Here is a 144,179-nt window from a genome sequence, read left to right on the forward strand (position 1 = left end):
GCTATAAATACAGTAAATGCATTAATTGATCCATACATAAGTAAAACCCCATTTATGTTGACTTGCGGGACAAAAAAACAACCACCGTCAGCTGCTCACTCAAGGGAAGATGGAGCCACCTGCTGGGCAAATTGTATTATCTGTATAACATACTTCATATATAAGTGCCTGGTTTTCTTTCAGATGTTTGTTCTCTTGTTGGTTAATTGTGGCGGTGGCAGCGGCCGGGGGGGGGGCGGGGGGGAGGAAAGCTGAACTAAACTAAAAACTAAACACCTGAATCTCCAGAGGCTGCATAATCTTCATTCAGAGATTTATAAATGAAGCTACATTATGGATACAAATGAGGTGGTGGTCGGAGGAGAGCTGAATCGAAAAGTTTACCAAAAAAATGTAGTGTGATAAAGCAGGACTGCCATGGATTTTGCAATTAAATTGAGCATGTCTCTCGAAACGTTGCAGACTTTGGCTCGGCAGAGGAACATTCACCCGGAATTGCCGAATTTTGCGCTAGGAGAATGGATGCTATGTTGAACGCTCTAGAACCTAAGATGCCTCCAACTTGCCCCTTGTTCAGATCACTTGCCTGCTCTCCAGGGCCTAAGTGTTGGACCTGTATATACTGACAGGCATCCTCTTTGACTCAGGGCCAGAAAAACAGTTGTTAGTGTGGGGGTCCACACCCTCCAGAAAGCCACCTGCAGCCTAGGCAACCCCCTTGACTCCACTGCCCATGAGCTAGGAGTGGGCTGACCTTTCTTGAAGACATGGGCTGAGTCTTACCTGAAATTTATGAGATGGCTGAGGGTTTGTTTGTTTTTGCTCTGCTTTTTAACATCTCTGGCACCCTCCCAGAAGTGATGTGATATCATATTGCATGATGCCGCTCTGAAGACCTTCTGAGGTGTGTGTCTCTGTGTGTACAGAATTTGCTTTCTGGCTTCTAACAGTGATATATCTACAGTTTCACTTACAAACTGCTTAGTGTGTGGTTTGAGTCAGCAGCATGGAAAACATTCTGTGTAAAAAACAAACCAGTGCGTTGTGGTGATCAGAGCGCTGTTCTAGGATGTGGGAAACCTGGGTTCAGATTTTCACTCAGCCGCGAAGCTCACCTTGGGACAGGCACTGCTTCTCAACCTAACCTAACCTAACAAAGGGGTGTTGTGAGGCTAATATGGAGAGGGGGGTGAATCCTTATCATGCCACCTTATCATAGAATTGTAGAGTTGGAGGAGATCCTAAGGGTCATCTAGCCCAACCCCGTGCAATGCAGGAATCTCAACCATCGCATGCATGACAGATGGCCATCCAACCTCTGCTCATTGGAGGAAAAGGTCAGATATAATCACAAAAATAAATAAAATAACATTGAGTCACTGGCATAGAGGGTGGGTTAGGCACTTTATTGTACGTCTCTCCTAAAGTAAAGGTAAAGGGACCCCTGACCATTAGGTCTAGTTGTGGACGACTCTGGGGTTGCGGCGCTCATCTCGCTTTATTGGCCGAGGGAGCTGGCGTACAGCTTCCGGGTCATGTGGCCAGCATGACTAAGCCGCTTCTGGTGAACCAGAGCAGTGCACAGAAACGCCGTTTACCTTCCCGCCAGAGTGGTACCTATTTATCTACTTGCACTTTGATGTGCTTTTGAACTGCTAGGTTGGCAGGAGCAGGGACTGAGCAACGGGAGATCACCCCATCACGGGGATTCGAACCGCCAACCTTCTGATCAGCAAGTCCTAGGCTCTGTGGTTTAACCCACAGTGCCACCCGTGTCTCTCTCCTAATGTACACATTTTAAATTTAGTATTTCTGCAAATGCCGCATGGGTTTTGATACACTTGGAGCAAAAATCTCAGTCTCACGAATTCGGAAGCAAGTAGCTCTGAATGCAAATGGGTCTTACTCCCAAGATGCAGGACTTCAGCCATGAAGAGAAGAAGCCACGTTGTGAGTGGTGTTTGATGGACCTGGAAGGGTTGGCAGGAGATCGCAATTCTGCACATTCTAGCACTTTTCATATTTTCATTTTTGTGTGTGCTGCTTTGGGTTCCATTTTGGGGAACCCTAAAATATAACAAACCATAATTCTCATGCAGCTTTTTTTCAATTAAAAAAAGAGGCAGACTTAGAGGTGTATATTTAATATAAGCCAGTTTATTGCACTCAGGAAGTAGGCATATACACAGAGTTGGAGAAGTTACGTTGTGAAATCACCATTAGTCTATCCAGAGCTGGACAAGGCTGCCCTCTTCCTTAAAAAACCAGGGCTTTCCACCAAAGTCCCACTGAATTCCTGCTTCTTCCATCTTGGGTTGGTGGAGGGACAGTAACACTGTACAGAAACAGGAAGTGTGCAACCTGGAACGCAGGGATGTTTGACTGCAGCTACACTCTGTTCCACTCAATTGAAGGTACAGGAGTCCATCCCTCTTTGAATCTGGTTACCCTAGAGGAGAGCAGCAGCGGCGAAACCCACTACCTTATATTGAACCAGACCCTTCATCCATCTAGCTCAGTATTGTCTTCTTGGACTGACAGTGGCTTTTCTGGGGTCTCTGGCAGGTGACACTCCCAACTCTACTTGGAGAGGCTGGGAACGAACCTAGAAACCTCTGCATGCCACACAGATGGTTTACCACTGAGCATCGCTCTTCCCTCAATCCAGCCCCATAGCTCCCTATTGTCTATGCATTTGTTTGGTCCATGAGTTTGGTCTGGTGCTCTGTTGTTTGCCTGAAATGTGTCCCTTTCTGCCCACTATGCCTGGCAGAGATCAAGCCCTGACCTACTTTTTGGGGTTTTGCCTAGGTGGTTAGCCACAGGGAGGTAAATGCCTAGCTGTTCCAAGGCTAGGTCAGGGCTAGATAACAGGACTTGGCAAACAAAACCATCTCAAAATGTGACATGCACGACCAGTTTTAAGGTGCCCTAAGTATTCTCGTGATCTTTTCGACAAAATGAAATCCTGTGATCACCAAAGAAGAAATGGTCAGAACTGGCCAGTGTTAGGCAAAATAAGCCACCATACGACACCCATCTCAGTTCAGCAGAGCGTCTAGCCTCTTGTAAGTCATTAACAAGAATGTGTGCAATTAATATTGTTACTAAGCTCAGCATATAAAATTATTTCCATACTTTCAAGGTAATATTTCAATGTCACCTGGGTAAAATATACAGAAGGGGGCAGCTATGTACATATCCAACAGAAATAAACAATGACGTAAATCACTTCTTAGGATAGATTATGTAAGGTTCCCATTAGTGAACACCAAAAGGTTTTAAGTTCATTAAAGCCACATAACCTGTACAAAATCCCTCGAGTTCAGGCAGTGAAAAACAACAACAACCCCAAACAAAGCAGGTTTTGAAATCCAGAGGTTTCTCATGGAAAGGTTTTGAGTGAAAAGCTTTTAGGGAGCTAAGGATGTTAATACTTTGGGCAAGTGTTTTTTCTGGCAAAGACACACAGAGTTGTGGGGCGCAGGGTTCGTGCGTTCCTGAGCTGAAGGCAGGAAAAAAGTTAGGACACCCTCCCAGTCAAGAGTGCAGCTGATTCAGGCTGGATCTACACTGACCTGTTTAATGTTATTAGAATGATATATCATTCTAAAACATCACAGGGCATTCTGGCAATTTAAAAGCATTTCCCCACCTTGTTTTCTCCATAAAAATGCTGTTTCCCTACTGCCAGTTCCTGGTTGCTCTGCAGCGCCCTCTTGTGCCACATTTTAATAATGAATGTTAAAAGTAGGATGCAATGTGTCCATCTGTGTTATGAAAACCCTTCCTTAACTTTATAAACCATGAGTTTAGATCCATCCTGTGTGAGGCAGAATCGACTATTACCACTTCAGGAAGCAGGAAGGGGGTGGTCGTAGCTTTTGAACGGACTTCAGTTTATAGCAGCTAGCTTATCTAGAGAAAAGGGCTTTAGCCGGGTCTGTTGTGTTAGCTTCCGACTTTCAGGGATTTCTCTCTTTTTTAAAAAAATAATAATCCAAGCCTGCATTCAAAACTGCCACTCCCCAGGGGGAAGGAGATTTAGCCCAGCCAGCTGTGCTAGTTTTCTACTGCCAGGGATTTTAAAAATAATATATATATATATAAGGCAGCATCCGAAAACATCACCTCGTTCTGACGTCATGCCAGCCCCATTTTATCTCTTTAGAACCTGACCACTTCATTCAGAGGCCTGCGTAGACTGGGCTTTTTGTCTGAAGTAATTGGAACATAGGAACCTAAGAAGATCCTTGCCTGATCAGACTAAGCCCAGGATCCTGTTCTCACAGCGGCCAACATGACGCTGATGGGAAACTTGCAAGCAGGACTTGAGAACAGCTCTCTCCCTGCTTGTGATTCCCAGCAACAGTGGAGGCAGAAGATAGCCATTGTGCCTAGTAGCCATTGATGGACTTATTGTCCATCGAGATGGAACACTATGTCGGGATTTGGTGGAGCTAGTATGTCTCTGTGCAGCTGTCGTGTTGGAAGCAGGCTATCAAAGCCACATATTCCTGGCAGTAAAGTATTCTTAAGACTCTGGACTGGTCCTGCCCATCCAGGCTGTGCACAGAAGGGCTATAAATGGTTTCCTGTTTGAGCTGATTGAACAACAAGGTCTTCCTGGCTCTAAAGTGTTTCTGTGCATTCTTGGGCTTCAACTCCCTGCTGACCTGTGGCAGCTGCCCATGGCTCATCGTTGACACAGCAGATTATGTGCTTGATGCATAAATGCTGGGAGTTTATGCAGAATAGGTCTGCATGGATAGTGTCATTCTAAAGTTTAGTCACTAGGTGGCACTAGATCTAGTTGTATCTGAGTGGAGTCAGGCACTTCCTTTTGCTGTTCTGTTCTTGCTTAAGCATCAATGAAGTTCTTGTTTAGCTTCCTGACTGTTGGGTTCTCATATATCAGTGCTATTACCTAAGATGGGAACTGTGTATTATTTGGTACGTTTACAAGTTTGAAAGAGTAAGCTTTGATAAAAAGATCTTGGGATTTCCTGTTCGCCTTCCTGCACAACTTGCTTGCTTGAGTCTGGTGAGGCCTTATAGCATTGCCAAATTTGTTATTTCAGTTGGAACAGGAGCGTGGGTCTTTGTAGGAACAGACACAGCAGAGCATTTGCATTTCATGTAACAAGAGTAACAAACAACAAACAACAACACAACCTTGGTCCCGCATATCTTTTCAATGGCCAGCGCCCATTTATACAGTCATTTAATGGAAGCACTTCCAATAGGAAGTTGACAGTGTTGGCTTAAATTATCCCTGCCATTGGGTTCTAGAGGCACCATTTAGGCCGCATCTTCGATCTGTGAGTTACCCAGAGTGGTTCATCCAGTGTGACACTGACCAGAGGCCTGTCGCAACAGCATGAAACTGGGAGGGAGTTTGTATAGAATTAGAACGTCGCATAAGGCACATATGTTTGGAAATCTCTTGCATCTGGGTGCTACCTATTACATACCCACCGTCACCCTAGGAGGAAAAAAAAAACCAACCCCACCTCTACCCCCGTTACCATGGCTACCTTCCATAGCATATGTTACTGAAGAATGTGCTTCTTTTTATTTTTTCTGTCTCGCGGCGCCACCTGTAAAGGAAAGGACACATCAATTTCCTTAGTGCCATTTTGAAGCAAAGGGGTTGCTTAATTTAGAGCATCATGTATGATCTCTGTCCGTGCTGCAAACTGTTTAGCTCTAACACTGCTGCATCTTCATGTGCCATATTTTTCCTGGGAGAGTTTTAGCAGTTTACAAACCTCCCAAGCTGAAAGGGATAATGAAATTTGAGAGTTCCACTTTGGTTCTATGGTGGGGGAGAGGGAGCAGTTTATAAATATTGCGGATAAATGATTTTTTGCCTTGACTTGTGTTTTCAAGTGAATGCATTACTGGGAGGGGTGGAATGAAAATGTCTACAACAGCCTCCAACAGAAACAGTTTGCATGTTCACCAAAGTCACTATGCGTATAAAGGCTATATTGACAGCATAGCTATTAAGATGAACATTTTATAACTTCTTTTAAAAACTGTACTTGAGCTTCTTGATTTTTGTTCATCTTCATGGACTGATTGGAAGATTTCCCTTTTTTGCAGGGTGTGTGATTGAGAATAGGGAACTCTGAATAGGATATCTACTGAACAAAGTGCTCTTATGGAAAAAGACTGGCCATTTGTGGACAATTATTGGGATCTCTTGGGAGAGATGTTCCATATCGTTTCCAGGACGGGTATTTACAGAGTTAGCTGGGTAAGGGTGTGGGAATGGAAGGCCTGGTAAAACAAACAGACTGGTCATGTAACAAGGCGTTTAGAGATCACATGTCATTGGTTCATTGGGTTATGTTATGGTGGCTTGCAATCAGAAGGCAAAGGAGGAGTAACTATGCAATTTCAGGATATTCTTCTTCTTGTTTCTTGACACTTTGTCCTCCCCAAACTTCTACCCTCCAGGCATGTTGGACTACAACATCCATTGTGCCTGACAACGGACCATGCTTGCTGGGAATGATGGGACTTGGAGTGCGGCAACATCTAAAAGGCCACAGATGGGGGGAATGCCTGCTTTATACCGCCGAAGGCAAAATCTGAGTGGAGTCTCAGTGAGCAATGGAAGAACTGAAGAGTCCTTTGGATATCCAACAACAGCGCAAACCCACCATCAGATTATCAGGACTTTGATCCAGATTTATGTCAGCTCCAGTGAACAGAGGAGTCTTGGGTGGTGGTGGGTTGGTGACTCACAGATACGCCCAGTGCTTTTTTTCTGGGGGTGACCCCTAAACATTTTGTGAATCTTTGTACTTTTGTCCATTTATCCTTGGTTTTCAAACGGCCTAGTTCTCAAACGTTTTGGCTCCCGAACGCCGCAAACCCGGAAGTGACTGTTCCGGTTTGCGAACTATTTTTGGAAGCCGAACGTCCGATGGGGCTTCCGATTGGCTACAAGAGCTTCCTGCAGCCAATCAGAAGCCACGCTTTATGTTCTGAACGTTTTGAAAATTGAATGGACTTCTGGAACGGATTCCGTTCAACTTCCAAGGTATGTCTGTACTGGATTTATTTTTCCTGATTTGAACTATAAAATGATGATTTTCTTGAGTCAAAAAGAGAGTATCACTAAACATTTTTTTTATTTTTTTTTAGAAAAAAAGCACTGGATACGCCTGTCTGTGCACTGTGACCCTGCTGTTTGGAATAGGGTGGCCATGTGTCCTATTTCACAGAGGACAGTCCTCTATTTTAAAGACCCGTTTAAATGCAACCCTAAGAAGGCAGAGCAGGTGGGCCATGAAGTTGCTCCTCAAAAACACCTTGTAAACCTGTGGGTAAGGACTGTCTTGTTTTGATTCAACCATACATCTAATACTATACTTAATGTATATATACTATTGTGTTTTATGTGTTCTGTTTTCTTCCTACCTTCTCTACTGGCTATTGACCAATGTGCATTTTGAATTAGGAATCTTTAGTTTGAGATAACCACATTGGTCCAAGTTAAGGGGTTGCAAACATGAGAAGTGGTTTCAACCTGCCAAAGCACTGTGTGAACAATAAGAGTTATATTACTAAAGGTGAAGGACCCCTGGATGGTTAAGTCCAGTCAAAAGTGACTATGAGGTTGTGGCGCTCATCTCGCTTTTAGGCTGAGGGAGCCGGCGTTTGTCCACAGACAGCTTTCCGGGTCATGTGGCCAGCATGGCTAAACCTCTTCTGGTGCAATGGAACACTGTGACGGAAACCAGAGCGCATGGAAACGCCGTTTACCTTCCCGCCACAGCGGTACCTATTTATCTACTTGCACTGGCGTGCTTTTGAATTGCTAGGTTGGCAGGAGCTGGGACGGAGTAATGGAAGCTCACTCCGTTGCAGGGATTTGAACCGCCAACCTTCGGATCGGCAAGTCCAAGAGGCTCAGTGGTTGAGACCACAGCGCCACCCGTGTCCCTAGAGTTATATTTCTATAGCGTTTCAGCAATGGAGTGGGCCCGGTGTGTAGAATGGTTTGGGCCGAAATCTTCACTCAAAGCTCTATTTTGCCATGAAAGAAGGAGAACATAACTGAAATTGCATTTTTACAGGATTTTAAGGTATGGAAAACAGAAATCAAGACGAAAAGGACACCCGTAATCCCCACACGCCTGACAACATTAAACGATTCAACAGGAGACGAAAATTTTCCTGTGAGGAAACGGTGATTGGCTTGACACAAAAAAAAGGTAAGACCTTGGACTCAATCCTGAGCAACTAGGAGTCTTGCTAGTGACTCCAGTAGCTACAGAGATTGGACCCGGATGGCAAAATTACACACACGAAAAGAATATAGCGCATATAATTAGCCATTACAGAGGCAGAAGCACAGCTTTACGTGACAATGATCATTAAGCATGGGAAGTCCCAAACGCGACGGTTAGTTCACATAGAGAAGCTGCCCCCGGTGGTTTACATACCTCACTGCAACTCACAACCTCTTTTTGCTTTATTATCTCCAGTATCAACCATCGCTTTTAAATCAGTGTCAACCACTGCTTTCAAATAAAAGAGAGACGCTGAATGTAGCCAGGTGATTAGCAATACCATAACTGTTAACAACAGGGCCATTCGGGCCGAAAGTCAGCGGGATGTCACAAAGAAGTGGCTCGATTAAAGACGTCTTAGCCGGTTAACCTCGGGAGCTTCAGTTGATCAGTCATAATTAATTAACTGATGACACTTGCATACAAGTTAAGCAAGAGCTCTGAAGCAGAAAGGCAGACGTCCATCTAATTTTTTTTTGTAGGATGGATGTGTGCATTTGCAAGGAATGAAAATGCAGAAGTCCAGCTGCAGGACATTGTAATTATTCTCTTGGAGGTTCAATAACTATTGTCAATGCCTACCAGCTGCAATAGTTATGATCTGCATCCATTGGCAGAAGCAGAATGACACTGAGTATGAGTTGCTGGGAATCACAACCGAGGAGAGTGCTGTTGCACTGTTTGTGGGCTTCCCATGGGCATCTAATCGGTAGATTAGATGGGGGGGGGGAGAAATAATCTAATTTAGATATACAGTGGTACCTTGGTACTCAAACGGCTTGGCTCTAGAACAAATCAGCTCCCAAACACCGCAAACCCGGAAGTGAGTGTTCCGGTTTGTGAACATTTTTCAGAAGGTGAATGTTTGACGCGGCTTCCGATTGAGTGCAGGAAGCTCCTGCAGCCAATCGGAAGCTGCGTCTTGGTTTTTGAACTGTTTCAGGAGTCAAATGGACTCCTAGAATAGATTAAGTTCGAGAACCAAGGCACCACTGTAAATAAGCTTCAGTTTCCTGTCTGTTATATAAAAGTATATCTCCAATAACACTTAGCCAACAATTCTCAGATACAGTGGTGCCTCGCAAGACGAAATTAATCCGTTCCGTGATTTTCTTCGTCTAGCAGTTTTTTCGTCTTGCGAAGCAAGCCCATTGACAGCTTAGCGGATTAGCGCTATTAGCGGTCTAGTGGCTTTTAGCGATCAGCTGATAAGCGGCTTATCAGCGGAACAGCTGATAAGCGGCTTAGCGCTTAGGGAAAGGGCGAAAAAAGCAGAAAAAAATGCGGGAACTCGCAAGATTTTTTCGTCTTGCGAAGCAACCCCATAGAGAAATTCGTTTAGCGAAGCGCCTCCAAAAACGGAAAACCCTTTCATCTAGCGGGTTTTTTGTCTTGCGAGGCGTTCGTCTCGTCTTGCGGGGCACCACTGTATTCTGTTTCGAAACGGGATTTGGTGGAGAGGGGAAGATGTTCTCCCAGCCACTCAGATTTCTCACCACTTATTTACTGGACCAGTGTGCACCTGTTGGTTTTTTTTCTTTTTTACCCTCAAGATGCCAGAGGGAGGGCAGACAGAACCCTCGGAGCTGGCTACAAACATTGCCAGGCGGTCCCATCTCATTGGCTGTGTCACAAAGTCAAATCAGAGTAAGGGAACGGAAGCGTCGCCCTCGGTCGGAGTTGACTTCGCAAGGACGTTACATAGCCAATCAGATTTGGCTATGCGATGGCAACATCTGAAGCTACCTCAGACTAATGCCAGTCCTTTCTGCCCATGGTTTTTTTGAAGTTGCGAACCGCCCTGAGATCTATGGATAACGGGCGGCACAAAAACGTAATAAATAAATAAATAAATAAATAAATAAATGTGCCAGGCAGAAGTTGGGAGTGTGGCTGCCATTCCCAAAGGGGATGAATGCTTTGCCCTTTTCCCCCATCCCTGAAAATCTCCAAAAGAGAGAGGGCAGGTCTGCCTGAATGAAGCCCGTGAGTGAGCGAGCTAAGTTCGGCTCAGTCTTGACCTCCAGCAATTACAATTCAAAAAGGGCTTACTTGAGTTGCTCTTGCTGTGCCTCTTCTTCTTCTTTCGCTTTGAGGAGCCCCTTTGGCTCTCCTTGTCGGCAAGGGCTTGCTCCGGGGGGACCGCCGCAGAGCACGAAGAACCCGTCACCGGCTCCTCCGAGAAGGACTTCTCCTGAGAGATGTCGACCAGAGAGTCTATAGAAGGTTCTTTGTTTTCCTTGATCGCTTCTTTCATCGCCTCTGGGGTTAGTAGCTCTGTGGTATTTCCAGGATCTTCCTCCTTTCTGCTGCCTTTCCTGACGGCGCCGCTCACCTGGTCATTTGGATTTAAGCCGTTCTGCGAACGAACCAGTTCTGTTCCGCCAGCTGGGTCTCCAGAGCTTAATGAAATAGTTTCGCTTCCAAGGCCCGAGGTGCTGCTCCCAAACTTGATGAAGGAGGTCGACTGGGACAACACCAAGTCATTGAAGTCCACGTTGTCCTGGGTGCTACAAGGGACGGCCCCGTCTTGCATGCTTGTGCCGTTTCCTGATTTTCCGCCTCCCTCCAGTGGAAACGAATTCAAGGAATTCGTCTCAGTACCAGGCCGGGTTGGAGAACATCTCCCACTCCCCACTCCGGAAACGGGCTTGTCAGAAGCCACGGGTTCAGCGACAGCCTCCTGCGTCTTAACTGGGGTTACGACATCTGAAGCTGTTTTTTCTACTTGATTCTGGAGCTTAGTTTGCGCAACCACATCCTTTCCCCCTTCCTCCTTCGCTGGGTCTTTGGCAGGCTGGACACTTTGGCCTGAAAAAAATTGACAAAATACACAAGGATCAGATCCATCTCTGAGGGTTTTTTGTGAATGAGAAAGAAACACGCTGTCGGGCAAACGTTCAGGCTGCTCCTGAGTTTCCCTAGCGCCAGCCCCCAACAAGACTTTCTGGTTTCTCCCCCTCTCTTTCTTAAAGGTAAAGGTAAAGGGACCCCTGACCATTAGGTCTAGTCGTGGACGACTCTGGGGTTGCGGCGCTCATCTCGCTTTATTGGCCGAGGGAGCTGGCGTACAGCTTCCGGGTCATGTGGCCAGCATGACTAAGCCACTTCTGGCGAACCAGAGCAGCACACGGAAATGCCGTTTACCTTCCCACCGTAGTGGTACCTATTTATCTACTTGCACTTTGACGTGCTTTCGAACTGCTAGGTTGGCAGGAGCAGGGACTGAGCAACGGGAGTTCACCCCATCGCGGGGATTCGAACCGCCAACCTTCTGATCGGCAAGTCCTAGGCTCTGTGGTTTAACCCTGACCTCTCTTTCTTAGTAATGCGAGTTTCCCTGCCCTTCCTTTATTCTACCACCTGCCATTGGGGGAGATGGGAAATGTGATGTGATGCCACATGCTGAGTAACTGTTGATGTGGCAGTGTTGTGCAGTGGCTAGAGCAGGCATAGGCAAACTCGGCCCTCCAGATGTTTTTGGACTACAATCCCCATAACCCCTGACTACTGGTCCTGTTAGCTAGGATGATGGGAGTTGTAGTCCCAAAACATCTGGAGGGCTGAGTTTGCCTATGCCTGAGCTAGAGCATCAGCCTTGGAACTGGGCAGGGGTGCCCGCCTGAATAAAATATTGGTTGGGGGTGCAGGTAAGCCCCATCCTATATAACTGATCACATGATGCGGTACGCACACACCATTTGAATGGCAAAGCCCATCAATTTTGGGGGGGCCCAGCCCCCTCAAATATTTTATTGACTCCTATGGACCTGGGAGAAGAGGGTTCAGAGCCCCACTCAGCCATGAAACTCACTGGGTGACCTTGGGCCTGTTATTGCCTTGCCGCCTATCCTACCTCACAAGGTTGTTGTCAGCGTTAAACGAGGAGGGAGAGAACAGCACACACCACCTTTAGCTCCCTGGAGAAGATGGTGGGATATAAACTGAATGTCATTGGGTTGCTGCTTTCTAGCTCAGCCTCCTATTTGCCCTGTCGTCTAGTCCCAGCCTCCAAAATGGTAAATTCCAGATTCCGCCACACGGGGGCTCAGTCAGATGAAATGCTACTCACACAAAGCAGCATTGTACAGATGCTGTGGGTATCAGTTGCTGGGACCTGTTGTGTTCAGGTCCTACTTACAGGCTTCCCATTGGAATCAGGTCCCGTAGGCCACTGTGAGAACAGAATGCCTGTCTAGGTGGACCTTTGCCACCTAAGCGAGCAGGAAATCTTATTTTCTTAAAACCCCCATCCCACCCCCAGCTGCCGCCAAAAAGAGCAATTGTTTATGGGACAAGGCTGCCCATAAAATTAAAAAACCCATTTTCATTGTATTGATGGGTGGATTTTTGCGATTGCAAGTTGTTTAAATCTGTTTTAATGTTGTATTTGATCTTGCTCTGGGATATCAGGGTAAAGGGTGGGGAGTAACATGTTAGTTATCACAACAGAAGCAGCAGCAGCAGAAACAGCAAAATTGCTACTACAGTCATACCTTGGAAATCGAACGGAATCCTTTCCAGAAGTCCATTCGACTTCCAAAATGTTCGCAAAATTGTGGCTTCCGATTGGCTGCAGGGAGCTCCTGCAGCCAATTGGAAGCCGTGGAAGCCCTGTTGGATGTTCGGCTTCCAAAAATAGTTCGCAAACCAGAACAGTCACTTCTGGGTTTGCAGCGTTCAGGAGCCAAAACGTCCGAGAACTAGGCTGTTCGAAAACCAAGATACGACTGTACTACTACGACTTTTAGATTTCCTCTTCTTACCATTTTCTTTCCCTTTCTGCGGTTGACTGGGTGATGTTTTCGTGGGCGTGTCTGTATCGGCTTTGTTCCTGGCTGTTTTCCGCAGCTGGAACCCCTTCCTGATGTCAGCCAGCAAAGCATCAATAACGCACACTTCATCTTGCTTCACAGCCCCTTTCTTAACTGTAGTTGGAAACAGAGGAGAGAGTTAGCCGGACAATCAGTGTGATGGGCTGCTGACATGCTGGGGCCTCTGAATTTCTAAAAGAAGGTACTTCTATTTAAGCTCCCACGAGATGTAGTGATGGCTGCCATCTTGGATGGTTTTAAGAAAGGATTAGACAAAATCGAAGAGGATAATGCTATTAATTGTTGTTGCCTAAAACATCTGGAGAGCAAGAAGAATACAGTGGCACCTCGGTTCTTGAACATAATCCGTTATGGAAGACCATTCAAGTTCCAAAGCATTCAAAAACCGAGGCGCAAAGGGCTGCCTGCAAATTCAGCTGAGAAAATTGAAAAACACGCAGTGGAAGCCGTTCAACTTCTGAGGCACGTTCGAAAACAGAAGCATTTACTTCTGGGTTTTCAGTGTTTGGGTTCCGAAATGTTCGTCAACGGAGACGTTTGAGAACCGAGGTACCACTGTAGTTTAATTGAAACTTTTTACTTAATTTCCTTCCATGCAGTGTGCTGTCCACTGGCAGCCTACACCAGTATTCTTTCAGTATGGCTACATGATCACAAAATCCATCACATTGGTATCCTGAGAAACAGAACGAGAAAAAACCATTAACATCTATTTCACTTGTACTCCAGGTCTCCTGTAAAAATACAATGTCATAATCTTGTATGAATTTAACAAAGGACAGGTCAGCTCCCTTTTTAGGCCAGCCTGCAATATTCCATGTTAGAAAGCTAAAGTTGGCTTTGGCTTTGCTGGAGTCTAATCTTTGTCAATTGTCTTCCGAAAAACTTTTGGAGTTTGCCATTTTTTGTGGCAACTGAATCCACCATAATGTGTTGCACTAGAAGCAGTGGTTCTCAAAGGGTGTGGTGGGAAGCTTCAAAGAAACATTTTAACATTTTAGTGTAGTACAGTATAGTACAGTATACAGTATAGATTACAGTATGTATGTACAGTACAGTATACATTTTTATTTTTTTTTGCAGAATATGGTTGGATATCTTTTCAAAGCAGAGACATCACCTTGCCAACAAAGGTCCATATAGTTAAAGCTATGGTTTTCCCAGTAGTGATGTATGGAAGTGAGAGCTGGACCATAAAGAAGGCTGCCCATAAAGAAGGCATAATTGATGCTTTTGAATTGTGGTGCTGGAAGAGACTCTTGAGAGTCCCATGGACTGCAAGAAGATCAAACCTATCCATTCTGAAGGAAATCAGCCCTGAGTGCTCATTGGAAGGACAGATCCTGAAGCTGAGACTCCAATACTTTGGCCACCTCATGAGAAGAGAAGACTCCCTGGAAAAGACCCTGATGTTGGGAAAGATGGAGGGCACAAGGAGAAGGGGACGACAGAGGACGAGATGGTTGGACAGTGTTCTCAAAGCTACCAGCATGAGTTTGACCAAACTGCGGGAGGCAGTGGAAGACAGGAGTGCCTGGCGTGCTCTGGTCCATGGGGTCACGAAGAATCAGACACGACTAAACGACTAACAACAACAATCTTTTCAAAACGAGAGCAAGAGCAACAAGTGATACTCTTTTAAACAAAGCACTGCTAGGAGTTGTTTCTCTTTGTTTTCCAATGCATTTGTTATCAATAATAAAAATAATGAGTGTGGCACAAGCAAATTTTAATTCTGAAAGTGTGGCCCAAAGAAAAAAAAAGTCTGAGAAACCACTGCACTAGTGAGTACTGGAACAGATTTTCCTGATCCATGTTTGTAAAAATCACCTGGGAAGACAGCAAGGCACTGAGCAGAACCTCCATGACCAAGAGCACTCTTGCTCAAATACCTACTGCATTACATTAACAAGCCCATTGAGATACTCACTGATCTTTCCATTTTCTCCTTTCTGCCTCTTCGACTCTTCTTCCTCCAGCTGCTTCTTCCGTTTCTCAGCTCTTGCCGCTTGCTCCTTTCGGTCCTTGTTCTCCTGTGGGTAGGAGACACTGGCATGTAAAGGGCATATCAAAGGTTTGCTTTAGTTTTATTTGCAAATTATTTTTATTGATTTTCCTTTAAAAAAACAAAAATAAATTGCCACCAAATTAATACAAATTTAATACAAACTTAAAAACTGACTTCCCACCCCCCTGATGTTCCTTCTTTTTCCATCCTTCCATTGCTGCTCCAAATACATTAGATTTCCCAATTTTCATTTCAATATTCAATTAAATTCAACGTAATTATGTTACAATACTTCATCTCCTCTCCCTGCACATTGGTTGTACAAGTACTAATTTCTGCTGAGACTTTTATATATTATTATAACATATCCACAAAATAATCAGGTAGAGTAAATCTCTTTTATCTCTCTATAATAATGATTACGGTAACTTTAAATCATTTTCCTCTGATACCACTTGGGTAGAGCTCTGCCTTAGAAAAACAAGCCCTACTTCTTTTTTCTAAAAAAACAAAAACACGAAAACAAAGGTTTGCTTTATTATCAGGCTGCCACAGCAGCTACTAACCACGAGGGCTAAATTCTATCTCCACTGCCAGAAGCATTATCTGATTTTTCCTGCGCTTCCTTTTCTGTACATATTGTAATCCTACATGCTAAATGATGATGCTGATGTTGCAGTTCACAAACAGATTCCCCACCTTATCTCCTATTCCTTACAGTATTTAGGATCCCACTATTTCATTCTCAAATTCAAACCTTTAACGCTTTGATGTAGAGATCCCGGAAAGTTTTCATGGTGTTAAACATATCTTCCAAAGACAACTTGTTTGGGTCCTCGCAGAGGTAGTTGGCAAGCTTTACTTTCTTCGTTTCAATGACTTCGAACTCGGCCTCCAACTTCTGGTTAGCGCTGATGCTCTCCTGAAAGACATTGGATTTAGGTCAGAATTAAAAAAAACAAACCAACAAACACAGCAGCAGACTGCCCTGGCAAAAGGCGGAGGCCTCTAAGCGCAGTGAGCCTGTTGCAGACCTACCTGGATGGCTTTTCCATACTGGGCTCTCACGTCTTCCGTTGATGACGACAATTTCTGTTCAAGAACCTGCAGCTTTTTCAGATTGGAACTGGATTCAGAACGTATCACATCAAGGTTGATCCTGAAAAGAAACAGGCCACAAGTTCTGGGGTCTGGATCTGCTAATCCTGGGAAGGAACTAGGAGTTATGTGGGATAAAATTCCCATTGGAAGTTTATTTATTGATAGGAGATATTTGCACCCCAAAATCCCAAGGCAAAATATAGTGTGTGTGTGTGTGTGTATGTGTCTATCTATATAACAGAAATATATCACAGCGGTTTACTATGCAAAAACATGAAACCGTACAGTAATTTTTTTAAAAAAATCAAAAGCAAAATAATTGAAAATAAAGAAACCCAGCACCAACAAGTTGTACATAAAGGCCCTTGCCAATTTTACATAAAAGCTCTTTCCAGAGATCAGGGTCAGGCAACTGTAGGGGCAGAGGATTAAAAACAATGAGGAAGTTCACTACAGTACATTTGGAAACAGGAACAGGGGACCTCTAGCCAAATTTTGGACTACAGTCTCCATCACCCTTGACAATTGGCAATGCTGTCTGGGGCTGACGTGACCTGGCAGTTCAACAACATCTGTAGGGGGTTGCAAGTTCCCCACTCCGGCTCTGAAGTATGACATTCAAAGACCAAAGCCCTGACAGTCTCATTTTTTCCTTGGCAACAACTTTACATTTTTTTAAACACACCCGCCCACATGCATGCATGCACACAATGCGTTCCTACCCTGCTGCCTTTGAAACATATTCAATGTCTTTGGGAAGCTGCAGCAAGTCTGTGTGATTTTTTTCTACTTCCTAAGGAAAAAAAAGAAAACATTTATCATCATCATCATCATTATTTAAATTTGTATATTGTCTTTTGTCTGCAGATCTCAGGGCGGTTCACACAGTATAAAATTACATTATATAAAACCCACGAAATATCAGGAAATACCTCCAAAATATGGTGGAGTAGCGTAATGCGAGTCTGGTTTGCTTTAGTTTCTGTTAGCTTGAGCAAAGTGCCAATTTTAAAGCCGTCGGCATCTCCCGTGTGACTTCCCTGCGGAAAAAAGAAAAACACACCAAAAGAGACCATAAGAAGAGCCTTGCTGATTCAAGCAAAAGGCCCATCTAGACAAGCATCCTTTTCCCACATTAAGCAGATTATGGGATGTCTGCAAGCAGGTTCTGAGTGCAATGGAACTCTTCCCACAAGGAATTGCTAGCAACTGGCATTTAGAGAAATGCTGTCTCCGACGGTCAATAGGGACAGGTGAATCTGCCCATTTCGGTTTCTGCCAGTTTTTCATTTTTCCAATCTTTACGTTCCATTCACCAAATTTCCACATCAGTTTGTGCGTTTCTTAAATAAAAAACTCATGAAAAATTTGCCTAAAATACCGTATTGGCCCGAATATAAGCCGCACCTGAATATAAGCTGCACCTTTAAAATTGGAGGGGGGGAAAGAAAAAAAAGAAGAAAAAATACCCAAATATAAGGTGCTCCATTCCTTGCTGCTCCTGACTGCATACTTGGGGGGGGGGGGCGTTTAGCTGTGCTGTGTTTTGGCAGCCTTTCCCCTTCCTCGCTCTCTCCCTTCCAGGCCTTGGGGGAGAGGACGGGGGACTAGGCGTAGGACGGACGGTGCTTTGCTGCACTCGTGGCGCTGTTTGCCCTGCACTCCTGGCTGCATACTGTAAGGTCATGAATATAATCCGCACCTTAACTTTTCATGGTCGGAATTTGGGGGAAAACTGAGGCTTATATTCAGGCCAATATGGTACATGTTTTTTGGGTTTTTTTGCAAACGATTTCCCCAGATAGAATGGTTTTTTTTTGTATGTTATCATTTTAAATATTATTAATAATGAATTTTTACACACACACTGCCCTAGGGTGTGCCTTTTCTGTGAACATTACCCAACTGAAGAACTGCATAGCAAAATTCAGAGGAGTGCGAATTTTGAGGGATAACTATGTTTTGGTTTGCAGAAGTACAAATCTCTGTAGGTTTGCCTTTAAAACTGAACTGAAACAAATTTCTTTCCCATCCCTAAACTGCAGGGAAAGGAAGGGAAAGACTAAGGCCACTTCTAAAGTGCATGTTTTAAACTATCACTTACGTAGTTCAAGAAGTTTCCAACTTTCAGGATCAACTGACAGAAAACAGGCAACCGTTGGCTGGTGAGGAGATCTGGGGGAGGAAAAAAATTAATTGGTACAAAGCCTGAAAACAAGACCTTAGGGCAACAGCCCTCTCCCCATCTGTGATTCCAAGCAACTGGTTTTTAAAGAAATGCTGCCTCTGAGAGTGGATAGCTCAGCTGGTTAGAGCATGGTGCTGATATTGCCAAAGTTGCAGGTTCGATCCCCGTATGAGACACCTGCATTGCAGAGGGGATGATCCTCAGGCAGGGTCCCTTCTAACGACCATTCTATGATTGTGGCTAGTAGCCATTGATCACCCTCTCCTTCATGAATTTGCCCAGTCCTCTTTTAAAGACATTCAAGTTGGTGTCAATCACTGCCTCCTGCAGCCGTGAATTCCGCAGTTTGTATCGTGTGGAAAAGTGCCATATTTTTCGCTCTATAGGACGCACACAACCATAGGACGAACCTTTTTTTAGAGGGGGAGAACAAGAAAAAAAATTCTCCCCCTCTCTGCTCAGCGCCCCTTCAGCGAAGCGGCAGGAGAAATGGAGCCCCTTCCATTTCTCCTCCCGCTTGGCTGAAGGGGCGCTGCACAGCTCTCCCTCTCTGCTGAAGCCAGGAGAGTCTTGCGGCTATCCCTGAAGCCTTTGGAGCACAGCGCGAGTTCCTGCTGCGTTCTGGAGGCTTCGGGTTCCTTTCGCTGAAGCCAGGAGAGTCTTGCGGCTATCCCTGAAGCCTTCGGAGCACAGTGCGAGTTCCCGCTGCGCTCTGGAGGCTTCGGGTTCCTTTTGCTGAAGCCGGGAGAGCAAGACTCTCCTGGCTTCAGTGAAAGGAACCTGAAGCCTCTGGAGTGCAGCAGGAACTCGTGCTGTGCTGCGAAGGCTTCAGGCGGCTATCCCTGAAGCCTGGAGAGTGAGAGGGGTCGGTATGCACCAACGCCTCTCGCTCTCCAGGCTTCAGCGAAAGCAACGCGAAGTCAAGGTGCGCGGAGGGAGCACTCCCTCTGCGCTTTGGAGGCTTCGCATTGCTATCGCTGAAGCCAAGGAGCCTGCATTCGCTCCATAGGACGCACACACATTTCCCCTTAATTTTTGGTGGGGGAAAAGTGCGTCCTATAGAGCGAAAAATACGGTACTTTCTTTTGTGCATAGCCATGGAAGATTCCTTATCAGATTTAGAACCAGGAGTCTAGGAAGCTGCCTTATGACAAGTAAATACCACTGGTCCATTTAGCTCAGTGCAGTTTACCCTGACTGGCAGCAGCTCCCCAGGGTTTCATTGAACCTGAGACCTTCTGCTTGCAAAGCACATGCTCTGCTACTGAGCTACAGCCCTTCCCAAATAAAGGTTAGGAAACATACAGAGAGGTGAGGCCTGCCATCGTGCCCCCAGTCCTCCCTTGCAGAGTTATCTTTGCGTGAGTAAGCAAAATGCCTTAATTTGGGGGGTATGGAGGAGAACAGATTTCTAACCCAGGAAGCTGGCTTTCAAGTGAAGGGCAGCAGCACCTACAGCTCATTTATGGGCTGAGGTTTCTTTGGAAACTGTTGCTATGCAGATGGGATTAGTACACTGCATGCCGAACGGATTGTGGCTCCATTCCATTCACCATCACTCGGCTGATCTGTGCTAGCCTAATCTGGAGGCACCGAGTACATAAGACAGCTAAAGTTTGCATTTCCTGCACAAACGCAGATCTGTGCATTGGGGCAGCGTATGACCTGGTTTCTCATTAAAAAAGCCAATTCTTGCATTTGACCAAGTCCTACCTATAACTGAACCCAAGTTAGTCATTAACTTCAGTGGGTCTACTCTATATAGGACTGCCGTAGAACACTGTAGAACACTACTCTATATAGGACTGCCGTATAGAACACTCTATATAGGACTGCCGTAGAACACTGATTTCTTTGAACATCTCCATCTGAGATGGGATGTCTAAACATTGGGGAGCACAAAAGATCTCTTCTTCTTTGGTGATCACTCGTAGCCGTCTTCCATAAACACGGTTTTAACAATGAGTTCATAAGTGACTGTGGAAGCCAATTCTGGATCCACACGTCCTTCCACAGTGGGGATATTGGTTCCCGGGCGGGAGTTGATCACGGTGTGGATTTGCCAAGCGTGCCTTCCTCTTAGCACTTTTCTCCCTTGTGTCCTGAGTTCGAGTGTCTTCAAAGCCCACAACACCTTTGGTAAAGGCTGTTCTCCAACTGGTGCGCTCATAGGCCAGTGTTTCCCAGTTGCCAGTGTTTATACTACATTTTTAAAGAACTGACACAAGATCTACCTAGGGGTTAAGCCCTTGTTTACCTTCACAGGCCCTCCTGATGGTTTCGGCTTTGGGCTGCAGCATCTCCAGCAGAACGGCCGTCTCTTCACACATGAGCATGCACTCGATCCGCAGCTGGTAGCTGAAACAGAAACAGTGACGCTGGCACAAAAACATCACACATACACTATGCTGAAAGGATGAAAGTGCACTGCCCCCTTCTCTCCCCTGCTCTCTCTTCTCCCCCAACTTTATACAGTGGTACCTCAGGTTAAGTACTTAATTCGTTCTGGAGGTCCGCTCTTAACCTGAAACTGTTCTTAACCTGAAGCACCACTTTAGCTAATGGGGCCTTCTCTTGCTGCTGCGCCACTGGAGCACAATTTCTGTTCTCATCCTGAAGCAAAGTTCTTAACCTGAGGTAATATTTATGGGTTAGCGGAGTCTGTAACCTGAAGCGTATGTAACCTGAAGCATATGTAACCTGAGGTACCACTGTACTGTAAACGGCATTAAAGTCTCACATCAACTAGAACTGATCTGTAAAAAGGACTTTATGATCTGAAAATAGAGAAAGATGTATCGTACTTTTCTGTGTATAACACGACCCCATGTATAAGACGACCCCTATTTTTGGGAGCCCTCAACAGTTGTTGAACTTCTTTGGTAAGTTCGCTGAGCTGTTGAGCAGCTTTTCGGCGATCCCCTGCTTTGGCTGGCAGAACTGGTGCTGTAATACACCACATACCGGCACTCACCAAATACTCTCCCTAAGCTGGGAAGAGCAGGTAAGCAGCCTCTCCAACATTTACCTGCTACCACTGGAACACCGGCCCTCGCTTACTTAGCATATTAATCCGTGTATAAGACAACCTTCAATATATCACATGGAATTATACATGGAAATTATACATGGAAAAATATGGTATGTACTTTTGTAACTCAAGTGGTGCCTCGCAAGATGAAAAGAATCCGTTCTGCGAGTCTCTTTGTCTTGCGGTTTTTTCGTCTTGCGAAGCAAGCCCATTAGCGGCTTAGCGGATTAGCGCTATTAGCGGCTTAGCGGATCAGCTGATAAGCGGCTTAGCGGATCAGCTGTTAAGCGGCTTAGCGGCTTAGCTGATAAGTGGCTTAGCGGCTTAGAAAAAGGGGGGGAGGAAAAAACCCTGCAGGAACTCGCAATACATTTTCGTCTTGCGAAGCAAGCCCATAGGAAATTCGTTTTGTGAAGCACCCCCAAAACGGAAAACCCTTTCGTCTAGCGGGTTTTCCGTCTTGCGAGGCATTCGTCTTGCGGGGCACCACTGTAGTTAATAAAAACAACAACAACAACTTATTATTTATACCCCAGCCATTCTGGGCGGCTTCCAACAAAGCAGTAAAAATACATTAAAACATCAGTCATTAAAAACGTCCCTAAACAGGGCTGCCTTCAAATGCCTTCTAAACATCAGATAGTTGTTTATTTCCTTGACATCTCTTGGGAGGGTGTTCCACAGGGCGGGCACCACTACCGAGAAGGCCCTCTGCCTGGTTCCCTGTAACTTCGCTTCTTGCAGTGAGGGAACCGGGTTGAATGACAGTGTCCGGGTTGAATGACAATAATAATAAATAGATAACCAGTGTTAAATGCTGTGCATTAATCAGAACTAAGAGTTGATATTATTTTAGGCTAGCTCTTGCTGAGGAGGAGCTTGGTCAAAGCTATGTTATGTTGATATAAGTGGCCCAGCTTCCCTGCAGGCACCTCTAGATAGCTGAATTCTCAGGCACATTAACAGAGACAGGTCTTTTCACGGCTACTAGCCACCAGAGGCAGGTGGAACCTCCAAATCTGAAAGCAGTATACCTGATGTAGGCTGAACATATGTCACTGTCTTATACTGAACCATGTGACTGGCCTATTTAGCTCAAGATCATTTTACTCTAGAGGGAGCCAATGTGGGGACCCCGGGGGCTCTGGAGTACAACTCTAATCAGTCTTACCCAGCATGGTCAATGGTAGGAGATGATGGGAGTTGTAGTCAAACAATATATGGAGTATACAACACTAGTGGAACAACAAATGGCACCGCTATCTGAGGCAGCCCTGTTTAGGGATGTTTTTAATGTTTGATGTTTTATCGCTTTTTGTTATTATTAATATTCTGTTAGGAGCCGCCCAGAGTGGCTGGGGAAACCTAGCCAGATAGGCGGGGTATAAATAATAATAAATTTGTTGTTGTTGTTGTTGTCGCCCAGAGTGGCTGGGGAAACCTAGCCAGATAGGCGGGGTATAAATAATAATAAATTTTTGTTGTTGTTGTTGTTGTTGTTGTTGTTGTTGTTGTTGTTGTTGTTGTTTTCAAATATCTCAAGGGCTGTTACATGGAAGATGGAGCAAGCTTGTTTTCTCCTGCTCTGGAGGGTAGGACTCAAACCAATGGCCTCAAGTTACAAGAGAAAAGATTCTGAATAAACATAAAATGCCTCCACTTCCCAAAAACTAATAAAACGCAGGCAGGACAAAAAACCCCCCAACCTTCCCTCAGAACAGACAACTCCTCACTAAGCAACAAAAGCCAAAAACTCTCAATTAAAACAAATAAATTGGGAGGTGAACCTTGATGCCCACAGATACAATGTTAGGGCCTCTGTTAATCTGTTAGAACATAGGATTAATTTCCTTAACAGCCCCTGTTAAAAGATGTGAGGCTTTCCATTACCTAGGAACCCCAAGGAGCAGAAGATAGAACTGGTCTGCATTTGCTAATTTGTCCTTTTCTTCTTTGAAGGATTTCAGGTTTTCTATCTGAGAAGAAAGCAGAAGGGTTAAGTTCCCAGAACATCACTGCATTTACATACTCACTGCAACACAGAGAAGAACTGAAATAAGACTTTGCTTATGTGTGTTTAGGGCACAGCTTACTTCATGCTTTTCAGGTAGGAGTTTCAGCAGCTGCTTGAGAACCTCCACGTCAAACTTCGTTCGGTCGCCCTTCTGGATCATGTCAACCACCTCCACATTTGGGCTATCGATCAAAGAGATTGTTGGTTAGATGCAACTACTGCCCTGCGGGGACAGGGGATTATGAACTGGGAGTGGAGGCAGGGAGATCTGGGCTGAATACTTCAGCTAAAAACTAGTCAAAATATGCCATTACTGTTATTTAAACGAATCAAGATGGCTGCTTGTGGGAATTATTTGCGTGCACGTATGAGGTTCTGGATTCAGGGCAAAATTTGCACAAATTTACAGGTTACAATCTTTTGGACAACCATACTTCCTTAAATCCTATTGAATTACATGAATAAAACCCCGCACAGGATTGCAGCATCTACTAGGATTGCTAAGGAGTGCTAATTTTTCATCAACATTTGACCTTAATGCTCTTTTTACAATCGTGAAACGAGATCTCACCACTTGAATTGCTTCAAAAAGATGTTCAAATTGAGACTCTTCTTGGACTCCAGAAACGTGATCTATTTCGGAAAAGGAAAACATTTTTGGTCATTCTTACAAAGAAGCGCACAAAGTTACTCGGCCACTTTTTCTTAATGGTTAGACCATTGGTCCGTTTGGCACAGTACTGCCTACACGAATTGGCAACAGCTCTCCAAGGTTACAGGGACGCGGGTGGCGCTGTGTTAAACCACAGAGCCTAGGACTTGCCAATCAGAAGGTCAGCGGTTCGAATCCCTGCAATGGGGTGAGCTCCCGTTGCTTGGTCCCTGCTCCTGCCACCCTAGCAGTTCGAAAGCACGTCAAAGTGCAAATAGATAAATAGGTACCGCTCCAGCGGGAAGGTAAATGGCGTTTCCGTGCGCTGCTCTGGTTTGCCAGAAGCGGCTTAGTCATGCTGGCCACATGACCCGGAAGCTGTACGCTGGCTCCCTCAGCCAATAAAGTGAGATGAGCGCCACAACCCCAGAGCTGATCATGACTGGACCTAATGGTCAGGGATCCTTTACCTTTTACCTCCAAGGTTAGAGTCAGGGGTCTCTTTTCCCAGCCCTACCTAGAGATGATGGGATTTGAATCTTGGACCTCCTGCATTCAAGACAGATGCTCTACCACTGAGCTATGGCCCTTCCGCAAGAAAAGAAGATGATTAGACAAATTTTAATGGACTCAAAAGAGGATCAAGCAATTTCATGGCTACTAGCCACGATGGCTCTGTCCTGCAGCGATAGCTGGAGGCAGCTAAGCTTCTGAACCCCAGTTGCTGGAAATCACAGGAGGGGAGAGTGTTCTTGTGCTAGGGTCCTGTTTGCAAGTTTCCTCTTGAAACATTCAGTTGCCCCTGTGAGAACAGGATGCTGGACTAGATGGGCTGTTGGCCCGGTTTCCTTACGGAAGAAAAGGCTGAAGGAGCTGGTTTGTTTAGTCTGAAAAAGAGGAGACTGAAAGGAGTTATGATAGCCATCTTCAAATATCTTAAGGGCTGTCACATGGAGGATGGAGCGAGCATGTTTTCTCCTGCTCTGGAGGGCAGGACTCGAACCAATGGCTTCAAGTTACAAGGAAGGAGATTCCGACTAAATACCAGGAAGAACTTTCTGAGGAGAAGAGCTGTTTGATAGTGGAACGGTCTCCCTCAGGAGGTGGTGGACTCTCCTTCCTTGGAGGTTTTGAAGCAGAGGTTAGATGGCCATCTGTCAGGGACGATTTAGTTGATATTCCTGCTTTGTAGGGGGTTGGGCTAGATGACCCTTGGGTCCCTTCCAACTCTATAATTCTATCATTCTATGATAGAACAGAAGCACCTTTCCTCCCCAACTTCAAGCTTCCTTGCCTGGTCTTCTAAAGGAGATTCTCCATCATCACAGGCGATTGGCTACCTGCAAGGCAGTCTTATTGGTATCATTGGGACAGACTGCCCAGTTATCCAGATGGATCATTGTCTTACCTCCTTCGGTTCCACCTTCACCGGGGCTGCCTGTTTCTCCTTGGGCTTCGTTTGTGGGAAGCAAAACAATTGCTCTATGCTCACGTAGTCCGGCTCAATGGTCTCCTCACTACTGCTTGTCACGGAAGCCCACATAGAGTGTCCCTCTACAAGACACAAGGCATTATGGCAGGTGGCACATAACAATTTCTCCTTGCATATATGGCCTTTAAATGATGCACTGCAGGAAAATTATTAGATATTGGATGCAAAAAAGAAAAAGGAAATAGTACAGTAGAAAATGAAAAAGTTGATGGCATTGAAGTCTTTAAGATGCCACAGGACTAGTGTAAAGTTGGACTGAATTACAGAGGCCCTCTCCAGGTGTCCTTTCTATCGTGCATCAATGATAAGCTGTACTCGTTATAGTCTTGGGTGGCAGTTATTTGCTGCCCCATTTTCAATACTGTTTGGGGGGAAACGTTCTCAGAAAGAATCTGCATGGCCGTGGCAGCAATCCATCAATTTGCATTAAAAAGAAATCTCAGCAGGAGAGCCAACGATACTAAAATCGATGACGAGATACGAAAAAGAGACAGCCAAATACTTTTTTTTTTTTTTTTTTTTTACAAACACGTCAAAATAGCAGCATTCTAGAGCATATAAATAAATATACCAAGTTCAAGCCAGGCATCATGGCAGCTCGAAAGCCTATCAGGACAAGGTGCCCACATGCAGCTGTTGAAATGACAGGGAGGAAAGTGAGGCATACACCTTTGGGGAGAGAGTTCCATAGCACTGGGGCTACCACTGAGAAGACCCTACTGGCTATGCTTCAGGAGGAGCTGGTGTGTGGAAAAGGACCTGCAAGGAGGACCTTAACATGCAGGTAGGCTTGCACGGGGAGAGAATTTGCGCTGGCGACAAAGCGAACGGGACGTGGCGTTGGCACAACTTACCTCTCACCACATTGGAGGGCAGCTTCTGCCAGTTCAGTTTCTTCATCCTTAGCGTCGGAGTCTTCACCCTCTTGTGGAAGGGCCTGTTGTACCCAAGCGGGACCTCGACACGGGCAACCACAATTTCATCCACGTTGCCTGCGAGGGGTGGAGGTGGTGGCACACCTCCCGTGCCAGGGAGCGGAGGAGGGGGCGGCACACCTCCCATGCCAGGGAGCGGGGGAGGGGGTGGCACACCTCCCATGGCTGGGAGCGGGGGCGGTGGAGGAATCCCAGTCATACCAGGCAGAGGGGGGGGAGGAGGTGGCATGCCTGGGAGTGGGGGCGGTGGCGGGATGGCTGCCATGCCAGGCAGAGGGGGAGGAGGGGGAGGAGGGGGAGGGACCCCCGCCATGCCAGGCAGAGGGGGAGCTGGAGGTGGTGCGTTTATCATGCCTGGGAGTGGGGGTGGTGGAGGAATCGCTGCCATGCCAGGCAGAGGGGGAGGAGGGGGAGGGACCCCCGCCATGCCAGGCAGAGGGGGAGCTGGAGGTGGCGGTGGAGGCGGTGGTGGCAGCTGTTGTGATGCCATGCTGGCTGTTCCAGGAAGCGGAGGGGGAGGTGGTGGCAGTAGAGGGGCACTCGACGGAGCGGAGTTTTGCCCGGGCAATGCCGAGCAGGTCAGTAACTGGGATGGTGTAACGCTCTCAAAAACATTTGGAGCCTCTGGGTTGGGTGGGCCACCGGAAGAGCAAGTCGTGGGAAGAGGGCATTTCTGGCAGGCGTTTGGAAGACCCTCAGAAGCTTCATTGGTCTGAGTGCTCTCATTCACTTTGTTGGCGCCTCGCCGGGAGTCTGGACTTCTTTTCTTTGGCCTCTTCTTGATGGACAGCAGCCTCTCCATGACTTCTTCCACGGTGTTGCCTTGTACTGCAACGAAGGGGAGAAGATCTGAGGCATCCTTAGAACCAGTTCAAAGCCTCTTTCTGCACAGACAGCAACTATTACTACTACGCCTGCTATTGCAGAACAAGGGATCCCCAGTCCAATGGCTGGTAGAGGGAACTTTTGGGGTGGCCGTAGAAAACCACTGTATCTCCTCAGCTGCACACCTCTATCAAAAATGATGGACAGGTCCCCTGGCTTTATTAGAGGTGCTTTGGGTTGGTGGTTTCCAAATGATGATGTTACCCTGCACCCTGCCGGAAGCTCTGCCATTCCTTCATGAGAATATATATATGTTCATTCCTACAAATATAAATGATGGGTATCACAGGGGTTTGTTAGATGCACTTTCTGTTCAGATGACAGCTAGACACAAGTTTCTTTGCTATGGAATGTAGGAAGGCAGACCAATAGATAGTCTGCCTCCTTGTTGCCCTTCTGCTGGCTTTGGGGAAGTGACTGCTTTCTAACAAAAGGGCTGATACCCTGTCATTCTTATTGTAATTATCTGCATGTGTCACATTTATAGAATTAAAACTATATATGAATATAATATATATATTAATTTTGTATTTATATACAGTTTTAATTCTATAATATTTTTTTTAAATGATTTCCCTACCACCACCATTTTTTAAAGCTGTTTCTGTTTTATCTGTAAGCTGTCTTTAGCCTCTGTTAGGGAAAAACACATTATAAATATAAATATGCAGGGAAATGTTGCCCCTGAAGAATGTTTCCCTTTGTAGAATATCCTTTTTAAAATAGAAATAGTCCTAAACCAGAAACAATATTCTCAACATTCCCAGTGTCGAAGCAGTGATTCTTCAACATCAACTTCGTTGGGCTGGTCATGTTGTTCGGATGCCTGATTATCGTCTTCCAAAGCAACTACTTATTCACAGCTCAAGAATGGAAAGCAAAATACCAGTGGACAACAAAAGAGGTTTAAAGATGCTCTCAAGGCAAATCTAAAAAAAGGTAGTACAGTGGTGCCCCGCAAGACGAATGCCTCGCAAGACGGAAAACCCACTAGACGAAAGGGTTTTCCGTTTTGGAGGTGCTTCGCAAAACGAATTTCCTATGGGCTTGCTTTGCAAGACGAAAATGTCTTGCGAGTTGCTGCGGGTTTTTTTCCCTTCCCCCCTTTTTCTAAGCCGCTTATCAGCTGATCCGCTAAGCTGCTAAGCCGCTTAACAGCTGATCTGCTAAGCCGCTAAGCCGCTTATCAGCTGATCCGCTAAGCCCCTAAGCCGCTAATAGCGCTAATCCGCTAATGGGCTTGCTTCGCAAGACGAAAAAACCGCAAGACGAAGAGACTCGCGGAATGGATTCTTTTCGTCTTGCGAGGCACCACTGTATAAACACCAAAAACTGGGAAACACTGGCCTGCGAGTGCTCCAATTGGAGAACAGCCTTTACCAAAGGTGTCATGGACTTTGAAGAAGCACAAACTCAGGGCAAAAGGGAGAAATGTGCCAAGAGAAAGGCATGTTTGGCAAACCCTCACCGTGACCAACTCCTGCCCAGAAACCATGTCCCCACCATGGAAGGATGTGTGGATCCAGAATTGGCCTCCACAGTCACTTACGGACTCAGTGTTAAAACTGTGTTCATGGAAGACAATCTTATTCAACTATGAGTGATCGCCAAAGAATAAGAAGAAGATGACGACGATGACAACAACAACAACACAAAGACAGTACTGAGGCTGCATCATAGGTTACAGTGAGCTTCCACTTACTGTCATTTGCAAGCAAGATGGCTCTGCTTACTAGGATTTCTAAGGATTCCCACAGCAACAGGCTGGAGCGATGGGAAGGTTCGAGATGCAAGAGGCTCTGGAGAATGGACAGCAGTTGGATGGAGGCTGGAAAACTGCTCACCTGAAACAAAAAGCAGCCACCACAAGTTAAGTTTTCCAGATCGTAAGTCATTGTTACATGGCAGGGGTGCCCATCCGGCCATTAAAACCTATGCTGTTGTAAGCCCAGGGTTGTCAAGTTATTCCTTGCTGGTGCTGGATATAAGGGCCGAGCCAAATTTCCCAGCTGTGGAAGCAGGTACAGGATACGTGTGGGCAAATTCTTGTGTGCATGTATGACAGAGGGCATCTCTGCACGAGGGATGTATAAACCTCAGGATAAATGGGCACCTTGCTCACAAACCTCCATGGTGCAGTGTGACTGTGAATGAAACCAAGGATCGCATTCTATATCACATCCAATATTCATGGAGGACAAGGCCAGATGGTTACCTGCCACCTTCAGGATCTGAAGCACCATGCATAATGGTGGCAGAAGACTCTCACACCTTGTTTGTAGGCTTCCCAAAGGCATCTGGCTGTCCACTGTGGCAAGGGGATGCTGGGCTCCACAGCCCCTAGGTTTGGCCCAGCATGTCTCGTTGCATCTTCTAACTTCTGTTGCAGCTGTTTCTGTTTTGACTAAGCTTTCCCTCTCCTGGCTCTTTCATTGCATATATTTAGGCATCAGGCGAAAACATTCCTCTTCTCCCAGTCCTTTGGCTAATTAAACAATCTATGGCCTTTTAAACAGTTTGTGTGGGGGGGTCATTTGTCTGTTATTATGGCGTGCATTTTTGCGTTTTTATATTGCAAACTGCCCCATGATCCTCGGATGAAGGGCAGTATAGATATTTAATAATAATAATAACAGTAATAATTGATATGGTTGTTTTTAATGGGTTTCATTTGTTTATTGCTTATTGCTTTATATCCGATATTTATTAGGTTTAATGGATACTTGTTATAGTGGTACCTCTAGATGCGAACGGGATCCGTTCCAGAGCCCCGTTCACATCTAGAAGCAAACGTAACCAGCGACGGCACGTCTGCGCATGCATGCGCCGCTTTTCGCCACTTCTGCGCATGCACATGACATCATTTTGAGCATCTGCACATGCGCAAGCAGCAAAACCCAGAAGTAACGCGCTCTGTTACTTACAGGTTGCCACGGAGAACAACTGGAACGCACTCATCCTGAAGCACATTCAACCCAAGGTATGACTGTATTAGCTATTTGGAAAAGGGGGGGGGGGACAGAACAGGAATGTTCTAAAAATGTTTAAAGCTGCATTTAAAAATAAGACCCCCACTCACTTTGTTAAACAGGGATGAGAAAACCTCTTGATGGTTGCTCATGTCAATCCCATCGCATATCCTCAGCAATTCCTCGTCGTCTTCGGACTTCGCCTCCTCAAACGTTTCACACTGGATAAGCAAGTCCTCATCCTCTATATCTCTGTAGAGACCCGCAACAGTAGATATTTGCAAAACCCTCCGTTAAAAAACTGAGCTCATTTTGAGTTACATACAGATATGAGAGGGTGTCCCCAAATCTCAACTACTTCCTGTTTTCCTTAATACAAGCATCTATATTGAGAAGGTGAAATACACATATTTAGGGAAACCTCTTTATATTTTAAGTCTCCAGAAACATTTTTGGAGGGCGGGTCAATTTGCAAATCAGAGAATCCTGTGGCTTTTCTTAGTAGCAGTGCCCTTGGTTGGGGCCATAGCTGTCAACTTTCAGATTTGAAAATAAGGGATCAGCAGCCTCACCTGTCCCGGGGACAGTCTATGGGATATCTAACAATCCAGGATAGCAGTGGGAAACGGCGCTGGAATAAGGGAATTTCCCACAAAAAAAGGGAAGGTTGACAGCTATGGTTGGGGCACAGCTACCCTCCAGACACCAGCATCACTGGTGTTTACCTGGATGCAGGTGGTGGTAAGGTTGGGGCCAATGGAGCTATGCTGGCAGGAGTGCCGCTGCCAATCCATCTCTCCACCCAGTGCAGCTGTATGACTCTGACCTCACCACTGCCCTGTTTCTACCCAGCCCTGTTAAGCCATTGCTACACCAGGGTCAGGAGGGCAAACCCATGGCTCTGCCTCGTTACAAGTGCTGCTAGTGTCCTTTTCCATTAAAATGCACCCATGGACCAAAAATAAATGAGAAGAAGGAATAAATGGAGGTTTCCTACTGGTGGGTGTAGCTAGAGACATTTATGGATCAAATCCTGGCTCAATAACCTTGGATACTGTCAACTACTGCTTCTCATTATGTATGAACTGGGAACTGCAGTTAATGGCTTCCAAACGAGCTAGAATTTGGAAGTAGTTTATTAAGCCAGTGCTTAATCATGAAAACTGGGCCACCCGCCTAGAGAAATTGTCTCAACCTAGGTCAGCTGGGACTGCTTAGCTGGATTGTGAAGAAATCCTAGGTGGTCACAGGAGAATCTGATGGGTTTGGAAAAAGCATGCTTCTAGACCTCATGGTAGCAAAAATCAAACTGAAAATGCATACCTATATTGTCATTATTTGCAAGAAAAAGATTGAGGGGTCTTAGAAAAATGATGGAGATGGTAAAAATCTCCAACATGCTCCAGTGTTATTAGTCATTTTGACTAGGGGGGAAATTCCTTCCGGGATCTAAATACGGCGATCCATCAGTCCCTAAATGTGAGCACAGCACAGCTGTTTCAAAGGAAATGTAATGGTGGTACAAGTCTATTTAAGCCCGAATCTCTTGATGCATAGGTCTGTCATGCAAAGTGGTTGGAGCTAGACAGAAATAACCGCAGGCATAATGGCTGGCCTGAAGATTTGTACCGACAAGGGAATGATCATCCTGAAATGATGTGCTGCTGCAAAATAAATCTCAATGGATATAGTCAGAAAGGTAATAAATGACTCACCTCAGCTTGGTTAAAATATCCAACAACTGAAGACCTGGAAGGAGCGAATTAAAAATGTGTTGAAGAGTGGTCAATGGACCCAAGATTTCACTGACATTAAAGAACACAATCACTAGCAAATAGGGCTGGGCGATATATCAATATATTGTGCAAATCCATTTTGAAGTCCATATTGTGATATTGGTTTCATAATATTTGACCTTGCAATATATTGCGAATCTTTTTTTTATTATCACCATTTCCAAAATCAAATTCAAATATACATTTCCACTATTAATATCTTTCTTTATAATAAAACATTCAATGATTTCCCTTCTTCCCCTTCCCTGGTTCCTTTGATTTTTCCCATTATTCCTGCATATTCTTATACAGTATATCCATTTAGTTTGATTTCTCCCCTTATTCTTCCTTTATTACATATTTTACTGTTGAATTTACCTTAATACTGCTAGCGTTTTCACATGTTTACAGTTATTTTCCAAATACGCCACAATTTCCCCCACTCTACTTTTATGCTTGATCTACTTGCTCCCTTATTTTACTTGTTAGGCCTGCAAACTTTGAATATTCTATCATTTTTTATCACCAATCCTCCTTATTAGGGACCTCACTCACAGACATGTGTCTGTGTGCTATGCATAAATAAAGATGAGGGACAAACCACAAAGCCAGCCAATGCCTTAACATAGCTATTTCCTTATTTCAGACATTGTGATAGACCAGTATATTGCGATGTTTAGATGGTGATATATCATGATGTTAAAAACCAGGTTGTGCCCAGCCCTACTAACAAACTTATTCTATTTATTTAAATCTCACCCTTCCTCACAAAGGAGCCCAGTGTAGCAAACAGCAAGAGTAAAAGGTAAAGGTAAAGGGACCCCTGACCATTAGGTCCAGTCGTGACCGACTCTGGGGTTGCGGCGCTCATCTCGCTTTATTGGCCGAGGGAGCCGGCGTACAGCTTCCGGGTCATGTGGCCAGCATGACTAAGCCACTTCTAGCGAACCAGGGCAGTGCACGGAAACGCCATTTACCTTCCCGCCGGAGCAGTACCTATTTATCTACTTGCACTTTGACGTGCTTTCGGACTGCTAGGTTGGCAGGAGCAGGGACAGAGCAATGGGAGCTCACCCTGCCGCAGGGGTTTGAACCGCCGACCTTCTGATTGGCAAGTCCTAGGCTCTGTGGTTTAACCCACAGCGCCACCCGTGTCCCTCTAAAACAGCAAGAGAGAACACAATAAAAACGAATTTTGAATGTCTTGAAAATAATTCCAAAGCTGATGCAAACTGGGAAAGATCTCATCCTAAGAGCCTTGTTGAAAGAGGAAGGCCTTTAGTAGGGATCGAAAAGACGATTGTCTAATATTTAACGGGGAGCAATTCTAAAAGGCAGGAGCCGGAACATTGAAGACCTGATTCCTAACACTGTGCGGAATGCGTCTCCTGGTCTCAACCTGTTTATGCGCCAAAACCAGAACCTTGAACATAGTCTGGTAGCTAATTACAGTCAAACCTCAGAACTCAAAAGGCTCTGGCGCTGAACATTTCAGTTCCCGAACACCAAAAACCCGGAAGTAAACATTCTGATTTCCGAATGTTCCTCGGAACTCAAACGTCTGAAGCGGCTTCCGCTTGAGTACAAGAAACTCTTGCAAGCAATCGGAAGCCGTGCCTTGGAACTCGAACATTTCAGAAGTTGAACGATCTTCCGGAACAGGTTACGTTCGAGTTCCGAGGTTTGATTGTATCAGATGATGGAAGAGGGTAAGGGGAGCCTTTTCTGAAACAGCCATGCCCTAGAAACTGCCATGCAACACACAGAAAGAAAATCAGAAACTAGAAGTTAAACAAGGGGGCGGGGGCTCAGTTCTCACTGAGAGCCAGGGTGGTTCAGTAGAGGAAAGGTGTATTAAGGCATGTGCCTCAACATTCAAATGCTCAAAAGGCAGGTGGCGACAGGGATGCACATGGAAGGCTCCACTCTAAATGTTAGAGTATTTTCCTTGCTCACAGTTACACATAGAATCAGCTATATGTCTTGGGTATATGACTAAAAAGGTAAAGGGACCCCTGACTGTTAGGTCCAGTCGTGGACGACTCTGGGGTTGCGGCGCTTATCTTGCTTTTACTGGTCGAGGGAGCTGGCGTACAGCTTCCGGGTCATGTGGCCAGCATGACTAAGCCGCTTCTGGCGAACCAGAGCAGTGCACGGAAACGCCGTTTACCTTCCTGCCGGAGTGGTATCTGTTTATCTACTTGCACTTTGTGCTTTCGAACTGCTAGGTTGGCAGGAGCTGGGACTGAGCAATGGGAGCTCATCCCGTCGCGGGGATTCGAACTGCTGACCTTCTGATTGGCAAGCCCTAGGCTCTGTGGTTTAACCCACAGCACTACCTGCGTCCTTTCTGTATATGACTAGTCTATATATACCTAGCCCACAGCATCCTATAACCCCAGTCATTGATGTTGCATCATGTTCTAGGTTTCTGGATTGCCATCCTTACCAATGAACTCATTGCGGAGCTGCATCCGAGCTCTCAGCTCTTCCGTCCCCAGGATGACCGCGTTGATGGCACTCAAGAGGGTTATCATGTAGGGCACATTGTCGGTGGTCGAGAGCTCATTCATGATGACGCTGAAGCGGTACTGTTGGTTCTTCACCGTCTGTGACACAGAAATCGCAGACGCGTCAAATCAAGCTTCAAAATCAAGAGCAACACGGGAAGCTGCTTGCCTTTGGACATCGAGCCCAGAACCGCCTACTTTTGACTGTCAAGGGCTCTCCAGGGTCACAGAAGGGTTTTCTTCCCCATCAACTGCCCTTCATGGAGATGCTGATGACCAACTGTGGGATTTCCCCCCTGCAGAGCAAGCGCTTTACAACTTAGCTATAGTCTCTTAATAAAACAGCTGAACACAGGAAGCTGCTTTAAACTGAGTCAGGCAATTGGTTCTTTCTAGCTCAATACTGTCAACTGTACACTGGCTGGCAGTGGCTCTCCAGAAGGCAGGAGATAAGTAACTATACAGCCTTTGGAAGACATCTGAAGGCAGCCCTGTATAGGGAACTTCTTAACATTTAATGCTTTACAGTGGAACCTCGGAAGCCAAACACCTGTATACTCAAAGGTTTTGGCTCCCGAATGATCAGAAACCGGAAGTGACTGTTCCAGTTTTTGAATTATTTCCGGAAGCCGAACATCTGGCGCAGCTTCTGATTGGCTGCAGGACATTCCTGCAGCCAATCGGAAGCCGCGCCTTGGAAGTCAAATGTTTTGGAAGTCGAATGGACTTCTCGAACGGATTCCGTTCAAATTCCAAGGTACATCTGTATTATGTTTTTGTACATGCTGCCTGGGGAAACCAAGTCGGCTGGGTTAATATTAACATTAATATCAACACTGATATTAATATTAATATTAATATTGAACCTCTGCATGCAAAGCAGATGCCCTACTAGATGAGCTACAGCTCTCCCCATATCGTTCTATATGAAGAGCCTACATATGTAGATACACAGGAAGTTGCCTTATACAGAGTCAGACCATTGGTCCATCTCATTGCTGCCTACACTGACAGGCACCAGCTCTCCAGGGTTTTGGGCAGGAGATATTCCAGGGTTTTGGGCAGGAGATATTCCCAGCCTTACCTGGTGGTGCTGGAGATTGAAGCTGGGACCTTATGCATGCAAAGGGTGCTACAGCCCTTCCCCTACTACTACTAGTACTACTACTACTACTACTTTCCCACTAATAAATCTCATTATTATTATTTATTTACATTTGCCAGGTAAGCCACTTTCAAAGCGGCCAATCCACCCATCCCTATGTGATGCTGTGGAATTCCTGGAGGCATCCAGTTAGTCGCTGTGGGAAACAAGACACTAGAGTAGATAACCTTTAATCTGATTCAGCAGAGCATTTTCATATGTGTGTGTACATTGTGTCCTTAACAATACATCTGACTTTCTGCTTGCCTTATAATGATCCAGGGCGTCCAACGCCAGAGCATGACCATCCACTGAGTAAATGCAGAGAGCGGCCAGGAGCTCAAACGCTTGTTTCTTGACCATGACATTCGAGGTGTCAAGTGCTGCAGAGACAGAGGGACCGAGGTCAGCAATGAGGGTACGTCTAACCTATGGTGACCAGATTTTTTTCAATGAATCCGGGGACACTTTTTTTTTTTAAGCTGAATAGCAACAGGGAGTCAGTAGTGGGGATGGTGAGGCAAAAGACCCTGGGCCCAAGCACACATGCATATTGTATAAAGGTGCAAAGCCCTTCTTTCGCACCCTGTAAAACATAAATGCACAGAGTTTTTTAAAAACTGGGCAATGGTGCGCCGCCCACCCACGACTCCCGAGCCTTCCCTGATCTCCTGCCCCCTTCCTCCTTTGTTTTGACTGATCGAGGGAGGCTCGCGAGTCACGGGCGGGTGGCTGTTGCCTGGTTTTCAAAAAAAAAAAAACTCTACACATTTACGTTTCACAGGCTGCAAAAGAAGGGCTTTGCACCTTGCCTGGCAGAGAAACCACGTGCCTTGTGCCCCTTCTGGGCAGCGCCTGCCCGCCCGTGACTCCCAAGCCTCCCCCGATCTGTCAAAACAAAGGGGGCAGGAGATCTGTACCACCGGACATCCCTGGTTCCCCTTTGGCAGTGGTGGCGGCAGCGAGCAGCTCCTGAAGCCAGCCAGAGCCAACTGCGCTACCAGGCTGGCTCCGGGCTGCTGAGGCTGCCGCTGCCACGTTTCCCGGGGACAGATTTGCAAATCTGGGGACATTCCGGGGACGGAGTTTGTCCGAGGACAGATGTGCAAATCCAGGGACTGTCCCCAGGAATCGGGGATGTCTGGTAACCCTAGTCTAACCTCGAGACAACCACTTAGGAAATGGCTTGGGTTCAGGAAGGCACAAATCCCACCTGCCTGGGGGAAAGTGTGCCCCTGCTCAGTTTGGTTGTGTACTTCCAGTGCTCCCCCCCCCTGGGGTTATGCAAGCCCCTAAACATTTTGTGAATCTAACGGGAAAAGAAACAAAAAAATTTAAAATTCTAAGTTTCTTCTCTAGCACGGTGAACCGTCAGTTCTGTTGCTACCCCCAATGGCGGCCTCATTTCCTCTCACAGTGTTTCCTGAGTCTCAGATGGAAGCGAGTGTTTAATGTGTGGAGCAGTGTAGAATGTGGATGCGTGGTGTTTTACTCATGAAAGTTTGGCCTCATTGAGGGGCAGTATTTCAATATGAGTAGGAAAATTACTATAATGGAGATTTTCTTGAGTAAAGAAAGTCCAGTAAACCTGAAGGAGCGTCTCCACCCCCATTGTTCTGCCCAGACACTGAGGTCCAGCTCCGAGGGCCTTCTGGTGGTTCCCTAACTGCGAGAAGTGAGGTTACCCTCCCATCAGGTGTTAAAGAAATAAACAACCATCTGACGTTTAGAAGACGTTTGAAGGCAGCCCTGTTTAGGGAAGTTTTTAATGACTTATGTTTTATTGTATTTTTATCTTTTGTTGGAAGCCACCCAGAGTGGTTGGGGAAACCCAGCCAGATAGGCGGGGTATAAATAAATAAATTATGATTATTAAAATGAGAATACACCTAAACATTTTTTTTAGAAAAAATCACTGCGTATTTCTAAATGTTTTATTTATTGTCTAGGTCAGGGGTCAGCAAACTTTTTCAGCAGGGGGCCGGTCAACAGTCCTTCAGACCTTGTGGGGGGCCGGACTATATTTTGAAGGAAAAAAAATTAACAAATTCCTATGCCCCACAAATAACCCAGAGATGCATTTTAAATAAAAGGACACATTCTACTCATGTAGATTCCCAGACCGTCCGTGGGGCGGATTTAGAATGTGATTGGGCCGGATCAGGCCCCCGGGCCTTAGTTTGTCCTACCCATGGTCTAGGTCTACTTTTGTTGCATTGCAACGACATGTTTTAGGTAAAGGGTAAAGGGACCCCTGACCATTAGGTCCAGTCATGACCGACTCAAGGGTTGCGGCGCTCATCTCGCTTTATTGGCCAAGGGAGCCGGCGTACAGCTTCTGGGTCATGTGGCCAGCATGACTAAGCCACTTCTGGCGAACCAGAGCAGCGCACGGAAACGCCGTTTACCTTCCCGCCAGCACGGTACCTATTTATCTACTTGCACTTTGACGTGCTTTTGAACTGCTAGGTTGGCAGGAGAAGGGACCGAGCAACGGGAACTCACCCCGTCGCGGGGATTTAAACCACCGACCTTCTGATCAGCAAGTCCTAGGCTCTGTGGTTTAACCCACAGCGCCACCCGCGTCCCACTACATGTTTTGTGTGGCTGCAAACACTGCGTGGAATGAACGAGGGAAACATTCTCTCACCTTGGGAGAGTTTCCTGACGTAGCCTTCATTGCTCACGATGTACTCGATGCCCTTCTGAGAGTTCATGACTGCTCGCACACAGTTGATGCAAGTCAGCTGCAACAGGGCATCCGAGATCCTGGAGACCCCCCTCCCCGAAAGCCTGTCAAGGGCCTCAAGCAGGAGATCCAGTCCGCAGAGCTCCAGGAACTGGACCATCCAGCCATCGTCGCTGCTCTCCAGCCGCTTCTTGAGCCCTGAGTAGTTCACCACGGATGGGATCTGCAGGAGGCGGATGCACAGCTCCGGCTCTGCGTTTTCCAGGTTGGCCTCCGTCTGATCGGAGTCCTGAGAACCCAGCTTCTCCTTCAAAGCAGCCCATTTCTTCTGCACACCTTCCTTCTTGAGAGACATGTTGGCCGGTGACTCCTAAAAGTGGGAGAAAGGGAGAAGCTCAGGCATTTACCATATTTATTGTTGGTTTATTTACCGTATTTTTCGTCCCATAGGACGCTCCGTCCCATAGGACGCACCTACTTTTTTTGGGGGGGGGGATAAAGGAATTTTTTTTCTTTATTTCCCCCCCAAAACCAGGTCGGGGAACAGTGGGATGGTGGTGCTGCGCCTCCCCGCTGTCCCCCGAGCTTGTGGGGCTGGCTGATGTCTGTCCGGCGCGCGGGGTGCTCTGCTTCAGGGCGCTATGCGCGCCGGGTGGCAGGCTGCTATCCGCAGCGTGGGGAGCCCTGCGGGGAACTCCTGCAGGGCTCCCCACGCTGCGGATGTCTGTCCGGCGCGCGGGGCGCTCTGCTTTAGGGCGCCCCGTCCGCCGGGCGGCAGGCTGCTATCCGCAGCGTGGGGAGCCCTGCGGGGAACTTGCGGACACCTGCGCGAAGCACGGGGCATCCTCCAAAGGGCGCCCCTTGCTCCGCGCTGCAGGCTGCCGCCCACAAGCCTTGCGTGCCCGGGGGGAGTTCCCCCGGGCACGCAAGGCTTGTGGATAGCTTCCTGGAGCCTGGAGAACGAGAGGTGTCGGTGTGCACCTATGCCTCTCGCTCTCCAGGCTTCAGCGAAAGCCTGCATTCGCCCCATAGGACGCACACACATTTCCCCTTCATTTTTGGAGGGGAAAAAGTGCGTTCTATAGGGCGAAAAATACGGTACTTAAATATCCATAAACTGCACTTCTATATAACTCATCTCAAGGCAGCACCACAGACTATAAAACACCGCATTACAATAAGGGATTGGATGGCCATCAGCCATGGAAGCTTTAGATTCCTGCATTGCAGAGGGGGTTGGACTAGATGACCCATGGGGTCCCCCTTCCAACTCTACAATTCTAAAAATGTCAGACACATCAGCAAGAGATGGTTGGCAAAGAATCTCAGGTGCAAAAAAGCCAGTCTGAATAATAACAGTTCTTGGAATACGAGCAGAGATGGCTGCTGCTGAACCTCTAGTGGCAAGGAGTTCCACAGGGCAAGTGCTGTCCCGCTGGAGATTCAGCCCCTGATGACATTCAGCCAAACCTCAGGGGCATGGGAGAACCGCAAAAAGTGCCTCAACTTTCAAAACGTTGACAGCTTTCAGATAAAACTCTGCGGCTGCTGCAAAAGCCTCTCCCCTACAACACAGATGTGTCACCACAAAGGAATGTGCTGGACTTCCAGTTTCTCTCTGCAGAGCCTTATCCATGTGATCAAGCTCCTGTACTGCAGCCAACACACTTTCCAAACAACTCAACAGAAGTCTTCAAAAAGTGCCTGGGGTGCGTGTGGAAGGGGGGGGGCAGAAACTCCCTATTTGTGCAGCAAGCACTACGTGGAATGCAGTGGTGCAATCCTCAGGCACACCTACTGGCTGCGATGTCAAATGAGCAACAAATGAGTCAAGGACAGGGGTCAGCAAACTTTTTCAGTAGGGGGCCGGTCCACTGTCCCTCAGACCTTGTGGGGGGCCGGACTATGTTTTGAAGGGGGGGAAAATGAACAAATTCCTATGCCCCACAAATAACCCAGAGACGCATTTTAAATAAAAGCACACATTCTACTCATGTAAAAAGACGCTGTCCGAGGGTCAGAATTAGAAGGTGATTGGGCTGGATCAGGCCCCTGGGCCTTAGTTTGCCTATCCATGGTCTAGGGTCTCGAACTCCCATTAGCTCCCAGCTAGCATCGTCAATTGGGAAATGAAGACTCACAGAACTGTAGAAGTGGAAGGGACTTCCAACCCCCAACCCCCTGCAACGCAGGAATCACAGCTACATACCGTATTTTTTGCCCCATAAGGCGCACCGGCCCATAGGACGCACCTAGTTTTTTTGGGGGAGAAATAAAGAAATTTTTTTATCCCCCCCCGGCGTGGGGCTGGGGTGGGAAGCTGTCCCCCGAGCTTGTGGGGCTGGCGGTGAGGAGAAGCAGGCTCCTCCCCGCCGCCAGCCTTCAAACCAGGTCAGGGGACAGCGGGAAAGGCACGCTGCGCCTCTCCCGCTGTCCCCCAAGCTTGTGGGGCTGGCAGTGGGGAGAAGCAGGCTCCTCCCCGCCGCCAGCCTTCAAACCAGGTCAGGGGACAGCGGGAAAGGCACGCTGCGCCTCTCCCATTGTCCCCCGAGCTTGCAGGGCTGGTGACGGGGAGGCGCAGGCTTCTCCCGCCGCCAGTCTTCTAACCAAGTCGGTGGATAGTGGGAAAGGCACGCTGTGCCTCTCCCGCTGTCCCCCGAGCTTGCGGGGCTGGCGACGGGGAGGAGCAAGCTTCTCCCTGCTGCCAGCCGCCAGCCTCCAAACCAGGTCAGGGGACAGCGGAATGGCGGCGTTCTGCCTCCCCGCTATCCCCCGAGCTTGTGGGGCTGGTGGTGGGGCTCTCCTGAAGCCTGGAGAGCGAGAGGGGTCAGTGCGCACCAACCCCTCTCGCTCTCCAGGCTTCAGCGAAAGCCTGCATTCGCCCCATAGGACGCACACACATTTCCCCTTCATTTTTGGAGGGGGAAAAGTGTGTCCTATAGGGCGAAAAATACGGTAATCGCTCATGGATGGCCATCCCATGAAGGAGAGTCCACCATGTTCCAAGGAAGGCTGTTTTATTGTTGAACAGCTCTTGGAGGCTGCAGTCGGAGGCCAATGAGATCGGAAGATCCTCCCCACTCCCATCCCCGAGGACTGGGAAGACTCAAGTCAAAAACCCCACCCAACCACTGGGTGAGCTTGGGCCTGTCAGTCTCTCTAATCTACCTCACAGGGTTGTTGTTAAGATAAAATGGGTTGGAGGGGGAGAGCCATACATGCAGGGAAGAGTGGACAACACTCAGCCAGATGGACAATTGGTCTGGCTTGGTCCAAGGCAGTTTCCTATGTTGCTGGCATCGAATTCCTTGCAGGAAAAGGGTGGGATGAGAATGTCCAATAAGTGAAAACAGGGGTTAAGCATCAGGCTCTTTGTTTTTGGCCTTCTCTGCCACTCTTGAATTCCAAATAGCTTGGACAACAGCCCAGCTGCTAAACCACTCTGGTGGCTAACAAAAAAGAAAAAGAAAAAGAAAAGAAAGCAGGGCAGCATTGCTGGAAAATGTGAAACAGTGAATAAGCTTTTTGTGCGCGTACCATGAAGCTTAGGAGGAGAAAATGCACATGGCAAATAAAATCACCAGGGAGCAAAGGATATGTTGAGGAGCAACTATTTCCAGCAGAAGAACTCCTTGGCTTCTTCCAAGGAGCTCTGGAAACAACCCCTTCTCCTGACCCCTTCTGAGCCAAGCCCTTCTGGCCTTGGCAGAGAAGAGGGATGAGGAATTTGTGGGGGCAGAGGAGATAAATCTGTCTTCTGCTTCCTCAAGCCTGAATGCTAAGCAGTGACTAAAAGGCTTCTTTAACATTTCCAAGCTGCCTCTTCTGACAAACCCTTTAGAGAGAAAATGCTGAGAGAAATAAAATCAAATGTCTTGTAATCTTCACTTTCCTGAGTGGCAGGATATTCTAGGGCAGCTTTGCAGGATGAATTTCTGGTCAACTAACAAATACTGTAGCTGTCATTTGATACTTAGAGCAAAGAATAATTTAATAAAATTAACCAAGAGCCTGAAACAATGAAATTAGCTGGCAGATGAAGTTGATGGACTATATGGAACTGGCGGAAATGGCTCGCAGAATCCGAGACCAGGGAGAAGAGTCGGTGGAAGTAGATTGGAAAAAATTTAAAGATTATTTACAGAAATATTGTAAAATTAATGAGTTTTAGAAAAATGGTGGAATGAAGTTATATGGCTTTAGCAGAAATGTTATAAGGAACTAGGTACAGATAGATTGTTAATGTATTAAAGGGGAAAAAACAAGGTTAGAATATGTTAAGATAAATTACAGGACAGAAAACAGAGGAAGATGGAAAGGAATTGCTGAAACAATTAATTGAAGTGGAATACAAAAAGGAAGACATGAGGAAGTCGAGGAAACAAGTGAATGAAAGATAAGATTGAAAATATTGGATGTGTTTTTAATTGTTCTTGTTTTGTTTTGTTAATTCAATGTTTTATGTAGTGTTTTTGTTTTTGTATTGTATTATATTGTTTTGTTTAATTCTTTTTCTTTCTTTTTGTAATCTTTAAACTCTTAATAAATATTTTTTTTTAAAAAAAAGAAACAATGAAATTAGCTTTATCCTTTTACACACACACACACACACACACACACGTTTCAAAAGTTTCTAGCTCCTCACAGGAGTTTTAAACAGAGCAGAGAAGTACATTCTAAGGCACAGTCTTGATCAGGACAGGCCCAAGCCATTTTGCTGCCTGAGGCGAAGGAAAAGATGGCTGCTTCCATGGGCAGAAGGCAGCTGGTCTGGCAGTCAAATTGTACTTCATATACAACATTTCTCCACCGCACCTGAAGCTAGCTTAGGGAGCAAACGGCAGGCTGCATGGTTACACACAGCTCCATACACACAGAATAATAACCTACCCCACAGCTCACCATCCCTTAACATTTGCCGCCTGAGGCAGCTACCTCCTATGCTAGGGCAGGCCCTGTTCTTCATTCACAGCAATGTGACCTAACATTATTGGAATAGTTCTTCACACAGCACAGAGTTAAACTACAGGAGGCCCTGGTGGCCACCAATATGGATAGCTCCAAAAGAGGGTTGGAGAAATCGATGGAGAAGAGGGAAATCAATGGCTATGAGCCTCCAGGGGAGAGTGCTCTTGGGATCGAGCCCTGCTTGTGGGTTTCCTCCATACATCTGGTTGGCCACGATGAGAACAAGATGATGGACTAAATGGGACAGTGGCTTGAACCAGCAGACTCTTCTTATGTTCTTAACATGCCTACATGAGCCAAACATGAACCAGTCACAACATGGTTCCTAATTCTCTGCCCAGTGTTCACCGTTTCCTCAACAGGTCAGTCAGGGGCTGCTTCCTGACAACCTGTTTAATGCACAAACTTTAGGTGGTTTTAAGATGAAACTGCCTCTTTATGGAGCGTTCAATCTGATGGCAGGGATGTTAGACAACATCGAGCAATTTGTTACCCCACACACTTTCTGGCGTGTTTTCCTGCCATTTTAGTGATCGCAAAAGGTATTGATTTTGAGAAGAAGTGAGCTTATTGTGGAAGAGCACCAAATTCACTTCAATTGCACAACCTGAATTTGCCAGTATGTATGTGATTGAATCCCACCAGAAAAAAATTCTACTGTCTGGAAGAATAATAGTGTGTCAAAAGAAAGAAAGAAAGAAAAAAGCATTCCCTGAAGGCCTAAAAGGTTTGAAAGCCTCTGCTTTAAAACCACAAATGACAGCAAGCTTATCTGTTCAATTGGCATTAACACACAGCTTTGAGGGGGGATTCTTCAGGAGAATAATAAAAACCGAGTCTCTTGAAGGCAAGGTTATCACAGCTGAAAGTAAACCAAACAATGAAACACAGTTATGTCTGCTATTTGAAATGCTCACCACTTAATACTCATCCAGGAATGGAGAAACCAAGCTATGAAACGAGGCATGCAGTGACACAGCCTTCTTGTTTTCACTTGGTTATAATGAAGACAGGCTTGTAAGACAATATAAGATTCCCCGTCACACAAAACTGAAAATAAATGATGCTGTCATTCTTGTTGATTTAACATGTCTATGCAGGGTTAGTACCAAAGTAAAGCAGGAAATCCTGGACTCGGTTTCCTGTTTGTCACTTTTCTTTAAGTAATAACATTGAGTTAAGCGTTTCCTCTCCACCTGTGTCTAAAAGACCTCAGTGTAGGCAGCTCTTTGGAATAAATCCAGGTGGACACGTGTGGAACTAAGAAAGCCTATGACTGTTGTTGTATCACAAAGTGGGGTAGGGTAGAGATCTAGGCTGAGCTTATTTCGTAATGAAAACAGCTATCACCATCACCACCATAACATTCATAGCACTTTTCCTAATGAGCAAAGATGTTCTTTTAATTGTGGTTTCTCTCAGCTTCTCATTTTTCCAAAATCCATTTTGCAAAAATCAGAGAAGTGTGAATTTTGAAGGATAACTGTGTTTCTGTTCCCCTACTGGCTCGAAAAGTGTGCCTTGGGTAGTTTCTTATTAAAATGCAAACAACAGTGAATTTCTCCATTGTTCCTACCCACTTCCCCTCTGTCCCACTGACAGTTTGCAGGAATGGGATGTACTATGAGGTGAGAGTTGAGGAAAAGGAGCTGTATCGGGAACTGCAGAAAAAAAAGGTAAAGGGTAAAGGGACCCATAACCATTAGGTCCAGTCGTGACCGACTCTGGGGTTGCGACGCTCATCTCGCTTTATTGGCCGAGGGAGCCGGTGTTTGTCCGCAGACAGCTTCTGGGTCATGTGGCCAGCATGACTAAGCCGCTTCTGGCGAACCAGAGCAGCGCATGGAAATGTCGCTTACCTTCCCGCTGGAGCGGTACCTATTTATCTACTTGCACTTTGACGAGCTTTCGAACTGCTAGGTTGGCAGGAGCAGGGACAGAGCAACGGGAGCTCACCCCGTCATAGGGATTCGAACTGCCGACCTTCTGATCAGCAAGTCCTAGGCTCTGTGGTTTAACCCACAGCGCCACCTGCGTCCCAACTGCAGAATAAATAGGTCCAAATTGAAATGTGAATCAAACCAAATCTCTCCCTAATCTCCACTGGCAGTTATGCCAGCAGAATCCCATCACTTACTCCTGCGGGAGTGAGTCATATATTTTATCTATGTGCAGTGTAGTTTCATCTGTCCCGAATCTTCCAACATTTGGCTTCAATGGATGTCCACAAGTTCTGGTGTTGTGAAAGAGGGAGCAAAAGGTTTCTCTTTATTTCCTCCAGCTACCATGGCCAGTTGCCAGAAAGGATGGAAGCTGCAGTTTCACAACATCTGGAGGGCCAAAATGTCCCCATTTCAGCATGAGAGTGAGAAGGTGTGATACTGCCACAATTTGGCCACAACCCCCCCCCCCAAACCACCAGCAGTTCTTGCAACCCATTTAACACCCGTCTCCTTTTAATCGCTTTTAAGCTGACCACAAGGAGAGTTTAACTGGTAAATGACTCAGTCAATGGGTTGGGAATAATGGGGCATTAGTAGGTAATGAGCACTTTGCAAACTATTGAAAGAATTAAAACTAGCAGTGGTATGTTTGCTAACTGTTCTTTTGCTTTTGTATGCAATAGAGAGTTTAATTCTGCCTTTGGAATGAGAACAGAGATCAGCTGTATCCATTTTCTCTCTCTCTCCTTCACACACAGCAGCTGGAATGAGGTAAGCATCAAATAAAGCCATCAAGGAGGATTAGATTTAAGAAATTAGCTGCATGGTTCCAAAGTTTCACAGAAACAGTGAGCATTACCTGTTTAATAGTTCAATAATATACAATATTTCTAGTTACAGACAGGTCTGCGGTAGTAAAAAAATAATAAAAATAAAAAATTCCTTCCAGTAGGACCTTAGAGACCAACTAAGTTTGTCATTGGTAAGAGCTTTCATGTGCATGCACACTTCTTCAGATACACAATATTTTGCATTTTAATTATGCTACTTTCAGCTTTTCCTGTCAGTTGATTTTTGCACTTTGCACTTACTCCCAGGATCTACCTTTTCAGTTAAAAACAAAGAAAAACAAGACATTTTCAGTGCAGATTAAGGGGTGTGTGCCTGTGTGTAGGTGTGTATTGTGGCTTTGCACACAGTGGAGAGGAAATATGTGAACAGATCTAGTTGACTTTCCCTTCCCCCTTGAAAATAGAGTTTTTAAATTGGAAAAGAAAAAGATCAACCTTTTGGATTGCCTCCCACTGGGATGGCTTTAAAAAAAGGAACAGGCAAAATTCATGGAGGGTACTGCTTCCAGTGGCCACTAGCCACAATGATAACATTTCCCCTCCATTGTTGGAAGCGGAACCGTCTCTGAATACCAGGGGTTGGGGACTGCAATTAGGGAGAACACTTTTGCACTCAGGTTCTGCTGGCAGACTTCCATTCACATCTGATCGGCCACTGTGAGAACAAAGGATGCTGGACTAAATGGACCTTTGGGCTCTTGCTATGTTTACTCTCGTTTTGGGACAGTGATGCATCGCCTCCTCACTCAAAATTACACATTGATGGTTTCCAAGGAAGGGGTGTGATTATGAGAGCAGCGAGTGGCTAGGAAGCCCAGCTAGGACAACGAAGTCTCTGGTTGAAATCTCCACCCGCAGTGGCACTGGAACCTGGTTCAAGGCAAACACGTTAGCCACTGGCAGTGCGGTCCTATGCACGTCGCCTCAAAAGGAAGCCTTCTTAAATTCAGTGGGGCTTGTTGTTGTTTAGTCACTTAGTCGTGTCTGACTCTTCGTGACCCCATGGACCAGAGCACACCAGGCACTCCTGTCTTCCACTGCCTCCCGCAGTTTGGTCAAACTCATGCTAGTAGCTTCAGGAACACTGTCCAGCCATCTCGTCGTCTGTCATCCCCTTCTCCTTGTGCCCTCCATCTTTCTCCACATCAGGGTCTTTTCCAGGGAGTCTTCTCTTCTCATGAGATGGCCAAAGTATTGGAGCCTCAGCTTCACAATCTGTCCTTCCAGTGAGCACTCAGGGCTGATTTCCTTCAGAATGGATAGGTTTGATCTTCTTGCAGTCCATGGGACTCTCAAGAGTCTCCTCCAGCACCATAATTCAAAAGCATCAATTCTTCGTCGATCAGCCTTCTTTATGGTCCAGCTCCCCAACAAAAGTCTACAGCGTTGCCACCTGAATGGGGCTGGATTTAGGTTTGATGAGGCCCTAAGCTACTGAAGGTAATGGGGCCCTTTATCCTCTGTCAACAACAAATTGTCACTTTTGTGTGTGTTGAATATATGCCATATGGTAATTTATGGACCCAAGAGGTATCTAAAGCCATTTGCCACTGTTGCTGTATGTAGGTTTTATTTTATTTGTTTTTTTATCTTATATTTTGGAAATGTACATCCAGTTTTTTCCCCTTTAATATTTTTGGGGGCCTCCAAGAGAGTGGGGCCCTAAGCTATAGCTTGTTTAGCTTATACGTAAATCCGGCACTGCACCTGAATCAGGCAGACTCATAATATGTGCAGTGGCACAGTTCTTTTCTGCTTTAATCGCATGTCCCCATCCAAAAGAGTGTTTTTATGGCTCTGCGGGACTCTTTCTGCTTCTGACATCCTGACATGCTCTCCTCAGTAATGAGCTGTGACTCAAAAGCAGCTTATTGATTCTTCATGGGAATTGGCAAGAGGACTGGATGCTGGGTGAATGCATTAATTCTCCCCAAATTAGGGGGGGAGGGGCGCCTTGCATTTCTGTTACTTCGTTCTGCATCTCAGGGCGAAAGTAGGTGTGACGTTAATTGCACAAGAACAATTAACATGCATGCTTTCTTGCTTCCCAAATAGCAGCTCAGGGGCAGGTCGAGCAAGTTTGATACCGATACTGCCATGTGTTGGGAAGGAAGAATTTAATTGTCTGTCTCTAAGCAATGAACTCTGACAAAAAAACAAAACACCCCTCTTCGGATTTGCTATTTGCATTTCAAGGAAAACCTCCATGGATGCCAACTGGAGGCTATCTCTTGAAATGTGATAAGCTGCTTTGGAGAGGGGATTTTAAGTATCATGGTAGGGAAGGAAAGACTTAAAGTCTACCCACAGCAGCTGATCCTTTGGTGGGGGGGAGGAGAATCCCCACTGAAGCTGCTGTTTACATTTCAAGGAAATGCAAAAAGCAGCTGTGGAGCGAGCTTTCATTTGGTCTGGTACCATGGCAGGGAAAGAAAGGGTTACATTCCACCTCCTCACCCTTTTCAGGAATCTGCTCAAGCTTCCTCAAGGCTGCTATATACATAACAAGAAATGGCACGTTAATTGCATCATTGCACCTGACATCACATTTAAGAATATTGGAGGAACACAGTAAGTTGCCTTATACTGAACCATTATTTTATCATTATTTATATAGTGCCATCAATTTTGCAGTATAAGGAATCCTTGCCCCATTAAAGATTCCCCCCCCCCAAAAGAAAGCATTGAAAAACAAACACCCCTTTTTATTAGACTAGAGAGAGCAACAATGGCAGGAAGTTATTTGTCACAGAATCAAAGAATTGTAGAGTTGGAAGGGACCCAGAGGATTATTTAATCCAACCCTCTGCAACGCAGGAATATGCAGCTGTCCCATACGGGGCTTGAACCTGCAACCTTGGTGTTATCAGCACCAACTGAGCTATCAATGCAGAGAAGATGTTGGGGCAGGGAAAGTTGAGCTGGATCAAAGTTAAGAGTTGCAGATTTAAGTTAGATAAAATTCTGCGGCAAAGGGATTCTGTCACCAGAAAAGCTGGATTCTTGAATTTGTCTAAATTAGTTATATTGGGAACCTTTGATGCTCCAGGTTGTGCTGAACTAGAGTTCTCACCTGCCCTAGCAAGCCTGGCCAATGGTCAGGGGTGATGGGAGTTATAGTTCAGCAACAACTGGTAGTGATGTATGGAAGTGAGAGCTGGACCATAAAGAAGGCTGATCACCGAAGAATTGATGCTTTTGAATTATGGTGCTCGAGGAGACTCTTGAGAGTCCCATGGACTGCAAGAAGATCAAACCTATCTGTTCTGAAGGAAATCAGCCCTGAGTGCTCACTGGAAGGACAGATTGTGAAGCTGAGGCTCCAATACTTTGGCCATCTCATGAGAAGAGAAGACTCCCTGGAAAAGACCCTGATGTTGGAAAAGATGGAGGGCACAAGGAGAAGGGGACGACATAGGAAGAGATGGTTGGATAGTGTTCTCGAAGCTACCAACATGAATTTGACCAAACTGCGGGAGGCAGTGGAAGACAGGAGTGCCTGGCGTGCTCTGGTCCATGGGGTCACGAAGAGTCGGACACGACTAAACGACTAACAACAACAACACCTGGAGGGAGAACGGTTCCCCACACCTGGTCTAAATTGAACATATTTGCTGACTGAACTTGCTTTGCACACAGTTCATCACACGGAGGGGGTCAAGGACTATGTAAGTTTGAAGCTCTTTCTCAAGTATTTTTCCACTTTCCAGCGTCAACATAAGCTCTGAAAAACCCTGAAGCGAAAGCTTGCATTCACTTTCCGGCTGAAATCAGTTCAATAATAGCTCTCACCATCCCTATTTTGTTTCCCTGCTAGGATATGTACAGTATGTACTCAGTACACTTCGTTTTTCTTTTCTTCTGGTCCTGTTTAATATCACTGTTCATCCGGATTCAGGAAACATTCCCAAGACCATCTGTTTTACAGCAAGGAGACCAGAAGGAGAGCCCTGCTGGAGCACACCAAAAAAATGTCCATCGAGTCCGGGATCCTGTCCCCGCACCATGGCCAACCAGATCCCTCTTGGAAGCCCATAAGGAGGTCATCAAGGCAACAGTACTAGGAGTTGGGAAACTATGGTCCTTCAGATGTTGTTGGGCCTGTAGCTCCTATCATCTCTGACCATGGGCCATGCTGGCTGGGGCTGATGGGATTTGGAGTTCAACAATACCTGGAGAGTCACAGCTTGTCTACCCTTGATATCTATGCCCGCTGTTGCTCCCCAGTATTTGGCACTACAGCCACATTCACACCGTAGATTTAAAGCACTATTCCACCACTTTCAACCACAGTCATGGTTCCCCCAAGGAATTCTGGGAACTATGATTTGTCACAGGTGCTGAGAGTTGTTAGGAGACCCCTACTGCTGGGATAGCTCAGCTGGTAGAACCAGAGACTCTTAATCTCAGGGTTTTGGGGTTCGAGCCCAACGTTGGGGCAGAAGAGTCCTGCATTGCAGGGGACTGGACTAGATGACCCTTGTGGTTCCTTCCAACTCTACAATGCTATGATTCCTCTCACAGAACTACCATTAAACCCAGAGTGGTTTAATAATTCTGCAGTTACAGAACGTTTGCTCACTGAACACAGGCACCAGCTGTCTCTACCCAGGTACGAGTGTTTGTGTGAAAAGGGAACCTAGGAAACTGCCTTACACCAATCAGAACATTGGTCCATCTAGCTCAGTATTGTCCACATTGACTTGTAGCATCCCCAAATGGTTCAGACAGGGATTTTTCCCAGGTCTACAGGGAGAAGAGGCCAGGGACTGAACCTGGGACCTTCTGAGTGCAAAGCAGATGTAAGCTATGGTCCCAAGATGTGTACATCTGTGTACAGCTCAGCTAATTGTGCACACAGCCTCCACTCCTTGAACACCAGAGTCAAATAACTGTATGAGTGTACTGCTCAACTATTTCCATGCACAGGATTGTACACTTGTTGAATGTAACATGTGTGAACACCCTTAGAGTACCTAGCGGTTGCTGCAGAATATACTTTTTAGCAGCTTCTCCTCTGGCTGACGGATGTGCCCAACTCAGTTCTTTGTGGGAGGCAGCAGGGAACAGTGGAGGCCAGAGTATGCTGCCCTTTGGCTCTGATGTACTAAAATGAGCATGTGAACAATTTTCGGTCCTGCCTCAGTTTTTTCAGATGTAATCAGGGTGCAAGAAATATATGTCTATTTGGTTGTCCTGCCTTAAGAATAGTAAGGAACATTTCTATCATCTATCTGTCTCTCAATGTTCAAGTAAAGCTTTAAATTTGTTTGAATACATTTAGACCAGTGTTTCCCAAACTTGTGTCTCCAGCTGTTTTGGGACTACAAGTCCCATCCTCCCTAGCTAGCAAGACCAGTGGGCAGGGATGATGGGAATTGTAGTCCCAAAACAGCTGGAGACACAAGTTTGGGAAACCCAGATTTGGACCATATTAAGTGGGTTCTATTTATTTATTTTCTTAATAAAATATATCAGTTCAACCACTATTTTTTTGGGGGGGGGGAGGGGAACTTTCAGTATATGTATACAGCTCATGGAGTTTTATGCAATACAGACCTCATGTTGCGTAACCTCCAGGTTGCAGAATCTTCGGGTTATGTCCGCGTCAAACCCGGAAGTGTATACTTCTGGGTTTCACCGCGCGTGCATGTGCAGAAGCGCTCAATTGCGCCGCGTGTGTGCGCAGAAGGGCACCTCCGGTTACGAAGTTTTCGGGATATGGCCGGGCTTCCAGAACAGATCCCGTTCGTAACTGGAGGTACCACTCTACTATTTCTACTCAAGAGTAGACTCATTGCAAGCAGTCTAATTTAGGACTATTGATTTTGATGGGTCTACTCATAGTAAGGCTAACATTGCTCAAAAGGCATGTTATTATTATGTAACGGAAGCCTGTGCTATAATTTTTTTTAGAAATACATTGCTTAACCCACTTTGAATCCATTAAACTGGACGCATTCAATGGGAAAAGGGGGGGATACAAAGGGAGTCAGCAAACCCCTCCAAGAAGCTGCATTAGTTTGCTGCAGCTTGAAAAGAACCCGGGGCGGCTTAAAGAGTAACAAATATGTTGTGAGTCATCGGCTTATTTCCTTAGAAATTCCATCAAACGTTCACCTAAACCATGAAAGCTTGCACAACAGTGAACTTGTTAGCTTTCAAGGAGCCATAGGACTTTCTGCTGTTTTTAAATGAATAATGAGAAGTCAGGAACAGCCCAGAGGACGGCTTGGCAACTGGGATATCAATGGTCACTTCAAGGAGGCAGCATAGCTCAATGGCAAATGCCCACAGAAAGTTCCAGATGCAATAGCTGATGTCTCCCCTTAAAGCAGCAGTGGGGAACTGGACTTGGAGGGAGCTACCCACCTGTCAATCACCCAATTGCCAGCACTTTTTGCCTGCAAAGCACTGATGATCCTAGAATCACGGACTTGTAGACTTGGAAGGGACCACGAAGCTCATCCAAGTCCGACCCCCTGCAATGCAGGAATCTTTTGCCCAGTGTGGGGCTCGAACCCACAGCCCTGAGATTAAGGGTCTCATTGTCTACCAACTGAGCTATCAGCTGACTGTCGGGTTGTGTGAAGGGAGGGGCACAGTGCTTCCCACAGGGTTTTGCAAGGTTTTGCTCGCAAGCCTTCTTCTGGCCCAGCTACGGCTCTGCCTGCTTGGCTGGATGGACGGCCCTGGCAGACCTAATGGGGACCACGGACAGCAGGTTTCCCAACGGCTGCCTTAGTATTAGGTGTAGGGAACCTCTGGCCCTTCAGATGTCGCTGAACTACAACTCCCATCATCCCTGGCCATTGGCCATACTTGCTGGGGCTGATGGGTGTTGTGGTTCAGCATAATAATAATAATAATAATAATAATAATAATAATAATAATAATTTATTTATTTATACCCCGCCCATCTAGCTGGATTTCCCCAGCCAATCAGGGCGGCTTCCAACCGAATATTAAAAACAACACAGCACCTCCTGGAAGGCTACAGGTTTGCCTTAAATGACCAGGTAGCAAGTGATGGGAACATCGTATGCCTGAGAGTCTAGATTTAAAGGTTAAGGTAAAGGACCACTGGCAGTTAAGTCCAGTCACAGACGACTCTGGGGTTGCGGCACTCATCTCGCTTTACAGGCCGAAGGAGCTGGCGTTTGTCTGCAGACAGTTTTTCTGGGTCATGTGGCCAGCATGACTAAGCCGCTTCTGGCACAACAGAATGCCGAAACCAGAGCAGCGCATGGAAACGCCGTTCACCTTCCCACCAGAGTGGTACCTATTTATCTACTTGCATTGGTGTGCTTTCAAACTGCTAGGTTGGCAGGAGCTGGGATCGAGCAACAGGAGCTCACCCCGTCGCAGGGATTCAAACCACCAACCTTCTGATCGGCAAGCCCAAGAGGCTCAGTGGTTTAGACCACAGCGCTAGAAAGCCACTGCCAATCAGAATACACAGCATTGGCCTTGGCTGGGACTGACGGGAGATGTAGCCGAAAACAAATGGAAAGAATCACATTGGGGAAGACTGGGCTAGAGAGACCAACCGTCAGTCTTAAGAAAAGACGGCTTCATATGCTCATTGCCCAATAACAGGGCGGGCACAGCACTTGATGAGCTGGTTAAAGGGGTGTGGCAGCTCCAAACTTTACTCCATCTCAGGCAATGAGGCTAACAGTGCAATCCTGTACTATCTTCTCAGAAGTAAGCTCCATTGAATTGAATGGGGATTACTCCCAGATAAGCAAAAATACAGGACTGAGGTGTTAATTTATTGGACTGTTCACAGTAGATTCTCTCTCCCCCCCCCCCCCCGTTGAGGAAAACCACGAGACTAAAATAGCAGTGTAATGTTGCACTTCCATCATTTTTATTGCTCTGCAATGAGGGACTGCTTGCTAAAAAAAATGAGGATGGAGGAAGGAAAGAAGGCTTTTAAATCCATTATCCTGTCAACGAATTGTGCTGTATCCGAAAGCTCAACAGGATGTCAGTGCGAACATTATATAAACATCAGTCTTAAAAAGTCTCTGGAGAGAGAAAACGGGTGCTTGTCATGCAGAGTGGGCTCTTCCTCTCACTCCTGTCTCCTATGCCCCCTCAAAGCTGCTCCTGAGGGTAGAAGGAGCCCCTGGACTGGGGTGGTGTGCTGCACAGATGGCTGCAGTGGGGCAGGGGAATGGGGAAAATTCAGCTAGGCTGCCTTCAGCAACTGATTGTGAGGATTCAATAGATTCGATAAGGCTATCCATAGCATAGGCATGAGGGGGTGGCGTGCTCAGGCACTCCCTAATGCTTTAAAAAATAATAACAGGAACAATGGAAAGCAGACAGACAGAGATGCGGGCAGAATAAAAAGGCTGAAATGGATCTGGAATGGACCTGCAGCTTCTGTCTGCATATCTCTCTGTCTGGGAGTGGCAGTGGGGTGACTGGCTCCAGCAATGGCAGTAAGGGAGAAGTGACCCCTCCATCACAGACAGAAGTTGCAGATCCATTCCAACCTTTTTCTTCTGCCTTATGGCACCATCTCTGTCTGAGCTCCACTTACCACCTTCGTGGACAGATCTGTGGGATTGGGGGGCCTTCTCGGTAGTGGTCCCCCCCCCCCCCGTGGAACGCCCACTAATCAGATGTCAAGGAAATTAAACAAATATCAGACTTTAAGAAGTCATCTGAAGGCTACTCCTGAAAGTGATTCAGAAGCAACAATTAATCCAGAATGTGGTAGCAAGACTGGTGATTAGGAGTGGCTGCCAGGACCATATAACACTGGTCCTAAAAGACCTATATTGGCTCCCAGTATGTTTCCGAGCACAATTCAAAGTGTTGGTACTGACCTTTAAAGTCCTATACCTGAAGGAGCTTCTACACTTCCATCATTCAGCCCAGACACTGAAGTCTTCCTCCAAGGGTCTTCTGCTGGTTCTCTCACTGCGAGAAGCGAAGTTACAAGGAACCAGGCACCCTCCCTGTGGAACGCCCTCCCGTCAGATGCCAATGAGAGAAATAATTATACAACCTTCAATAGAGATCTGAAGGCAACCCTGTATCAGGAAGCGTTTAAGGTGTGATGTTCTGTTGTGTTTTTGTATATTCTGTTGGAAGCTGCCCAGAGTGGCTGGGGAAACCCAGTCAGATGGGTGGGGGTGCAGAAACATATTATTAAACGTAGTTCTGAGTAGAAAAGAGTTTGCCTGGGTCAAATCCACGTCATACATTGAAAGCACATGGTTTACCTCAAAGAATCCTGGGATCTGTAGTTTTGCAGGGGGTTGGACAAGATGAACCTATGGAATCCCTTCCAACTCTACAATTCTATCAATGTTTTGGGGAAAGTTGTGCGCTTTTCAAATACAGTGGTACCTTGGGTTATGTACTTAATTTGTTCCAGAGGTCCGTACTTAACCTGAAACTGTTCTTAACCTGAAGCATCACTTTAGCTAATGGGGCCTCCTGCTGCTGCCACGCCGCCGGAGCACGATTTCTGTTCTCATCCTGAAGCAAAGTTCTTAACCTGAAGCACTATTTCTGGGTTAGGGGAGTCTGTAACCTGAAGCGTATGTAACCTGAAGCATATGTAACCTGAGGTACCACTGTATACGGTATGATTGTAATGTCTATGCATGGAATAATGCTGGTTTACATCAGCAAAGAATGAGGGCCAGTGGACTTCTATCATTGCCTTGCTCTCCCCAGGGCTGAATGCCCTCCACCTGGCCTTTCCATATAGACACAGAGCTTCATCCTGACGGACGGCTGTGTTCACTGTTCTGGGAAATGAGACACCCTCCCCAAAAAACGTTATCTCCCAATCCACTTTCTCCAACGAAGGAAGGAGACTGAAGTGCTCTTTCTGTAATACAGGAGACATCATAATTTGTTATGGATTTCACATTTCTAACAGCGTTTTCTGTTAGGCTTATTTTCGGAGGCGCAATCCATAAATCCTCATAATAGTTTGTTGCTGGGCTTCGCTCTTAGAACAAATAATCATTCACTTCACAGGACACCGTCAATGGACAACAGCAAAGGATGCACAAGACAGAACGTCGATATTGCAGACTTCATTATAGGAAGAAACTCAGAGAGGTCACGGAAAACCTGCAAATTATCCTTTTATTGCCGGAGTGGCAGGAACATATGTAGCATATTACTTATACCAAAAGAGATTAGCCAGTCTAATCCAATGAAATTAGCCTGTCTTTTTCACTGATATTAATAATTGTCAGTAATAATAATTTTTCATTGTAATTATCAAGAACATAGGAAGCTGCCTTATATTGATTTAGACTACTGGTCCATCAAGCTCAGTACTGTTTGCACTGACTGGCAGCAGCTCTTTCCCAACCCTACCCGGTGGAGATGCCAGGGACTGATGTTCTACCACTAACCTGTGGACTACCCCCAAGTGGGCCCATTTGCTCCATTGTTAAGTCTGGACACTGAGGTCCAGCCCTGAGGGCCTTCTAGCGGTTCCCTTACGGCGAGAGGTGAGGTTACAGGGAACCAGGCAGAAGGCCTTCTCGGCAGTGGCACCTGTGGAACGCCCTCCCATCAGATGTCAAGGCAATAAGCAACTATCTTATTTTTAAAAGACATCTGAAGGTAGTCCTCTTTAGGGAAGCTTTTAATGTTTAATGCTGTATTGTGTTTTTAATATTTTGTTGGAAGCCCCCCAGATGGGTGGGGTATAAATAAATTATTATTATTATTATTATTAGCACAAAGAAAAGTGCTTAGCATTCCTTAGAGCAGAGATGGTTCCCTATGGCAGGCAGGCCGCATGTGAGTTTATTTGCGGTACCCAAGATCAAATTTCTCATCTTTAATTTTTTTACTCCTCCTGAGGTTCCTCTAATGTGATGCCATGATGCCAAAAGGTTTTTGTGACACCCCTCCCAAGACCCCCCCCCAAATGTCTTTTTCTTTTGGGGTAAAAGAAAGAGAAAAAAATTAAGAAATTGGCCAGGCCCACTTTTACACTTTGGCAAGGATCGTTTTACACGTAGCCCTGCACGGATGCTCATAGGCCCTCAAGATCAAAAAAGTTAGTCACCCATGGCTTAGAAACAGCTGCATCACAGGTGAAGGGTTAGAGAAGAAGCGGGCATTGGGGGATGAAGTTTGGGAGTGACAATGTCAGTTCAGCCTTTATGGATGAGCAGCAAGATTTCCCCCAGGGTGTCTGTACTAAGGAAGTAGCTGTGAGCCTGAGAGTGACTACCAAGGGAAGGAGAAAAAGCAGTGTCTGAGTTCAATGGGGATTTGGGTACATCGCTCTTGGGTTCAGAATCAGAAGCGCGGCCACAGCTGATCTATTATTTACACAGCCTGCCTTGCAGAATGCAAACTTGCTTTTCCATCTGGATGCACCAACGGATGATGCAAATGCAACGCAAGGTTGGAGGAGGTGGGAGAACATGTCCTTTCCTGGGCTGGCAATGCATGACTTAGCAGAGGGGGAATTGGCTTCCCAGAGAGATAAGCAGGAAGCAGCCCGCAAGATGACTTCCGCTTGCACAAAGCAAAAGTCCACAGAGAAGGAAAGAGCCCCGTTTCACTTGCTAAAAATAATTCACCGTAACTGACAGCAACCTGGTTGTTTCCCACTATCGCGGCAAACAGACACAGCTGAGTCAACTTAATATGTGTGCTGTCTCATAATGAGCCGTCTCCAGGGCTTTGCCTACACCAGAGAGGGAAGGAATGCAGATTAAAAGACAGGCTAATATAAGCACCTATGAAAAGCCCATAAAACACACACACACACACACACACACACACACACAACCAAGGCCAAAGGCCAACACCATTATTTAATCGTGTTAAAGTCACTGCATGGTGAGTTTTCTCTATTGTACTTGCATTTTCAAATTCTTCTTCAAATGGGCCATGTGGAAGAAATGGAAACAAGAAGAAATTCCAACGAAAGAAGAATGGCAGACGAAAATAATGGACTATGCAGAATTGGACAAAATGACAGGAAGGATTCAAAACCTGCGGGACCAGAGATTTACAGAAGATTGGAAGAAGTATATGAACTATTTGAAAAGCAATTGTAACCAACAAATTACGCTAGTAGGACTGCAAGAAGTTTTGTAAGGAGGAATATATGAAGTGCTACAAAGTAGATAAAGAATAGAGATATTGGTTATGAGTTTTAAATGTAGCAGGGAAAATAAGAAATGTATACTAAGAGATTAGATTGGAAAATTTTCAGACAGGACTGATGGAAGTCAAAAAAAATTGAATAGGATGTAAAAATATGTTTAATTATTCTTGAAAATGGTATGTTTAAAAAAACTAATAAAAATTTATATAAACTACAATAACAAATGGACCATGTGGAAGGAGATCTACTTATCCTTTATTTACTTCATTTGTAGCCCATGTTTTTATCCAAGAAGCTCAAGGCCATACACCTCGTTCTCCTTCTCCCCATTTTATCCTGAAAAGAACCCTGTAAGTCAGGTTAGGCTGAGAGGCAGTGACTGGCCCAAAGTCACCCAGTGAGCATTGTGGCTGAGTGGGGATTTGAACCCTGGTCTCCTGGGTCCTAGTCTGACACTCTAATCACTACACCACACTGGCCGCTCCAATGAGCAGAAATACCAATCTACAAACAGGTGCATTTCCACCTCTGAAATAAAGGACCACCACCTCAAAACAATGCCAGCTTATGGGTGGTCAGATCTGGCACCCATCTCCGAGTCCATATTTAAGAGGAGTATGAAGGGAACTGCTATCCAGCTATAACCTTGACATTGTAAAACAAAACTAAAAACCTGTTTGTTTGAATTGGACAAGAGTTTTGAATATTGCCACCAAGCATTGCGCACTCAAGCCGCTGTCTATCTTTGCAACCACAGCAGCTATAGTAGAAACTTGTGGTTTTCTCAACGACAGGGCCCCTGTGGCTTTCCAAATGCTGATGGATTTCAGCACCCACCAGCCTTAGCCAACATTGCAAATGGTCAGGGATGAAAGAAGTTGTGGTTCAACAGGCATATACCTCCACATGTGGTGGGAATGTCCTAAAATCCAACTCTTCTGGACATCAATCATACAAGAAATATGCAAAATAACTAAGCAAGTATTAGAAGTCACCCCAGAACTGGCCCTACTAAACACCTACAAGACAATGATGCCCACTCACAACACAAAGAGCTCATAACCCACCTACTCTCAGGAGCTAGAAACATCATAGCCAGACACTGGAGAGTAAGCATAGACCAATGGTATCAAATAGTATGGGAAACAGCCTTATTAGAAAAACTAACCAACAACTAAAACTGACACGGGGACAAATAAAAGAAGATGCCTTCACCCCAGTATGCTTCCCCTTATCACATACACAGCCGAACAGACAACAACAAGAACCTGCCACCAGCATTTGAATCAATCTGGCTAACCTGAACCAAACACACACACCACTCTCACACAAAAACAAATTTCACTACAGCTAATCAAAGACAACCAACCACACCCTAGGCCACCCCCAATCTCTCTCACCACCAAATAAATAAAACTAGCGAATAGTAAAGAAAACACAAACACGTGGCGCTGACCCCACACATACACTAAGTAGAAGAATAGAAGCATTGCCACCCCACCCCATCCCACTCACCATTCCCCCCTCTTCCCCCCCTTTTCTTCCTAACCTAAACACACACACATTGTACTATGGAGAATTCTATTTGGATTTCATTTATTACTAAGGCTTCCAGTGTGTAAATCAGTTTTACTTGTGTAAATGAATAAAGTATGTCAAAGTGGACAACAACAACAACAACAACAACAGGAAGACAGTGGGTTCCTCATCCTGCTTTAAAGCAGGAGGTGGGGACCTTTTTCAGCCCGAGGTGCACATTCCATTCCATTCCATTCCATTCTGTGCAGCCCTTTAAGTGTCATACACCAGCAATAGGCAAGGTGTGAGGCAAAAGCACTGAGTGTAAGTTTTACCTTTCTGCAGTAAGCTAATTCAGCCCCTGCCTTCCACCCAGACAAGCAAGAGGCATTCTCAGGGTTTAAGGACAGAGTGGCATGAGGTGGCATTTGCCATAGCTCTTTACGTCTCACAATGGACCATACACCGTATTTTTTGCTCCATAAGACGCACCTGACCATAAGACGCACCTAGTTTTTAGAGGAGGAAAACAAGAAAAAAAATATTCTGAATGAAACCGTGGATGTATGATTTTTGTGGTTCATGCTGTGGCCACAGACATGTGATTTGACAGTGAGTTTGGGGTAGCCCAATGCAAAAATCCTGAGGATCCATGTGGATCCGTGCTTTGTAACCATGTTTTAGCGCCATTGCAGCGCCACGCAACAAGGGGTGCGTTATTTTTTTGGTGCAGGCTGTAGCCATGGATATGCTATGTGATCTGATGGTGAATTTGGGGTGACCCAATGCAAAAATCCTGAGGATCCATGTGCTTTTACCTCCCCCCTCCCAGGCAGCCTCCTTTATCGCTAGCGTCCCTTATCTCCCTCCCGACCGCTTGCCAATCAGCTGCTCAGCGGCTTTGTTTCAACATCCCCTTACCTCTTTCTAAAAAAAAAAAAAAAAAAAGCACGATCTGCTTTTTGCCCCTGAGCAATTCAGCTCCAGGGACCACGCATTCGCTTCATAAGACGCACAGACATTTCCCCTTACTTTTTAGGAAGAAAAAAGTGTATCTTATGGAGCGAAAAATACGGTAAGTGGCAAAGCAATCCTGGGGACGGGGGGGGGAAATGTACATGAGTTGTAAAATGTATTTTTCAGCCAGTCTTCTCCAACCTAGTGCCTTCCAGTACAAGTGAGATCATTGACACAAATGGCAACAACATTCATAAAACATATCGCTGCTGATCAGGTGGTCTTGAACAAGAGGAAGGGGTCAATGTGAGAGAACTCTCACACCGTTGACTACCAAGGGGTCTGGCCTGACAACATATTTGCAGAACCTCGCATGGCATCCTAAGCCCCACACAAACTTGGCAGGGTGTGTGTGTGTGTGTGTGTGTGTGTTTGACCCTTAATTCACAATGGACCTGAGAATGATGTGTCAGGCAAATTTGTTTTCAGAACTGCATAATTGCAAACACAGGCAACACCTCTATGCAAAATATGGGTTACTTTTGGTGTAGTTTTCTTTTTTCCCCCAATATAGAGTGCATGCAACTCCAGATACAGTGGTGCCCCGCAAGACGAATGCCTCGCAAGATGGAAAACCCGCTAGACCAAAGGGTTTTCCGTTTTGGAGGCGCTTCGCAAAACGAATTTCCCTATGGGCTTGCTTCACAAGACGAAAATGTCTTGCGAGTTCCTGCGGGTTTCCCCCCTTCCCCCCCTTTTCCTAAGCCGCTAAGCCGCTTATCAGCTGATCCGCTGATAAGCCGCTTAACAGCTGATCGCTAAAAGCCGCTAAACCGCTAATAGCGCTAATCCGCTAAGCTGTCAATGGGCTTGCTTTGCAAGACGATAAAAAGAGAAGAGCCTCACGGAACGGATTAATTTCGTCTTGCAAGGCACCACTGTACTGTTTTGGAGGGCAGAGGGGTTGCATTCAGCTCTTGGAGACATTGGCAGTCAAGAAACCTTTTCAATATGTCGCGGAAGCTGTTTGGCAAGCGTAGGCGCAGTGCTGATCTCATCTCGGAGGCAAGCCACCAACCAAGAACCTTCCCTGACTTTCATTCCCCCACCCCACCCCCAGAAGAAAAAGGACAAGGCTGCCAATTTGCAGCGCAGGCTCGTTAAACCACGTTTCCAATTACACTCCACGGCAATCGCTCTTGCGCTTGCATATGCTAGGATGACTCAACAGTGGGCGAGCAGACATATGCCCATGCGCGCTCAGAAACTCCCTTTTTTATTCCCGTTTCTATAGCCGCTTCCCATCAAATCGGCTACCCGTCTACAGACACCGGCATCTGGAAACCATTACAGAGAAAGTCGGCAACGCGCAAGTCATTTCTTTTACGGCTTCAAGCGCTTTGTCAATGGGATAAAAATTACCCAAATCCTGCTGTGCCCTCCTGGTGCAACAACAACAACAACAACAACATTCCTGCAGCATCGTCACCTAAACGAGAATGGGGAAAAGGTTGCCAGACGGCCACACCCAACTCACAGCAGCACCGCTGGGGGAAAAGCCAGCTTAATGAACTTCAAAAAGAGGGGGAAATAAGGATGCTAAACTTGGGAGAAGGCTCAACTTTGACCTAGCTTTCTTTTTCTGAGCCAATCTTCTGTATACTTTCCTGCCCCCCGGGCACTGCAATTGCATAAGAGCCTCCAAAAGAATTCAGAAGATGTTTGCAATTCCACCGCTCTCTCGTGAACTCTGGCAGGCAGCAAAGCCAAAAGGTTTTAAAATCCTTAAAAATAATGAAACCAGCAAATGTCTGCTGCCCCTAGAGCGCCGCATGGTTGTTGGATGCTTCATGCCTGTGCTCAGAAATGTACTGCGTGAACTCAGTAAACATGTGATGGGCTGCAGCTCCCTGTGGAACATACTGAGACAGGGGTAAAACCAGGTCATATGAGAAACAGATTTTTATCTGTTCCTTGCATAGGGAACTCATTTGACCCAGTACGCCGGCGGAAGGGAACTTGAGGGTTGGGGACTGAATGTGGCCCTCCAGGCCTCTCCATGTGGCCCTCAGAAGTCTCCCCAGACCACAACAATGTGGTCCTGCTCCACACCCAAAGTGGTTTTGCGTGGCTGGAAAGGGTCCTTGAATCTTGACGGTGCCTCTTGGCTAGAGAGGAGAGTGTTGCAACACAGGTCTCTCCGTGACCCTCAAGTCGTGTCCAGCCCTTCACATTGTGTGTGCAAGGTTTCCGGGAGTAGGGACGGCAGAATCTGTCAATTGCAGCATCTCTCCATTGCCCATTTCTCCAGTCTTAAGCTCCGTTCTCCACATGTCCACTCCAGTTTGTGATTATTATTATTTACAGGGTCCTTGTGAAAAATTCATCAGCACCATGGTGTGAATTTCTCCTAATCTACAGTCATACCTTGGGTTACAGATGCTTCAGGTTGTGTTTTTTCAGGTTACGGACCCGCCGAAACCCGGAAGTACCGGAATGGGTTACTTCCGGGTTTGGGGGGGTCACGCATGCATGCTAAATTGCGCTTTGCGCAGAAGCAATGAATCACAACCCGTGCGTGTGCAGGTGCGCTGCTGCAGATTGCGAACATGCATCCCGCATGGATCACGTTCACAACCCAAGCATCCACTGTATTTGCTTGCTGGTTCCCCTAATATAATGAACTTTTGCATGTTTTATGCATGGATATATACAGTTATATGCACACACTTTACCCTAGTATATGCATTTTTTTCTATTTTGCACACATTTCTTTACCAAATTTTGAAGGATTTTGTTTCAGCAAACAGCAGTTTCCTCTGGTTGCCACCCAGAGCTTCAGTACTGTATATTTAAAGAAATATTCCTGCAGAGCCTCACCCACCTAGAAAGCCAGTGTAATTTCTCAGAGGTTTCCATGCCTAAGGCACCCCTCAAAGATTTCACTGCCCTACCATTTTCAAGGCCAAGATCTGAACTGTCAAGAGTCAGCCCCTCATATCTAGACAAGTTCACCAAGCAGATGGTGCAACAATTTCATAATGCATGTTAAACTAGGATTTATGAGCCTCTGTAAGAGGGGAAGGTTGCAACCTCTCCAAGGTCAGCTTAATTGTCTTTCTGACAACCATGTTTACTTATGGTGCCCTGAGTCACTGAACTGATTCTGCAAAGCTTGATCCCCACACAGGTTCATCTGGGAGTAAGTTCCATTGAGTTCAATAGAACTTCCAAGTTAAACAGAAGCTTAGTTTTCTTTTGGGGTGGGTTAAGGGTGTTTGGAAGTGTATGGAAGTGAGAGCTGGACCATAAAAAAGGCTGATCGCCGAAGAATGATGCTTTTGAATTATGGTGCTGGAGGAGACTCTTGAGAGTCCCATGGACTGCAAGAAGATCAAACCTATCCATTCTAAAGGAAGTCAGCCCTGAGTGCTCACTGGAAGGACAGATCCTGAAGCTGAGGCTCCAATACTTTGGCCACCTCATGATAACAGAAGACTCCCTGGAAAAGACCCTGATGTTGGGAAAGATGGAGGGCACAAGGAGAAGGGGACGACAGAGGACGAGATGGTTGGACAGTGTTCTCGAAGCTACTAACATGAGTTTGACCAAACCGCAGGAGAAAGGGGAAGACAGGAGTGCCTGGCGTGCTTTGGTCCATGGGGTCACAAAGAGTTGGACAGGAATAAACGACTAAACAACAACAAAGGGTGTTTGGATGACTCCATGGTGAAAGAACATGGAGCAAGCCCTGTTCCACACCCACAGCCACTATGTGTTTTGGGGAAGTATACACGCTTAGAGCCCTTTCTGATGTGCTTTGAACACAGAGATGGTGGAGGCAGGTCCACCGCGCATATCTGCACAGCTCCACAACCTGCCTCACAAGTTCTTCCAATATTGGGAAGGGGGGAGGTTGCAGTAGAAGTTATCTGACCACCTCTGCCCCAAATGCATCAACTGAAGATAAAATATGGTTTGAGCTGCAATGCGAAGTTGCTATGTTTTATCCTGCAAAGCTTTGGGGGGGTCTCAAAATATGACTTGATTTCCCTTGCCCTGATCACCTTTTTGGGGGCACTCCATTACAGCTGAAAGCAAGGGTGGCACAGGAGAATGTTGTTGTTGTTCAGTTGTTTAGTCGTGTCCGACTCTTTGTGACCCCATGAACCAGAGCACGCCAGGCACTCCTGTCTGACTCATGTTCGTAGCTTCGAGAACACTGTCCAACCATCTTGTCCTCTGTCGTCCCTTTCTCCTTGTGCCCTCCATCTTTCCCAACATCAGGGTCTTTTCCAGGCACAGGAGAATCGGATGCTGCAAATGTCAAACCAGGTTTTTAAAAAACCATTTATTTGAGGCCGCCTTCACCCAACATTCCTTCATTGTTACAAAAGCTATTCAACTTAAAATAGCTCTTTTATGACAGCAGGAACGGTATATTGCTCTTTTATTTGATCTAATTGGCCTTTTTAGATCGCTATGTAAATGCAGCTGTCAGACTTTTTTAAAAAAAATATTCTTACATGCACTCATTGACTGATTGCATTTATATCCACCTTTTGCTGCAATAAGCTAAAATACATGATTCTACCAGATCCTAGTCCAACACTCTAACCACTACACCACTACAGCTCCCCATGGTCTCAGGAATGGGGAGATATTTCCATTTTTGAGCTGGAGATGCCATGGGTTGTAGTTTGGACCTTCTGTGTGCAAAGAATTTGCTCCGCCATTGTCTCGGTGACTTATAACAAAGAATCGCACAAATTGCAGAGTTGGAAAGGACCATGAGGGTCACCCAGTCCAACCCCCTGAAATGCAAGGGTCTTTTGCCCCACATGGTGCTCAGACCCACAACCCTGAGATTAAGAGTCTCGTGCTCTTCCGATGACAGAGCTATCTCGGTAATGCAATTAAAGCAAATACAAAGCACACAATTACCATATATCAAAACAGCAAGAAAACACACAGAGAAACTAAGTGCTAAAAATGGGAACGACACTAAAACCATCCATAGTTGCAAGAAGAAAATTAAAACAACTCAAATGCCTGGTAAAATAAAAATATATTAACTGTTCACCCAACAGGTAAAGAGAGAGGGAGCTAATGGTGGGGGCGCTACTGGGTTGTTGTTTTCGTTTTTATTATGTATTTTGAGGTATTTTGTGTTGTATTTTGTATTACTTTATATTTTATTATGTATTTATTTTGGTATTTTGTGGTTTTATTTTGTGAACCACCCTGAGACCCCTGGGTATAGGGCGGTATATAAATTCAAATAATAATAATAATAGTAATAACAGTAATAATAACAACAACAACTGGGCATTATGGAGAAGGGCGTTCCACAATTGTGGCACCCCTACTCACAAGGCTCTGCCTTGCATCCCAGCCAGCCACCCCTCTGAAGGCGAAGTGGAACGAAGGCCTCAAATAACCTTCATTAAAGTGGGAGAATGAGATTTTCAAGCAGATGTTGGGTGGCCATCTTGTCATGGAAGTTTTCATCGAGAGTCCTACACTTCAGGGGGTTTGACTGGATGACCCTCGGCACCCCCCTTCCTCTTCTACAATTCTACCATTCTATCTGAGATCCAAGAGAACATAGTCAAGTAATCTGTAATTCTCTGAATAAGAGAGATGAATACTTTGCCCATCCCACATCAAGCGGGGGGTGGGGGGTGAGGGGGAGAGAGCATTGGCTTTGCATCCAGCAGGTCGTGAGTTCAGTTCCTAGTGTCTCCAGGTAGGGCTCAAATGCTGGAAAGCCACTGCCGGTCAGTGCAGACAATACTAAGATAGATGAACTGCCTGACTCAATATCTTCCTGTGCTCCCATGATAGACCACTCTATGGAGGGACTGTAGCTAAATTACAAAGTCCTGGGTGTGTGTGTGTGGAAATCCCAGTCCTCAGCATCTCCATGGATGACAGGGGGCAGAGGATGGGGAAGACCAGAGCTCCCCCCCCCAGCTGGAACTCACTGGAACTCACCTGTCAGGTGGGCGCCATTGACATGGTAAGAAAGCAAGGGAGGGACCCCAGAGAGCCCACAACAGTCAAAGCCGACAATTCTGGGCTAGGTATCTAAAGAGCCCAGCCGGATATGATACAGCTTTCTGCATTTCTCGTCAAGCTTGCTTTTGAGGAATAATAGCCTTTGATTGCAGACGTCTGTGATTTCTCCTCTGTGTCACAGATTGTGCAGAACCAACAGTGCTGGCTGACTGTCCTATGTTCCTAGGACCTGTTAATAATACAGGGCTGTCACGCTGCTCTGAAATTACATGATGGGGAAGGGCAGAGTGGGGATCTGTCTTCGGACCCAACCAACTCCCCACACCCTGTGGCCTTCCTCTCTACCTGGGGAAGGCCCTGACACACAGCTGTAAAGCTTGCAATTTTCTTTGGCCTACATTCCTCCCACCTTAGCATTATCTCTCCTTTTCCTCCCTCTGTTATTTTCCACACTGCCTGTTTTTTGTGTGTGTGTGACTTGGGAGCACCTTGGGGGCAGGTACCTGTCTAGGCCAGTGGGGTGTGTGTGTAATTTCTTTCTGTTCATCAAAATGAAAACTTTGCAACATTCATCACGCACAACTTTAGGAGGAAGATTTGACCAGTTTGTTTAACACAGTTATTATTATCATTAGGGCTCTTTCCCCCCTGCCAAAACTCGCCGGAACTCAATTCCAACACCTCTCAGGTGGGTACTATTGTCATTCTAAGAGAACCAGGTGGTGTTCATAGAGAGTTCCGACACCTCTTTTTCTAGAGAAATAGCACTGGTTATTATAGATCTCAGGCAAGTTAAACACGGTTTGCCATTCAGGTACACAGTGCATAAACAAACATTTCCACATCTGTGAGTCCAAATGGGGAAATCGAGATATGTAGTTCTGCAGTCCAGGTATCCTGCTGTATTCTGGACTACATTCTGTTATTCACATTTCTGTTCATATACAGAATAAAGATATACCAATCTGCAGTAAATGTCTCCATGTTTCCTTCCTTTTAACGTGCAAAGTTTGAGGTGTGTGTGTAAGTTTTTCAGTCAGTGTAACTGGGCATACTTTTGTACAATGGTAGTCCATGTTTTCACCTTTAAAAAACTTTCCAGTAATTCCCCCACCTTACGCAACTCTGTACTGTGCCATGTTCTCTGATGGGATGGCACAAACAATGCCTTTACACGCTGTTAATTTCACTGCTCTTACTGGTCCCTCCCTAGTCCACCAACGGGATGTTGACAAGTCATCTCTCACTTGCCAGAGGCAACTGGGTGTGTAGCTACTTATAACTTAAGCCTTAACCGCCACCACTGCAGCTGCCACAAGAGAAAATCCTGGGCAACCAGCCCCATGACTTGCATTTTCCCTTTCCTATTTATTTCCTGCCTCAGATTTTCACAGAATCATAAAGTTGGAAGGGAACCCCAATGGTCATCTAGTCCAACCCCCTGCAATGCAGGAATCTCAACTAAACCATCCATGACAGAGGACCATCCAGTTGTTGTACTTGGCATCCAGCTGTCATGAGAGACAATGGAGTGCGCCTCCAGTGGTAAAGTCAAGCCACTGCGTGAGGAGCACCGGAATGGCCTCCCTGGGGCGCAAACCTGGAGATCGAACCTGCAACCTTGGTGTTAACAGAACCAGGCAGCGGTTCTCAACCTGTGGGTCCCCAGATGTTGTTGGACTACAGCTCCCATCATCCCTGGTCACTGGCCATGCTGGCTAGGAATGATGGGAGTTGTAGTGCAACATCTGTGGACCCACAGGTTGAGAAACACTGCGTCTAACCCAATGTGGCAAGGCTACCATATTGACAAACCATAATATGGGTGATGGCCCCATCGTATGGAGGAGCTGTTCTTGCTGGTTTTGATCTTCTATCTTACAAGCTACTTTTAGAACACAGGAAGTGCTTTTTTTAGGAAAGCAGCCCAACCCCATTTTCCATGAGAAAGTACAAATATATATTTTAGCTTATTCGTTTCCCAGCTATATTTACAATCACCGGCCATTGAAACCTTCCAAGCAGCTGCTTCCATTCCTTCTGAATGGATGGGTGATAGAAGGGGGAGAAGCTTGTTCCTGACATCCTATAATATGAATGGACTATGTTGGCTTTGGAACTTGATGTGCACGGACGCTTTGTGTTCATATTTTGTGATCATGTTGGATGGGTATATTTCTCCATTCGTCCTATTTATATCCTGCCTCTTCTCTGAGGAGATCAAGGCTGTATGCATGGTTCCCCTTCCATGACAGGTGTGTATAAAATAATGCACAATGCAGAGAAAGGGCAATCAAGGGCAAACCTCATCTCCTTATACAGAACTAGAAACCGGAGCCATCCAGTGAAATGGAAGCTTAGAGGATTCCTGGAATTCATAGAACGGTAGAGTTGGAAGGGACCCTGATGGTCATTGGGAATGATTGCAGGAATCTCAACACACGACCCCCCCCCAATCCAATTTGAAACCAGACCAGACCCTGCTTAGCTTTGCAAATGTGCTGGCAGTTTTATTGCTGCATCACTAGGAGGATTGAGAACAGATTATCAATCCCCAAACCTTCTGCGTACTGTACAAAGGCCTTTTCAGTAGTTGCACCCGCCCTGTGGAATGCCCTCACGGCAGATGTCAGTGAGTTAAATAACAGGGGGGAACTGTAGATATTTGAAGGCAGCCCTGTTTCAGGAAGCTTTTAATGTTTGATGCTGTTGGTTTTCCTGTATTTTTGTTAGAAGCTACCCCATGTGGCAATATTATTATTATTATTATTATTATTATTATTATTATTATTAATGCTCTACCACTGAGCTACAGCCCTTCCCTATGGTCTCAGGAACCCTTTGGCCACTTACATTGATAAGATTCCACTTAGGGTTGCTTCACGCCTGTATGTACATTGCTTGATATTTCTTCATTTGATGACAGGCAGATAAATAGCCAAACTGCCTCCGTTGAAACACATGGTTAATCTTATGTAACTGTGCGGCATAAATTAATGGATAGATAAAGTACAGTGAGATTAACTGGAAGTCAGTTTTAAATTTCTTCTCTATAAGTTTCATACTGTAATTGTGTTCAGTATCAGGAGTATATATGATGATAATTATATTAATCTTCTTGTAGCTTATAGTGTGTGGTTTCTTTGATTTTTCTGTTATTTGTTTGATTGTATGTTTGTTTACTTATATGTACGTCTGTTTTCTCATAAATGTATATATTTTAAATTAATAAAGATATATTTTTTAAAAAAGAAACACATGGTTTATCTGTTCCAGTTACAGATAGGTAGCCGTGTTGGTCTGCCATAGTCAAAACAAAACAAATTCCTTCCAGTAGCACCTTAAAGACCAACTAAGTCAGTTCTAGGTATGAGCTTTCGTGTGCATGCACACTTCTTCAGATACACTGAAACAGAAGTCACCAGACCCTTCTATATAGTGAGAAGGTGGGGAGGGGTATTACTCAGAAGGGTCTTGGGAATGGGTGATTGGCAGATAGCTGTGATGAGCCTGTTGACGACTCTTAACGACTGCAATAGGTCTTACAGGAAAAAGCAAGGGGTGAGAAGGTGAAAAATGGCTTTGTATAATGTCATGTATAATGAGATAAGAATCAAATGTCTTTGTTCAGACCAGGTCTCTCCATGGTTTTAAGTTTGGTAATAAGTTGCAATTCAGCAGCTTCTCTTTCCAGTCTATTTCTGAAATTCCTTTGTAATAGAACAGCTACTTTGAGATCTTGTATAGAATGTCCTGGGAGATTGAAGTGTTCTCCTACTGGTTTCTCTGTCTTGTGATTCCTGATGTCAGATTTATGTCCGTTTATCCTTTGGCGTAAGGTTTGGCCTGTTTGTCCAATATAGAGAGCTGAAGGACATTGTTGGCATTTGATGGCATACACAATGTTAGACGATGAGCAATTAAATAGTCCCGAGATGGTATGTGTGATGTTGTTGGGGCCAGTAATGGTGTTGTCCGGGTGTATGTGGCAGCAAAGTTGGCATCTGGGTTTATTGCAGGCTCTGGTGCCAGTGTCCGTGTTAAGTCTGGTTGTAGTATTATTGTGGGTTAGGAGTTGTTTAAGATTGGGTGGCTGTCTGTAGGCAATGAAAGGTCTTCCTCCCAGAGCTTGAGAAAGAGAACTGTCATTGTCCAGGAGAGGACATTGTCATTGTCTCTGATGATGCGTTGTACTGTTTTAACTTGGGAGCTGTATGTGATGACTAGAGGTGTTCTGTTATTTTCTTTTTTGGGTCTGTCTTGCAGCAAGTTCTCTCTGGGTATCAGTCTGGCTCTGTTGATCTGTTGTCTAACTTCATCTGCTGGGTATTTTAGTTCTAAAATGGTTTATCTGTGACAATACAAGAGGGCATGCCCTCTCTATGGGGTTAGATCTGTGGTGAAGCATTCACATGTGCACATTGCTAAGGGATGCTGCTGCCATCAAGGGTGGAATGTGCAGACAAAAGTCACCCCTCTGTCCGGCCAGTGCTGCCCCCCACTTGGCCTGCAAGCAAGCGTGCGAGGCCTCGGGGAAGCAAGTCAGGGTAGTGGAGAAGCCTAGGTGTTCAACAGCACAAGTTTTGGAACTGCCCTAGGCAAGGGCCTTGCCCTAGAGTCTCTCTACTTTTTGTTGCCTTGCATGGTAGATTCTGGGGTCAGGCTGTGTGTTTTTAGGGGCAGCTGTGGGGAGGAGGAAGGGGAGGGAAGCAGCTATCAAATTGCAGCGTAAACAACTTTGCAAAAATAAAAGCTAATCATAAAAATCTCGGGTTTATATTTCTGGCTTAAATAAAAGCTAACGGATGTAATTTGGTACATGTACTGAAGTACAGATCATATTCAGAGGAAAACAAACTGAAAGGGGATGCGAGCTTTTATTCAGGGACAAGTGTGCGAAGCAGAGAGGAGATAGATGCGTCAGCCGAAATTGGAAGGAGGAGATAACACTCTTCTTAGATTTCAATTGCATCGGTCAGAAACAGAGATGGTTGGGGTGAAAAATACTTGCTGAGGCAGCTCGTAATTTCGGAGAGGGTGTACTGTTAATTGCACCTGTGCAACTTCATACAAACGTCCTATCACCATTGCAGCATTGCTCTGATATGGGGCAACAAGACGGAGCAAAGGTTTAGGATTGGGGTGCCGGTCACTGCTACCAGAGGGAAGTGGTTGGAATGACCATCTAGTTCCTAATATGCAGTGACATTACAAATTATGCAAATCAAAACATAATAGTCATCATAGCACAGCAGCGTTGGGTTTAGAGCAAGGGATCCAGGTTCAAATAAAATTAGGAGAAGATTTACAACTTTGTGATAGATCATATGATCTGTTTGCACAAAGTCCTGTGTTTAATCCTAGACACCTCTATTCTCTCTCTCTCTCTCTCTCTCTCTCTCTGGTCAAGGATGATGGGAATTGTAGTCCAAAAACTGCTGGAGACTCAAGTTTGGAAAACTAAACTCTGGGCTAGATTGACCAATGGTCTGGCTCAATCTATGCCAGCCTCAACTCAGTTTTATTATGCAGATTCAATGAAACTGTGAAGGATAAGCCTATCAGCTATCTTATTTGAACCTCCATATTCAAGGGCAGGATACCTCCAAATATCAGTTGCTCGGGGAGGGCTGACACCTCCATGCTGTGTGGGCTTCTCTGGTTAGCTGGAAACAGGATGCAGGTCTCAATGGACTCATCTTCTGACCCAGCAAGGCTCCTCTTATGTTCTTATCCCCACAAAGCTCGCTGGATTGTGGATACTCTTAAGTCACTGTCTCTGAGGCACAAGGGTCACTGTCTGTCACATGACTGTCACTGTCCCATGACAGCCCCACACTGAATGTTCTTCCTCTGTTTGTTCAGCTTGCAAAAATCAGTGTTTCCTCTCCTTTTAACTGATACTGTTATCCTCCACTCCATAAATATGAGGCAATGCCACTGCCTATTTAACTACATCTTATGCTTGTTTCAGTTGCGCTGTGATTTATTTTAAAAACAACAACTGTTAGCTGCCTTGCAAATCAGACCCAATGAAGGGGAGAGGTATCCATGTTTTAAAATAAATAAATAGCTCCGGGTCACAGCTGCAATTTCTGCAATTTCTGTGATTTGGGGCAGATCACAGAGTTACTTACCTGACACACTAGCAACCCATCCTTCCAACGACGCGCCATGTGTACCCAGCCACACATTTTGCCCTGACCAGGTGGGCAAAAGTTCCAGGTGTTATTAGGAGTAGTCTGGGAGCAATCAGAGGGCAGTGAGTGGTAAACCACACCTCTCCCAATAGCATAGGAGCAAGGCCTCAGCCTAAGCGCTTTTTCATGCAGCTGTTTCAAAGATAAAGTTATTCAGAGATATATTTGCATAACCTGCCCTAAAGCGAAGGTGGGAAAGGATTTGAAGGCTGTAATTCTGAGAGGGAGTAGCCACTCTGAAGTGAGTGATACTTTCAAGTAAATACACATACATTAAGTTTATGCATGTGGGAGAAAGTACATATTCACTGGAACCATACGCATGAGATTATAGCCTTGAGGGCAAATGAATGGACACTAACTAAGCAAATATCCTCTACAGGTTGCCTACTGATTGTCACTTAACCAACAGAACGCCCATGAACGAGAAGAAGAAAAATGTGCCACCTCTCTCTCACTCTCTGCACTTCTAGGCTGTCACAAATTTCGGGTGGGAATCAATCCCATGCCAGCAAATTCCTGTTGCACAATGAAAGCTGATTCGGAAGTCTTGCATGTCGAACCCGATTCCACAAAAAGATAAGAGTTTTGAGGCTAAAGAAAATGACAAGGAGACACACTGCAAAGTAAGGGACAACACCTTGCTTGACACGACACCATCTAACTTCCTCGCATAGGAATCAGAATGAATGCTCAATAAACAGGACGTCTCTACACAAACACACAAGTGAATATATCAAGGGCAATTGTGCAGCCCTCAAGATGCTGTCAGAGTCCAGTTCCCATCATCCCTAGTCAGCACAGCCAATGGGTCATGGATGATGGGAGTTGTAGTTCTACAGCACCCTGGAGGGCAGCCACAGATTTCCCCATGCTTGCACTAAGGCACAACTAAATCAAAGTCAAGGGAACTCCAGTTGGCAACAGCCCAAGTGATGGAGTTGCTTTGGGAAAACCAGCCCTTCCATGATCGCTCAGAACTAGGAGTGAGTTAAAGAAGTCGCAGCAAAGGGAAGGAGACACAACTGGTCAAGTGAGTTCTAGTTCAGGGGAGCTTATTCCGCAAATAAATCTGTTACAAAGAGTACTGAAGAGAGGGAGAACAACAACGACGAGAGGAATTAAGACACTGAGTATTTGCTGCGAGGCAAAAGGAAAAAAAAGGCTCCTTTGATCTATTCTCTATCATTATTTAATAATTTGCAAATTGCTATATAGTCGATAAACACAACCTTCGTACGTCCAGCATTAATCCCACCCAAAGGCTCCCTTTTCAACCCCTGGGAAACCGAGTGGGATCTTACCCGGGTGGAGACAGCACCGCTCCCCTCCTTAGTTTCTCCTTCCTCCGCTTCTTACTTCTTCGATCCAGCCGGGGATGGCAGCCACATCCTTCGCCGCCGGCTCCTCCTCGACTCCTTCGCGGACCGAGCGCGAAAAGCTCAGGGGGAAATAACAAGCCGAGGGCGGGGGAGAAAGGGATCCAGCGGATCCCCCCGCAGACAGGCTTCCAGGATGGACGAAATCAAGACGCTGCTGCTGCCGCCAGCCAGTCAAGCTCCGCTGCGTCTCCACCCTGCAAGAAACTCGCTGGGAGCCGGAGAGCCCTGCCCGCGCTCCCACGTGGAAGGCGCGGGGGAAGAGGAGGGCTGGGCGCCCGGCGGCAGCGCCCGCAAGGCGGGGCCTGGAGCTGCCTGGCAGCCGGTTACCAGGCAGGCAGGCAGGCAGGCTCGGCGGCTGCACCGGAGGTGACTTGTCCTGCCTGCTACAGTGAAGGGAAAGGCGCGTTCCGGAGGCGGCTCCGGAGAAGGAAGGTCTTTCCTTGACTCCTACGCAGGGAGGGCGCAGAGGGTCGCTTCACACGTGGCGGCTGACACGCGGGTTGCTCTTGAAAGGAACGCCTCCCCTCGGAAGTGGATTTCTTTTTTGCCAAGCTGCCCGAATGTCACCTTTTTTCTTCCCACCCCGCACAACACGCCCCCGTTCTTTTTAGTTATGGGGAAATCGCTGGCGCGGACGTGTTCCCACGGCGCGACCCACGTTGGGATGGGAGGAGACTTTATTTGGCAAGGGTTTAGGTAGTCGGAAGTCAGTGGGGCAGCGATGAAACCGCTTGCACGTAAGCAAAACTAAGCAGGGTCTGATATGGTTTGAAAGTGGTTGGGGGAACCGCTTGTTGACATTCCTGCACGACCGTAGATTGGACTAGATGAACCGTGGATTCCTTCCAACTCTATAATCCTATAATTCTGTGTGATTTATTCAGCCGGATTTGAAAGCAGGGCTCAGTTCTGGGATGTAGGTGTTTGTGTGCAGTATGTACAGTGGTACCTCGGGTTACATACGCTTCAGGTTACAGACTCCTCTAACCCAGAAATAGTGCTTCAGGTTAAGAACTTTGCTTCAGGATGAGAAAAGAAATTGTGCGGCGGAGGCGCTGCGGCAGCAGGAGGCCCCATTAGCTAAAGTGGTGCTTCAGGTTAAGAACAGTTTCAGGTTAATAATGGACCTCTGGAACGAATTAAGTACTTAACCCGAGGTACCACTGTAAAGGTAAAGGGATCCCTGACCATTAGGTCCAGTCGTGACCGACTCTGGGGTTGCAGCGCTCATCTCACTTTATTGGCCGAGGGAGCCAGCGTACAGCTTCCGGGTCATGTGGCCAGCATGACTAAGCCGCTTCTGGCGAACCAGAGCAACACACGGAAACACTGTTTACCTTCCCGCCGGAGTGGTACCTATTTATCTACTTGCACTTTGACGTTCTTTCAAACTGCTAGGTTGGCAGGAGCAGGGACTGAGCAACGGGAGCTCACGGGGATTTGAGCCGCCAACCTTCTGATCGGCAAGTCCTAGGCTCTGTGGTTTAACCCACAATGCCACCCGCGTCCCTTGCAGTATACAGAGCTATGTCCAAAAAAAACCCACATTGATGGGAGCAACCACGAAGCCTACCATTCTGTTGGCATCTGTCTGTGTTGAGAGACAATGGGGTGCACCTCTGGGTGTGAAGTCAAACCACTGTGTGAGTGGCACCCAAGGCACCTTCCTGGGGTGTAAGTCTGGGTAGTGTGTATAGAGGTCCTGGGCTGGTCAGATGACAAGAACCTGCCCCACACACTTTGGCCTGGCTGATGTGGTCCAAAGGGCAATATGTTTGGCTCCAACTTGGTTTCAGGAGATGCTGGAGAGAGACATACAAGGCACCACCCAAGGGCCCCCACTCCAGATTTGTGTAGGGTTGACTCCTTAGCGTTTTCCTCTTCCAAAGATTAGGGTTAGGGACTCATCCACTTAATCTGCTGCAGCCTGTCTTTGACTGCAGGGAAAGTCCCTAACCCACCGAGGGTTTGAGACCCATTGGCTGTCCACACCTGTTTCAGCCAGCCAGTCGAAGCGATTTCCCGTGTAGCCGCTGTCACATGCTGACACTGTATTAGCGCCACAACATTGTTTGGTTTGGTGAGAGCACTGTTTTACTGCTTGTTTACCGTGAGGGTGGCCATTAGGACTGGAAGTTTCCATTCCAGGATTTCGTTAGGATTCAGCCCTGGAAAATGTTTTTGGGCAAATGTAACCTATCCATTCTTAAGGAAATCAGCCCTGAGTGCTCACTGGAAGGACAGATCCTGAAGCTGAGACTCCAATACTTTGGCCACCTCAGGAGAAGAGAAGACTTCCTGGAAAAGCCCCTGATGTTGGGAAAGATGGAGGGCCCAAGGAGAAGGGGACGACAGAGGACGAGATGGTTGGACAGTGTTCTCAAAGCTACCAGCATGAGTTTGACTAAACTACGGGAGGCAGTGGAAGACAGAAGTGTCTGGCGTGCTCTGGTTCATGGGGTCACAAAGAGTCAGACAGGACTAAACGACTAAACAACAACAACAAGGGCCTGGGTGAGGTCTGGAATGGGAAACCTGTTGCCCTTCAGATCTTGCTGGACTCCAACTCCCATTAGCTGTCATGGCCAGAGGTCATGGGTGATGGAGGCCATAGTCCAATAAGATCGAGGGGGCTGCAAATATCCACCACCCCCACCCCGGCAGAGCTGCTGCGAGCATTTATTTTTTCTTTTTTAGCTTTTCTTTTTTTATTATTAAAGATTTTGATTTACAAAAGTGTGTGCAATATCTCTCTCTTGTATTTTTTCCCCCATGTAAGATTTTTACAAATCAGCTTCATTTGTTATTGTTCCCCTGAATGAGCCCAAATGGCTCTTAACCACAGAACAATGGATTGTAGGAGAAAGTCATAGAATCTTAGACTTAAAGGTGTGGACCTTTAAAGCCCTAAACGGCCTCAGCCCAGTATACCTGAAGGAGCGTCTCCACCCCCATCGTTCAGCCCGGACACTGAGATCCAGCGCTGAGGGCCTTCTGGCGGTTCCCTTGCTGCGAGAAGTGAGGTTACAGGGAACCAGGCAGAGGGCTTTCTCAGTAGTGGCGCCCACCCTGTGGAACGCCCTCCCATCAGATGTCAAAGAGATAAACAACTACCTGACATTTAGAAGACATCTGAAGACAGCCCTGTTTAGGGAAGTTTTTACTGTGTGACATTTTAATGTATTTTTTATCTTTGTTGGAAGCCGCCCAGAGTGGCTGGGGAAGCCCAGCCAGATGGGCGGGCTACAAATAATAAATAATAATAATAATAATAATAATAATAATAATTATTACAGAGTCGGAAGGGGCTGAAAGGGTCATCTAGGCCAAACTACTTCAGCGCAGGGAAAGTAAGAAAGTTCAGAGGTGCTGTGTAGGAGTTTTGAACCACACATGATCAGGGAGAGGGGAGAATGAAAGCCCTTCCAGTTCCTACACAGCGTAACTGCCCCACTGCCAGCGATGCCCTGTGCACCACTACAGAATAAGGCCGTCTTAGCTGAACCTATATCAGGCTCTCTGCCTTGCCTTGCCATTCTGCCTCCTATGGAACTCTCTGCCACTAGATATGTCCTTAAAGGGAGATTGGACCAATTCGTTGTCTAAGTGGGAGAACATTTCACAATAGTACATCTCACCTCCTTTGCAAAGTGTCTGCAGTCTACTGTCGCAGGTTTCTGCCCCCTCATTCCGCTGCGTGCATAATAAACCAGGAGCCGTCTTCTAGTTTGACTTTACCATCCAAGTCACGTTATCTTCTTCCCTTGTTATCTGATTCAGAGATACGCCATTTCTCCCTGCTCCCTCTAATTAGCTGAACGTGGCCGAACCCTCTTTGTTGACATTCTTAAAGCTGCATGCAGCTGCACCATCACACACCCCATCCCCGGTGTCTGCAACAAAACACCTGCCCCAAAATAAGCACCTTTAAACTTGCTTGGCTTTCCTTTCCAGCATGTCCATGGTGGCGGTCCATGAAATATCAACAGGCCAGGCGCGTGTTTGAACGCACGTGGTTGTCAAATCCAGTTTGAGCCTAGGATAAGTCATCATTGCCTCCTTTAAATGTGGGGTACTGTGCCTTGAATGCTAATTATAGCTGCCCCCTTGGAATTCTTCTGCTGGAAGCAGCCCTGTGAATGAAGGGGGGGGGGGGAATGAAACTCAGGAAAGCTGAAGGGAGAGGGAGAATTGTGCTCTGCTGGTGATTTCCTTCAGAAGCTTCCAGCCCTGTCCTTTGTGTGGGCAGACACACACCTCCCCGTTCCTTGCTTGAGTGTTTTGTTGCTTCGTTCTTGATGTTTTTCAAGGCTCCTGCCTTCTAATCCACAATTGAAATCCGGCCAAAAAAAAGCAATAATAAAGGGGCCGGGAACTATTCAGAGTCACCATACTCCCCAGGCGTTCTTAATAGGAACAAGCAGAAGCCTAATTTACAATAATTATCAACGCTATGGGGATCCATCTACCATTTTACCTGCACAACTTCAAGTTCCCTAAAAAAAAAAAAAAAATAGCATTAAACTGAACACCCGCCTCCGTGGCTTAGGAACCTAATGATTAAGCCTTCTTTGCAAATAGTAAAGAAGCTGAAATATTAAAGTAGTGCTCAAAGTTTTTCAGGTTGTGGACTCTCCTTCCTTGCAGGTTTTTAAGCAGAGGTTGGATGGTCACCTGTTATGGATGCTTTAGCTGAGAGTCCTGCATTGCAAGGGGTTGGACTGTATGATTCAATGAAAAGGTGCCTGAGCTTGCTTATCTCTTCTTCCCTCCTCATCCCCTTTTCCTTTTGTGTTGTGTCTTCTAGAAAACAAACAAACACATCTACACAGATAAAAAGACAGGTGTAGCAGATCCTACCCCATTGGTAACAAATACTTAAAAACCCTTCAGATCGAGGATGTTCACTAACAATATGCATTTATAGGTGTACTTTGCCCTACTTTATCAGTTTTAGTGTATGCAAGTGAGCACATTCCTCTGCCTGAGAACGGCATTGCAGAATTACGACAACTGCAGTTTTAGAATTATGGCTGTGTTTCAGTTTGTGACATGCTTCAGAAACTGCAGATTAGGTAGGTTCATCTTTAAAAGCGAGCCAGATCAAATTTCTACCTCATCCCTATTACAAATGTGTGCCATTTGGAAGTGAGAGAAAAAAGTGTTTTCTGGGTTTTAGGAGAATGAAGGCTTAGAAGTTTACATTGCCAAAATTCTCTGGATTGGCATCTCTCCAGACACCTTGGCGCTGGTTTACTCATTCGGATTTCTTTCCACAGGCTAGTTCTCATAGTGGCATAGTTAATTTAATTGGTGGTGTATGGAAATGTGTGTGTGTGTATCAATTTTAACAAACAACTTATCAATCAATATAACCATTTACATTCCCCCCTTTTTTTCTCCCTCCCCCCCTCAAGGACTTCCCTCAGCTCCCCTCTCTGGTTTCTTTGCACATATTGTTCTCTGCATATTATAAAACTGTACCTATCATTGCCTTATCTATCATGTATTCAACTAATAAATTTGTGGACATTTATTCAAAACCTGCCAAGGAGTCCAAATCATTTTGTTGTCTTTTTAGATAATTTATAAAAAGTTAAAACAAAACAAATTCCTTCCAGTAGCACCTTAAAGACCAACTAAGTCAGTTCTTGGTATGAGCTTTCGTGTGCATGCACACTTCTTCAGATACACACTGAAGAAGTATCTGTGTATCTGAAGAAGTGTGCATGCACACGAAAGCTCATACCAAGAACTGACTTAGTTGGTCTTTAAGGTGCTACTGGAAGGAATTTGTTTTGTTTTGACTATGGCAGACCAACACGGCTACCTATCTGTACTTATAAAAAGTTCCCATTCTTCCTTGAAGTCACGATTGTCCTTGTCACGCAGTTTATATGTCAACTTAGCCAATTCTGCATAGCTCATCTGCTTTTCTTGCCACTGTTCTTTCATTGGGATTTCCTCGTTCTTCCATCCTTGTGCTAACAAGACTCTTGGATTAACGGTCTGCTGTGTATGGAAATGTTAAGCCACCATCACACCTGCTCCTCTGGACATTAGAATTCTTCCAGGCTCTAATAATCTTCCAGAGAGGGTGGGGGGGGGGTCCTGGAATGCATCCCAAGGCTTCAACCAACTTACACTACAATCCTAACCATGTGCAAATGACCATGGTTAGCCTGGCAACCTAGGTTTTGGGATCCAATCCATTTCCATACGTAGAATCTGACAGCAGTTCCATATGTAGAATTGATATTACTTGAAAACATTCCTTTTTTAACATTTTAAAATTAGCTTTTCAATTTTTTTCAAATTATTTTAAACAACCACCGGAACATATATCTCATAGCAGTTGACTTCCCACCCACCCTTCCATGCTGTTCTTTTCTTACCTTATAAAGCTGCTATATTGCTTATATTTTACCCATTATATATGCTAATTATAAATGCTTAAACGACCACTTCTCATCTGCTGCTATGCTTCAAATCCTGCATACGATTCAACATAACCATGATTTCCCCCCCAAATATTTTACAGAATATTTCCATTCATCAAATTTTCTCTCTCTCCATTGTGTTCTTTAATTCTCATGGTTAGTCTAGCCATCTCAGCTTTTCCATCATCTTCATAAGCCATTCTTTGTTTGTTGGCACTTCCTCCTCCTTCCATTTTTGTGCGTAGACTATTCTTGCCGCTGTCATTATGCACAGAAACAGATTAAACAATTCTTTTGGAAGCTCTGGTCCAGTTATATTGGTTTATGCCCCCTCCGCCTATCAGGAAGGGCACTGTAGTTTGAATTCCCTTGTTGGGGCCCCAGTGAAGCCTCCTCCGTCTCACAACACTGCTGCACCAAAAGGGGTGAGCAGACTTCTTGTCACAAGTCAGATGTCACAGGAGAATGCTGGTGTAGCTCTGCATTGCCTGCACAGGCTGGCAGCATCACTCCAGGGTTTCAGACTGGAGCTATCCCCAGGGAAACCTGGCGATGGTGGGAACGGGAACCTGGGACCTTCTGCAGTTGCAAACCAGGCACTAAGGCAACCAGTGTTTGCATGAATACTCGGAGTTCCCCTGAGTCATTGCCTTTGAAAGGGTGACGAATCATCATAGCATTTCCCAGGGCATTTTTTTTTCAGCAGGAAAAGCTGAAGTGAGACTCCAAAAAGGCGATGTTGCAGACTTCATCCGTAATGCAACGCATGATGAATTCTGTGGCTAACCAAACCTTTTGACATTAGATGGAGGTCACACAATCCACATTAACGCGTAAGAAGTGTGAAGTTCTTGTGATGCTGCAAAACCCTTTTCTGTGGAAATTTGATCAACTTGGCTCTGCATTTTAAGAGCATAAGGAGAGGTGGATCAGATCAAAGGTCCTTCCAGTCCAGCATCGTTTTTCCGACAGCGGCTACTGAGAAGCTTCTGGGAATCTCATAAGCAGAAAATGAAGGCAGCACCTCATCTCTATTAGCTGTTATGGCCAATAGATCTGCCTTCCTTGGGAGCTGGTGTGGCCTAATGGCCAAGGCACTGAGCTGTGAATCAAAAAGCCATTGGTTCAAATCACACCTCTGCCACAAATTCATTAGACCAGAGGGTGAGAAATCTATTTCTCACAAGAACCACATTCTCTCCAGGACAACCTTATTAATAGGAGCCACATGTCTGTGATGGGTGGGAGCAGAGGCAAAAGTGGACAGAACAAGCAAGTAAAGTTACCTTTATACCGTAAGCTGTTTTCTACGTGCATGGGAAGAACTTTCTGACAGTAGGAGGTGTTTGACAGTGGAACAGACTCAGGTGGTGCAGTGTCCTTCCTTGGAGGTTTTTAAGCAGAGCTTGGATGGCCACCTGTCATGTTTGATCTGTGGGAATGTTCAGGGATGCAGGAGAGGATATATTGTCTGATAATACCCTTTCTAACTCGGGTTAACAAGTTTACCATTTAGCAGAGTAACATTCTCAGAGTAAAGTCTCACGGAGTTCAATGAAGAAGTTCTGAAGAAGTGTGCATGCACACGAAAGCTCATACCTAGAACTAACTTAGTTGGTCTTTAAGGTGCTACTGGAAGGAATTTTTTTTCTTTTATTTGTTTTGACTATGGCAGACCAACACGGCTACCTATCTGTAACTGGAGTTCAATGAGTTTAGGTAAACAGGTATAGAATATCAGCTTGAATTTTCCTTTGTATTTTCCATTGTATTTCATTCCAGAAAACAACCTGGGCTTTTTTTTTTTTAATTTAACTCTCCTCCCATGCCTCTGGTTACCAAGAGGGTGTGTGGACTCTGCAGTAATTTTGCACGCACTTGTTTATAATGTGTGTACATATTCTAAATTTCAGATTGGCGGAGCCATTTGAGTACAGGGCGTGTTGCCTCCTATCAGCCTTTTGCTGCTGCCTGCTCACAGAAAATATCAAAGATGAATTGTACTGCATTTTTCCCGTACAATGTACAGTGAGATTGTAAAGTGCTCCAGCTGCTGATTATGGACTGTGGGGAAAACTAACACGAAGCAGGAAAGGGCCACAGTCCACTGAGAGCCAGTGTGGCGCAGTGTTTGGTGTGTTGGATGAGGACCTGGGAGACGGGTTTGAATTCCCACTCAACCATGAAGCTGACTGGCTGATCTTGGCCAGATGGTCTATTCGGACCCTTTGTATGGAAAAGTGTTCAGCTGCAGGACTCCCCATCTGCATTGGGAAATGGTACAGCCAGTGGTGGACGTACATTTGATGCTCAAACTGTCATAGGGGCCCCTTCACAACCAGCAACCAGGTCTGGGTCACCACTGCTATCTTCTTCGTTGAGGCTGTTTCACGACAGATCACCAAACCTTTACAACATCTGTGCTACTGACTCTCAAACTTTGGGATTATTGAAATATATTGTTGAAATTAATCAGTTTGAGTTGAACTACTCCTATTGGGTCTACTAGACACCAATATTTTAAGCAATGTGGACTAAAGTTGATTCTGGGGACCCTCCAGGATTTGGGGTCCTGAAAGTCCATTAGTTTCATGGGAGATCTGCCCCCTGGGTACACCCCAAACACAGTTTTTTCCTACTTCAATGAGAGGTAGGCCTTTATCATTCAGAGTGGCCAAATGTCCTCTTCCACAGAGGACAATCCTCTATTTCAAGCAATCCTTTGTTGATAGGGCTGCCTGGTCTAAGACCAGTTTGAAGATACATAAGAAGAGAATTTGAAGTTGTCCATCAACAGCATCTAGACATCTTGCATTGCGGAGGGTTGGACACGATGATTCTTGGGGTTTCCACCATTCTATGATTCCATGAGACTGAGGCCCCATCTGTGTTGTATATTCAAAGAAGTATCATGGTGCTTTAAAACAGTCATGACTCCCCCCCCCCCCGCACAAGGAACCCTGGGAAATGTAGTGTGTTAAACCTGGTGAAAATCATTATACAACCCCTATTCCTCTCATGGAGGTACAGTTTCCAGACTTCCTAGGGAAAGGGATTGATGGTTAAACCCATCTGGAAATTTTTGCTCCTTGAGGGGGATATAGGGTCTCCTAACAACTCTCAACACCTTTAAGAAGATACAGTTCCAATTGGTGTCAAAGAAGGATAGAACTTTCTTTATGTATGCTACAGCAGCAGCAAGAATACTCATCACAAAGTATTGGAAGACACAATATCTGCCCACCCTGGAAGAATGGCAGATGAAAGTAATGGACTATATGGAATTGGCGGAAATGACTGGCAGAATCCGAGACCAGGGAGAAGAGTTGGTGGAAGAAGATTGGAAGAAATTTAAAGACTATTTACAGAAACACTGTAAAATTATTGAATGCTAATGATGTTGGAATGAAATGAAGTGGTTTTAGCAATAAGACAAAATAGGAATATGTAAAAATGGATTGATATTAGATGAAAATTCGAAGTTATAATATGTGAAGATAAAGAACTAAGAGTAAACAAAGAGGGTATGGATTTGCTGAAGTAACTACTAACTGGAATACAAAAAAGGGAGGTGTGAGGAAGTCATGAAAATAAGTAAATGAGTGGTAAGATAATAGAAAGAGGGATTTATTTTTAACTGTTTTTATTTTTTCTTTTCTTTTCTGGTTTTTGTATTTTTTTGTATTTTCTTTTTACTATCTTTGTAACTTTTTTTTCTTGTTGAAAAGCTAATAAATATTATTCAAAAAAAGAGAAGATACAGTTCCCATAATTCTTTGGAGGAAGCCATGACTTTTTAAAGTGGTATGATACTGCTTTATATGTATAGTGCAGATGGGATTTGAGCAGGCAAATCACCTAGTCACAGTCTTCTCCATTGTGATGTATGGTATTTCTAGCTGAATGATCACTGATGTCCCCCAAAGCCTGCAGGCAAGTAAATTACATGCACAGCAAACTGGAACGGGAGAAAAAAAATAATCAGTGAGATTTTTGTATTTCTAGTAATGGAAGTTTGTGCATTTGTGAAGTCCCCTGAGCCACAACGGCTCACATGTAATCTGAACCAACTTTCCTCAACCTGGTGCCCTCCGGATGTTGCTGGACTGCAACTCCCATAATCTCTGACCCTTGGCTGCCTGGGACTGATGATAGTTGCAGTAGAACAACTGAGCCTGGATAGCTCAGTTGGTTAGTTGGTTGCATTGCAGAGGGTTGGACTACATCAGTGTTTCCCAGACTTGGTCTCCAGCTGGTTTCAGACTACAACTCCCATCATTCCTAGCTAGCAGGACCAGTGGTCAGGGGTGATGGGAATTGTAGTCCAAAACCGGCTGGAGACCCAAGTTTGGGAAACGCTGGACTAATTGATCCTTTCCAACTCTATGAAACTTTGGAGGGCTGATGCTGGAACGAGTCCATGGGCATAACAATACTGGTTCAAAATCCTTGCTAATATGTAAGCCCTGAACAAGTGTATAGGGAAACTGTAGGGAGGAGGGTGTGTGGGTTAGGTCCCAGCATAACCATTCTGTTTTACAAATCAGGTTTGTTCAAAAATAATACCATCAGCAGTGTTCTGTTATGCACTTCAGGCTTCAAGGCAGATCAAAAGGCAAAATCTTGGAGAGCCTTTGACTTGGAACACTTGGGACTTGGTTAATTAGTTTGAGTTTGGAGGAAGTTCGGAGTCTCCACACCCCACTTGGCTCCGTGATTTGGGTTTTTCTAGTGCTCGTTGATGACTCATGTTTTATGTCCTTTTCCTATAATGTTATGGAGTGCTCATCAAGCCCAGGTTCCATTTGAAGTGAAGAGCTGACTAATCGTACAATAGCACTTCTGAAACGCAGATTTGTAGCATAATCCACTTGTAAATGTTCTTTGGCACAAAGGCCGGGAGGCTGGGAGCAAATGCTTCCTAGCTTGGAGATGCGAAGCTCTTGCCAAGATTTCATTTCCTGTAACAGAGAATCTAAAGGTGACAGACAGAGATTCAGATACAGCTTCCTTCGGGTTACCAGGGCTTCTTCCTCTTTATGCGCCATCTGCATTCCCACAGGATTAAATAACATCTGCTGGGCATAATTAATAAACCTGCATTTTAAGATGCTGATGCTACCAGTAGCCTAGAGCAGATCCCAGATGTCTGGGATCTATTTTATGAGGGGTTTTTTTGGGGGGAGGGGTGGTTTGCAAGCAGGTGAAGGCACACCAGCAGATGAAAAATGAGTACTCCATGTTCCTTGTGCTGGGATCGCCTGTATATACAAATACAATTCTACACCTGGAACAAGTTGCGAATATAGGATGTAATCAGTGCTTTATTTTTTTTTTTTTGGGGGGGGGAGGAGCTCTCCAGGCCTCTCTGCTGGTGCTTGGGACTGTTCCTGGGCCACACCCCCTCTTTAGCCACACCCCCTCTTTCCAGGCCACACCCCTCATTGGTCTTGCATCACATCCTCTTTGACTGTTTTTGCCTGCCTGCAATATATCCTTGACCTCTGGTAATGCTTCTCCATCTTGAAAAGAAGTAAGTAAGTACTTACTTCAACTTACTACAACTCGCCTGTGGAAACAACTCAGAGGCCATGAAAGAAGGAAGGATAACAACAGGAAGATTTAAAGAAGGAACTATTGGAAACTCAAGGCAGTAGAGACATAAGATGAATAGAGCCCCACCAAACTTGAAGCATGGGAAGCCCCGATAAAAATTTATACCGTATTTTTCGCTCTATAGGGCGCACCGGACCATAGGGCGCACCTAGTTTTTTGGGGGGGGGGAAGAATTTTTGTTATGCCCTCCCCGAGCCCCAAAGAGCAAAGAAGCCATGACAGCGAGCAGGATGGATCCTGCTAGCTGTCTTGGCTTCGTTTTTAGCCTCGGGGCTGGGGCGGGGGAAGCCCGAGCTTCCCCAGCCCCCAGAACGGGTCCGGGAGCGGCGGCGAGGTTGCGCTCAACCTCGCCATCACTCCAAAGGCTTGCGGATAGCTGCCCGAAGCCCGGGGTGCGCAGCGCCTCGCTCCCCGGGCTTCAGCCTGCAGGCAGCTATCCGCAAGCCTTCGGAGCCGGGCGGGAGTTCCCGCCGGGCTCCGCAGGCTTGCGGATAGCTTCCTGAAGCCTGGAGAGCGAGAGGGGTCGGTGTGCACCGACCTCTCTCGCTCTCCAGGCTTCAGCGAAAGCCTGCATTCGCTCCATAGGACGCACACACATTTCCCCTTCATTTTTGGAGGGGAAAATGTGCATCCTATAGAGCGAAAAATACGGTAATTTGGCAGAATATTTGGACTATATGATATGTATTTGTATAATTTGGAATACTTAATGTGATCTGATTGGATTGTTAAAATGGAAAAATTAATAAAAATTATGGTTTTTTTAAAAAAACATTGCTTGAAAGGAGTAAATAAAACACACAGGTCCCATCAGGTTTTTTTTTTAAAAAAGTTATTTACAGTCGTACCTTGGACCCCGAATACCTTGCGAGTCAAACGTTTTGGCTCCCGAACACCGCAAACCCGGAAGTGAGCTTCCTGCAGCCAATCAGAAGGCGTGCTTTGGTTTCCGAACATTTTGGAAGTCGAACAGGCTTCTGGAACGGATTCCGTTCGACTTTCGAGGTACCACTGTTCTTCCAATTTCTATGCATATGCAAACATGGCTTGGGAATCAAACCTACATGGTGGAGCTAGTTTCTTATGGTTGCCCCTGCAGGAGAGAGGAAGGGAGAGGGAGAACAGGGAAGGAAGGAGAAGAGCTTGACAGTTTTGCACCAAGAGCTTTGGTCAAACATTTGATGCGTGTTTGTGAATAAATGGTGCTGAAAACATGAACCTGAAGGCTGGGAATTCTCTCTTCAGAAAAGGTCCGTTGTCATTCAGATGACTGGGGGAGGCGGGTTAGTTTACAAGGAACTTGCAATTCTGCTGTGTCTGCATAACAAGAAAAGAAAGAAACTTCAGGTTGGATGCAGGATCAAATTATGCCTCCATGGCATTTGTGCAGTGTCTCCTGCATAGAGGTTTTAAAGTATGCCCCAATGTGTTCGATGCAGCTTGCTCTCAGTTAAGTGCCACATTTCTACAACAGACTGCAATTTTTTCAAAAAAAACCATCATGAAAATTAATCAGTGTATTAATGTTCATTTCTCACAATTTACACATTTTTGTCTGCAATTCTGACCAATGTAGTACAACAACAACAACAGCAGCAACAACTTTATCATTTATACTCCACCCATCTGGCTGGGTTCCCCCAGCCACTCAGTACACATTCTCCCCACGGCATTGATTGGCCAGGTGGGTGTGACACGGCTGGGGGTTGGTACGAGGGGGGGCGTCAATACCCTGCCCCCAAGCCAGATCACTGCAAGGGCCAGAATGCCCGGCTGCAACGCTGCCCACCGCGAAATGTGAGCGGTCTTCCCAAACTCTCCAGGCAGAGTCTGGGTGTCTGATATCCTCTCGTCTCCAAGACCCAGCCTGCTTTCACTTTCTCTATGCTTCTATCCCTTCTCACCAATCTCTCTCTTTCTGTCTTGTGATGGGATAATGAGCTGCTTGTGCGTAAAAGCTTGATCCCTCTGGGGTTTGGCTGGTCATCCAAACCGAGGCACTAACGGAGCCCCCAAAGCATGACTCCGTCAGTCGCTGGTAGAATCTGACAGTGGGCGTCTACGGAATTTACGCCAACATAAAAGCTGTTTGACGGACATGCGCCTTCGTGACTCTCTGCGTGACAGTTTCCGGCGAAGGGTGGGAGTTCCCAACGGGGTCCCGTTACCTCTCCACTACTCTCACTGGAAGCATCCCAGAGCCTCCCCTCCGCTGTGACTCCTGCACTCCCCCTGCTGGTTCCCTCTTCTGCTGCAGATTCTCTCCTATTCTCCTGGAGCCTGTCCACCACCTGTCTCTCCGATGGCAGTTCCCTGACATGTCTGAACTGGAGTAGAGGCAATTGGCCCTGAACTCTATGCTGCCAGTCCTTTGCGTCCCTTTGTCCCTTTGCCAGCTTTTCCTAAATGAAGCCAACATTTGGTGTAAGCACACCAGACAGGTCTCCTCTGTGAGTGGGTTTCAAACCGAATGTGTAGCTTCCAGGGAGGGGCAGGGGTGGGGGAAGGAAAGAGAGAGAGAGATGGATGTGTCAAAAGGTCTTCGGTCTTAGGCGGGAGCAGATGTAAACAACAGGCCTCTTCTGCATGCAAGGCAAATCTTTTAATGCGCTGGGCCCTCGGTTTGACAAAGGGCCGTCTCTGCTTGTCAGCTGGAGAGTGAACAAAAGGGCAGAAAGCTTGTGAATTATGCCTGTTCTGGAAAGAGAGAGAGAGAGACGTCATGTTTGATTGTAAACCAAAAGGGTGACGTCTGAGCAGCTAAAATGAGATTATCAGGTGAAATATACTCAGTCGCAAAGTGATTTCATGCTCTTTATTCAGCTCATAGTGGTGAGGAGGAATGAATGTCCCCTCAAAGTATCTGCTTTATATACATTATTTACACAATGGGCTGCACATGATTGGCTAATTCCGGAATTCTACTGTAAGCCAATCAGGTTGTGGATTCACTTCAATCTGGAGCATGATTGGGTGGTTCCTGCCAACCAATCATACTGCTGCATTGTTCTAGGACCAATCAGATTGCTGCATTCTGAATCCTATTGTTCTAGGACCAATCAGACTGCTGCAGTTTGGATCCTATTCGACTCAGTACATAGCATCAGGCTTCTCAAAAAAGGAAGATGCTCTGTGCTCTGTTATTGAGGCTTTATTTACTATCCAAACATACTAAGCAAAGATACAGAAATGGGTGCAATCTGACTCTGGAAAGTGACCGCGTGGGTCCATCATCGTGTACCACAGTTTGTGCTCTGCGGAGATTTATAATTGGGAGCATTCTCAGATGCTTTTCAAAGGTTATCATAGAACTATAGAATTGGAAGGGACCCAAGGATCATCTAGTCCAACTCCCTGCAATGCAGGAATATGCAGGTGGCCCGTAAGGGGATCGAACCTGCGAACTTGGTGTTAGCAGCACTGTGCTCTAGCCCGCTGAGTTAACGAGTCATTGTGGCCATTTCCTTGGAGAAGGGCCTAGTTCAGCGGGAGAGCATCTGCTTTGCATGCAGAAAGTCGCAGGTTCAACCCTCACCATCTCTAGGCAGGGCTGGGAAAGAGACCCCTGCCTGTAACCTTGGAGAACTGCTGCCAGTCAGTGTAGACAGTATTGAGCTGAGTGGATCAATGATCTGACTCAGTATAGTTCCTACAACACAAAAGGTGAGAGATCCGTAGCGTGTGTTAGTTACGTCAGGTGGATAATCCTGGCCCACACAATCGTAGGTGTTGACCTATCGGTGTTGACCTATAAAGCCTTACATGGCTCAGGACCTCAATACCTTAAGGATCGCCTCTCCCCATGTAAACCGACCCAGACCCTGCGCTTGTCATCTGAGGCCCTTCTCTATGTCCCCCATCCCAGAGAGGTTCGGAGGGCGGCAACAAGGGAATGGGCCTTTTCTGTGATGGCTCCACAACTACGGAATGCTCTCCTTAGAGAGGCTTGCCTGGCATGATCATTGCATGTCTTTAGGCACCAGGCAAAAACATTCCTTTTTACTCAGGCCTTTGGCCATTGAATAATCTACTGTATGGTCTGTGAAAGTGTGGGGGAGAGGACTACCATATTTTTCTGTGTGGACTACGATATTTTTCCCCAATTTAAAAAAAAGTTTTAAATTGGGGGGGTCGTCTTATACACAGAATGTTGCAATTAAATATACAGTTGTACCTCAGGTTATAGACGTTTCAGGTTACAGACTCCGCTAACCCAGAAATAGTGGTATCTCGGGTTAAGAACTTTGCTTCAGGATGAGAACAGAAATTGTGCAGCGGGAGGCCCCATTAGCTAAAGTGGTGCTTCAGGTTAAGAACAGTTTCAGGTTTAGAACGGACCTCCAGAACGAATTAAGTTTTTAACCCGAGGTACCACTGTATCTATCTACCCAAATTTTTTTTGGTCATGGGGGTGGGGGAGAGAGAAAAAAAAGGGAAGTGAGAACAAAAGGTTTTAGTGAATAAACATGTAAATTTATGTGGAAATGATGATCTCACGGCTTAGCTGGGATTAGGCAAGACTCGTGCAGTAAGTGCAGCAGCTGTTGGCACGGGTGCGAGAATCCTGTGACTCATGGCTTCCACCCAGCTTGAGGGCAGTTTCCTTCACCCATGAGCTGACGAAAGAGAAGGGGCTGAAAAAACTACTGTTACTGTTATAAGAAGTTTTGTGAGGAGGACTTTATAAATTATTGTGAAAAGGACTAAGATAAACTTGGATTTATAGCAATAAGCATAGTAATAATACACAAAACCAGAAAGAAATTTAGAAAACCATTAGAAGGGGTTGAAGGAAGTCTTAGACTGTGATAGCCAAAGATTTGTGATGTTGCTTTGGAGTTCTTATGTTGGAAAATTTGTGCAAAAATTAATAAAAAATATATTAAAAAAGAAAAGAAAAAACTGCTATTATTAGTGGAACTGTGGTATTAGAGACATGGGAAAATGCATTATATGGAGCCCTACAGTATAAAATAGGTTCATGTAGATTGGCATTGACTCTATACCAGCAAATGCATGCCTACCCACACATGGTTGAAGGGTAGGGGTGGTGGTGACTAGTGGGGTTGGAGAAATGAAGTGTAGAAATAACAGACTGTGATAAATACGTGAAATCTGCAACCTCAGTATGTAGCCTATGTACAGTGACCATTCTGAAACCAATGTGGATGACTGATAGCACAAACATATTGGCAGCGGAGAGCCAATTAACATCCTGCTGTGGGATAACCCTCCCATTATCTAGATTCAGGCCAGAGTTGATGAAATCAAACTTTTGCAATAAGTTGGGGCTCAACGGTTTCACGCTGGAATGTTCCTGACGTTCTGAAGTTGTTAGGCGTGTGGGTTTATGCACATGGGCACTAGAGAGCAGGTCCATCTGCACGCCATGTTGCTTCTAGATGTCCCACAGAAGAAGATGTTTTCTGCAACTCACACCAACTCCAGTAACCCAGCTAACAACATTTTAACAAAGTATGCCAAAAGGCACCCCCCCCCATTTATTTAGGTACTGTGATAGGAATTTTATGGTCTTAGATATATGGCAATGTTCATAACCGCACATACATAGATCAACACAGGAAGACCAACCTGGAACCATTTTGATTCCTAAACTGACCAAATCCTTTCTCTGCAAGGTTAAACTGGAAAAACCTCCCCATTGTCTCTTTCCTCACAAATCCTGTCTCAAGGATATGTCTGAAGAAGTGTGCATGCACACGAAAGCTCATACCTAGAACTAACTTAGTTGGTCTTTAAGGTGCTACTGGAAGGAATTTTTTGTTTCAGGGATATGTCTGTTTGAATAAGGTGTGAGCCTGTGACCTGGCCCAGGAAATAAGTATTTTACCACTACAAAAGAATGGCCAGGCTCCCTAGGCAATCCAATCAAGTAACTTGCCAGACAGGAGATAAACTGTGACAGGAGAAAAACAACATTTAAATTTCTGTGATGTAGGTGGGATGTATCTGAGGGGTGGTCTTAGGTTACACCCCTTCTGTGATGCATGCATAATGTTTCTGGGGGTGGTCTTGATCTAGAGAATGGGAATTTCAAAAGTCTTTATAAGCCCTTGCACAACATTTTGGGGGCCCCTCCTCCTCTCCTGCGTGTGAGGGGAGCACCCTGTTGCAACAGATCAATAAAGATCAAGCTTACTAGCTGCTTTGCTTCTCAATATTCTCTGGTTGGCCTCTGTTATTTTCTCCTACCAATAAGGAACCTATGTAAGGACTCTATATGGGCTCTTGGATACCCCATAAGGGAAAAGGGCATACCGTATTTTTCGCCCTATAGGACGCACCGTCCCATAAGGCGCACCTAGTTTTTTGGGGAGAAATAAAGGGAAAAAAATTATTTTCCCCCCAGGCGCAGGGCTGGGGCGGGGGAGGCCCGAGCTTCCCCCGACCCCAGTCCCCAAACAGGCAGCTCTCTGCAAGCCGTGGGAGCCCATGGCTGGCTCCCGTTGCTTGCGGAGAGGTCCGCGAAACCTGGACGCGCTGAGCTCAGCGCGCGCAGGCTTCGGCATGCAGGCACCTCTCCGCAAGCAGCGGGAGCGCTCCCGCCGCTTGTGGAGAGGTCCGCGAAGCCTGGATGCGCTGAGCTCAGCGCGCGCAGGCTTCGGCATGCAGGCACCTCTCCGCAAGCAGCGGGAGCGCTCCCGCCGCTTGTGGAGAGGTCCGCGAAGCCTGGATGCGCTGAGCTCAGCGCGCGCAGGCTTCGGCATGCAGGCACCTCTCCGCAAGCAGCGGGAGCGCTCCCGCCGCTTGCGGAGAGGTCCGCGAAGCCTGGAGAGCGAGAGGGGTCTGTGCGCACCGACCCCTCTCGCTCTCCAGGCTTCAGCGAAAGCCTGCATTCGCCCCATAGGATGCACACACATTTCCCCTTCATTTTTTGAGGGGAAAAAGTGCGTCCTATAGGGCGGAAAATACGGTATTTTTATTTACAACAGTACAAATAGGGGTCTCATTTAGCAGGGATACAAGGACCAAAAGGCTGCTGTATGGCTGCAGTCTTATACATCAGTGTTTCTCAAACTTGGGTCCACGACTGCTGTTGGACTACAACTCCCATCATCCCTGACCACTGGCCCTGCTAGCTAGGGATGATGGGATTTGTAGTCCAACAACAGTTAGGGAACCAAGCTTGAGAAACACTGCTGTGCATGCTTACCTGGGTGTGATCCTCATCAAACTCAGCAGGGCTTGCTTCTTAGTAAATATACATAGCACTGGGTTGAAAGGTTTCTTTAAGCAGTTGGCAGCCCTAAGGCTCCTGCAGATGACCTATTTATTGAGCATTCATCTTGATTTGCTTATACAAATCTTATGGGGAGCTTGTACTATAGCTGTGAACACACCATACATTTTAAACACCCTAAAAACCCTGGGAATGGTAGTTTAACCCCTCACAGAGTTACAATTGCTAGTACAGTGATACTTCTGGTTAAGAACTTAATCCGTTCTGGAGGTCCGTTCTTAACCTGAAACTGTTCTTAACCTGAGACACCACTTTAACTAAAGGGGCCTCCCGCCGCTGCACAATTTCTGTTCTCATCCTGAAGCAAAGTTCTTAACCTGAGGTACTATTTCTGGGTTAGCGGAGTCTGTAACCTGAAGCATCTGTAACGCGAGGTACCAGTGTATGGTGTGCAAGCAACCCTACTCCAGCCTTTATTGAATGCTCATTGTGATTTGTTTGTGAGCATTCATTCTTTCTGATCTGCTTATTATACATCTTCTATTGGAGAATGGTTAATCCCACATTTTTTAGTGCATTTCCCTTTCACTCTGAAAAATGTATCATGTTTTTGACCATCTTTTTAAGTGGGTTTGTTGCACAGTGGTACCTCGGGTTACAGACGCCTCTGGTTACAAACACTTCAGGTTAAAGACTCCGCTAACCCAGAAATATTACCTCGGATTAAGAACTTTGCTTCAGGATGAGAAAAGAAATTGTGCAGTGGCGGCACAGCGGCAGCGGGAGACCCCATTAGCTAAAGTGGTGCTTCAGGTTAAGAACAGTTTCAGGTTAAGAACGGACCTCCACAACAAATTAATTTCTTAACCCGAGGTACCACTGTACTTTAATCCACTTTCACTGCGCAAGCCTGTTTCCTGTATGCGACTGGATCCCTCCTGCAAAAGGCTTGAAAATCTGGAGGAGACCCTAGTTTGAAATTAAACCAAAGAGGGGGATAAAAACCCCTGTAATGCAGCGAATTTTTCCACAACCAGCTTGCCTACTGCTTTTTTAGTCCCCCACACCAAACAGGAACCATGACTCAACCATCCTGAGTCACCTTCATAGCCGGCCTGATCCTGGGGTGGTGCCACTGACGCATCTCTGTTTGCACCCAAATTCACAATCCCAGCTCTTGTTTCCAGCTCTCTTTGCTCTGTACTGGAATGTGCAATTTCCATGCCTTATCTCTTTGTCCCCGCCCATAAAGGATTTGTTTGCACCTGGGCTGGAGCCGCCAGACAAGCTGATAGGCCTGGGGTGCCCCTATTCAGAGCAAACTTAGATACAGGGCTGGAGGTTAGAGATCAGGAACTCTGCGGGTTTTTAGTTCAATATCCGTTTGCAGACTCACAGGGCTGCTTCGAAGGCTGCAGAAGAGGCGTTGTGGGAGAGGGTGTTTAAAATGTTCTTGCTTTGCATTTTTCCAGCTCTAAATCCCTCTTCCTGCCTCCCCCATAAGTTGCCGTTAGCTCAGTAAAGCAGAAGGGATGCTGAAGTTTTGCACAGCCTCTTTGACAAATCAGTGGGACTGAGGAGGATTGGTGCAAACCCCCTCTCCCCTCTCCGGGTGCATTCAGTGTAATGTACTTTGGTCAATGATGTTTCTGCCCTTTTGCTGATGCATGAAGCATTGCCTCGGTCCAGTATATCTGAAGGAGCGTCTCCTCCCCCATCGTTCTGCCCGGACACTGAGGTCCAGCTCCGAGGGCCTTCTGGCGGTTCCCTCACTGCGAGAGCCAAGTTGCAGGGAACCAGGCAGAGGGCCTTCTCGGTGGTGGCGCCCGCCCTGTGGAATGCCCTCCCATCGGATGTCAAGGCGATGGACAACTACCTGACATTCAGAAGACATCTGAAGGCAGCCCTGTTCAGGGAAGTTTTTAATATGTGACATTTTAGTGTATTTTTTATCTCTGTTGGAAGCCGCCCAGAGTGGCTGGGGAAACCCAGCCAGATGGGCGGTGTACAAATAATAAATTATTATTATTATATTATTATGCCTGTACAAGGAATATGTCCAGCTGCTACTTGTGTCCCTGTTGTCAAAGACACAGCAGCCGTGTCAGAGATTGGCGGGCCAGTGGGTTCAAGCTGGCAACCTTAAGGTCACCATTAATTTATTTCCAGAGGAGTCGCCGTGTTAGTCTTTTGCAGCATAAACACTCAAACATCTCGTGGCATCGGAAAGCAGGGGAGCAGAAAGCAGGAGATCCAGCCTCCGGGCCTTAGTTTGCCTACCCATGATGTAAGTAATGGCCCCTGCCTGCTAGCTTGCTCCCTAAAATATCACTGGTTTGTTCATTTGTATAGAGTGCCTACGTTCTGCAGCATGCACAAATTTATTAGGTCCATAAATTACCATATAGCATATATTCAACACAAAAAACAGTAACAATTTGTCGTTGACAAAGGACAGCTGGACATATAAAGGGCCCCATTACCTTCAGTAGCTTAGGGCCTCATCAAACCTAAATCCGGCCCTGGGTTAGGGGCTGCTGGCTTCTGCAGCCGGGGTGTTTGTGTGTGATATAACTGGGCTCCTGAGCCCCACAGGGGAGCCGCAGAATAAATGTAGTTGGTCAAGGGAGGCGTAGACTCAGAAAGGTTGAAAACTTCTGCATTTAAGTCTAATGCAGCTAAAAAAACATCTTTTTGCTCCGGAGCTGTGCTGAGGAGAGTGGGCGGCGTTTGCCTGAAGATTAACAAGAAATCATCTGTGTAGAAGAAACAGCAGCATTTGCCATCTTACTTTCTGACTGAACTGCAAAATAGAATCACCCTTCAGGAAGGCATTCCTTGTTCTGCCCCAAGATGTCTTGCTTGAGGACACAGTTTTCGTAATGAGATGCGAACCTGCGCACACATGCTCTGAGCGAAGATTCACAAAGCAAACAGCTCAGCGAGGCCCGTCTCGTTCTGCTGCTCCAGTTATTCTTAGCTCGCGGGGTCACTGGAATCTAAAACTAAACAAAAAAGGTTGTGCTCATTTCCTAGGGGAAACCACACGGAGATGACAGCCTCTCTTATCCTGCTTGAGGAAGTGATAGAGGAGCTCCAGCTACCAGGAATGATAAATTCACAGCAAGCAATTTTAGGCTGTTTCCCAGGACTCTCAACTGGTCTGCCTGTCTGGTTTGGGTAGGGATGGGGAGAAATTCAATTCAATTTGGCTGTAAAGGCAAAATGAACAAACTGAAAGCTGCCGTTCAAAATTTTCACTTTTCAGAATTCATTCTGCAATGCGATTCCCTAGCCGTGTAATGTGTACAAAAACGACTATACCGGGGTAAAGCATACCTAAAAGTGCATATATTCATGTAAATAGCAACCGAAACGTGTGTATGCTGGGCAGAATTGCACACAAACCTGTGTATGTTGGGTTGAAATTGAAACGAATAAATTTAAGTCAGGGGAGGGTAGATTTGGGTTGACTATTAGGAGAAACCTTTTGGCAGTAGAATTTCTTCTTGCAGCTGATATTCTGTGAAACCCTTTATCTGTGAGGCCAGTGTCACTGCATAAGAGGGAGACCTGCCTACCAAAACTGGCAAGAATCAGTTTACGAGGAACGTAAGACTGACTGTTAGAGCGACGAACAACTCCAGATAAGGTGCAAGGAGGTCTCTGCCTGCATGGAAAAAATCTGGGTTGAGTAAGTGCCTTCAAGGACTATGGCTGGATGAGAGATGGTGCAGTACAGTGGTACCTCGGGTTAAGTACTTAATTCGTTCTGGAGGTCCGTTCTTAACCTGAAACTGTTCTTAACCTGAAGCACCACTTTAGCTAATGGGGCATCCTGCTGCCGCTGCGCCGCCGGAGCACAATTTCTGTAATCCAAGGTACCACTGTACTGGGCTGACAGATGGTTGTACAGTGGTACCTCGGGTTACATACGCTTCAGGTTACAGACTCCGCTAACCCATAAATAGTACCTCGGGTTAAGAACTTTGCTTCAGGATGAGAACAGAAATTGCGTGGTGGCGGTGTGGCACCTGACATGGGCATGGTTTGGCTGAAATGGTTTTGTGGGCCAAACTGGATCACCTGGTCGACCTCATTAGGCCCTCGGGTCAGAGTTTTGCCTCCGCAGTATAATAAAGAAAAGCCAAGCTGATGGGCAGAAGCAAAGGAGGAATGCCTATGCAACTTTGCCTCACCTATGAAATTGCGTAGTTTGCCAGTTTTGCATAAATCACTGTCGCAGCCCAGCAAAAAGCTTGCTGAATGAATGTGAGACATCTGGGTTCAAATCCTATCATTATGAACGACACAAAAGTCTATCTTCCCCCCATCTTTCCATTTCGCTTGTGAGATCTAGAAATTATTATATTAGCTCGCCAGCTATTACCATCACAGCTGGGTCTTAAAGATAGCACTTGGGAGGGAAAAAACTTCTGCACACTCAAAACACTCTCTATAGATGACTCATTGCCAAAGTTGTGACTCTCCCATTGATGAGCACTGCCTTGATTCAAAAAAAAGGGACTTTTTCCTCCAGGCAAATACTTCGTCAGCCACCTGGGATCTCATCACAGGCTCTCAGCTGCTGCATCAGATACATCTGGGATCCAGGGTTTTCCGAATGGATTAATCCCCACTTACACAGTACAGATGGTAGCTGAGCTAGGCGCTTTCCCATCCCGCGGTGTAAATTAGAGGCCAATTTGCAACGCACAAGCCAGCAGTTTCACAGCTGCAGCTGGCAAGCCCTTTCCAGGATCAGAATCTGGCCTCTTGACACAAGGCAGCTGCCTGTTGCCATTTTCTGGTTCCGCCAACCAGATTTGGACATAATTGAATCATTCCACAGAATAAAAAATGTTAATGGGGAACAGCTTTTGAATTTCCTTTCCTCGTTGGCAGATTCCCAGGGACACTATACACAAATACCAATGTTCCAGACACAACCTGTTTCTACTCCCATAAAAGATAGCATTTATTCTTTCTTTTTTAATGGACTCCTACTTTGCAAGAGTTAGAACAATGTCATCCTTAAGAAAGGCTGGCCAGGGCTGGCCCAAGACATTTTGGCGACTGAGGCGAACCACAAAATGGCTCCCGTTCCCAGCCAGGGGTGATTGAAGATCTACATCAGGAACAAGGGAGGCAATAAACATTGTAAGGATGAAATGGGGAGGAGGAGAACCATGGGACCACTTTGAGCTCCTTGGAAGAAAAGGTGGTACATAAATGAGATTAAAATAAATAAATAGTGGGAAGTGAACAAAACCAACACACACAGACACACAAACACACCGGTCACTCCATACATTTAAAGGGCTATGAGAGCACTTCAGTCATGGCTTCCCCCAAAGAATTCTGGGAGATGTAGTTTGTCAAGGGTGCTGAGAGGTGTTTGTTGTTGTTTAGTCGTGTCTGACTCTTCGTGACCCCATGGACCAGAGCACGCCAGGCACTCCTGTCTTCCACTGCCTCCTGCAGTTTGGTCAAACTCATGCTGGTAGCTTCGAGAACACTGTCCAACCATCTCCTCCTCTGTCCTCCCCTACTCCTTGTGCCCTCCATCTTTCCCAACATCAGGGTCTTTTCCAGGGAGTCTTCTCTTCTCATGAGGTGGCCAAAGTATTGGAGCCTCAGCTTCACGATCTGTCCTTCCAGTGAGCACTCAGGGCTGATTTCCTCCAGAATGGAGAGGTTGGATCTTCTTGCAGCCCATGGGACTTAGGAGGCCGCTATTCCCCTCCTGCTATTCCCGTAATATTTCCACAGCGGCTTAACCATCATTCCCTCTTCCCAGAAAACACTGGAATCATAGCTCTGGGAGGGGAATAGGGGTCTCCCCACAGCTCCCACCAGCAGACTCACTAGTCTGTTCTTAAGTGTCAGACTCCTGCTGCAGCAAAGATTATTTTAAGGACCCTGTGAATTTTGTTTCCTTCTGGTGCTACCTAGTGGCTTCTGCGAGGTATAACAATTGGCTTTCTTCAGTCTCACTTCTATAAAGCCTGTGGTGCTGCTGCTGCTGCCACTTTCCAAAAGTCCAAAACACTGCTCTTTGGACATATGAAAGATTAAATTGCAAACGACAACCACCACCCAAACCCATTATATTTAAGAGCGCTTGTAAGAGTACTGGACTAGGGCCACATTCACACCATAAATTTAAAGCACTTTAAACAGTAAATAAATGGACACGGGTGGCGCTGTGGGTTAAACCACAGAGCCTAGGACTTAGAATCATAGAGTTGGAAGAGACCACAAGGGCCATCGAGTCCAACCCCCTTGACTTGCCGATCAGAAGGCTGGCGGTTCAAATCCGTGTGACGGGGTGAGCTCCCATTGCCCGGTCCCTGCTCCTGCCAACCTAGCAGTTTGAAAGCACGTCAAAGTGCAAGTAGATAAATAGGTACTACTCCGGCTGAAGGTAAATGGCGTTTCCATGCGCTGCTCTGGTTCGCCAGAAGCGGCTTAGTCATGCTGGCCACATGACCCGGAAGCTGTACGCTGGCTCCCTCGGCCAATTAAGCGAGATGAGCGCCGCAATCCCAGAGTCAGCCACGACTGGACCTAATGGTCAGGGGTCCCTTTACCTTTAAACAGTAAATGGCTTCCCCCAAAGAATTCTGGGAGCTGTAGTTTCTTGAGGGTGCTGAGAAATGTTAGGAGATACCTATTGCCCCGACAGAGCTGTACTTTATAGAGTTCCCAGTAAAAAGAAGGATTGGCTGTTATGCCTGTTCTATCCAGTGCTTTCTTTCCTGGGGGGATGCAGAAGTACACGTACCCCTAAACATTTTGTGAATCTAAGTTTGGCCTCATCGAGGGGCAGTATTTCAATATGCGTAGGAAAACGAGAGTACCCCTAAACTTTTTTTAAAAAAAGAAAAAAAGCACTGTTTAAATGTATTGTGTGAATGTGGCCTAGAATTGGGAGACGCAGGATCATACCCTCTCTCTGCCATGCAGTGCCAGATTAAACCCTGTGGAGGCCCTTAGGCAGTCAAAATCTTGGGCGCCCTCTCCTATTTTATCTCCTAAAACTAAGAAAGCTTTGTTGTCATTTTCTTTCAAAATCAAATCAATATTATTTTGATCTGTTGTTGTGGGGCCCCTAAAAGGCATGGGGCCCATTGGCCGGTGCCTATTCTGCCTATTTGGTAATCTGGCACCGCTGCCATGAAGCTTGCTGGGTGACTAGTTCTTTGCTCCATCCACTTTCCCATTTTTCTTTTCCAACTGGCAAGTTGCTATTGCAACTGAGAATATTCAAACCGCAATAGGTTGGCTTTTCTGGCAGCCCTTAAATTAGGGCTACCATATTTCTGGGTTTTCCCCGACACTTATGGGAATTGGGTAGGAAAATGGCAGCTGGGCAGATTTTCAGCAAATTGGCAAAATGTCTGGGGAAACTAAGATGTATGGCAAGGGGGGGGGGTATTATTTTTTAAAAAAACTTCAAAAAAGGCCCAAAACATTTGGAGATGTTCCCAAAGAAAGCTCAACAACTTTGAGGGGTGGGGGAGCTCAGATTGTTTCAGGCAAAGCTTTTTGCCATTCTGCAAACCTCTGTGTTCCTCTGAGCATACCTGCTCTCTCGAGTTTCTTTCCCCCCCCAGTGGTTACATTTCAACGCCATTTTTGTCAGAACCCACCATAATCAAAGTTGATGATGACAATTTCCATTTAGAGACCGCTTCCTATGTGAAATAACTTGAAGCAATTTACAAAAGATAAATATATAAGCCAATATGTATATGTACACACACACACACACACATGGAAAGTACTCATTCACGTAACAAGATCTATAAACACTTCCATATTCATAAAAATTATATAAAAACAAATAAAATCAGAGCACAAGAAGGCAGTATAATACAAAAGTTCGATCAACACAACATGCATACAGTCCCTCCCCCAAATCTCACTCACCATCCATGCCAGACAACCCGTGTAACCATGCACTACCTCAAACAGTGCCGAGAAAAATTGTGATAAATCACTTCAGATCCTTGACCAGGAGGATTAAATCTACCTAGGTCTCAACTGGTCAGGAGAAAGGCACCCCCTGCCTTGTGAAAGGATTCTCTCCTAGTCGTGTTGCTTGGATGACACCTCCTGGAATTGAGGCATCATACCTCTGAGTACTGGTTGCTGAGAATGAATAGGAAGAAAAGGCTATTTGCCTCCCTGCTCTGCTTGTGAGCTTCTCAGAGACATCTGGTTGGCCAGTGTGGGACACAGGAAGTTGCACTAGATTAGCGTTGAGGAACCTTTGGCAGCCTGAGAACAGCATGCTTTCGTGGACAACATTCGGTGGGTCGTGTGCCAGAGATGGTTAAGACCAAAGTGAAGGGGGAGGGGGCAGAGGCAAAAGTTGCTGTGGACAGGGCACTGGTTGTACAGTAGGTAGATTCTAGCCATAGAGAAGTCAGAGGTTTGTTTTTTTTACTTTCTCCCACACCATATTTCCATCCTCCATCCAGGGAAGCAAAAGGCATGATCTGTAGGAATGGATTTAGACACTGGGAGAGAACATATTGGTTAGTTATCATCCTTCCTTGCTCACGTGAGTGAGATCAGCAGCTAAAACTTAGAAGCTAAGACAAGTTCTATTTAACCTTCTAGAAACAATAATCCAGGATGCTCTAAGGGAGACTGGATTTTCTTGGTATACCCCTTTTCTCCCCCTTAAAACCACAATAACAAACACGTTGTTTTGTGAAGAAATAAAAGTAGTATTTACTTACATAATCTAGGTCTTGAAGCGGCAATTACAGGAGCAAAATGAAGGCAGGTTTATAACGATTATCTAAGTTACAAAAGTACAAAATGTAAGTTCAAAAATGGCGCCTGAGCACCTGATTTCAGCTTGGAAGCATGATGAAGAAAGAGGAGGCTGCCGAGGCTGCAGTGTTACAGCTTCCTGCCAAGGCAAAGAAAGGAAGTGATCTCACAGAGTTCTCTCTAGCAAATTTTATAGGAAAGCTCTGTGAGCCTCAGCACCGTCATGTGCCTATCTGGCAAAACATGAATTGTTGGTTTGAATGAAATAATGTCCCACATGAGCATAGGTCAAGGACACATTCCTGCCAGGTAAAAGCACTCAAAGAGCAGGTGGAGCAGGACCAAAGATGGGCTGCAGCCTGGAGTGAGGGGGTCCAGCCTGGGGAGTCTTCCAAGGGCCAGGTAGGGAGACTCGGAGGATCACAATCGGTCCAGATTCCTGGTCTAGCTGGTCTAGCTAGACCACATGTCAATGGTGTAAGTTAACAAATGAATCTAAACTCTAGTTAAACATGTAGTCAGTTGGACAATCAGCAATGGAACAGGGAGAAAGCTGGTCCTCTTGAATTACTTATTCGGAAGCTGCATTTCTTTTTCTTTTCTTTTTAAACACCCTTAGCAGTCAGTACACTTTAAAGTAGTTGCAGAATGGGTGTCTTATGTTATGACTATATATACCTTGAATATGTGGGAGGAGAAACTGAAAGGTCCTCTTCTTTGATGATAGTTATGGCTGACATGGTTAGGGTGATAAATTAGGTATACAGAGCAGCTAATGATGGAATTAAATGGCATAATGAATATGGATTAGGCATCTCTCCCAAGGTCAGAGATATGTTATAATAGCAGATAGCTGCCATTCATTGACATTCAGGGCTGCCTGCTACAGGGGAAGCAGAAAGGACGCTGTAGTGTGATTGAGAGAAGATGTTAGGAAAATGGAAAAGTTGTCGGTTCTAAAACTTCCGTTCCCTTGACCTAGTTCCATCCATAGTTGCAGCTGGGCTGAGGAACCTAAGCACCAATGGCAGGATGCACCCCTCAGGTTAATTTCATGCAGCCCTTGGCATTATTTCATGTGGATAGAGAGGGGGGCATTGAATTAAGAGACAGACAGAAAAAAATGGGAGCCCACACCCACTTTTGGCTCTTGTCGTGCCCACTGCTAGCTCCTATTCCACCCACTGCCAGCGTAGGGTTGCAGTAAATTACCTAAACTACATCTAATCCAGAATGCGACAGCTAGACTGGTGACTGGGAGCGGCCGCCGAGACCACATAACACTGGGCTTGAAAGACCTACATTGGCTCCCAGTACATAGGTAGTGCCATCTCATAAAATGGAAACTATTACTAATCCAGAATGCAGCAACTAAACTAGTGTCAAGGAAATAAACAACTATCTGACTTTTAGAAGACATCTGAAGGCAGCCCTGTTTAGGGAAGTTTTTAATGACTGATGTTTTAATGTATTTTTAATCTTTTGTTGGAAGCCACCCAGAGTGGCTGGGGAAACCCAGCCAGATGGGCGGGGTATAAATTAATAATAATACTAATAATAATAACCTAAAAAGGTAATGCAATCTTCTATAGGGAAAAAAGTCACCTATCCCATCATTAGTAGTAATGCTATGTGTGTACTGTGAAGCCAAGCTGCAGAAGTACAGAATGAGGTGAGAATCAGGCCATTATGCAGCTTTTAAAGAGCATTAAGCACTGGGATGGGGACGCAGGTGGCGCTGTGGGTTAAACCACAGAGCCTAGGACTTGCCGATCAGAAGGTCGGCGGTTTGAATCCCTGCGATGGGGTGAGCTCCCGTTGCTCGGTCCCTGCTCCTGCCAACCTAGCAGTTCGAAAGAACATCAAAGTGCAAGTAGATAAATAGGTACTGTTCCGGCGGGAAGGTAAACAGCGTTCCCGTGCGCTGCTCTGGTTCTCCAGAAGTGGCTTAGTCATGCTGGCCACATGACCCGGAAGCTGTATGCCAGCTCCCTTGGCCAATAAAGCGAGATGAGTGCCCAACGCCATGGGGATGAGGCCTCTACAACCCCCCAATGTCCACTGGGACACGGCTCAGCTCTCCCCCCCATCTTGAGGGGGCAGAGGAGGCCTGGCAGGATGTTGGCATGGGCTGTGCAGGACCAGCGCAGCCTGGTGGGCAAAGGTTACATTGGGAAGAGGCCGACGAGGCATGAAGTGCATGATGCACTTGACATCATGCGCATCACGTACGACAACAGCTCCCTCCTCCATGTTGGCCGCTACTCAGCACCTGTGCTGTCACTTGTCTGTTTGTCTGACCCCTCTAAGCAAGTCAGATGTGACAGAAGAAGGAAGAAAGAACCAGAGATGCATTTCAGACTAAGCAGCAGCATCCCTGGAGAAAGCACTATTGACTTGAGCTGTTCAACAGTGGAATGGACTCTCTCAGGAGTTTGTGGACTCTTCTGCCTTCGAGGGTTTTAAGCAGAGGTTGGGTGGCCATCTGCCATGGCTGCTTTAGCTGAGATTCCTGCATTTCAGGGAGTTGGACTTGAGGTCCCTTCTGACTTCTATGACAGGGGTCAGCAAACCTTTTCAGCAGGGGGCCGGTCCACTGTGCCTCAGACCTTGTGGGGGGCTGGACTATATTTTTTTGGGGGGGGGAAATGAATGAATCCGTATGCCCCACAAATAACCCAGAGATGCATTTTAAATAAAAGCACACATTCTACTCATGTAAAAACACCAGGCAGGCCCCACAAATAACCCAGAGATGCATTTTAAATAAAAGGACACATTCTACTCATGTAAAAACATGCTGATTCCCAGACCGTCTGTGGGTCGGATTTAGAAGACGATTGGGCCGGATTTGGCCCCCGTGCCTTAGTTTGCCTATTCATGTTCTATGACTTCTGTTCTGCTGAAACGGATTGTACTGCTGCCCATTTGACACAAGAGGGAGACAACGATCCACCCACGGACATGCCAGTGGAAACCTCTGTGTAAAAGGCACATGTGATTTGGGAAATTCCAAAGAAAGGAAGCCTTAAATATTGTTCAGGTGAAAAGAAGTGATTGATGAAGTGGAGCTCACTGTCTTTAGAGGGCTGGAGAACTTGGCTTTGAATGTCGTTGCCTGAGGTTTCTTCCATGAATCAAAAAAGCTGCTCTTTCGCTTTTATTATTGGATGCACTGCATGCTTTTTAGAGCGAAATCTGGGTCGAAGTACTCTCGGTTGCAAAGTTTCCACCTTTGGAAGGTGGATACAGCTCAGTGGAACAGTCCTTGCTTTCCATGTAAAAGGTCCCAGGCTCAGTCCTCTACATTTTCAAGCAGGTGAAAGGCTCTTGCCTGAAATTCTGAAGAGCCTTGACCAATCAGAGTAGAAAATACTTAGATAGAAACAAAAGACAAGCAGAACCATCAGCAGGATGGAAAAACTCCCCTATAGTGAAAGGTAACAACATCTAGTGCTTCTACATTTATGGGAAAGGCAAGAAAGGGGAAATATAATGAACATGTGTAAAATGATGCACAGTGCTGGAAAAATAGGTCACGCCATCTCATAATGCAGAAACTACAACTAATCCAGAATGCGGCAACTAGATTGGTGACTGGGAGTGGCCGCCGAGACCATATAACACAGCTCCGAAAGGATCTTCACTGACTTGCAGTATGTTTCTGAGCACAATTCAAAATGTTGGTGTTGAGCTTTAAAGCCCTAAACGGCCTCAGCCCAGTATACCTGAAGGAGCGTCTCCACCTCCATCATTCAGACCGGATACTGAGGTCCAGCTCCGAGGGCCTTCTGGCGGTTCCCTCACTGCGAGATGTGAGGTTACAGGGAATCAGGCAGAGGGCCTCTTTGGCAGTGGTGCCCTCCCTGTGGAACGCCCTCCCATCAGTTGTCAAGGAAATAAACAACTATCTGACTTTTAGAAGACATCTGAAGGCAGCCCTGGTCAGGGAAGTTTTCAATGTTTGATGATTTATTATGCTTTTAATTCTGTTGGGAGCTGCCCAGAGTGGCTGGGGAAACCCAACCAGATGGGCAGGCTAGAAATAATAAATTATTATTATTATTATTATTGACACCTGATGAAGCTGAGTGTTGGAGGACTCCGGACCAATGAAAAAAACACTTCATCACACAGTGCAGAGTTAAAGTACGGTGGTACTTTGGTTCTCAAATGCCTTGGTATTCAAACAACTTGGAACCCAAACACTGCAAACCCGGAAGTAAGTGTTCTAGTTTGAGAACTTTTTTCAGAGGCTGAACGTTCTCTGTTTTGAGAGTCACACTTCCATTTTGAGTGCCACACTTCCATTTTGAGTGTTACGCTGAGGTCTGTCTGTTTTTGCTATTTATTTTGCATTTTTTTGTTTTGCGGCTCTTTTTGTTTTCTTTTTATAACTGCATGGAACCCAGTTCAGCTACTGACTGATTGATTGTGTGACTCCAGTACAATGTTTATTGCTTTCATTTTATGGATTGATGGTCTTGTTAGATAGTAAAATCCGTGTTAAATTGCTGTTCTAGGGGTTGTTTTAGAAGTCTGGAACGGATTCATCCATTTTGCATTACTTTCTATGGGAAAGCGCACCTTGGTTTTGGAACGCTTTGGTTTTGGCACAGACTTCTGGAATGGATTAAGTTTGAGAACCAAGGTACCACTGTAAAAACAACAAAAACAAAAACAAAGCATAACCACATATGGTTCATCTGTAGCCCTGTTTGACCTCATGCCCTATTCTGGGTCAGACGATTGGCCTGTCTAGCTCAGTATAGTCCACACTGACCGGCACAGGTCTGGACGGGGAACATCCCCAGCTCTACCTGAAGATGATAAACCTGGCATCACTTGCATTCAAAGCAGGAGCTCTACCCCTGAGCTGCAACCCTTCTCAAAGACCCTGGAATAGGTTCCCCAGCCTTTCCTCTCCTGTGTGCGCAGAATGCAGAAAATAGTGTAATTGGCATGCAAGAGTGTGGCTCAACCTTGCTAGACTGGGGATTCAGGGCTTTATATTTTATGTCATATGTTCCTCCATAAATTACAATTCCTTATAACAGCTGAATTTTTTAGCTCCCCCCCTCCCCTTAAAATACCCACTGACTATGGTTTATGTCTCTGTGAATAAGGCATTGTGAAGAATATTGTACATTATCTCCTGCAATGTCTCTATTTATAGGAGATAAGAACTAAATGGATTTCTCCTTTGTGCTCAGGCAAACAATACCTTCACTTTTCTCCCCTTAATGCCTAGATTCCCCTCCGCCCAACTTGGCATAAAAATAGAGAAAACATTATTTATGCTGTCATGCCGTTTTCTTGCTGGTCCCACAGAAGCTCATGCGTTTATTGGTATTCTGTAGACTGCAAAACAATTAAAGGCTTTTTGCTAGCAATGAATGGTGTTGACTGTATACAAAATGCTTTGTTTTCTTGTTTGGGATTTGCATGCTGCTCATTTGATATGCTTGCTTGGGATCTGTTGCAGTGGGCAAAAATTCTGCACTTTTAAGGACATGCTTTATTCTTATACAGTTGTGCTTTGGTTGTCAAACGCCCTGGAACTCTTAAGTTTTGTCTCCCGAATGTCGCAAAGTGATCGTTCCAGTTTGCGAACGTTCTTTTGGAACCTGAACGTCTGATGGGGCTTCCGTGGTTTCTGATTGGCTGCAGGAGCTTCCTGTAGCCAATCAGAAGCTGCAATTTGGTTTTGGAAGTTGAATGGACTTTCGGAACGGATTCTGTTTGACTTCCAAGGTACGACTGTATTGAAATCAGTGCAAGTGAAAAATGCCCAACTATGGTTGGTGAGAGCCATTGTGGTGTAGTGGTTAAGAGCGGTGGACTCGTAATCTGGTGAACCGGGTTTGATTCCCTGCTCCTCCACATGCAGCTGCTGGGTGACCTTGGGCCAGTCACACTTCTTTGAAGTCTCTCAGCCCCACTCACCTCACAGAGTGTTTGTTGTGGGAGAGGAAGGGAAAGGAGGATGTTAGCCACTTTGAGACTCCTTCGGGTAGTGATAAAGTGGGATATCAAATCCAAACTCTTCTTCTTCTTCTTCTAGTATTATTATGAACATAAGAAGAGCATGCTGGATCAGGCCAATGGCCCTTCTTGTCCTGCCTCCTCTTCTTATAGTGGCCAACCAAATGTCCATTGGAAGCTTGCAAGCAGGACCTAAGTACATCAGCACTCCGCCCAAATGCAAAACTCAGCAGCTGGTTTGTTGTTGTTTAGTGATTTAGTCATGTCCGACTCTCTGTGACCCCATGGACCAGAGCACACCAGGCACTCCTGTCTTCCACTGCCTCCTGCAGTTTGATCAAACTCATGCTGGTAGCTTCGAGAACACTGTCCAACCATCTCGTCCTCTGTCGTCCCCTTCTCCTTGTGCCCTCCATCTTTCCCAACATCAGGGTCTTTTCCAGGGAGTCTTCTCTTCTCATGAGGTGGCCAAAGTATTGGAGCCTCAGCTTCACGATCTGTCCTTCCAGTGAGCGCTCAGGGCTGATTTCCTTAAGAATGGAGCTGGTTTACAGAGGCATAATTGCTCGGGTAGGCATTACATACCCTCCAACACTTTGGAGCCGGAATTCAGGGCATCCTCTTCCCAGATGCCATCTTCCCATTTTTTATTGTGAGAGCATGGCACAAAATACTACATCAACCACTGCTGTCATTGCTCACAAAGAGCATACCCATCGACCGTCCCAATTTGACCAGAACACCCCAGAATTAGAGAAGCCATCCCAGCTTCTGATTGGATTCCCAAATGTCTGGTTTTTGATGCCACACTTTGGCATAAGTCAGCTAGTACCTGAGAGAGATCGGCACTGAAAGATGTGTGTGTTTTGTGTGAAAGAAGGCAGCCGAGCCAGAGCCCATGGAGGGGTTGGAGGGGGAGCTGCTGGTGGTACAAGGCTAGGCCGCACCCACTGGGCCCAGGCTCTGCACCGCCTCCACCCGATGCCATCCCTGCTGGAGGAGGAGAAGACGACAAAAGACAAGGGTGGGGATGGGGAAGAGGTGCTGATGATCACTGAGGGAATTGAGGCCAGTAACAGAGACAGGGGGCTGGTGTGGGGTAGCCCCAGCTGGCTCGCACGGGAGCACAGAATCAAAAGATGTGTGTCCCTATTTTAATCAGCAGATATTGGAGAGTATGAAAGAGAACCTCTTTGCACCTCTCCTCTAGTCAGGATAGAAGAGAGAACCCTCATACCTACGGAACCGCCTCTCCCGGTATGCCCCACGGAGGACCTTATGGTCTGCAAATAATAACATCTTGGAGGTCCTGGGCCTCAAGGAGATTAGACTGGCCTCAATCAGGGCCAAGGCCTTTTCTTCTGTGGCCCCGGCCTGGTGGAATGCTCTGTCACAAGAGCCAGGGCCCTGCAGGATCTGACATCTTTCCGCAGGGCCTGCAAGACAGAGCTGTTCTGCCAGGCCTTTGGCTGGGGCCCAGTCTGACTCCCCCTCTCTCCTTATAAGAACTTGCATGAAAGTGGCCCCCCAACTTTTCTCACAGGCTCATATAAGATCAATATAAACAGTTAGACCTGGTGAGCATTTAAGGTCCCCATCCCTAATTTGCGGGTTGCCATCTGATTGGCTTTCACTTTGATTCTGATTTGATTTTAGGATGTATTTTAATTGATTGCTTGATTTTATGGTAATATGTTATATATTTGATGTTAGCCGCTCTGAGCCTGGTTTTGGCCAGGCAGGGCGGAGTATAAATATTATTATTATTATTATTATTATTATTATTATTATTATTATTATTGGGTGTCCAATCCTGGTACCTGTCAGGATGCTGTCAGCGGCTCCTGGTTGGTTCCCCAGGAAAGTATAAAGAAGAAGAAGAAGAGTTTGGATTTGATATCCCGCCTTTCACCCCCCTTCAGGAGTCTCAAAGCGGCTAACATTCTCCTTTTCCCTTCCTCCCCCACAACAAACACTCTGTGAGGTGAGTGGGGCTGAGAGACTTCAGAGAAGAGTGACTAGCCCAAGGTCCCCCAGCAGCTGCATGTGGAGGAGCGAAGACGCGAACCCGGTTCACCAGATTACAAGTCCACCGCTCTTAACCAGTACACCACACTGGCTCTCAAAGACAAGAGCAAGTTTCTTACGGTCCTTTTTTATTTCAAACTTTACACAGAGAGGCTATAGAACCCAGCCTCTTAGATAATGGTATTGTTCCAAGTTAATCTCCAACCACCTTCTCTCCCACTTCACCATCATCATCACCTCCTCTACAGCCTCTAAGGACCCTCTGTCTTTGAGCTCTTTGCTCTCCTACTTTTAAGGCTCGCCGGGTTCTGGGAGATGGAGGGTCTGGAATGCTTTCTAATGACAATGTGTCAGGCAGCTGTTGCTCTGGCTCTCCCATGGTTTCCCATGGTTTCCCCCTCATCTGCCTCTGAGCTGTGACCTCCCTCAAACCCCTGTTGTCAATCTCGATTGTCTTCCTCTTCCTCCCCCCTGGAAGGGTCAGGATTTGAGGGAGGCGGTCTCCACCATTCTCCCTCTGCCCAGTCCCAATGAAATGTGGGCATGTTTAAAGGTGTGTGTTCAACATAGGAGAGGCTGAGCCAATGCAAACAGGAACTGAGCTGGAAGAGGAAACCATCGCTCATGAATTGCAGATTCTTGAGGGGATATTTACTAAGGCCTTTCTCAGATGCCGTAGGAGATATTAGTGGGCATACTGACATCCATGGGCACCATGTTAGGCACAACAACTCTGAAAGGTTAGTTGGGCTGAGAGACAGCATTGTGCTGAAAGGGACCCAGGGAACGACATGGCTGAGAGGATATTTCATCTTAATTGCACACAGGCCCACTCCAAATCCTACATATGAGCTCTAAATTGAACTTTTATGCAGACTCTCTCTCTTTCTTTATTGATGTTCAATATTGGGGAAGCTTTGCAAACATTCCACCTTCAACCTTTCTGCATCTGTACACGCATATTTCTCTGCAGGTTTTGGATATTTCCTCTGACGTCTCTCTCTGATGCTGCTGTTTTAAAGCCCTTTTGCATTTTTATCTCAGTGCAGCTTTGATCTAGCTGTCTGAGAGGTATGTGGAATACAAAGTAAATAGCTTAGTCCTATCAGTGAAGTTCAGGGAGGGCAAGAGGAAAATGGAACGACTGAGAACTGTTTCCCAAGCATCACTGCTCCTAATGAAACGGGATGGAATATATAAATATATATATTTCAAAAGACCCCTTTACATGGACTATTTATGACTTCACTCCTTTTCCTACTTACCTGGCAGTAAGCCCCACAGAATTCAAGGAAGTCTGCTTTTATGTAGATACTGTATATATAATCTGCTTAGTCTGGTTGTAAGTTGAAGTATAGGTGGGTTCCCACGAGGCAAGACACAGTGATAACAGCAATAACCTTTATTGAACTAACAGAACTGAACAACAGGAGCAAAGCAACTGCTTATACACATTTCTAAAGGCCTGGGCCACTCCCACTCCCAACATGATTGGCTGTCTAAACTTCCAAGCTGCGAATCATGACTCAAGAGTTTAAGGGCCAATGGCAGAGGCCCAAATCCTGAAATGTTCTGTGATTGGAGATCATGTTTCGAATCAGAACACAGGGGCTCAGAATCCTTAGTCCAGACTCAAGTTCAGGCAAACACAGACCACTGAATACATAACATAAGATGCTTTGTGTTGCCTTGGGCAAGAAAAAGCAACTAACAAATATATATACAGTGGTATCTCTGGTTGCGAATAGGATCCGTTCTGGAGCCCTGTTCACAACATGAGGATCCCGGCTCGCCACGGGATGTAACCTGAACCGAACGTAACAAGAGGTATGACTGTATATATAAAGAGAGAGAGAGAATTTATATTCTGCCCTATACCCGGAGGTCTCAGGGCGGCTCATAGAACAATAATCATCCTAATAATATAGCATTGCACTACAAGATCATAGAGTCAAAGAATCATAGAGTTGGAAGGGACCCCAAGTGTCATCTAGTCCAACTAGTCCTGCAATGCAGGAATCTCAGCTAAAGCGTCCACGACAGCCAATCTCTGTTTAAACCTTCTGCATTAAAACACCAAGCAGTGCAACCCTAACTAATTCTACTCAGAAGTGAGTCCTACTGAATCCAGTGGGGCTTACTCCCAAGTAAGTAGGGTTAGAATTACAGTCCAAAACAACAGTGGTCCAGTTCTGTGTATATATCTACTCAGAAATAAGTCCCACTGAGCTCAATGTATTTCTCTAACATAATGCATGTTTGTATGTTATTTTCACCAGTTATTTGGTTGGAGAACAGCACTGCAAGATTAAGAGAAAGGCAGATTTGAAGGATAGCTCTGTTTCAGCTTGGATTTTGGTCAGAGAAGTGCAAATTAGGTAGTTTCTCATTAAAATGCAAACAAAAGTGAATTTTTCCTCCAACCCCAACTGTGAATTGACGCTAAAGGGATTCGTTTCTGGAGAATTCTCCATTGTGGGCTCTGTTGGAGAGCTTTTATTCGACAGGTTTCATTGATAGCAAAGTAAATGGTGTTGCCCGCCTGGAAGGATATAAATATTCTGGAAGTTTATGTGTGATTTTTTCAGGCTGCTGAGCTGGCGAGAAATGAATTGATAGTACGCAAGAGAAGGGGGGGGGGGGAAACAGATAATGAATGGTAATGGAATGTGGTCTGCATTTATGGATTATGTCATGAACTAAACAGAAATGAGAATTTTATGTATGTAAGGTTTATATATTATTAAATTGGGATATGCATGTTGGGGGATGCATTCAGCAGCAATGATTAGTATTATGATGTTTTGGTTTGGATTTTATGGAGTTACAGTGTTGACAAGTGGACTCCATATGAGAGTTTTGAAATAAAATTAAAAATGACAGCAGTAGCAAAGCACTTTGACATTGCTCCCATGATAATGGAGGGAAATAGTGCTAGGAATGTGTCTGTTATTTAAAATTTAAACTCCACAGTTCTCTTCAGGCATGACAAAGGAGGCACAAATTGTGGGTTTCTCCAGCTGCAGTTTCCCCAAACTTCTCCTCCTGCTACCTTTATACCAGAGCTGGGTGATCTAGCTCAGTCCGAAGGCCATTTTGTCTCATGGGCAACTTTCCAGGCACCACATGCCAATACTGGGTAGGGCCAGTGGAAAAGTAGGTGGAGGAACAGGTGTGGCTTGGGCTGTTGTTCAATAGATCACATTCCAGCCACTGTCCTCCATCCCAGCAAGGATGAAGCACTTTCACAGTTCAAGGAACACATTTCAGCTCGGCAAAAGCACTTGAAGAGGATGAAGAGCAACTGTGGAGGTGAGGGGCTTAGGGACAATCCTGGTGGTTTGGCAGATGGGCCTGGAGGGTTGTATTTAGTCTCTGGGCCCGAGGTTCCCCATATCTGATATCAAAGCAGGGAGAGCAGAGATGTGCTTCTGCCAACATAGACAATAAATAATGTTGGGAGTTGGGAGTCCTATAGCGTCTGGTTCAAGCCTGGTTCAAAGCCTGTCAGATACAGTGCCAGATTTATGTACAAGCTAAACAAACTATAGGGACGTGGGTGGCACTGTGGGCTAAACCACAGAGCCTAGGACTTGCCGATCAGAAGGTCGGTGGTTCGAATCTCCGCGACGGGGTGAGCTCCTGTTGCTCGGTCCCTGCTCCTGCCAACCTAGCAGTTCAAAAGCACATCAAAGTGCAAGTAGATAAATAGGTACCGCTCCGGCGGGAAGGTAAACGGCATTTCCGTGCGTTACTCTGGTTCACCAGAAGCAGCTTAGTCATGCTGGCCACATGACCCGGAAGCTGTACCCCGGCTCCCTTGGCCAATAAAGTGAGATGAGTGCCGCAACCCCAGAGTCGGCCACGACTGGACCTAATGGTCAGGGGTCCCTTTACCTTTAAACAAGCTATAGCTTAGGGCCCCACTCTCTTGGGGCTCCCCAAAAATTAAAAGAAAAAAGAACTTAATGTACATTTCCAAAATATAAGATAAAAAAACAAATAAAATAAAACCTACATACAGCAACAGTGTTTTGAGTTGTGTAGGCTCTTATTTGTTATGTGCAAATGGCTTTAGATACCTATTAGGTCCATAAATTACCATATAACACATATTCAACATAATAAACAGCGACAATTTTTTGTTGACAAAGGACAGCTGGACATATAAAGGGCCCCATTACCTTCAATGGCTTAGGGCCTCATCAAACCTAAATCTGGCCCTGATCGGATAACAATAGTTATGGCTGGGGTATCAATCCCAAGTGACGTCTCCATGCATCCTCTGTCTGGAATAAAGAGGAATGAGAAATTATACATGAACAGATGAATAATAGATAGTTCTTACCCAAATTTATTAAGATGTATTTCCATCCGCCCAGATTATTTTTGGGTGGGTGGGAGATGTTTAGGGGTTTTACTTAAACATATGGCAAACCCATACGAGTGCTTCATCAATATGAATGACTAATTAAACCTTAATTCAAAGTCAAGTCTTGCCTTCATTTGCTTTGGGGGAGATGATGCACAAGAAAAATTGTTTTCATTTCATGCAGTGGTGATAGATAGCATGAGATAGGATGATTAGTACTTTAGAATGGGATTCTTTTGGAAGAGCCTTGATTTAGAGTAGCCTTCCCCATCTTGTTGCCTTGGTAAGAGCTGTTCGGCAGTGGAACGGTCTCCCTCAGAGAGTGGTGGGCTCTCCGTTGGAGGTTTTCAAGCAGAGGTTGGATGGTCACCTGTGGGAGATGCTCTAGTTGAGATTCCTACATCACAGGGGCTTGGATGAGATGACCCTCGGGGTCCCTTCTAACTTTACAGTTCTATGATTCTGTAAGTCCCATCAGCCCCAATCAACATGTTCAATAATTGGGGATGATGGGAGTTTTGGTCCCAAACATCTGGAAGGCCCTAAGTTGTAGAAGGCTAGTTCAGAAGAGTGTTTATCTTCCTGAAACTGTTGAAACTCTGCCCCAGCTCCTACCAGCCTTTGTTGTTGTTGCTGTTTAGTCGTGTCCGACTCTTCGTGACCCCATGGACCAGAGCACGCCAGGCACTCCTGTCTTCCACTGCCTCCCGCAGTTTGGTCAAACTCATGTTCGTAGCTTCGAGAACACTATTCAACCATCTCGTTCTCTGTCGTCCCCTTCTCCTTGTGCCCTCCATCTTTCCCAACATCAGGGTCTTTTCCAGGGAGTCTTCTCTTCTCATGAGGTGGCCAAAGTATTGGAGTCTCAGCTTCAGGATCTGTCCTTCCAGTGAGCACTCAGGGCTGATTTCCTTAAGAAGGGATAGGTTTGATCTTCTTGCAGTCCATGGGACTCTCAAGAGTCCCCTCCAGCACCATAATTCAAAAGCATCAATTCTTTGGTGATCAGCCTTCTTTATGGTCCAGCTCTCACTTCCATACATCACTACTGGGAAAACCATAGCTTGAACTATACGGAACCTTTGTTGGCAAGGTGATGTCTCTGCTTTTTAAGATGCTGTCTAGGTTTGTCATTACTTTTCTCCCAAGAAGCAGGCGTCTTTTTTGAAAGCACACCAGTGAAAGTAGATAAATAGTTACCACTGCGGCGGGAAGGTAAACGGCAATTCCATCACGGTGTTCCATTGTGCCAGAAGCAGTTTAGTCATGCTGGTTACATAACCTGGAAAGCTGTCTGTGGACAAACGCTGGCTCCCTCGGCCTGAAAGCGAGATGAGCGCCGCAACCCTTTGACCAGTGCTTTTTTCCGGGGAGGATGCAGGGGTAGGCATACCCCTAAACTTTTTGTGACTCTAACGGGAGAAGAAACTAAAAATGTTAAAAAATGTAGTTTCTTCTCTAGCAGTGAATTGTCAGGTTCGTTGCTACCCCCGATGGCGGCCTCATTTCCTGCCACGATATTGCTTGAGTTTCAGATGGAAGCGAGCGTTTAATGTGAGTACCCCTAAACATTTATTTTTTTTAGACAAAAAGCGCTGCCTTTGACTGGACTTAACCATCCAGGGGTCCTTTACCTTTTATGTTTTCTACCTTGCAATGTCTATGGGTGCACTGGTGTTTTTGAGCTCTTCATCTGTTGCCCATGAAGCATCTGGGCAAAAAGTCCATGACATAATCAACATCAACATTTTTAATTAGTATACCGCCTTTCTATCTTACAATACTCAAGGCGGTTTACAAGCTGAGGAAACAAAAAATGTACATCTTATAACAATCTAACGCAATACAAAAATGTGATAATAAAACATAACTTTAAAACAAACAACCAACATCAAAAAAGTAACATTCAGCAATTATTAGAGTAGTATAAAATAATATCAGCATATAAAAGTTACAGAAATTCACCCTTAACAGTTACGATAAATAATTTCTAAACTATAATCAATAAAGTAACGGCAAGCCACAGTACATGAAATAATACAGTACAAATTGAGAAGCAGAGACTAGAGGGTGGAGCAAGGCAGGTGGAAGAAGGCCTTGCCTGATGGAGTCTCTCCCCTCACAGTTCTTCCTCCAGGCACAGCTTCCTTATGAGGAGACCCAGGGCCGGGGTGGGGGGTGGGGGGCAAGGCAGGTGGAAAATTAGTTAGTTACGTTTTTCTCCCTCGAAAAGTACATAGAGCTAGAGGAGGAAGTTGGATGAGTAGCTAGAGGGGATGGTGAGCATTCGCTCAAAAATCCAAATGTGCCCACAGGCTTAAAATAGTTTGTTATTCAGGATTGTTGCACTAGACCTCTTGGTCCACTTTAGTCATGCAGCCTAAATTTGTTGCTATGTGATTGAATCCCCTAAACAGTGACAGCCTGAAAGTACCAGTGCGAGACAATTTTTTTGGTTCCAATCTCCACAGTTTAGTCATCCTGATGGAAAGGGCTGGTGGATTGATAAGACTGTTTAATTATTCAGTGATTTAAATGAGATAGGCAAAAGTATTTTTTTTTATTGATTTCCATATAAAAGTTATGAAACCCAATATAATATAGGAACACAGACAAATTAGTAGGCTGTTAAAAAACATGAGTGAATCATGGTTTTATTAAAGCGGCGAGATAACAGGCTGCAACCCATCTGAAAATAAAAGGTCAAAGGGAAAAAAAAACCTCAGCCTACAGCGCGTTAATGGACTAGGGAATGGGGCTTCGCTAATAACTCCCAAGCATAAAAATTTATATTTTTCAACATAGCAATCATTTCTTTTACCCTATTGGGTGTTTTAAAAGTGCTCTTGTGTATATAATATTAATTTCGCCATAAAATAAGAGGCAGTAATTCAGAGAGCAGCCCATGTGAGCTATTAAGTTTAAAAGAACCACGCAAAAGTATTTGTGGTTATGGTCTTTCTGCAATTCAGGGTATGGTGAAAATGCAATTCACTTAGGGCACAACCAGAAATGTTTGTCTTTTCAAAAAGAGGGCCTACTGCAGCTACCATCACATCAGAAGGTCCATGCTATAGGATGTCGCAACTGGGCGCTTAGGTGGTGGCATCTATCCTTTGGAACTCCCTCCTGCTACTCATCAGACAGGGTTCACCTCAGTTGAAAAAAAGCTCTTGATGACATTTTTTCAATGCATAGTTAGACTATGGGACTCACTCCCACAGGAGGCAGTGATGGTCGCTGTTAGAAGTGGGTCTTGAGACCTTCAAAATAAAACCTGAACAAAAATGGTGAAGCAGCAAAGAGTTTATTGATCACAAAACCTTCTTGCAAGAACGGGTGTCCAGAGTAGGCACACCCCCAAAACTGGCAAAACACAAGCTTATATCCCCTATACCCAAAGCGCAGGTTCCCTCCCTTGTCTCCCCATTGGCTGGGCACTACAAGGGTTGCAGCCTATCACGACTGCCTAATTACCCTACTAACATTATTTATTATTTCCCTTGTTTGATCTATGTTCCTATGCATTTACATACTGACGCAAGTGACAGAGCCACATTCTGACCACTGCTTGTCCCAGTTACAGGTGTGAGTGAATTCTATGCCAGCTGAAGCCTACGAATAAACCATATTCCAGCTGCGAGCTGTCCTGTTTACAAGCATCCTAACCACAAGCTGTTCTAACTATGAATGTAAGCAAGTCTGGGCTGTCTGAGGTTGTCTAGCAGTTGCAGCATTGTGGCTTACATGGAAAAGCAACATCCTTATTCCTAATAGTCGCTAACTTGGATGGCTTTGAAAGCGGAGCCTAGATCTAGACCTCCTCACTCCAAACAAGTGATCACGGAGTTATTGCCACGCTGGATGTAAATTGAATATCAATGGTAATAAGTGCAATCCTGGTGGAACATTTTTCTTGCCCATGTAACCCAAAGCAGAATAACGAGATCCAGTATCCAGTTTGTGCTGGATCTGGAGCCCCTGGAATGATGATGATGATGATGATAACAACAACAACAACAACAACAACAACAACAACAACAACAACAACAATAATTTATTTATACCCCGCTCATCTGGCTGGGCTTCTCCAGCCACTCTTGGTGGCTTGCAACAAAATATTAAAATACAGTAATACATCAAACACTAAAAGCTTCCCTAAACAGGGCTACCTTCTAGGTTTCTATTTCAGTTGATTAGAGCATGGTGCTGATAACACCAAGGCTGAGGGTTAGATTGCTGTTAGATGTGGGTCTTGAGACCCCTAAGTGGGTCTTTCATTGCAGGGGGTTGGACTAGATGATCCCCAAGGTCCCTACCAACTCCACAATTCTTCGATTCTCTTTCAGCCTAGGAGTGTGCTTTGGAAACATGGAATCCCTGCTATCATAGTTGCTTCCCAGAGCTTCACCCGTGGTCCCGTCCCCTCTGTTTGGGAAGATAATCTGTAAAAAAGGAATTAATGGTTGCCATGTCCCATTGCCATGCATGCACTCAGTAATCCCCCAGTTGGGTAATCAGGGTGTGTCCAGAGACCTTGGAATGGTTCTGAATTAGAAGTGTGCAAATTTGGAGCATCTTTGAATCCTCCAACTTTCTAGTATGTGCTTGAGGGTGTATCTCACGTATTCCACAAAGGTAACTTCACATACAGTTCAGGCTTGACCACTCCTGCAGATGGGGAACTGGAAGAGATGAACTGCATTTTAAAAAGTCTTCCCGCAGATGTTGAAGGCAGCAGCAGCAGCAGCAGCAGCAGCGGTTGTGGCCTCCCCACCTGAACAAGCAGAAATACATCTTGATTGCCACAGCCTCTCTAGCAGACTGGCTGACTGTGAGGCAAACTTGTTTCATGTCGAGGCTTATCAGGCATGAAATATTCACATGCATCTGTGCCGGGAAGCCTCAGAGACAATCTCCCAGGCACCCAAACAAATGGAAATAAGTAAAATAGGGCTTAATAAAATCCCTGCTGTGACTGGACCGAATATTTGCTTATGTCTTCCCTGGGAAATGAAGTTTGACTTTGCAGATTCCAGATATGCTGCTTTGTTTGCAATTTCATCGCGTGAGTCTTTGTTTCCTGATGTCTCACTTGATCAGATCCTATTTTCAAGGTAGCTCTTTCAGAAACACCCTTTGGTGGTGTAATGTCACTCTGACGCCGAACACTTTACAACCTGAGGCTTGCAAACCACAGTTGTGCATCTTAATTTTTCATGCAGTTTGCAACTGAGCAGATGAATGAAACATTTTAGTGCTTGAAAAACATGGAAGGACGCCACACTGAGTCTCCATCCCATGGCGGTATTACCTTTCCCAGACACTGAGGTAAAGGATGGGGGAGTTCTAGCATAAGCTCACCCCAAATGATCTAGGTTTTGCCCCATATTATCCCACAGGTACAGGCAGTGGCGTAGCGTGGGGGGTGCAGGGGGGGCCGGCCGCACCGGGCGCAACATCTGGGGGTTAGGGTTAGGGATAGGGTTAGGGGGCGCAAATCCAGGGTTAGGGGGCGCAAATTACTTGCCTTGCCCCGGGTGCTGACAACCCACGCTACGCCGCTGCTGTGGGATGTAATCCATTGGTGCAGTCAAATGCAACATCCCTTGTTTCCCTAGAGTGGACACAGGCAGGGGGACATCCAGTCAGTGTAACTTCCTCTTCCACTGGTCTAGAGCATCCTGCCTCCCCTGCATGTGACCTGGGAGATGGGCGTGGCTCTGGCTGACTCCATAAAAGAGCCGAGTCACACAGCCATTTTCTCACTTGCAGTTTTGTCTCTTGTTCATTTCGATACTGCTGTTGTCTTGTTCTTACCTTTTGCTGCCATGCTGCTCTCCTGCAGCCATTTTGTTGTCTTAATGTAATTTTGCTGTCTGCTGGCTCTCAGCCAGCAGCACATGAGTTCAGTCCCCATATGAAATGAACTCACAGTTTCTTTGTGTAACCATTAAGCAAAGCCTGCCTTTCAGGGATCATATCGTGAACTGAAATGTGAGTAAACTTTTTGTTACTTTACTCAGAAAGACTCTTGTGTCTTTATTCTTTTAAGAGGGATCAAAGGGGACACCAAGAAATAATCTTAACTGAGAGATTCAAATGAATTTGCAAACTAACTTCCAGCTATATTGAGGGAAATCTGCTCTGCTATACCACTTACTAGCGTGAGTGAAGGAAGGATAATACTTACTTAATATATCCTTCCCTACCATCCTTAACGTTCCCACAATCCCCCCACCCACCACACCTCCATTTTCCCAGGATTCAGAGTCAGATGGTTGGCCCCCTTCCAGCTCACCACTAAGTTTGGCCACTGGTCCACAATTCTTCCAGGTGGGGGAAGAATGTGCTTTAAATGTATAGTGCATGTTGTTGTTGTTTAGTCATTTAGTCATGTCCAACTCTTCGTGACCCCATGGACCAGAGCACACCAGACACTCCTGCCTTCCGCTGCCTCCTGCAGTTTGGTCAAACTCATGCTGGTAGCTTCGAGAACACTGCCCAACCATCTCGTCCTCTGTCGTCCCCTTCTCCTTATGCCCTCCATCTTTTGGTTTTGGGCCGTCCAGAAATTACCGAGCAAGAAAAGAATTGCTGAGGAACCGTTCTTAATTTCGGCACATCTGGCAGCCTGGAAAATGAACAGTTTGCAGAGATATATTTTGCTGCATTTAAATATTCAGATTCAAAGCATGCGGTATTCAGACTGGGATTTTTTGTTGTTGTTGTTTCGTCGTTTAGTCGTGTCCGACTCTTCGTGACACCATGGACCAGAGCACGCCAGGCACTCCTGTCTTCCACTGCCTCCTGCAGTTTGGTCAGACTCATGCTGGTAGCTTCAAGAACACTGTCCAACCATCTCGTCCTCTGTCATCCCCTTCTCCTTGTGCCCTCCATCTTTCCCAACATCAGGGTCTTTTCCAGGGAGTCGAGTCTTCTCATGAGGTGGCCAAAGTACTGGAGCCTCAGCTTCAGGATCTGTCCTTCCAATGAGCACTCCGGGCTGATTTCCTTAAGAAGAGATAGGTTTGATCTTCTTGCAGTCCATGGGACTCTCAAGAGTCTCCTCCAGCACCAAAATTCAAAAGCATCAATTCTTTGGCGATCGGCCTTCTTTATGGTCCAGCTCTCACTTCCATACATTGTTGTATTTGTCCATGGAGTTTTCTTGGCAGGGATACTGGAGTAGCTTGCCGGTTCCTGCTCCAGGTGGATTACGTTGGTCAAAACTCTCCACTATGACCTGTCCATCTTGGGTACCTTGCACGGCATAGTTCATAGCTTCTCTGAGTTATTCAAGCCTCTTTGCTGCGGCAAGGCAGTGATCCATGAAGGGGTATAGTGCATACACAGCTTAAATCTCTTCCCACAAGGGAACTGATGTTCCAAAAGGCTCTGGAGAAGGAGCAAGCCCCAATTTCACATAGGACTGGTGCCATGGCATGAAGCGGGAATCCACCGTCTATAGCAGTCACAAAGGCACATCACATTCCTTCCAATCTGCACGTGGCAAATCAATCACTTCCGAAGGCACCATTCTCCTATTTTTTAATGCAAAAGTGGGGGTGGGGGTGGTCCCACTGCCAGTCAGCAGGAAGCTTCGCAGCCCCTTTAGGCAACTTAAACAGCCATTAATCACCCCAAAGCTCCTCCCTCTTTCGCGCCATTAATGCTGCTGTTAGGTTGGAGGCAGGATAATTTATTGCTTTTCTTGATGCAGTTAGCCGGACTGTCTGATTAATTTTTGCTCTGGGATTAAATCAGCTAACAAAATTTGACTTCCATGAGCAAATGATATATATCCCTTTGCCCCCTTTGGAGGAAGCAGGACTTTCTCTTCTGACTTTTTATTTTTTTAAAATCATATCTTCAAATATAACCAGAAGAGGGCATTATGTACTAATGGATTATTACTTGCTGTTTGGACTTCTAACTGATTCTCAAGCTCAGGATGTAGCTGCCTTCTTGGTTCTGACACAGGAGAGAAAACAAGGGGATTTGGGGAACAGTTCAAATGCCTTCCTCTGCCCCAGCTGCAATAAAACATGTCTCTTCTACATCAGTCTCTACAGCCACAGCAGGCGCTGTGACTCTCCAATGGATTGACTTTACCCCCTCCATTTTCTCCTGAGACAGACGGACACCAACCAATATTCTATTAGCCGAGGGTTGAGGGAGTCCCCTTTCTTATCCTCTGGACCCCCTGGGAAATTCAGCAAACCTGCTGCACTTGGAACTGGGTGTGGAGAAGGCAGCTGAATGGGACACAGCTGCAGGCATCCACCTTGGGCCCGCCCATAAAAAGCAAGTCTAGAGGGAAAGACTAGGGTGGTATGTGCTGTCCTTTTCTCATTGTGAGAATTTTGTGCGGGAGCTGAACGTTTGTTTGGAGCTGGGTGACAACCCAGAGAAAGGGTGTATCAGAAGGAAAATGACTTGGTATTGAGATATTATATATATGTAATTTTGTATTAATGCAACATTTTTTAATATGAAACACTGTATTTTTGTAATATTTTATTAGCTGAATGTCAGGGGTGGGGCACAGCTGTTTCATTCTGAAGAAAGCAAGGATAGAGAGAGAGAGAGAGAGAGAACATTAGTCTGCATCGCCTGAATCTTTATGGGAAGAGTGGTTTGCAGATCCCCGTTGTTGTCCTTTGCAATTTATTGCACATTCATGAAGCTTTGTGCTCATGGTGGCTATCTGGGTGGGGTTTTTTTGGGAGCCCACTCTCACGACTGTGCACACGCAAATGTTTCGGGGTGGGCATGCCACACGGCCCATGGAAGATGGAGCGAGCTGGTTTTGTGCCACTCCAGAGGATGGGTGACACGCCAATGGATTCAAATTACAGTGGTATCTCTGGTTGCGAACGGGATCTGTTCCGGAGGCCCGTTCACAACATGAAAAGAGCGCAACCCGCAGCAGCGCATCTGCGCACGCGTGGGTTGCGATTTGCTGCTTCTGCGCATGCGTAAGCGGCGAAACCCAGAAGTAACCCTTTCCAGTACTTCTGGGTTGCCACGGGACGTGACCTGAAAGAATGTAACATGAAGCGGACGTAACATGAGGTATGACTGTATAAGAAAGCCGATTCCGACGGAATGTTAGGAAGAACTTTCTGACAGTATGATCTGTTTGACAGTGGAATGGACTACTTTGGAAGGTGGTAAACTCTCCTTCCTTGGAGGTTTTTAAGCAGAGGTGGAATGGCCGTCTGTCATGGATGCCTTAGGTGAGATTCCTGCATTGCAGGGGGTTAGACTAGATGACTCTGTTACAATATGGATGCAATGCAGCTGCGAACTGCTAGCTTGAGAGGTAAACATGATGGGGAATCAGAGGGGCAGTCTATTCACAGTGCGAAGCACCGGAATTAGCTCAGAGTGTAATATGAGCTCTTCCGTTTATTCCTATCCAGGAAGTGTTTGTTTCTTTACTGCTGGAGTTTGAAGAGAGCAGTCATGTTTTTGTAACGCTGCAAAGACAGAAATAAAGGCATGTAAATACGTTTCTGTCTATCTCTTTCCCCTGCCCCGGGGGGGGGGGCAGGAAAGAGGGGTGTGTTCTTCTCACGTTTGAGAAGAATCGCCGATCGAGACCTTGCCTGCGTCTGCTGGGGAATGCAGCCAGGGAGGTCAACAGGGAATCAAGCCGGGTGCCTACGATTGTTGCCAGTTCCTCTGATAAAGGGCTTGATATCCCGACAGACTCTTGGGGTCCTTTCCAACTCTGTGATTCTATGATGCTACTTCCTTTCCAATTGCCCATAGCTTCCCTCTGAAAAACTGCAACCTTTTATACCACCGATGCATTCCTTTTGTTTCACTTCTGTTGTGCTCTGGTGCAAGCCTCCCCTCCACCAATATAATGGAAATGTAACTGGGGAAGCGTCACAGAACAACTAATAAAGCAGAAAAATCGGGGACAGCCCAAGATAAATCTACCACTAATGCACTATTATTGCATCAACGGCATGTTGAAGAATATAGCAGTGGGGAAGGAGGGGAAAAACATCCCAACTTGGCTTTCATCCTGTCCTGTTCTTCAGATTCAAAAATTGTCAGCAGGGTTCTGACAGCAGGACCTTTATTACCAGTGATAAGTGACACGTTGATTTCTGCTTTCATACTTCAGGTTACATTTACAGCAGCACTGACAGGTTTGGGGTGTTTTCCCCCCCTTTTCCTTTTCCAGAGGGAAACATGTCTTGACTTGCAACACAGTTATATAAATCTTTGATGGTCACCACTGTGGCAGCACTTTCGTGCTGAAAGCATTTGGGCCGTGGAGAAATTACTGAGCAAGAAAAGAATTGCTGAGGAACCGTTCTTAATTCCGGCACATCTGGCAGCCTGGAAAATGAACAGTTTGCAGAGATATATTTTGCTGCGTTTAAATATTCAGATTCAAAGCATGCGGTATTCAGACTGGGATTTTTTGTTGTTGTTCTTTAGTCGTTTAGTCGTGTCTGACTCTTTGTGACCCCATGGACCAGAGCACGCCAGGCACTCCTGTCTTCCACTGCCTTCCGCAGTTTGGTCAAACTCATGCTGGTAGCTTCAAGAACACTGTCCAACCATCTCATCCTCTGTCGTTCCCTTCTCCTTGTGCCCTCCATCTTTCCCAACATCAGGGTCTTTTCCAGGAGTCTTCTCTTCTCATGAGGTGGCCAAAGTATTGGAGTCTCAGCTTCAGGATCTGTCCTTCCAGTGAGCACTCAGGGCTGATTTCCTTCAGAACGGATCGGTTTGATCTTCTTGCAGTCCATGGGACTCTCAAGAGTCTCCTCCAGCACCATAATTCAAAAGCATCAATTCTTCGGCTTTTCTGTACAGTTAAGGGGAAGGGACATAGCTCAGTGCTGCAGCATCTGCATTTTAAAGGGGCATAGGATGCCAATCAAATCAACCAAAGGCCTGGTTAAAAAGGAACATTTTTTGTCTGACGCCTAAAGGTGTATATGTTGGGAGAGCGCTCCAGGCTATCCGCAGCCCGTCCCCCCCGGATTTCCAAGTGTCCTCCGGTGAGCATAGCTCTGGGAAAGGCATCCCCTTCTCCTCCAGGGCACTACAATGACATAAACCAACTTGATTTATGCGCACTAGCCTTCTCTCTTGACACAGCAAAAGAAAGAGGCATCGTAGTTCTAAACTACTACAGTGGTACCTCGGGTTACATACACTTCAGGTTACATACGCTTCAGGTTACAGACTCTGCTAACCCAGAAATAGTGCTTCAGGTTAAGAACTTTGCTTCAGGATGAGAACAGAAATCGTGCTCTGGTGGCACGGCAGCAGCGGGAGACCCCACTAGCTTCAGGTTAAGTGGTGCTTCAGGTTAAGAACAGTTTCAGGTTAAGAACGGACCTCCGGAACGAATTAAGTACTTAACCTGAGGTACCACTGTATTTATTTACAGACTATTTACAGACAACAGCGTTCTGGGGTCTGTTCTCTCCAGCTCCGAGAACAAACAGAACAGCGTAAAAGTGAAAGTATGGTTTCACAGACTCATACTAGAAGAGAGATAAGACAGACTTCCCTTCTCATACTCCATTCAGACAGGCATGTGAAATATACCAATCATATATATCAAATATACCAATTTCTGGTTGCCCATAGTGAGAACAGATGGACTCCTGGCCTGACACAGCAGATTCTTCTTAAGTTCTTAAGCTCTGTTCCTCTGTCAGACCTTCCCTTTGCTTTCACGTTCTTCAGTGACAGACATACCATCAGTGATGGGTGTCAAAAGCTCAGGGTGCTTTCTCAGAAGCATTCTTCCTGCTTGCTCTACGCCAAACAAATCTTGAAGCAACCCCCCCCCCCTCCACTGGGCATGAGTAACACCCATGCACAGTTACGTTGTAGAACATCACTCAGAGGTGTATACAAAGTGACTGAGAAAAATTTACAATGGTGATTTTTCAACTGACGGGGAAATTAATGCACTCTATTATGGGCATTTAATCAGTGCCAGCTTCTAAACACACCACAGAGATAGAAGATGGATTGCCCCGAATATATCATCTCTATAAAACAGGAATGCTAACAGGAATAGCAACCTCAGTGACGTCTTGGTTTTCAACAAAGGAAGCTCTGGAGCAATGTGAATTGGTAGCGTGTGTATGTGTGTGTGTGTGTATTTTGATTTAATTTAATTTTTGTTATGTTACATATTTTGTGTTTTGATGCTGTGTTTTATCTTGTAAACTGCCCTGTGATCTTCAGATGAAGGGAGGTATATAAATGTTATTATTATTATTATTATTATTAATAATAATAATAATAATAATAATAATAATGTATTTGTGTGTCTGTGGAATTGCCACAGTTGCGATCAGCAGGGCAAAATGAAGTGTGTGGGGTTGGGGAAGCAAAAGCCAAAATTTCCCACTACTTTGTGCAAATAAAATAAATAAATAGCTTTAATGTTGTGCTAGCTAGCCAAAGCCCATGACAAATTGAAAAACAGAACACAAAATGGGTGTGTGGGTGTGGTGGGAAACAGCACACGTTATATACAACTAGGGCCATCAAGGCATAAGATGGATGAAAACACATGCCTAGGAGATTCCACAGAACAGTTCCTGTTTAGATCTCAGTGTCCCCTTTTGTGTAAAAGTAAAGGGACCCCTGACCATTAGGTCCAGTTGTGGGGTTGCGGTGCTCATCTCGCTTTATTGGCCAAGGGAGCCGGCGTACAGCTTCCGGGTCATGTGGCCAGCATGACAAAGCCGCTTCTGGCGAACCAGAACAGCACACGGAAATGCCGTTTACCTTCCCGCCAGAGCGGTACCTATTTATCTACTTGCACTTGGACCTGCTTTCGAACTGCTAGGTTGGCAGGAGCAGGGACCGAGCAACGGGAGCTCACCTCGTCGTGGGGATTCTAACCACCGACCTTCTGATTGGCAAGTCCTAGGCTCTGTGGTTTAACCCACAGCGCCACCCGTGTCCCATACGTCCCCTTTTGTAGTTCACTGCAAATTTGTCCAGGATCTTCTTCCTGATCGTTCTGGCTGCCAGAGCAACATTTTGAGTCACTGAGCATTGGCATCGCTAAGCAGCCATAGAACCCTCTCCGCTGGAGAGAAACATATTTCTTGGGTAAATGATGCTTCTAGGACTTTTGACTAAGATCAAGTGTAGTATCCCACTTCCTCAGCACCCCCTATAACCCCCCAAAATTATATTACATCCTATGTTCCTTTCACACTGCAGTGCCAGTTTTGTTGTGGAACTGTGGCTTTTTTGACCAATATATATACCAGCATGCCATGCTAATTTCATTCACACAAGTGGGTGTGGTGTGACACAAATATGAATGCCATCGCCTACCCCCACACCCTTTCGGCACAGGTGTGCTTCTGACAATTCCCTCACTGTGAGAAGAGAAGTGCAGGGAACCAGATGGAGGGCCTTCTCGGCAGTGGCACCCTCCTTGTGGAACACCCTCCTGTCAGATGTCAAGGAGATAAAAAACTACGCAACTTTAAGAAGACATCTGAAGGCAGCCCTCTATCAGGAAGTTTTTAATGTCTGTGTTTTATTATGTTTTTATATTGGAAGCTGCCCAAAGTGGCTGGGGAAACCCAGCCTGATGGGTGGGGTATAAGTTATTATTATTATTATTATTATTATTATTATTATTATTATTATTATTACTTCGGTGCCCCCATGAAAGCAGCAGCAAAGGACTGTACACCAGTACAGTCATACCTCGAGTTAAAGTAGCTTCGGGTTAAGCATTTTTGGGTTGCGCTCCGCAGTGACCTGTAAGTCACGGAGTGCGTTACTTCCAGGTTTTCCTGCTTGCGCATGTGCAGACGCTCAAAATGACGTCACACGCATGTACGGAAACGGCGAATCATGACCTGTGCAGACGCGGGTTGCATTCGCTTCAGGATGCGAACAGGGCTCCAGAACGGATCCCGTTCGCATCCAGAGGTACCACTGTATACTGCTCCAATTTTTTGCATCTTGACTCTTGTGATTTTCCAGGTTAAGGGGGCTGCAAATGGATTCTGCTCCCTGTCCCGGAACCAAGTAACACAGAGATGAGCACTAATATGCTGTTAGTTTTCCAGGACGGCTTTTTATGTCATGTGAAAGCTCAAATCTAATGTGGAAATTCACAGCTAGGGAAACCTCTGGGAAATAGAACAAAGTGCTGTGCGAAAGCAACTCTAGCGGAATGGTTCTCTTCCTGAATCATGCCCCCAAATCGGGTACAGAATTTTGAGGGGCCGTTTCTGCGCAGCTCCGCTCACAAGCTGGTTATCTAACAGTGTTGAGCTCAGGCTGGCAGAACATCAGTGCAGAGCGATGCCCGCCGTGCTGGAATCCATTGCTTTTTGAACACGGGGTTTACTTTTCCCCAAACAAGGCTCACGAGGGCCTCGTTTATGGCGTAGTAAATCCAGGGTCGGTGTACTTGGCCTTCAGACTGGCGCTTAACAGCACACAAGGCGTGACTCGCTGCAGCCATTACTCATGCCCCGTCACAGCTTCTGGCTTAATTACAAAGCACTAAAACATGAAATAACAAAAATAACGATGGGAATAAAAACGGGCGAAATAAAATATGTATAGCTAAATTGGGGGTGGGGAGGGAAGGAAGTGCCCAGTGGTCTCAAACATTAACCCATCTTCTTGTTGGGTTTACACATAAATGTTGGATTTATCTGCCATTAGGTTCTAGTACTGGGTGGGAAAACTGCTTGGAATGAACTAGGTTGGTCTAACGAAGTTTGCAGAACTAAGCCTGGAAGTAGTTTTCATCTTTGCCGAGTGGACAGAACGTGAATTAACTTTGTTTTGGGGTAGAACTTTGAATGATTTCTAATTCACTCTCTGTACTTTGGAATCTTTGGATCTTTAAACATCTTAATTTGGGGGAGAAATAAACAAAACACTTCACAGTGCAATAAGACCTGCACCAGCAGCTGGTCCTTCAGGAGTATGGGAAGAGACTGGCCATTATTGGTTTCCCCAACATTTGCCTTTTGCTTCTGTCAGCTTCCTCTGGAGTAAGGATACGGGAGCCAGCTGCAAGTCATCTAGCCTGGTGAGAGATACCTGTTGGAATTCCATTCCTCCCGTGCTGCAGATGTGTGGGATTGTTACATGTCACATGTCTGTTTACATTCCAGCACTGATTGTTGGAGTCTTGAATGGAAAGGGAGATATGCTGTTCCGCTCTGTATAGCTACAGTTGTACCTTGTTTTGCAGCCAGGATCTGTTCTGGAGCCCTGGCAGCCAGCTAAAAAGGACGCAGGGCAAAGCGTCACGTCTGCGCACCCGCATGGAGTGGTTTGCGCTTCTGAGCATGCATGAAGTGCAATCTAGTGCTTCTGCGCATGAGTGAGTGGTAAACCCGGAAGTAACCCGTTCCAGTATTTCCGGGTTTGCTGCGGACGTTTGTGGAGGTATTACTGTATTGCTTTTGCAGTTAGCGATAAAGAGTGGAAACAGCGTATCTCCCTTTGCACTCCCTCTGAATTGTGTTTAAGCCAGACTCTTTGGAGTACAGGAAGAACAGTACCAGAAACGTTGTTGTTGTTTAGTCGTTTAGTCATGTCCGACTCTTCGTGGACCAGAGCAGGCCAGGCACTCCTGTCTTCACCAGAAACTTTACTGCTGGTTAACTTTTGTTTTTGCTTTTTTATATATAATATTTTTTATAGTATTGAATTTATTACATGTTTGCTAAATTGTCCATCTTCATTGTTTTGAATTTACTGGCATGTTTGGTATTTTGTATATTTCCAGCGTTCTCTATTTTGTTGTTTTTGAATGTTTGCTGCTTTGGGTGTGGCTCATTGTGAACAAGCAGCATATAAAACCAATCAAACCATATCCTATAAGATGCAGGCCAAGTATGGTTGCCAACTGAGGAGAAAACAAAATCTGCCTTGGTCAGCAGCTGGACCTCATCACCTGCTAATATTTGTTCTAAAAGGCACAGGAGCAGGGGGTGGGAGCAAGTTGGCAACCTCTGAGCCAAGGAACAAAGGGAAATCGCTGGCACAGTCTTTTGACAAAAAAAACAACCCAAAAAAACAAAGTTCTTCAGTAGCAACTTTATTGTCAGTTAACTCTTGTTTTGCTTTGTACTGTATGTACTTCAACCTAGGTTTTGTTTTTTTTTTTATTTTTTTTAAATATTTTTATTAATTTTACAGAATAAAAAAGAACAAAGAATAAAATACAAAAGTTTCATAAATCATATTTCTTTTACAGAATCTTTTGGACTTCCCCACATCTTCCCGAATCTGCATTATTTATAATACCAATTTCAGCATTTTGTTATCTTATTTCATCACTTATTGTATCTTTCATTTTGTCATGTTACCCTTTTCAATATATTTATAACCCAATGTTCATAATACAAAGTCTTCAGCTATTTATTATCTTATTTCATTACTTATTGTATCTTTCAGTTCATTATTGTATCTTTCAATTTCATGTTACCAAAGTCAAAGTTATTGTGACCATAATCTTATATATTGTGATTAAAACGTAATGCAATAAAGATTTTTCTTAATTTCACCTCTCTTTTCTTGTGCCTTAATTTTAATTTCACCTAATTACCATTGCTGGGGCTAATATTTCCTAAAAAGTGCATTTTCTTAACATTCATACAGCTTATAATATTTTTGTAAATAGTCCTTAAATTTTTTCCAGTCCTCTTCCATTTTTTCTTCTCCCAAGTCTCGGATTCTGCCAGTCATTTCCGCCAGTTCCATATAGTCCATCAACTGCGTCTGCCATTCCTCCAGTGTGGGTAAATCTTGTGTCTTCCAACACTTTGCGATGAGAATTCTTGCTGCTGTTGTAGCATACATAAAAAAAGTTCTATCCTTCTTTAACACATTCTGGTCTACAATGCCCAGAAGGAAGGCCTCCGGTTTCTTAGGCAAGGTATATCTAAATACCTTTTTTAACTCATTATAGATCATTTCCCAAAAGGCCTTCACTTTCGGACATGTCCACCAGAGATGAAAGAACGTCCCTTCCGCCTCTTTACACTTCCAGCATTTATTATCAGACAGGTGATATATCTTAGCAAGCTTGACTGGGGTCATGTACCACCGGTATATCATTTTCATAATATTTTCTTTCAGGGCACTACATGCCGTGAATTTCAATCCGGTGGTCCATAACCTTTCCCAGTCCTCAAACATAATGTTATGTCCAATATCCTGTGCCCACTTTATCATGGCGGATTTGACTGTCTCATCCTGTGTATTCCATTTAAGCAGCAAGTTATACATTCTTGAAAGTAATTTGTCTTTAGGTTCTAACAATTCTGTCTCTAATTTCGATTTTTCCACCTGGAACCCAACCTTTTTGTCTGTTTTGAAAATTTCCCGAATTTGGGCATAATGCAACCAGTCTCGCACCTTACTTTTTACATTTTCAAAACTCTGCAGCTTCCAATTGTCACCATCTTTTTCTATTAATTCCCAATATTTTGGCCAGTAGGCCTCCATGTTAAGTCTCTTGCGTGCCTTGGCCTCTGCCGGTGAAAGCCACCTTGGTGTTTTACTCTCCAATAAGTCTTTATATTTTGTCCAGACCATAAAGATTGCTCTTCTAACAATATGGTTTTTGAACATTTTATGAACTTTAACCTTGTCATACCACAAATACGCATGCCACCCAAAAGCGTTATCAAACCCTTCCAGATCTAGGACATCGGTGTTCTCTAACAAAAACCAGTCTTTCAACCAGCAGAAGGCTGCAGATTCATAATATAACCTCAAGTCTGGCAGGGCAAATCCCCCCCTTTCTTTCGCATCTGTTAGTATTTTAAACTTAATTCGGGGCTTTTTGCCCTGCCAAACAAACTTAGAAATATCCCTCTGCCACTTTCCGAAGCATACCACTTTGTCCACAATCTGCAGGGTCTGAAACAAAAATAACATTTTCGGCAAAACATTCATCTTTATAGCTGCTATTCGGCCTAACAAGGAAAGTTTTAGTCTTGTCCAAGTTTCCAAATCCCTTTTGATTTCTGACCAACATTTCTCATAGTTGTCCTTAAACAAATTCAAGTTTTTAGAAGTCAAGAACACCCCTAAATATTTTACCTTTTTAACCACATTTAATCCTGTCTCTTTCAAAAACTCATCTGTTTCTGTAGACGTTAGGTTCTTAGCTAAGACCTTAGTCTTTTGCTTGTTCAACTTAAATCCCGCCACCCGACCATAATCAGATATTAAATCCAAAACTCTTTTTGTGCTAGAAACTGGCTCCTGTAATGTTAGTACCAAATCATCTGCAAATGCTTTCAGTTTATATTGTTTCACTCCGACCTCAATGCCCCGAACTGACCGGTCCCTTCTAATCATATTCAAAAGCACCTCCAGGACCGAGATAAACAGTAATGGGGATAGAGGGCACCCTTGCCGTGTCCCTTTTTCAATATTGAATTCCTCCGTCACCACATTGTTTACTATCAATTTAGCTTTTTGGTCTGAATATATTGCTTCTATACCATTTTCAAACCCCCGTCCCACTCCCATCCCTTCCAAATTTTTCTTCATGAACATCCAAGAAATGTTGTCAAAGGCTTTCTCCGCATCAATAAAAATTAACGCCGCTCTAGTGTTAATATTTGTTTGTAAGAGTTCCAAGATGTCAATAATGTTTCTCGTGTTGTCAAACAAATGCCTACCCGGGAGAAAGCCTGCTTGGTCCTTGTGAATCACTTCATTCAATACCTTTTTAAATCTATTTGCCAAAATGTCTGCAAAAATTTTGTAATCCACGTTTAGGAGTGAGATGGGACGGTAGTTCTTAAGTTGAGTCTTTTCAGTTTCTGTTTTAGGAATCAATGTGATGAAAGCTTCTTTCCACGTTTCTGGTGCCTTCTTACCCTCCATAATCTGGTTACATACCTCCATCAAGGGTTGTATCAAATAGTCCTTCAAAACCTTATAATATTTGGAGGTAAGTCCATCAGGGCCTGGAGATTTGCCTAATTGGAGGTTCTGTATGGCACTCTCGATTTCCTGCTGTGTAACTTTAACATTCAGGGTTGTTCTCATTTCCTGAGGAATTTTTTGTAATCCGTTAGTTTTAATAAATTGATCTATCTCAGATTCTTTCTGCGGCCCTTGTGCATAGAGATCTTTGAAATATCTCTGGAAACATTTCCTAATTTCTTCAGGCTTCTGAACCATTCTTCCTTCAATCTCTAGATTTGTAACTGTATTTAATTTTTGTCTTTTTTTCAACTGCCATGCTAGCAGTTTCCCACATTTATTTGCTGAGTCGAAAGATCTTTGTCTCATTTGTTTAATTTTCCACTCCACTTCTTGGTTTATCAGTTTCATATATTGGGCCTGGAAAAATTTCACTTCTCTCAGCACTTCCTTAGACTTGGGCCTAGATCTTAATTTCCTTTCACCCTCACTTATTCTCTCCAATATCTTCTGCTTCTTTTCATTCCAGAGTCTTTTCTTTACAGTGTTTTGTTGTATTAGAAACCCTCTCATCACCGCTTTACTTGCGTCCCAGATTGTTCTTTTTTCCACCGTAGTGTTCAGATTTATCTCAAAGTAATCTTTCAAAGTTTTTTGGGCCTTCTTCACAATCTCCTGATCTCTGAATAAAGTGTCATTCATTTTCCATCTGAAGGATCCGGTTATATTTAGTCTCAATTCCATTTTCAAAGCATTATGGTCGGAGCAAGTTTTTGGGCAGATTTCCACTTTTCTAGTTTTAGGTGCCAGTCCTTTAGTTATCCATATTTGGTCGATTCGTGTCCATGACAAATGAGCTTCAGAAAAGAAAGTTCCTTCTTTTCCTAGGGGGTTCTTGACTCTCCATATATCAATCAAATCCATATTGTCTGTCATTTCAAAAAAAGTTTTAGGTAGTCTGCCTTCTTTTGTTATATTTACACTCTGCGACTTATCCATATTTACAGAGACAACCCCATTCATATCTCCCAACATAATAATGTTGTTATAATCCAGATAGTCCAGTAAAGTCTCATGCAGCTTCTTAAAAAATTCCGATTTTCCATCATTTGGCGCATAAATTCCTAAAATCAAAAATTTTTCACCATGTGTGTAAATTTCAATAGCCAAAATTCTGCCTTGTTCATCTTTAAATAGAAATTTCGGTGACAGGCTCTCCTTTGCGTAGATCACTACTCCTCTTTTCTTAACTCTGTCCGAAGAAATAAATTCTTGGCCTAGCCTTTTATTGATTAGCACTTTCCGATGAAGCCTTGTCACATGTGTTTCTTGCAGACAAATAATGTCCAATTGCTCTTTCTTCAATATATGGAATACTTTCCTTCTTTTTTCTGGGGAATTTCCGCCATTTATATTCCAACTAAGAAGTTGCAGAGACATCCTGAGTCAATTTGTAGGCCTTACAATGGGGTGTCTAGATCTCCCGTTCCCGGCGGTGGCAGTGATGGTCCAGCTCCAGGCTGTTTAGTTCCTGGTGGTGGAGGTGGCCAAGACGCAACTGCTCCTTTCTGGAGGTCTTCCCCGTTGTCGTGAAGAAACTTCTGCTGGTCCTCTGGTGTTCTGATTCTTGTTTTCCTTCCTTTATAGCTAAATGATAGTCCTTGCGGGAACTCCCACCTATAAGGGATTGTGTTGTTTCTCAACAACTTTGCCAGTTCTAAGTATGAGGCTCTAAGATCCAATAACAATTTAGGTATATCTCTGTAAATTTCAGCCTTTTTACCTTCTATCTCTAGAGATTTTTTGAAATGTAGGCCTAGTATCTTGTCTCTTTCCTCTCTTGATTTCAGAATAACCAAACAATCTCTGGACTTGTCTTTCTTCACCGATCTGCCCAGTCTAAATGCAGTCACAATTTTAAAGTCTTTATCCTCTTCTATTCCCCAAAATTTGGAGAATAAAAGTGTCAAAAATCCCTCCAAGTTGCCTTCCTCCAATTCTGGGACAGCTCTCAACCTGAGGTTATTCTCCTTGTTTCTCAATTCCACCATCGACAGGTAGGCCTGTTGTTCCCCTACCTGTCTTTGCAGAGGCTTGATTTCGCCTTTAATCTCATCAACTTTTTTACTTGCTTGCTCCGCTTTTTGATAGGCTTCCACAGCTAATTTATGATTTTCAGCTGTAGCTCCTTGTAGATTCTCAATTGCCTGTGTGTTCTGAGAGACCTTTTCAGAAAGTACGCCAATAGTAGTTGTTGCTTGGTCTATTTTTAGTGATTGACTGTCCACTTTTTGATTTAAAATTGCTAGTTGTTCTAAAATTTGTTTCAAAACTGTGTCAGATCCTCCTGTTGCCATGTCCTCTTCAGCAGGCTGTTCGGCCTCCACCTCCTGTGCTATCAGGACGGTTGGAACAGATGATCTGCGATGATGAGCTAAAGTTGTTTGGACAAGTTGCACAGGCTTCCTTTCTTTTTCTTTTTCTTTTTCTCTTTCTTTAGCTTTGGCTGCTCTTGTTTTCCCTGTGCCACTCATTCCACACCTGCCTCTTGTTCAAGGTCAAGTTATCCTTTATTCCATGAGAAAGCAAGTCCGGAGTACACACAATTAAACCACAGAAATTCCAAACAAAAAATGTTTCCCAGGCCTCTATAGCTCCACAGTCCTCTAGGGGGAGTATCTTAAAATTTCAGGGAAGGAAAAGGTTTTTCCGCCATTTAAAGTTTCTGTAATCTCTTTTTTAGTTTGTAATTCCAAGACAAAAAGGAAGATTCGCAGAGTCCTTTACTTTTTAAGCTAAAGCCACTAGGAGCCAGACTGGTAATTGCAACAGTATTTCAAACGTTTAAAGTTTCAATATATGTAGCAACTTAAAATCTTGTTACTATAGTCCGCAGTTTGACAGCTCAGTTACATACTGACAGCCCGACGACTTGCGTTCTTAAAACAAAGTCCCAAATATAAATCCCATAGGCAAAAATAAAGTCTCTCTTGGTCTTTTAAATAAGAAGACTGCAAATTCTGTAAATGCACGATAGTTCCACTTTACAAAGTTCCCATTAAGCGCCTCAGCGCTCCTCTGTACTTTTGCTTTTGATCTTGTAAGCAGTATCGGGAGACGGACTTCCTTTTACTCGTCACCCGTTTTCAAACCCGGAAAAAGGATATTTAAAGTCCAAATTGTAGTTCACTTTACTCACGGGTATGTTGCTTGCCAAATTGATGTTCACAGGAAGAAAGGTCGACGCTCATCAGCAGCAGCTGCGCGGCTTCGCCTCCCGCAGAAAGAGCGATGAACTCACAGCGCCGCTCCCCCTTTCGCGCTCCGGAGCCCCTTACGGGGTCCCTTCCGCACTTCTGGGGAAGTTCCTGGCGCCCGCCGAGTCCCACGGCCACGGGCTCCCTCTGCCCGTGGTTTTTTCAAGCGGGTCGTCGCTATGCCGCAGCGAACGACCCTTTTCTGCGGAGCCCCTCTTCAGACGACGAAGAGGACCGCCATCGCTGTTTCGCGCCGCCTCCGGAAGTCTGTACTTCAACCTAGGTTTTGGGGTGGTTTTTTTGTGGTAATATTGAATAGAATCTGTGTTTGGATTTTTGTCATTTCTTAATCTACTGACATGCTTTGTATTTTGTATATTTGCATTCTGAATGTTTTGTGCAAGCCAGTTTGGGCACAGCTCATTGTGGTAAGACAGCATATAATCAGTCAGTCAATCATTCAGTCAGTCAGTCAACATTCCACCCTTTCTGTAGTTTGATGTTTTCTTAATCTTAAGTATATTTTGCTTGGAGAAACAGCTTCCTGAGCTGCCATAGGTCCTTCATTATTGTTGGTCCTCACTGCCTCCTTGTTCCTGTCACCTTGTTCCTGAACCTGTTGGATGGGGTCAAAGGCTCATCATAGCCCAGTTGTCCAGTTCTCACAGCAACAAACCAGATACTAAAAGTCTTCAAGTCGGTGACCGTTACTATATCTTGTGGGACAGAAGTCCACAGCTTGTCCTCCAGGTTTGACTTGCTGCTTGGTCCTGGTTCCTGGCTTGCTTCTCAAACCTTGTATTCTTGACTACTGTCTGGTCCTGTGCCTTCTGGTTCTTGGCTTGCCCACAGCCAAGCAGTGACATCATACAGAGGTTGAGGGCAGGGTCAATGGGTACCATGCCCCTCCCCCCAAACTCAGTCATCATTGTTGTTGTTGTTTAGTCGTTTAGTCATGTCCGACCCTTCGTGACCATATGGACCAGAGCACGCCAGGCACTCCTGTCTTCCACAGGTCCTGCAGTTTGGTCAGATTCATGTTGGTGGCTTCGAGAAAACTGTCCAAACATCTCGTCCTCTGTCGTCCCCTTCTCCTTGTGCCCTCCATCTTTCCCAACATCAGGGTCTTTTCCAGGGAGTCTTCTCTTCTCATGAGGTGGCCAAAGTATTGGAGCTTCAGGATCTGTCCTTCCAGTGAGCACTCAGGGCTGATTTCCTTAAGAATGGATACGTTTGATCTTCTTGCAGTCCATGGGACTCTCAAGGGTCTCCTCCAGCACCATAATTCAAAAGCATCAATTCTTTGGTGATCAGCCTTCTTTATGGTCCAGCTCTCACTTCCATACATCACTACTGGGAAAACCATAGCTTGAACTATACGGACCTTTGTTGGTAAGGTGATGTCTCTGCTTTTTAAGATGCTGTCTAGTCATCATATACAGTATCTAATGAGGTCTAATGTTAGGAAAAGAACACTTGAATGTTATTCTCCTAACATAGGGGTCACTGACCTTTTTTTTGATCAAAGGGCACATTTGATCTGGTGGTGGGTTGACATCTATATCATCCTTTTTCTTCTTTGGTGATCACTTGTAGCTGAGTAAGATTGTCTTCCATAAACACATTTTTAACAGTGAGTCTGTAAGTGACTGTGGAGGCCAATTCTGGATCCACACGTCTTTCCACAATGGGGACATAGGCGTCCGAGCAGGAGTTGATCACGGTGAGGGTTTGCCATGTGTGCCTTCCTCTTAATGTGTTTCTCCCTTTTGTCCTGAGTTTGAGCGTCTTCAAAGTCCATGACACCTTCAGTAAAGGCTGTTCTCCAACTGGAGCACTCGCAGGCCAGTGGTTCCCAGTTGTCAGTGTTTATACTACATTTTTTAAAGATCTGCCTTGAGAGAGTTTTTCAACCTCTTTTGTTGACCACCAGCATTATGCTTTCCATTTTGAAGTTTGGAATAGAGTAGTTGCTTTGGAATGATAATCAGCCATCCGCACAACATGACCAGTCCAACAAAGTTGATGTTGAAGAATCATTTCTTTGACACTGGTGATCTTTGCTTCATCCAGTACACTGATATTAGTTTGCCTGTCTTCCCAAGTGATGTGTAAAACTTTTCGTAGACACCGTTGATGGAATCTTTCAAGGAGTTGGAGATGGCATTTATAAGTGGTCCATGTTTCACAAGCATACAGTAGCTTTGTAAACAAGCATTTTGGTTTCCCTGTGAATGTCCCCGTCCTCATATCATCCATTGCCACACTTGCTCACTATCAGAAAGTTATTTGAGCTCTGTTCAGAAAGGAAGGGAGGGTCTATATCCAGTCCAGGCATTCAATGGAATGTGGACATATTTAAGGGTGCATGCTCAATTTAGAAGAGACCAAGTCAGTGCGTACAGAAACTGAGCAGGAGAAGCACAGTCCCTTGTACCTGATGGGGATATTTTCTGAGGGGATATCAACTGATTCCTTTTGTGGGCACCATATTGGTAGGCACTCTGGAGGAACACGGGTGGTGCTGTGGTCTAAACCACTCAGCCTCCTGGGCTTGCCGATTCAGAAGGTCAGTGGTTTGAATCCCCGCTCTGGGGTGAGCTCCCATTGCTCTGTCCCAGCTACTGCCAAACTAGATATTTGAAAGCATACCAGTGTGAGTAGATAAATAGGTACCACTGTGATGGGAAGGTAAATGGAGTTTCTGTGCGCTCTGGTTTCTGTCACAGTGTTCCGTTGCACCAGAAGCGGTTTAGTCATGCTGGCCACATGACCAAGAAAGCTGTCTGTGGACAAATGTCAACTCCCTCAGCCTGAAAGCAAGATGAGCACCACAACCCTATGAGTGGACTTAACCGTCCAGGGGTCCTTTACCTTTTACCTTACCTTAGGCACTATGGGTCCATGGAGACCCCTGCCTGACATCTTGAAGTGCCAGACCCCCCCCCACTTTTTTAAGAAAACAAACTCCTGGTGTTCTCCTTGCAAAGCCCAGCTATTGGGAGGAAATATGTGTACACATCTTGAAGTTTCTCCGTAGAGCAATTTGCTCAATAGCACAGGAAAGATCTTGTCAGTACTCCAGAATGTCTGGATAGGATGCAGCAGGGATTTTTATTGTATTCTTGGAGAAGGTTGAAGCTACTCTAGGGAGGAAGAGGTGGAAGCCCGGAACAATATCTCTCCAATTTTAAAGAGAGGTGAAAAGGAAATGAAACAATAATAGCTTTTGAGGCCAACGATTCACAGGTAAAAGAGCACATTGAAAAGCTAATTTGGGGCTGGTGGGAACTTTTTCTCATATTGTATTGTGCAACCTACTTAATGATACCTTTAACTTCAAAATTTGGCATGCACGGCTTTCAGAACGAACCCCCGGAGGGTTGCGGGACTAACCACGGAAGTGAAATGTGTGGCTTCAGGTTTGCGTTCTTTGTTTTTCGTTCAAAATGTAACTCCCATATTGAAAGCTACTCCCTAGACAGGAGAAGAAAAGCGCTTTTTAAAAAAGCTTTCATATTTAATTAGTTTTTGTGTCATAAAAACCCCCTGAGTTCCCCTCCCCCCTTTTTTGGCACAGTTTGCTCCACTGAGGGTGGGGAGGGCTGGCAGTTAGATTTGAAATGTGGAAGAACTGTGGTTTAGCATGTGAAGTTTTTTTCAGAATCTCTGCACAACAGGCTGTAATTAATGGCACATGAGCCAGACCAGCAAAAAACAGGTAATCATATGACTGATTTATATCCCATCTTTTTCACCCAGGGTTGCATGCATAGCTATCCCTGTGTGAGGTAGGTTAGGCTGAGGGGCAGTGACTGGCCCAAGGTAACCTAGTGAGTTTCATGGCCATCTGAACCATATTCTCTTTGACCCTAGTGTTGCATTCTTACCACTATACCAGGCACAAAACTGGGAGTGATCTTTCTTTGGGGGGGGGGACCAAAGTTGTTGAGCTTTTTTTAGGGGTTGGAACCTTTAATTAAATGCACAGGGACTGGAAGGTGTTTAAAGGATACTTGCAAAACCATATTCACAAGTTCCGTTTTAAATACTGAGATACTAAATAAGATGGATAGCAATGTGTAATAGGAAAAGAAGCAGGAAATTGGGTTAAAGGTGTGTGAAAGAAAATACGGTAATAAAAGTGGAAAGAAATTGCAATTGAGTAGATTGGAAATCTAACACAAAGGTGGGGTGAGGGGTGAGGGACGGTAATGGGGAAAGGAAATATCTGTGGGATTGAGTGTCTGTATGTTTGAACATTTTAAAGGGTTGTATGAAATGTATGTTTGTATGCTTGTATATTTGTAATATGTGTGTATTCATGCTAATTATTTTAATAATAAAAACTTTTCAAAAAAAAAGAACCTTTAATTAAATAGCTCACCCTACAGTCCACAGCTCTCAGTCCTTCACACACTTTCCCACACGGAAATAAGGAATAAAAAAAGCACCAGCAGCAGAGAGGGGAAATAGCAATGGGGGTGAGGCACGTCACAATCGATCAGGGTCATGCGATTGACTGGGATCGACCGGGAATGCCCCGCGATCGACCGGTAGATCGCGATTGACTGGTTGGACATGCCTGTATTATTCCATACTGGCTGTTGTGAAGCAACATCCGTTTCCCTTGCACTCAGCAGCCAATGCAAGGCACGGCTCTACCATTAGACAGAGTGGTATTATGAAAGGACACCAAATGGACAACCTGTTATTTCTGAATTTGTACTGCTAGTGAAAGGCACATTTCTTTTGCCCAATCCGCTTGGCCAGCCTTGGATGCGGGCGGATGGTGCATTCAATACTTTGCCTCAGGCAGCAAAATGTCTTGGACTGCACTGGCAGAGGTGGCAGGCAGGCAGGGCACATGGAGAGCTTCTGGTGCCTAAAAACTGCCTAATGGCTAGGCCGGTTCTGCTAACTCCTAATAGGAGTGTCCCTGTTCAGAATGCCTTGTTCCAGGATGATATAAACTAGAGACCTGTCCATTTTGGTTTCTTATTTTCCAGCCTTACGCTGAGTTTGCCACATTTCTCCACTAGCTGGCATTTTTTGGATTTTTTAAAAAGGTCTCACCAAACCTGTCAACATTGTGCAATGAAGACCACACTCTTCTTGTTTGCTCCCTTACCTCGTCTTTCTTAGGGTTGAGATTTATTTTACTTTTAAAACACATCTGCACCATAGCCTTCATGGAACAGAGTTTTCTGTCAATCAATCAGAAGCACAGACATACTTGGGCTATTATTCATTCTGGAAAGTTATTGTCTCCCCTTGGATCACTGGCCTAACATTTCCTCCTTAAATTTACATTTGTAACTGTACTTAAGACAAGATATGTTTTATTTCACGTGGGTTGGATCATTTGTTGTCCCTGCTGATCAGGCATGCATGATTACCCCGCAGATTAAAATGAAGGAATTAATTGTCATCTTAATTACTTGCAACTTTTAATTAATACCCACAAGGGCAAAAAAGGTTCCAGGATGCAAAATATGATCATACTTGCAGGGAGTGGGGGGAAATAAGTGATAATCCTGGGTTCAGATCCATGAATATAACAGAAATTTCAGCTGGTTTTGATAAATATATCTTTGAACTGAATGCAAAAAAATATAGTTCATGCTTGTCAGTCAGCTGATCTTGCATGAACTGCAGGAGGGGATTGTGTATCATAGAATCATAGAGTTTGAAGGGACCCCGAGGGTCATCAAGTCCAACCCCCTGGTATGCAGGGATCTCATTCGTTGATTAGATTTGTATACCATTTCCTGGATAATAATCATTTTGAGCATTCGAAAGGAAGGAAAAAACCTCCCCTTTAGGCAGAAACTTGCTGCTTGCTACCTGCTGACTTCAGGACTGCAAATCACCAAATCTACTGATGTCATTTGTGATGTTGATTGATTGACAGGTGGGTGGCCTTGTCAGATTTGGCCTGCAGGGAAGATCCTGATCTGGCCTTTGGAGCCGAAAAGGTTTCCCACCCCCTAATGCAGAACTCTACCCCCTCTTTTTGCAGACCACCTCCTCTTATAAGCCAAGAAGTCACAAATGCAGTGAAGGCTGTTTTGAGCAGGAGAGAGTCAATAATAATAATAATAATAATAATAATAATTTATTATTTATACCCCGCCCATCTGGCTGGGCCTCCCCAGCCACTCTGGGCGGCTTCCATAGAAACCAAAAATACAGTAAAATATCACACGTTAAAAATTTCCCTGAACAGGGCTGCCTTAAGATGTCTTCTGAATGTCAGGTAGTTGTTTATCGCTTTGACATCTGGTGGGAGGGCGTTCCACAGGGCGGGCGCCACTACTGAGAAGGCCCTCTGCCTGATTCCCTGTAGCTTTGCTTCTTGCAATGAGGGAACTGCCAGAAGGCCCTCGGCACTGGACCTCAGCGTCTGGGCAGAATGATGGGGGTGGAGACGCTCCTTCAGGTATACTGGACCGAGGCCGTTTAGGGCTTTAAAGGTCAGCACCAACACTTTCAATTGTGCTCGGAAACGTACTGGGAGCCTATGTAGGTCTTTCAAGATCGGTGTTATATGGTCTTGGTGGCCGCCCCCAGTCACCAGTCTAGCTGCCGCATTCTGGATTAGTTGTAGTTTGCGGGTCACCTTCAAAGGTAGCCCCACATAGAGTGCATTGCAGTAGTCCAACACAATCAGAGGCAAACAGATCCCGTCCCTGTGAAAAGTGTGAGCCTTGCACTGGCCTTCTGAGGCATCTAATCATAAGCCTGCATTTTTATCAAAGCTTCTATATGTTTAATCAGGGCTTGCATTTTAAAATAAGCTTAAAGATTTTCAAATGTTTCATGCCAGGCAAAAGACCAGCTGCCTAAAAGGCCTTGGCAATGTTTTTCCTCCTAGGAAAGGGGCCCCCTGATTTATAGCAGAAAACAATTCTCAAAGTCGTAAAAAAAGGGAGTTACAGACCTTGCATATTGCAAAGTACTAAATTAAGGGTGGATAAATAGTAAAATAATACCATTTGCCTCCCAGTAAAATGAGCCATATCTTCTTCCTAAGGTTGAAAGGCCAAG

The 144,179-nt window shown here is 45.4% G+C and overlaps 1 protein-coding gene across 5 annotated transcripts; it reads right to left on the reverse strand.

The window, feature by feature from the left end:
- Positions 1-2,137: 2,137 nt before the first annotated feature.
- Positions 2,138-74,815, reverse strand: INF2 (inverted formin 2). 5 transcript variants are annotated; one of them, XM_081858739.1, is made up of 23 exons: positions 74,418-74,815; positions 38,499-38,907; positions 36,116-36,231; positions 34,644-34,803; positions 32,135-32,168; positions 30,530-30,671; positions 29,153-29,294; positions 26,485-27,393; positions 25,547-25,692; positions 24,058-24,119; positions 23,566-23,668; positions 23,363-23,448; positions 20,699-20,799; positions 18,358-18,428; positions 17,186-17,293; positions 16,976-17,046; positions 16,191-16,311; positions 15,910-16,074; positions 15,075-15,177; positions 13,076-13,237; positions 10,362-11,120; positions 8,463-8,540; positions 2,138-5,600 (listed from the first exon to the last, which is right to left on the reverse strand). In XM_081858739.1, the coding sequence occupies exons 2-22, from the start codon at positions 38,890-38,892 to the stop codon at positions 8,464-8,466; spliced, it is 4,032 nt and encodes a 1,343-aa protein (XP_081714865.1). In that variant the 5' UTR covers positions 38,893-38,907; positions 74,418-74,815; the 3' UTR covers positions 2,138-5,600; position 8,463. The 5 variants fall into 5 exon arrangements, with proteins under 5 accessions (XP_081714865.1, XP_081714867.1, XP_081714864.1 ...); XM_081858741.1 differs by having other exon boundaries at positions 8,463-8,537; positions 74,418-74,814; XM_081858738.1 differs by having other exon boundaries at positions 2,138-8,540.
- Between the last annotated feature and the right edge of the window lie 69,364 nt (positions 74,816-144,179).

This window comes from Podarcis erhardii, assembly GCF_964252035.2.
Source record: "Podarcis erhardii genome assembly, chromosome: 1".
NCBI classification, from domain to species: domain Eukaryota; kingdom Metazoa; phylum Chordata; class Lepidosauria; order Squamata; family Lacertidae; genus Podarcis; species Podarcis erhardii.

Coding starts and splice junctions, on each gene's coding strand:
- INF2 (XM_081858739.1), bottom strand. CDS start 38,892: ATGTCTCTCAAGAAGGAAGGTGTGCAGAAGAAATGGGCTGCTTTGAAG. Junction 16,312..16,975: donor TATGTTTCAAAGGCAGCAGG/GTAGGAACGCAT, acceptor GTTTCTTTTCAG/GATCAACCTTGATGTGATAC. Junction 13,238..15,074: donor AGGAGAAAATGGAAAGATCA/GTGAGTATCTCA, acceptor TTCCAACTACAG/TTAAGAAAGGGGCTGTGAAG.